Source organism: Saccostrea cucullata, unplaced genomic scaffold (genome assembly GCF_032062105.1).
Source record: "Saccostrea cucullata isolate Sc308-1 unplaced genomic scaffold, CSIRO_AGI_Scuc_v1 ctg329, whole genome shotgun sequence".
In the NCBI taxonomy this organism is placed as follows: Eukaryota; Metazoa; Mollusca; class Bivalvia; order Ostreida; family Ostreidae; genus Saccostrea; species Saccostrea cuccullata.
This window is the reverse complement of record NW_026931985.1, coordinates 292986-437164: the sequence shown is the minus strand read 5'-3', so window position 1 is coordinate 437164 and position 144179 is coordinate 292986. Positions and strand designations below refer to the sequence as shown.

Genomic DNA, 144179 nt, shown 5'->3' with positions numbered 1-144179 from the left:
TACAAACGAAGACAATGTTAATACCTGCTTTGTCGGCAGGGACCAGTACGTACTGATCATATAATCCATCTAATTCTTTTTTCACTTCTGGATTATTGAACACAGAAGGATAGATGGTTTTCATATTGCCCCTCAATCTTTTAATACGGGACTTTAATATGGATCTGATACATGTAATACATTCTGACTAGGTGTCAACGTCTTCTTTTTCATATCTGGTCCATCGTCAGGCGTAATTTTCAACAGAATCAATAATGTTTATGAAATTCCGACGCCAGTTGAAGGATCGGGGTTCCTTATATTTAGGACCTTTTAAAATAAGTGATCTATGGTCCTCATTATTAACTATATTTACGTCACCTGCAATAACATGTCCAGCAGGACTATAGTTATAGGGCGGCGAAGAACATGAACATGGTGGAAGATTATGTTTCAGACACTCGGTATCCAGGCCATGTAAATTTTAATTGTAATTGAAAAGTATCTGTAGACATTCTTTTACAATCAATTTCTTTATGGTCATTGATTGTCAAACACAAGTGTAAATCTTTTCCTGAACATCATAAGCAAATAGTAATCAAATTTGCATTTAGACATTCCTAAAAAAAAAAAAAAAAAAAAAAAAAAATAAAGTTGTTTATGAAGTCTTTGAAATTCTTATGACACTGCATGAAATTCCCATCTCAATTTTGTAGGAAAAGTCAATGTGCTTATACATGAAAAAACTAAAACTATATGTAGCTTCCGTTTAAGGTTCTATTTGATTTGGTGACCTCTAACAAAGAGCCATTGAATGAAAAGAGAATATGTGTTTGAACCTGATGCAAGTTAGCCAGGCATCTCGCCCTTTGATTATACATTGTATTCAGGATTAAAATTACTATTGTCTTTGGCATCATATTCAGTTTTATATATTTCGTTATACATTAAATCGCCTATATTCAGTAAATTCCATATCTTTATAATTTTGTCCTTGCAGTCCAATTCACTTCTGAAGTTAGACGGTCGTTTCTTCATATAAGAGGGGTTATCAAAAAGTTCATGGACTGAGGCTATAAAATTAGTACTATGTAGTCTGTGCTTTCAAAATTTATTTGAACATAGAACAACAGAAAATAAAGAAATGTTGAAAATTTTAGCCTGATACGTTCATTATTTGCCAAATTATCATAAAACGAAAACGACATCATATGATCCTCCGGCGCTGTCGTCGTTTATTTTCACGACGTCCGATAACGTCATTGTTTTTTCAATGTCCCTTCTTCTACCTTCTTCTACCTCATACACTTTTTTGATGAGATTCCCTGGAGCTGAGTAAGGACTTAAACCCACCTTGTTTATATGACTTTACAATGTCATGAATAGTGACCTTCAATGAATATAATATTCCAAATGGATTAATACTTTGGAAGAGATCCGCGTCATTTTTTGACGTGATTGATTTTTTCACACCTTGACTGTAAATCGACATTAACTGTGTATCCTTTTCTCTCTGAATCTATTTTGACAGTAAAAGACAAGTACTGTGGATGCATATTACTTCTCTGTAGCCAGTTTTAACATTTCTAATTAGGTCTAGATCTATACCAGTTTTTCAGGGGCAAAACTTTATAGATTGTTGGAAACGGAAACCCCTCCCCCCTTTTGACGTCATTTTGTAGGCCTCATTTGTTTGGACATTCCGTGTAAAATTTACGATAGTATTTCATAGAACTTTCAGAATGAAGTGAAAATTTCATATTTTGTGGAACAATTGTTTCCCGACACATACCTGGATTAACGGGATTTTTGGATGTCAAATGATCATATCAAAAGAGTTTTTCTCAGTTACACATAGGTCGCAAAAACGTCGTGTTCGAGGTTGCGCCTCCTGGACATACCATTGCCTACAAAAACATGACTTATTTATTAAAAAATAAAATTTATGATTTATGGTTTATTCTTTAGATAGAAAAGATGATGCTAACTAGTTATTTTAAAATTCATTGATGTGCCTAAAGCGGTTTTAATTATATGACGCTAGTCCACGAACTTTTTGATAACCCCTCGTATATTGCTTATTCTAGTACGTTCTTTTTTACTTGCATGTAAGGGTTTTTCTTGAGGGTTATTTCTGACGAATTGGAAGATACTTTTGCTTTTCCCTTTCCATGAGCATACACTTTCTGGTTTCTTTGAATATTCGGTCAGTACACAGTTGCATTTCCTTTGCCCATTTACGCATGATATCAAATAAATAATCCTTAAGGAAAACTGTTCATTTTTATCTGCCATTTGTCCCAAGTCTTTTATTTTCTTTCGGCTTCTTGTAAATGGAATTTTAACTTTATATAATATTGAACAGTTTCACGTGACTAGTACATATTTCGTAAAACATACGTGCAAGATTTTTTGACGTAAAATCAGGGAATTAAATGCACAACTTTAAGTTTTTGTTTTTTTTTTCTTTCATATATGTAAAAAAATTGTTGACCATAGTAGTACAGATAAGCATGCTTTAAGCTAACAAGATCAAATTTTCACATGTTATACACACATAAAAATGAAGCTTTTCCATATAGGCTACAGGGGGTAAAATTAAGTTACATAAAGATGTAAAAGAGAAAAAGGGCGAGATGATCCGATCATGACCGGATTACCTCTTGACTTACACCCGAATGCCGTTTTATGTATTAATATTTACATTCAGTTTAATTTTCTTTATTAAATCCATTAGAAATCCACGACGTTCAAATTTCTGTAACACACGTGAAACCTTGTCACAGCGCGGTAGAATACACAGTAGGAACTACATGCATTTTCAATATCTAGGTACACCAAAATGTATATTGTTTTGACACAATTTCACTAAAGAAAATTGCCTTTTTAAAATGAACATAAATTACAACAAATTTACATTAAAAATTAATTTGTCATAGTTTTCCCTCGCAATGTTTATTTGCGTTATTTAACTTTCCAACGTCACAAACGGCATTCCAATGTAACGAACGGCTATTACGTTTATAAAGCACACCAATACCGAAGGGCGCTAAATTCACATTATACATGAACGAAATAAACAATTATGATAAAGGAAAATTAGAGAATGTAAATATAAGCATTGAATTCATATTTTGGGATGTCTTCGGTCCTATAACACACCTGGCCGTGCCGACAAATTATCATACCGCGCTAACGCGCGGTATTCAATTTGTCGGCACGTCCAGTTGTGTTATATAGGACCGAAGACATCCCAAAATATGAATTCAATGCTTAATTATATTGTACAACGTTTATGCATTCCATATAATATTATCTAAGCTGTTGTTGCATTGTTAAAATAATTGACTTACAAAAGCCTTAAACATTCTGAAATTCGAATATTTCGTTTAAACAATCCTTGTCAATTTTTAACACTAGATTGTTATCACATTTCTTCAAAACAAAAATGCTAGATTACCAATTTCATATTACAAAAGTACGAAAGCCCAGAAGGCTCATTCGAGATTCGAGGTTCAAAATACGAGATTCGAAATTCGAGATTCGAAACTCGAGTTTCGAAATTCAAGATCCAGATTAACCAATCAAAAGCGGGTTCAACATTTGATTACTCCCCTTTATTATGATTTTACTATCAAAAAATCGTTTAATATATTTATAAGAAATGAGCCATTTGATTAAATTACAATGCAAGAAAGAGTGTTATATACATTAGAAGGAAATTTAAATAATCGTTCGATTTTTGATCAGCAAGATAAACTTCAATTTATATTATGGCTTCTTAAATATTAAATAGAATTCATATATCAGGAGTATATATATTTTTGTATTGTCTACTCTGTTTACGGGGTTCATGACATATATAAAGTTATGAATAAGTGTCAAGTTTCTAAATATTAACAATAACCCCACCCCTACCCACCCCACCTGCCTATTTTTCCAAACACACTGAAAATGTTACTTTGTAAAACTTGAAAGGCGACGTAGTATTGAAAAACAAAAATCGCGTTCGTTTTCCTCATAGTGGAAATACATAAAAAAAATAATTATTCAATTACTTATCTTGATTCATCTAAGGCTTTGATTTCTTGAATTAATTGAAAATTATATATACAATACAGATTGGCAATATGAATTAAAATAAATGCGGCATTTATTTTATCTTATATCAGTAGTAGATGAGTCTACATCAGATGCAGAACTATAGCGGTATGGCTTCATATTTTAGTCTCTGACCATACCGTTATGGCCAAAGACTAAAATATACTCGTGAAACCTTATAAGGCTACAGTTCGATTCAGCAATCAAGTCTCACTGCACAAATGTACCCTTTATAAATTTAATGAAATATATACCCTTGAATTACTGTGCAGTATAGAGACGATTCATAATACTAGTATTTCATATCTAATTATAATCAAATACAATATTCCCCCTCAGCAATGATCTGATAAAAAAAATAGTCGACCTACTTGTTCTGCAAGTCAACGAGAAGACCATATGATATTCCATATATACGTATTTACTATTTTGTTAAATGAGAAACATAAAATTATATATGTATTTTTCAAAATGTGAGCCAAATGTTATTTTTATTTCGTTTTAATACATAAAACATTTTTTCTTGCATTGTGATTTTAGCAAATGACCCATTTGTTATAAATATATTCAACGATTTCTTGATAGTAAAAAACATAACAAAGGGGAGTAATCAAATGTTGACCCGCATTTGATTGGTTAATTTGGATCTTGAATTTCGAAACTCGAATTTCGAATCTCGAATTTCGAATCTCGTATTTCGAAACTTGAATCTCGAATGAGCCTTCTGGGCTTTCGTACAAAAGCATTCGTAACTTTACTTCGCTATCGGAATAAAAAAAATCACTTAAGGGTTTTTCATACATGTCTGAACTAATGGTTTCTTGCATTTTTGGCTTAAACACGTCCTAATTCTTGCATTAGATGGCAAAATGCATTTTTTAATTAATCAATTTTTTTTTTAAGATTTTATTGAGATTTTTGAGAGAATTTTTCCAGATGGCGTAACGCAGAGTTGAATAACACTTACTGCAACTTACAAGGGAACAGGGCTTAGTATACCTAATTATGGGATATACTTGTGTCAGCAAGTATTGTTCGATCAATATCATTATCAATTAACAAACAAAAAATTGGCATTCATGCTTTTTAAAGTGTATATTACTTCATTGATTTAGAAAAAAAAGATATGAATGGTTAATTCACTTCAATATTTATCAATAAAGACCAAAATAAAATAAGATGAAAGGCTAGATATTCTCTAGACTCTTTAATTTGATATAACACATATTTTGGAATCCTTCATTTGTTTTACACAATAAATCTTGATGTTTCTGTTTAAATCGAAACATAAATGGCGAATCAGAATAAATAGTGAAATAATACTTGAGTTGTAATTTTTTCAATAAATGATATAGTTTTTAGTTGAAAATAGTTTACCGTAGGTCTTAAACAAAAATACGTTTTATTTTTACTAATTCTAACTTAATTTTTAAAAAGAATTGTCCTAAATGCCGAAAAACTTCAAAAACCATATTTCGTAAAGGCTGATAACAAGGAGTGCTTTTTATGAGACTATTTGACTATATCCCTTTATTAAAAGTGCATAAACAAACAGCATGAAAGACCCAAAGATCAAGGAAAATAAATATTCAGTTGTAAGTAAAAACATGAACTGAACAGTGTTTGTCTTTGATTAAATCTGAAGTTTAAACCCATCCGACGCCTGTACACAAATTGTACAGTAGTGATATTTCATGGCTGCTGATCACTGTTAATTAAGTAAGCTTTAATTTAAAATGTTAATTAAGTAAGCTTTAATTTTAAATGTTACTCTTCATTGATGTACATATTGAGCAACCTATTTCATACCTTTATTACAGATCAATGGGTGCTTTTTCCGTAAATGGAATAAACAGAAAATCCGTAACTATTATGATTCCTTCTATAAGTAAACTATTTTTTTTATCTCTTTAGTTTATGGTATAGACACAGAAAATCCCGTTTTTACTTTTATCTACTTTTTATCTTTGTTTGGTGTTAACAAAAGAGATCGTTTTTTCTTATGTCTTCTTTTATATTATGCCTTTAACTTCATGTTTTCTAATGTATATTTAGGATAAATATAGATAATTCTGTTATCATTTTAATATTTATACTTTTTTATGGAATATTAAATAGACATTACTATCTTTGAAAAGTACAGTGTAATGTAGAAGGGGAGGACAGCAAATCGTGATCGATCTGTGAAAAAAATACATAAACAATACAAATATGTGGAGAACATATTAAACACGTACCCCTCGAAATCATAGTGGGATCACATGCCAAGAAAGAGTGAGAATCTCCTCTTAACGTGACAAAACACCGTGTGCTCTATGTATTGATCAATTGAATATGAAAACAATGGCCTAACAAATTGGTATAAACCAACTGCATGTCATCAAGAATACTTCGTAATAAAACGTTATATATGCTTAAAAGGTCATTAAAGGTGTACTTAGTTGGGGGATATAAACACCATAAGCAGATTATTGTGGAATATTACTATATATTAAGGAAAGTTGACGACAGAAAAGCTTATGTCATGTTGTTTGGCATATAATTTTGTTGCTAATTTGGCTCTATTGTCTAAAGTCTGTAAAATATCCGAAATATATACAATAAAGAATTCTAATCAGTCTTATTCTCCCTGTAAAAGATGTACTTTTGCAGAAATGAGGATCATATAAAGTCAGTATATATAAACATATGGTATTGAAAAAAAAACAACTTGCATCGAATGACCTTTTTTTAATATTTATCACACATTACATAATTAACTTCCTTAATCAGGATACTACATACAATAAAATTTACAATTGTATACATAACATTTACAGATAAATTATCAATAGAATATTCTGCAGAACGACTCCTCGATCCTGTCTAATTAGGTATAATTGTATATTTCTATTCCCTAATGACAAGTTACATTCATTGATAGAATTAAGGACGTGGGGTGGTATGCCTATCGGATCTTAACATTGGCCTCATTAAGGTTTAGCAAAGGTTAATAGGTGCCACTAGGTGTTGCTACATCCTCCTAAGAAATTTCAATCATTAGATCTAGCCAAGCTGAGTCAACTTGATAAATCTGTAAGGCACATTTTTACAGATTCCAAATTAAATTAAATGTACGCATACATGTAAATGGTCATTTTATAAAATTTTCATTAAGGTAAATGCTATTTGTAATCGCCATATTTCATTTGAAAAAAAAATAAGGCTCTAAAATTTGTTTCAAGAAATATACGTAATATTTTCCAATTAGATGACCGATATGAACAAAAAGAAAAAGATACACTATCGATTTCAAACGTGATTTAAAAATTACATGTACCAAACGGTGTTGTTGTATACATACAGTTAATCAATTAATTTTTTTAAAATGTTTCCTTACTATTTTCAGCTAAATATATATAATAATGATCAGATAGTTCTTTGATTATTATCATTTTAAGCTAGATTTCTTTTCATTTAGTTATTTATATATCAGATCTAGATATATGTCAAGGAGACTGGTTTTATCGCTCAACAAGGGATACTTACTCCTCCTATGTTCCTGATCCCACCTATGATGTTTTAGAGGTTAGATTCCGACATGCATTATTTCAATGGAGGTTTTAGGTTGAATACTTTTAGTTATCTCCGTATGTAATCTGATCTTTTAATTAAATGAAAACTTTTTTAAAAAATTTAAAACAAATTGTATTATCAAATTTATAGAGTATAAATTTTTGATCAAAAGTACATGTCAGTATTACATTTAAACTAAAACAGTCTCACAGCTTGCCGCCCCAATAAGAGTGTAAAAACAATACTTTCTGTTATTTGCCCGAATTTCACTTTAATTTTTCTTTAAAGTGCATTTCTGGGACGGTTTGTGAATCACCGTACTTTTTCTTTCCGTGATAGATAACCCACCTTTCCTCTGAAGCCTCTGGCCGAATTTTAGTTCATTCGTTGCAATTTGGCCACTAGTAGAAAGCATGGTTATTTATGTTACTCTTAATGTGTTTTATGGCTGTTTTCGTCCTATAAGAATTACTTTGATCATCATGATTACAGTAATTAATGCTTTGTGTTTTACATAAACGTGTTTATGTAATACCTATAATACAAAGAAATTTTAAAATAAATACTGCATATATACTAACCGATGCACCTGAAAATTTAGAATATTTCTACTTTTTTGATAACATATGGAGAGAGAAAAATTGCAGTAGGATTCCTCATGAAACCAATCATAACTTGGAACACACATTGTTTCAGCGTTTCGTTATGGTTATAATATATATTTCATTTGCGTCTCCTGCAATAATTCAGCTGGTCGCACGCGTGGCGCAGTGGTTAGAGCGTCTGTTCTAGAGTTGCGGAGTAAGGAGTTGATCCTTACATCACGAGTTCGAATCCCACTGAGGGACGTGGGGACCGGTCCTTCGGATGAGACTGTATAAACCGAGGTACCGTGTCGCAGAAGGTGCTTTCACGAAAAAGATTCCTTTCTGCTCAATGGCCCTGGGTGTTTGTCGGTGGTGTCTCCACACAGATTTTCGAGAGGGGCGTTAAACAACAAACAAAAGAAAACAAATCTATAGCTCAAAGCTACAAAACAAAAAAATATATCTACATGTATGTACTTTTTGTAACAACACTGAATGTTTGATATCATTCTGAAAATTGAATACGTAATGATTCGTCTCTTTAATCAATATGTAAGGCTCATGGCTGTGGTGACAGGCCCGCGGTAGATGTTTATTTCTCCAATCACCTTGCCCCACCTATATAATTTCGGATTTGAAGGGTCACAGATTTTGTGTATTATTTGTAGGTGTGTATAACTGTTCGTATTGTTAACATATATGCATGTTTCTGCATAAGTGGCAAAGTAGAAAGTAATTTCAGTAGGAGGATTGGGGGGGGGGGGGGTACAGCCATAGATTTTCAGTTGGGGGCACTTAAACCAAAAAATTCTTTGGGAGCAAAAAAGGGTTATCAGACGTTTTGATGATGGAGACACAAGCAAATAGTAGGACTGTTTTCTATAGTGTTCTATATATATTGGCAAAATCGTGCCCCGGTTCCTACGGCCATGATAATTAATTATATTGAAATAAAAAAAAAATATCATGCCATATATATGGTATTCAATAACAAAGAAGTGATCGGTGTGTCAGAAAGCAACATAGCAATTGTACTATAAAACCAAACATCTCGACTAAATCTGAGAGCTGTAGGGAATTTCTTTGGTTTCCGCTTTCGACTTCAGCATTGGTATATATCAAAGAATATCATAATATCATCGATTTAATCCATACCAGAATAGCAAAATAGAATAGAATTTTACAGTTAAAATTGTTATACTCAACTAAAGGCATAATGTTACCACCAATGATATAAAATTTATTGATGATATCTTGTTCCGAAGTGAACGAAGCTGCTTCAACTAATGAAAATGTATCATTTGGGAAGCATATTGTCAATAAATAATGATACAAGTTTGTAGCGTACATGAATGCATAAAAATATTAAAAATTGTGTATTCAAATAATTACAATATAAAAAATAGCATAACAAATGTATAACATTTTTTCAGCATCCATCAAATGCAAACTTTTACAGTGATGGAGCATGTGATGAATCCTACAGCGATGTGATCAGAAATATTGTAGCGTGTTAAATAAAAAAAAATACCTGCTTACTCCTCCATTAAGCAATGCTCCAGTGCCCTTCAACTTAGTTTTTATCTCATTCTAAACCTTTGAAAGGGATTAATAGTGGAATGGTAAAACTTAGATCAAACGTGGTTTCTTATCAGTTTATGGCCTCGGAACCAGATCCTACCTCTGATGTTTTGGAGGTCTGCTGTGATCCCGACTTGTATTATGTACATGGACTTTAATTTGAGCTATAGAATTGTTCAATATTCATTTCCATGAACAGCAGCCAAACTTTAAAAAGTAGAGAAGACACATTTTGTTTTCCAGTTACCTTTACATCAACTGTTTTCTGTAATGTTCTTATTTTCTTATATTTACATACGCCAAAGGTTGATGTTTTTCTATTCGAAATTTGTTCTTCCTTGCCTTTGTCTTTCTTTGAAATAAAAATATGGAGATAACGGACAGTATTCAATTGCTAAAGTTAATTAAACATTACGAAATTTGGGCAGAGCAAACATGCACCTTCCAAAAAGGTGGCATCAGGTGTCATCAACTATTCGCCATTTTAATTTCTATTTCGAAACCAAACATTACTCAAAGCATAAAAATTATTTCAATATACTATTCTCAAAGTACCAATGAGTTGCAAACATTCGAGTTTTCCTTTAATTTACAATTACTTTAAAGTAAATATATGGATATAACGAACAGTATTTAATCTCGGAAGTCCATTCAAAAATTACAAAGTAGTAGCAGTGCAAACATGGACCTCAAAAAACATCAGAGTTGGGATCAGGTGCCATGGAGCATCCTTTGCCGACCATTCACAACCGCCGTGATCAGGAAGGAAAATTTTGCCTACAATTCAATGTGTAAATAATGGCCCAAAGGTATAAATAAGAATAAAAAACGTCATTCAGGATATGACTTATTGATAGATTACTTTAATATATTGATGACAAGGCCATTGAATCTACCATAGAAAGTCCTAGATACTGACTTTTGAACGGGACTGCTGATAATTTTGTTTCTTCAGTTTGTTTGTCGATAACTTACCTCGCATTTAGAAATTGTTCACAGATAGAGAAAGCTTTTGCTATTTGAATCAACTGATGAGAGATACAAACCCTGTATGGAAGTGATGAAGGTATATTGCTGCATAAATAAGGGAAGTTGACGATTGAAAAGTTAAAGTCATCACGTTTATCATAAAGCTTGGTAATTAGATTACCATTAATGTATTGCTGACATTGTCATTGTATCGACCATAAAACTTACGAAAATAATGATGGCTTCAAGAAACTTAATGTTCTTTCCCTTGCGTTTCTTGTTATGCCAGCTGAGCGAATTATTTCATCATGTTTATTGTGAAAAAAATATTAATTTTAATCTTACATATTTGAAAATTTCATAAATTCATAAAGCTTTTTTTATAATATAGTATGGGCAACTTGCAAAAAAAGTACATGTAGTTATCCCCACCCTTAATTCATGACATACAATGTACTATATACGTAAATGACTATGAATCAACTTTACAATATACTTCATACGTCATAATTTTGCATCATCTAAACAATATACATGTACAACACATTTGAAATGAAGCAAAGAAGAAAAAAATATACATATGTTTATACATCCAAAATACAAATAAGCGCTTATGTTTTACTCGTTCTCTGTGTTTTTATTTATTTAAAATAATTTTCATATTTATCACCGGCCACTGTGATTTTTCTTGGATTTATCCATCCAAAATACATATATACATCCGAAAAAGGTCGCAACGGAGTTGGGTTTGGGGGAATGGTTACACACCACTTGTGTGTGTGTTACGTCGTTAGTATGCATTTGTGAGGAATGGAAGTGACTTAATTCATCGGGATATATATCGAAGTCCTGATTTAAATATGTAGATACGCTCTTCTCACGGGAATATTAGGCTTTTTTCAATTTTCAAACGTCAAATCCATTGATAATTTAAACGGCATAAAAAATGCAACCTATTTTGATAAAATTCTACTTTATTTTGGTGAGCTTGAGAAAAAAGATACCACAGAGTCTGACACATTTGTTTCATATTTAGATATTTTACTTGAAAAAGACTTTAATGGTAATCTAACAACCAAGCTCTATGATAAACGTGATGACTAACTTTTCTCTCGTCAACTTCCCTTACTTATGCAGCAATATACTTTCATCATCTGTATACGGAGTTTACATCCCTCAGTTGATTAGATACGCAAGAGCATGTTCCACGTATGAACAATTTCTACAACGAGATAAATTATCGTCAAACAACTTATTGAAACAAGAATTTCAGCAGGCTCGTTTAAAGTCATCAATTCGTACGTTCTATGGTCCATACAATGACCTTGTCACCAAATACAATTCATCATTGAGTCAAATGCTGACTGACGCTTTTCATACTAATTGTTAGTCCATTATTTAAACAAAGAATTGACGACAGATTTTCCGTTATTTCCCGATCATTACAAGGAGCGCACGGCGGGTGTGACCGGTCGGCAGCTGATGCTCATTCCCCCATGACACCTGATCCCATCTCTGATGTTTTGGAGGTCCGTGTTTGCTCTGCTCCTATTTTGTATTGTTTTATGGACTTTTGATCTGGAATATTGTTTGTTATCACCATATGTTTCATTAAATAGATTTCATCCTTCCAATTGGCGATTTGTTTTTCTCTTTTTTTCCACATGAAAACAATCCCCTCGGTTCATTATATATCAGGTTGCTTTGGGCAGAATTTGCATTTCTTCTTTAAGTTTTTAAGCGGGGGAGAGGCCATAAGTACTAAAGACTTAGGAATGAAATTTGATCATTTGTGAAGTTCGCAAACAAATGAGTAACAAAGATCAAACGCCCCCTGTAAATGAAGTTCTGAATTCAGAGACAACGACAACAAGGTATTTGGACTTTCCCCTGTCTCTGGTTACAGGAAAAAGTGTCAAATTACAGCCAATTAAAGTCGATTACCGCGTAACAAATAACGACATACGTAAAAACGGTGTTAAGTCAAATCCTTACCCAAAGCCATTGGATCATGTTTAATTTGTCATTTGTTATTCTTTGCTTAACTCTTTGTAAAGTTTTCTATTTGGATATTGACTTATTTATGTATGCCTCATATTCGAGTACATCACTTGTAAACAGAATAAAATATTAAAAAAGTATGAAAAAACAACTCTCTATAAGCTATGTAGGGCATAATTTGACAAATGCATATTTGTGTCTTAATTACCGGGTAGTAAGAGAAAAATTGAAATGGATTTCCAAATCTTTTTTGCTATGAATTCAGAGGGTTAACTATTTTGTTATCTTTTAATCTATTCAATCTAATGCATCTCATAATCAACGTTACATATTTTTTTCGTGTTACTAGGGGTGCATAATGTTGACTCCAATACAATCAGAACATCACTCATCAGAAGATAAACTCAAAGATCTTTAATTTAAATTCATTATTAATTGGCAAATCCTTTTACCAAAAAAGTAAACAAAAGGAATTTCACATCATCGTATTTTGATAATATACATGGAGCATTTTCATCTTTAATGATTGTTTGAATTTGAACGTAGTTGTATACAAGGCGTATTATTGGTTTATTTTCCATCTAATATAGTATTTCTATTGATGTAGATTGCACTCTCTATGGGTGCCCAGCGGGCCTCCTCTTCCAATTACAGAATATTTGACGCTATATTAAGCCTTTCTGTTGCCTGTTCTGTTCTCTATAGTTTTCTACTCAAAATGATTGTCCACATATGTCCTCTTTCGTTAAATAATTTATGACGTCCTTATATCTTTTCAGAAGGCGTACAATCAAGTGTTTCGCAGGTCACAAAAACCAGGGGAAATTTTCTGTACCTTTTCTTTGTACAGTATGGCTTTTGGCAAAAGTTGTCAGCTTTGGCAAATTGCAACTAAATTTAAATTATTATAGGAACTGCCTATCTAGATTCATTTTCAAAATATTGATTTGAGTTTGTTCTGACTTGCATATACATCAAATAATATCAAATAATTCAATTTATCTTGAAAAAATATCAAAAACATAAGCTGGTACTTGAATGTGTATTTCATTTTTTTTCTTTTTTTCTTTTTTTTTTTTTTTTTTTGAAAATCGAACGAAAATGACTTTAAATTGACATGTTAACCATCAATCTAGGAGCACACGGCGGATATGACCGGTCGGAAGGGGATGCTCACTCCTCCATGGCACCTGATCCCACCTCCGATGTTTCGGAGGTCTGTGTATGCTCTGCTCCTATTTTGTATTGTTTAATGGACTTTTGAGCTTGAATAATATGTGAATAATTAAAACAAATGGTCACTGTCTTGAAATATAAGCAATATTTGGGCGAGAGTGAGAAAACGTGAAAGAATGTAAGGTTTGCTGAGCGCTCCATCACGTTTTCAACCCGAACGTAAATATCGCTAATATTTCAGGGCAGTAACCATTTATTTTTGCAAAATATTCTTACATCTGATCTCCAAAACGATTTATTTTCAAGCTGAGTCATAGACACCTTTGTAGGTGAAAGCAAGACGCTATTGCGTAAACATTGCAGGATACATGACGTAACAGCCTTTAAAGGAATACATACGCGATACTTTATAAGCGCATTATCCGAAACATGCTTTGGTTTATGATACCTTTATAAAGTAAATGGAAGGGGTGGTTTGAAGATAAAAAATATTAATGATATTAATAATAATTTAAGCTGCCAACACAATCAAGGGCAATTGAAATTTCAGACTTAATGTAGGAGACAAAATAAAATCATTTATAAAGAAAAGGAGAAAAACGATTACTTTGGGAAAATTCAAATTCCTATAATTAGAGACTACGTTTTGTGGATTGTCTATATTTTTAAAAATATGAGAGAATGTAATTTCGTCCATTTACTCATATCTTCAATAGAAAAGATTCGATAAGGATGTAAAATCGTGGTTGTATCATGTTACCCACGAATTTCACAAACATTAAAAGCAAAACGAAATCTAATGATTCCACAGTTATAGAACGTTCTGAAAACATTTGAGCAAGCAAATCAATTGTACTTGGGGTTTTCTTATTTTATTCCTAATCTTTGAACAGCAAAATTATCCGAGAAGTGTTGACTAAAATAGTAAGAAATATTTAGTCAATGAAGAAGCAATTTGTCAACCAAGTTTGTCCAACCAAGGATGAAGCGGGAGTAAGTGCCGTAAGTTGATGTTTCTGCACTATTATTGTAAAATGTATTTTTCCTTCATTTAGTCCAGCTATATGTTAGTTTAATTAGAGTCATTTCAGATGAAAATTTAATCAATTTATATGATATACAGTATATACTCGCCTATAAGTCGGTTGTTGTTAATAAGCTTATATTTCAGTTGGACTGACCCCATATAAAACCATTCTTTCTATAGCTCGCCTATAAGTCGGACACATAGTTTTGAACCAGAGATTGACTCCCAAAAAACCGACTTATAGGCGAGTATATACGGTACCAATAACCTTACTATGAAATAAAAATATAGATAATATCTAACTTTTATTCTCAATAACCGTGTAATAAAAATTCCATTTACGACATAAACACAAGTTTTTGAATTAAAATGCATTGTTTTTTTATATTGTTCTGTGACAAACTCGTTGGTCGAGTCTTCAACCATGACTGAGTCATTGGTCATTTGCAAAAAAAATTTTGTCTAAACTATTTTGATACACGTACTCTAAAGGTGATTAGAAAAGAGATACTTGAGTTTTTATTAGTGATATCTATATAATTTTTGGAGATTAACTCTGCTTATAGTGTGTTGGTCTATTGAAATGCACTTTCACCCACTATTGAAATAATTATTTCAATAGTGGTTACTATCTAAATTTGTTACTGAAATGCACTTTCATCCACTATTGAAATAATTATTTCAATATGTGGTTGTATTTCAATAGTGGTATCTAACTATGTTTGCTATTGAAATGCACTCTCAACCACTATTGATATAATTATTTCAATAGTGGTCGTTATTTCAATAGTGGTTACTAACTATGTTTGCTATTGAAATGCACTCTCAACCACTATTGATATAATTATTTCAATAGTGATCGTTATTTCAATAGTGGTTGCAACACTCCACCATGGTACCTGGTCCAACTTTTTATGTTTTAGAGGTCCTTGATCGCTCTGCTACCGATTTGTGTTGATTCAATGGTTTTATGGCTTGAATACTGTTTATTATCACCATATTTTACCTAACTATAAAGATATAAAATGCCCTAGCACAAACAACTTGTATATAGATTAAAGGGGAAGTTGCTTTAGGTACTAGGAGTCTTGATTCTCAAAAGTTCATATCTATTATGAAATGTAAATTCTGAGATTAATTTTTTAGGCTACAATAAAAAAAAAAAAAATAAACAACACTTATTATTTATTACAGTTGGATTTGGCAATTAAATTTCTTAATTACATGTACATTACAGGTATGATATTTCAAGGTAAAAAAAAATACATTTTTTATTATACCTATTTTGAAGAAACTTTTTTAGAAGCTAAAAAAATTATGTTCATTTAAGTATGAATTTTAACAATAATAGGTGAATATTTAGATTTTTCTTTTAGAAATGGATATGTACGGTTCATCTATTGCTTTTTTTTAAACAATATTTTGTAGTTATGTTTTATTTCATATGGTAAAAGTTAAATAATAAAAAAGGGAATAAGGGAAAATAGGGTAAATATTTAACAAAAATTAAAAGTTAAATGGTTAAATATTGCAAGATCTCTCTTTCTCTCTCTCTCTCTCTCTCTTTTCTTTCTTTCTCTTTTTTTTCTCTCTCTGTCTCTCAAAAGATCATGTGTACCTATACTTAACAAAAATAACCGGGTCGCTTACCCTTGTGTGTAAACTTTTGAAGAATAAACGACAACTTTTTCTAATTAATCCAACATAAAATAAAGTGGCCCATCATTTTCTAATTAATTATGCAGACAAACCTGAACTGAAACTTGTTACTTATCAAGATATTGATCCGAACGCCTACAACGTGAATAGTACTATTGGTAATTCGGGTTGATACTGACATGAAATGTACATGACATTCAATGCTTCGTTAACGGACCACGGTAGAAGTATTGAGACACATCAAAACAATGCCAGAAATTCCCTCACTAAAATCATCTTACATCAATTATTCATGGAAGCATTTTCGGAGGGCTCAATTTGTCGCAACCAACACGATAAGGGCAACGCCGATGATAGAAAAACAAAAACGAAAAAGAATTGATCCTCTGCCTACATATTGATGAACATGTGTGAAAAGAATTGCCTACTTAGATGAAGGACACGCCTTAAATAGATGATCTGCTCTTTGATTGACTGATGGATTCCGCGCGGGTTGTGATATTAGACTATCGGCTAAGCTTTAAAATGTGGGGAAATGACATAAGGTAATAATATAAGAACAGCAGTTCCTGAAGAAAAGATATCAATTTAAATTTGATAAGGACTGCAAGTATGGAATCTGCATCAATATTTTTAATAGTTGCAGCACTTGTTATAGGAATAGTATCAACTGACGATGAACTTAGAGATAAACGAAGGCCAGGATGGGGTAAAAGAAGTGACATTGACTTAGAGACAGATTTTTCAGATTCAATAATGGAAAAACGAAAACCGGGCTGGGGCAAACGTGATATGAACGAACTTGAAATGAATAAACGAAAACCTGGTTGGGGTAAAAGAGCTGGTTTGAACTCTGATTATTTTGACAAAAGAAGCCCTGGATGGGGTAAAAGAAGATTCAATGAGGATATAAAAAGTTTTGTTGATAAAAGACGGCCTGGCTGGGGGAAAAGAACAGCGGATTTGCTAGACTCTCTCAATAATGAGATTAATAAACGCGCACCAGGATGGGGCAAACGGTCAGAAATGGAAAAGAGAAAACCTGGATGGGGAAAAAGAACATTTCCAGAACCAAGTGATAAAGACTCAACTTACTCCAATTTACCTTATGATATTTCAGACATTTTAAACAAGCGTGCTCCAGGGTGGGGTAAGAGGTCGTCCGACATTTTTGTAGAGCGGCGAAGGCCGGGATGGGGTAAAAGGGCGCCCGGATGGGGAAAGCGCTCTAATGAACCAACCTGTCAAGATATAGATCTAGAAATACAGCGACTGCTGAATACGATATTAAAGGTATGATTCTTTAAAGTATTACCTTTCGTTATACCGATAATCAAAGAGTCATCACACGCTCTTGTTATCGGTATAATGATTGTAACGCAAGAATTTTGTAAATCTGCTTCAGTTTTTATTATATAGTAAATAATGATTTTTATTTAGTTGATTTTTCTCATTTTCATGAATATACTAGAAGTTTATTTTCATGCATTTCGTTTCATAAACTTCACACGGTGCAAGAAAAAAACCCATGTATTTTGGTTCATATACAATGTGTTTTATTTTATGTTTATATCTATGTGATCATGTAAATTGTAATCAATTGCCGTTCATTGCCTCAAAAACGTGTGTGTGAATGAGATAATGAATGAGATTTAATTTCGCCAAGGATCAAATTACTGATATTGCCATTATATTTTCAAAGTCACCGGGCTACTTAAATGGAACGTATTTATTTGGACACTGTTTTAGATATGGTTTGTTTGTCTTAAGCTATTTTGTCTTCAAAAGCTGCAACGTATATTGGTGTTTGAAAAACTCTCTGGCTTTAATTTATCTTTGATTATCCTACGTATATCTGATAAATATTTAGAGAATGTGTATAAATGTAGTAAATTTTAGATTTTTAAAATGTTTGAGTCTAAATACGCACAATTTACATGCTTACAGAAGTATATCAATCGTACAACAATTTTATACATGTAATAACGTAAATATCCATGCCAATACTTACAGAAACATTTAGCCTGCCCCCTACAAACAATTTTTTTTAAAAATAAATCCAACTAACCAGTTTTCGTTAGAAGTCGATATAACAGAATGTCGATGTCTTGATCTACTGCTGCAGTTGAATTATATAGTTTTTCATAAAGTGTTCCATGCTTCTTGAGTTCATTGAGAAAACATCTTAATGAAGAAAAAAAATATATTGTTAAATGAGAAAACAAAAAGAGTGTAGTTTTTTTAACCTTAGTAAAACGTTTAACTTGTTGTACAACTTTATCCCAGAACATGTCTTCAAAATTTAAAGAAAGGAACATGCTTGTTCCCAAAAAAAAGCAACATTAGATTTTTCTGTGTGAAACGTTAATTTTCTCTTTTTTTACAATTTCTAACATATTTATCATCTTTAAACAATGAGAGTCAGAATAGCTTGATCTTCTTGAAAAAAAAGTTTTGTTTCTGAAGGTGTGATTTAACAAATTAATTAAGATAAAAAGCAAATTGAAGAAAAAAATATGAAAAAAAATATATATAAAATTCAGGTCTATCGAAATAACAGCATAAAATCAGCATCTCATTATTAAGTGACCTTAATCTGTGACAGATGACTTTACATGAGGGTCATAACAAAATATAATTAGCAGGAATATGAGGTTGAAATCATTCAACAAAGGTTTTCAAAGCTATAGCACTGACAGAAAATCATTTATGTCAAACCCTTGCAGTCTTTTCCCATTGCGAAAGACTAGAAACACGTTGAAAATCTAGTCATTCAACTTCGGACTTATAATTGCATAAAACATTTTTATTTTACACGGGTTTAAATCTTAAGTCCGTTAACATAACTTCCTACACATCATGCATTTCGTTTGCAAGATTAAAAAGTCACGTCCCTGTATTGAAATGGTTTTGAATTTATGATAAGAAATAAGATCTCTTCTTTCTTAATCATGAGTAGAATCATATGGTGTGTGACTAGTGGGATAACTTTTATTAGAACTTTCCCACCCTTACATTTGTCACTCACTCCATTGTTAAGACTGTTAATAACATACATGTATTTGTTACATAAATACCCATCTATGTAGAATACGTGGAATGATGGTATAATTTAATTTTTGCTTGTTTTCAATTAAATATATGGAAATAACAGACAGTATTCAAGCTCAAAGGTCTATCAAACAATACAGAATAGGAGCAGAGCAAACACTGACCTCCAAAACATCAGAGATGGGATCAGGTGCCATGGAGGAGTGAGCATTTCTGCCGACCTATCACACCCGCTGTGTGCTCCTTGTCATTATCGGGAAATAACTGGAAAATCCGTTATCAATTCAATGTGCAAATAATTAGATTACAATGATATGGTATGAAAAACGTCAGTCAGTATTTGAAATTTGCAATATATCATAATCAAGGTAAAAGAAATCTGATATAGTCAGAATTTAAAGTACATCATTTATTTTCAAATCAACGATCTCAATATATAAGGAACTGAAATCATTTTCTGTTCAATATCTCCATTTTTTTTTTTCATCTGAAGTAGAAGATGTGCAAATGGACATGTTACTCAAATTTAAAATTAAAACGCGCAAAAGAAAATACTTTCATTTTTCTGTAACAAAACAAATTTTCATTATAAAACAAAGTAAGGCCCCTGAAACGGCTGCTTCTGCTCTTTCTATTTGATTACATCGAGTGTTAACATAATTGAACCGTGGGTTTACAGCAACGACCTTTTGGGAGAACTGTGTTTTGCCTTTTAGTTTTTTCTCCTATTACATGGTCTCTTGGGACTTTGTATCCGCGACTTTTAACCACTACAATGAAATTACAAGCGTCAAATGGAGCATGTTTTCGGGTTTTGGTGTAATAAATGAGATCTAGGTTCATTTTATTGATACTAACGAGCATCAATATAAATGTCACTCTTCTTGGCATTAATTGCAGTAGGTATTTGATAGCACTAGTATGATTTGTTCTATTCAGTTTAGGAAGTTCTTGAAATTTTTTGATAGAATTTCCCAAAATAAAAGATTCATTTAGGAATATAGATTATGATTATTAAAGAAAATGACATTGCGGAAGTGCCTCGTTTTTTCCTGCATAAATTAAAGCTTTATAAAATAATGATTAAGATGAATAAATTAATCAATTACGCAATTTAAAAACTCAAAAGTATTCTATATACTTGTACATACTTGACATTTCAAAACCGATAGTTTCCAAGCATTTTAACGGTAGCATGAAATTTCAGGTAAAAAGTATTTTTGAAATGAATGAGTTGAAGTATATCATTTTTACAGAACAACACATACATGCATCACTTATCATTAAACGCCGTTTAAACAAGCTATTACCTAAGGTTTGGTATTCGTTGGCTAAAAATGATCTACTGTCGTGACAATTTCTCACGTAGCGTAAGTATGTGCTAAATTAAACCATAATTTGACGAAATTTACATGGTCAGAATTTGAAACACAGTACTCAGTTCTTTGAATAGAATTACATGTAATTCAATGTAATATTTTAGATATTTTTGTGCGTATAAATTTTCCGCAGCTATTTTATTGCTGGTAAAGGATATCAATATAAGAACGGAAAAATCATCATTTGAGAAATACCCTTTGAATTCGAAAAATTAAAAAAAAAAAAATATGTGGAAACGATCAACAAAAATTCTTCAGCAGAACTGCTTACGAAAAATATTTTCCGAGTATTTATCTGTATACAGACAATACCAAAAAAAACATTTCAAAACAAATGTTATTGTTATTAACCAAACCACGTCCTTGTAAACTAAAATGTCACGTTTATTTTCTAATGACATGCAATACATCGACATATTCAGGTGGCATTTGAAAGTGTATTGGGGTCTATATCGTACTGTATGAACATATATGCCGAGGAACATTAATGTCGTTGACACAAAGTACTTTCCACCACCCCCATCCAACAGGGAGTGAGGAAATTGTAAGATTATTGAAATTTCCTATTCCAATTAAAGACACTGGGCTACGGTTAGCTGAAGCAGGTGGTCTTGTAGGTTGATAAGCAGGAGAATACAGGCTAATTACAGTATTGTATTATGTTAATTGGTCGAATTCACTCTGGTAAATAATTATGGGAGTGTTCGATATTTGCGGTGCAATAAAGAAGAAATATTAGCAAAAATGCCACAATTTCAATCAATCAATCGATTATTTAGCTGTATGTAATACTTACCTTAAAATGATTTGATAAAGTGTCAATCTAGCTATTGTTGATCCCGAAATAAAACAAATCTTTGAGGAACATTGAAGGGCTTCACTATTATATTCTATATTTCAGGCAAAAAAGAGCAACGAAAATAAAATTATTGATTATAAATCTCAAATGAAAAAAACAACAATACACGTATTCTGTAATATGTTACTGTAAGTTGAAGACCACAAGTTACAAGTAATATTTTAAAATATAAAAATCAGCCAGAAACACTTTTTTATTTCAACCTACATTTCATTATTTTATCATGATTTCAACCTTTTTGTACTGCTGGTTTAAATACATTATATCTATATAAACAGGAACGGGACTGCGACAAAAATGTTGTTGTGGGTTCCATCTACCTGTTTTCAGAGATCCTAACATATCTTTTGAGTTAATCATCGTAGCCTAACCGCGCCTAGGATTAATTTTTCAATAAAAATACATAATTTGACTCCTGGCAGGATCATAATGGAGCATTAATATCTCGTCTTCCGTGTCAACAAAGCCACATGTTAATGCGCGACAAAAAAATAACACCTGAAGGTAAAACGAATTATCGGTAATATTAAAGCCTACATTTTGTTGCTCTTAGATTATAAAAAGGAAATTATGACACGCGATATTAAAGAGACTATGCATCATTAGCGATCCAAGCCTTTTACCCGGAAAAGAACTAATTTTTTCCTGCTACGTCATTGATCTTGTCCGATACCACATTGTCTTCAATGAAAATAGTCCGCATTATGATGTTAAGCTTTCATTGTACTCGTAATCTGTATTGATATGGTCAAAGTGCAACTATATTTAGGAAGTTATTTCTGAAGTCTGTGGAAATCCTTTTCATCCCTATATTGTATAAAATCGAGCAATGAAGGCGCAGTAATTAAAATCTTTTTGGCGCCAAAAATTTTACGAACACTTAAATGTAAACAGACACAACTGAAAAGATCCTTATGGCAAAATGCTTTCGTTCGGTAATATTTAATGTTAACAAGTTAAAATACAATGTATGGCTTTTATGTATATGTTTCACTATTTTCATTATATTGAAATTTAATTTATATATTTGGAATATAGTGGAAGGAACTAAAGTTGTCAATAAACCCTTCTTATATATATATATATTTGCCTTACAAAAAATGCTTTGGTCTGGTAAACATGTATCGGCATAGCATAAACCCCCCAAATCAGTTGAACATTTATTTTTATTTTTTTGGAAAAAAAAAGAATTTACTTTAATCTATACTTTGTTTTCTGCTTTGTTAGGATTATTTGTATTGTTGTCAGCAATCAGATTTGTATTCTCTTTAAATACATTAACTAAAGCCTAGTACTCAGATAAAATTTACACTGCAACTCTTCATCTTTCACTTAAGAAACACATAAAACATGGATATCCAAAACCTGAACAGAAAATAAATTTTCCCTGTGAAAGTATTAAATATCAAGGACATGCTAACATTCCTAGGTAGAAAATTTTACACACCCTCCCCCAAACAAGGAAATGATATAAACAAAAACCTTTTTTTAAATCGTTCGATTTCTTCTCATTTGAGAAAAGGCATCAATCTTTGAAGGAAATTGCAATGAAATCCGGGGAGATGTTTGATAATTGTATGTCCCAATAGCAGCCTTTTTTATGATGATGATAATAATATTAAATTGCATCAAAATTGTTATGATTTCCCCAATTATGGTATAAGTACTTTTCTCTCTATATTCATGGCAAGTCGCATTCATATTCAGAAGAGATTTTTATTGATTAAATAGGTTAAGTACATTCATATGTCAAAACTCTCTCATTAATTGAAAATACAAGCACTAACCTAAAATGCATGATCTGCATTTTATATGTACTTTTTATAAGAAAATAAGCTTAATTTCCATTTTGCATCTCAATTCTCTTTCTTTGCTTATTCTTTCAAGCATACATGTAAGCTTTCAATCATATTGATATGCATAACCCATATCATTGCACTAAAAATACACTGATATAAGGTATTTTTAACTCAAAAATATTCACCATGTTTAGTTTGTAAGTTATCTTAGTCTGTATGTTTGGGTTTTTTTAATATCTGCAAAACATTTTTTTTATTTTTTGAAAAATCACTTCAAGTCACATTTTTTGGATTTTCTTTTTTATTGCCATTTTGTCATAATGTGAAGCACTTGAGAGGAGAAGGGTGTGTGTGAGAGAGAAAATATTTCAGTTTGTGTTAGTTTTGCAAATAAAAAACTATGTTCACATTTACAATCGTCGAAAGTGATATCAAACTTTCTCTCTTGGAAAGAAATATAAGAAAATGGTTTTATTTGAGTTTTTCAGTTTTTTTGTACTTGTGACTTTGATGTAAGCTCTCTAAATTCGTCAAATGGCGTCATTTTGTGAAAACGGATGTTTCTTTTGCTTTTCTGGTGTACATTAATTAATTTAATTTTTTAACTTCTATATTATTTGTAGTTAGATTTTGGCGCAAAATTGAAAACTTTCAAATTTTAAAGTCCTTGGAGGCGAAGAGAGGAGATCACTTTGTGATAAGCAGTCAATAATTATTTTTGTTTTACGCAACGGATTATTGACATATAGTGACGCGCTTGTGAGAGGACGAGTGTCTGTGAGAGAGAATGTTTCAGCTTGTGTTAGTTTGTTCTAGTGCGAAACAAAAGTGATGAAATTTGCATCGAATGCTCTCTTGATTTTGAGGGTGTTTCTGTTTTCCGATGTAATGGTTAATTTTATTTTTTCTATATTTTTTATAGTTAAAACAGTGATAGGTCTAACTTCAATTGTTTTAAAGGAATTTTACATTTACCCCATAATCAGGACTTTAGTTTCCTTTCATTGAAAATAAAATGATAAAAGTTAAATTTTGTGCATATTTTCCTTTCGGTTGTTCTTGTAAAACAGACTTTTGTAATTTAAATTAGACCAGAGTTAATGGAACGATATTTTTACAGCATATTCTGTCATCAATGACAGGAAATAATTGATAACATTTTGAGAAAAGAAGTTCATAAGATTTGATCCACATATATATAGCTTCTAAGAGATCTTGTATCTTAACTTTCCTAAAAAGCATTTAAAATGAATTGTCAATGAAAACACTAAAAGCAATATTGTGGAAAAACGGAAAGCTAAGGAATATTATCCGCTGACCTAGTTTAACAATTTGCTAATTTGTTCTATTAATTTCCTGATTGGTAGAAAATTATGATATTATTAAATTTCCCCCTCATCACACTATGTATAGGCCTCAAATTTCCAATTGCCTGAAAACTAAAATCCCCCTTGGAATAATAACTCATTGCGATAAAAAAGAATGAAGACACCTCCGTAATCATTTCTATTGTGATTTACATAATGTGGTATTCTCAGTTTAACCTAACATAATATTATGTATAACCGTAATAATTAGCAAAACAAAACAACCTACCCACTCGATGTTATCTGTGTAAAAAATTTGTGTTGCACTTTGTAAAAAAAATTATTATAATCTTGAATAACGTACTTTTTTATTAATTATGATCTAAGGGATTAGAAAATCGGAGCAAAAATACATAGAAACAATACAGTAATCCACTAAATCAACATTAAGCACATTTGTCGTTTCAATTTACTATAAATTCAGATTAAACGTATCCATGACTCATGGATTAAAAAAATATACACACTTAAGTAACATTCATTCTAAATCTTATATAAACAAAAAAAAAATCAATGACAATTCAAAAAATTACCGGCCTTTTGAATTTTCTAAAATTTTCTGCTTATTTTGGATACATTTATTACTTTTATTCACATGTATTTCTCTACAGTTATTAGGTTCAGCTGGCCCTCGGCCAAAGAGCGTTTATTTCTTCACAAATCAAAAAGGCCATTGGTTCATCTAAACCATACATCAAAAATCAAAAGGAAATTAATAAACTTGCTGTTGGCATCCTTAAGAAACCACAAAACAAGTTGAATGGCTAACAATTTGTACAAAACAAGCATAAAATGTTTCATAAGGACAATTTAGTAGAAATCTGCGAATCCTTGACCGTTCAAAAATTGCGAGGTCTTAGCGGTATATCCGTAGAAATCAAAAATCAGATATTCAATTAGGCAAACTGAGGTCACTTGAGGGATGACTAAGATATGCTGTTCTTACTGCCAAAATCCATCCACCTTTTGAATAAAAAAATATATACATATATGTTAAATACTACATGACTAAAACTCTTGGAACAAGACTAGAAAATCGAAATATCCTTTAAAGGTTATTTCGCTGATATAAGATGTATGTTTGTATTCAAACTCTAATTACATTTTAAAATTAAAGTTTCAATTCATTCCTTGGAACAAGATTTATTTTCTTTCATTGGTATATAAACTTATTCTGAAAACCTTTTGTTTTATCTTTATAGCAAATATAATACATTTTTCTTCATCTTTTTTTTCTTTTAGATGTCTTTCCAAATTATCTGGAAAACTTACCCTTACGTTTGAAAAAAGGAGCACAGTGAGACTGCTAGAGCTTTTGGGGACTATTTTATCGACCTTCCACTTCTGTGAATTCAACAGCCAACACATCGCCTGGTTTGCTTACCATTATATCGCCTTAATAACTTTTCTTCTATATACAGCTCCTCAGACAGTTCTTGGATGATATAAGTTGTGGACTGTACCTTTCTAGCACCGAACAGTATATAGTGGCTATCTGTTGATTGTTAATTGAAATAAAAAGAAAATCAAAATATGTTCGTTTATCTTTTTTAATTTTCAAAATTAGATGTTTTCAAATGATATTTTGAAACTATCAGCGTTTAAAAATTAGGTCTAGGTTTCATAAAAAAAATATCCTTAGTCTCGGCCTTAAAATGATACTAAGACAATGTTAGTCTATTGACCTGCATGTCGCACTCATAGTGGTAAGAGAGTTTCCGTTACAGCCGCCAAGTAAGGAGTTCATCCTTACCTCACGTGTTCTCCCACGGCAGGACGTGGAGATAAGTCCTTCCATAAAAACTGAGGTTCAGCAGTAGGCGCTGCTGCAAAAAGATCTCTCACTGCTAAAAGTGTCGTAAACACGTCAAAAGTTGCAGCCCTCAAAAAATTAGTGTTGGCCTCATCATATGAGTAAAACTAAATGATTTCGAAGGGACGTTAAAAAAACAAACAAAAATGTAACATGAATATCATGAAATATATGGAGATAACGAACAATATTCAATTCCATACGTCCTTTAAGCAATACAAATTAGAAACAGAGATATCACGGACCTCCAAAATGTCAGAGGTGGAGTCAAGGTGCCATGGAGGTGAGATGATGCATTCCTTGCCGACCGGTTACATCCACTGTGTGCTGCTTGTCATGATCGGGAAAAATCCGGCGACAATATAATTCTGTGTGTATTCAATAGCCTAACAATTAGTATGAAAATGTCACTCAGCATTTGACTTAATGATAGATTGTATTTGCTGACAAGGTCATTGTATCAACAAAGAACTTACGAAATGAGGACTATTTTCTTTGTTGCAGTTTTTCAAACCTGACTTACATAAAATTAGACATGTCTCAAGACATATTTGATGTAAAATATTGAGAGCAGTGTGTATCTATAAGCGTATGGATAGAGTTTCATCACGTCATAAACGTCCGGTGTTATTTCTCAGTGACATAACAAGGACTCGACAAATATGAAATATGAACAAGTCACAAATGTAAATATAAGTAATAAGGTATCATCTTAAAACAACTATCGGCCTTTATAAATGGGTAGGTACGAGATCAAATTTACTATACAGACCTTAGATGTTTAGAAATGATACCTTATTTCTTAATTGTTCATAAATATATCGATTTTATGCTTTTAATTTTATTGAAATTTCTTTTAATAATTCTAGTCTTATTGTATCTTCTGATTGTTTTGTTGTAAAATGAATTTTGAATACTAGTACATAAACATAATGTATCATAGAGAAAGGGGTGCTAAATTGGCGTCTTAGTGGAGTTTAAAATTAGATTTTAAGTTTTCAATTTTAATTGCACATTAACATTAACTGAAAATTATGTTAGAGAAAAAAAATCGAATAATAATTCAACCGTTACTTGCTGTGGCCTTACACACGACAGTAAGATATATCGACGACGTTTCTTCAATTAATAATGGCTATTTTCATTCCTATGTCGATAGGATATACCCCAGTGAGCTTGAAATAAAAGATACTAGTACTAGAGAATCTTATACATCTGTTTCATATTTGGATATTTTACTTGAAATAGACGCTAATGGGAATCTCACAATCAAGCTTTATGACAAACGATCGTCAGCTTCCCTTACTTATAAGGCAATATGCATTCATCTCCTACATACGGCTGTATCTCTCTCAGTTGATTCAATATGCAAGAACAATTTTTAAAGTGAATTAAGTTATTGAAAAACAAGTTGCTGCGTGAACCAAGAATATCAGCAGTCTCGTTTAAAGTCATTATTTTGTAAGTTCTAAGGTCGATAAAATGACATTGTCAGCAAATACAATTTATCATTAAGTCAAATGCTGACTGACGGTTTTTTTTACTAATAGTTAGGCCATCATGTACACATTGAATTGTCGACGGATTGTGCCTTTATTTCCAAATCATGTCAAGGTGTGATCGGTCGGCAAGAGATGCTCACTCCTCCATGACACCTGACTTCATTTCTGATATTTTGTATATCCACTTTTGTTTAATGGACTTTGAGCTTAAAAAATTTTCGTTTTCTCCATATATTTTATTACTAACGCTTAGTTTAGGCGTGTCATCAAAATTAATATGGTAATACAGCAGATTTTTAGATTTTATAATAAAAAAAAAATATTCTATTATGTAATGCCATTTCTGACTCAACATCTACTTAAAATGAGATGAGTCATTGTGTGATTAAATATTTTGAACTTTTTTTGTTAATGGAAAAAATATATTGTACATTATGGTTGACAAAAATTACATAAATCTACAGCTTGGTTTCTAATGTAATGTTGTCAATTACTGACACCCGATAAATTCAAATATTACAGCTTGACACTATTATGCAATATTCTTTTATGATGGGATTCTTCTCTGGTTTCTGACTAGATGAGATATTCAAAGTAGATTTACTTGACTTATATGCATTTATTTAGATGTAATAGATTTAGACATAGGATATTTCTTCTTTCCTCATTACAATTGTTCAATTCAGATAAAAATGATAAAGTGAGTTTGAAAACTAAAGTGTACAATATTTTGAAAATACCTTCTTTTCTGCTTTTCAAAATTGTTATAGAAGTCAACAATGAATTAAGTTATCTTTGCACAAAGACTTGAAGAAATTTTCAGATGATAGTCAATTTAAAAATAATAGACTGAAGTTTAAAATATATCAAATAAATATGATTTTACAAACAAACTACAATTATTTTAGCTTTTAAAAGCTTCCAAACTCAGTACAGATTCGAGCCAAAAATCCGTAAAAAGTATGGGTTTTTTCTCTCTCTAGGTTAACGATCCAAGTTTTTTTTTTTTTTTTAATTGTTAGTTTTTTGTTGTTTTTTTTTGTTTTTTTGTTTTTTGTTTTTTGTTTTTTTTTGTTTGTTTGTTTTTTTTTTTTGTTTTTTTTTTTTTTTTTTTGTTTTTTTTTTTTTTTTTTTTTTTTTTTTTTTTTGTTTTTTTTTTTTGTTTTTTTTTTTTTTTTTTTTTGTTTGTTTGTTTGTTTTTTTTTTTTTGTATCATTTCGTATCTTTATATGACAACTTTACCAAATATGCTATTAAGAAAAAACATAAATATAGGAGGCATATAAAAAAAATTATATATCTGAAATTTAAGAGAAAAAGATAAAATTCGGATAACCAAATATCCATTTTCATTAAATTATTAATGAAAATTTGGTAATGTCATTTTATAGTCTCTATATAATTATCTTTTTATGAAAGAAGAAAACCATTAAATAATTTGAAATAGAAGTCGGCATCAACTGTAATGTTTTATTCTTCAAGTCCAGGGAAAAGCTAATGACCTTGACCTGACATTGCCTCTAATATAAATCGGTCAAATTTAATCTAACTGATACCATCACTTAGTGATATTGTCTTCTTAATTCTATGGAATTTTCATAAATTTTTCTAAATACAAAAAATATGAGAAGAATCCCTCCTTAAATAAATGGTGAATAAAAATTCATAAAATTAATCTTTGTTTTTTTTTATGATAGTAACTATCTTCTAGGACGGCGTATTCGTGCCATATTGACAATGTAGAAAAAGAAATTTTAAAATCGTTTGTACGATTTTTTAATCGTTTGAGCGATTTTTTAAATCGTTTGAACGATTTAAAAAAAATCGTTTGTACGATTTAAAAAATCGTTCGTACAATTTTTTTTCTTATTATACGTAGAAGAAGCGTAGTAGAAAACCTTGCACAAGTAGGACAATGTATCCACGCATAGTTTTAATGAATGACAGAGAAAAATAGATCAAGGGATATTTCAAGATGGGTTTCACTTTTCCGGCAATTGCACAGATCCTTTGAGTTTCGCAAACTCACCGAATCTTTCTTAGTGAACGAACGTTGAAAAGGACAATGGCTAAGTTGTGACTGTTCAGATGTAAGAACAAATCCAACAAAGGGGATGCAGCTCTTTTCATTGAGGAAACACTTGAGTCATGTGGTCAATTGTGGGTACAGGTGGTTGTACTGGAAAGCTATTATGCAGGATTTACCGTTTCTCAAGAATATATTCGATGTCTTCTTTCTATTCAAGAATAAGACGAAGATTGTACACTAACAAAGGTCCAAATTACGTATGGCACATAGATGGATATGACAATAATCATACAGTTTAATTAACAAAATACAATTTATTATCAGTGTTTCTGTACCTGTTATAGTCAGCAGCGAAGGGACTTCTCTACGTACAATAGCTTTACCAGGTTTCTTATCCAGTACGCTTTTGTTCCGAATCAGAAGAAAAATATCGTACAAACGATTTTTTAAATCGTATAAACGATTTAACAAAACGTACAAACGATTTTCTTAATCGTACAAACGATTTTAACAAATCGTACAAACGATTTTAACAAATCGTACAAACGATTATAAAAATCGTACGAACGATTTAACAAATCGTACACACGATTTCCTAAATCGTTTTAAAAATTCGTTCAAACGATTTTCTTAATTGTACAAACGATTTTCTACATTGTTCAAACGATTTTATAAGTCACACGGGCGACTTGAGTATCTCGAGACAAATTAGACAAGCAATTGATAAATTTTAGTAGGTTAATATTAACAGTCTCATTTAAAGTTAACATAATATTATCTCAAACGGCCATTGCATTGCCATTGACCAATTGGTCCATCCTTAATATTACTGAAATTTTTCATACAAAGTATTATGCCTTTATCAATATCCACATTGAGTTGGCTACGGATTTTCCATTTGTCCCGTCATGACTTGGAGAACAGAGGAGGCTTTCATATTCATGGCATAACTTTTGTTCTCTGTAAGCTTTTGTTCTGGGAATTATTGTGATGAAAATATCTTACTTTTGAGAGATCTTCATTGCATTTTAGGCCAAAAACTTGATAATCAAGGTTGATGTTCCTTTTTTCTCCAAGCCCATATTTTGTAAGTTCCTCTGTCTGTATCATGGAATATATGAAAATATCGAGAAGTATTCAAGCTCAAAAGTCCATTAAAACATATATGAGGAACAGCGCAAACTTGGACCTCTAAAACAGCTAAAAAGAATCAGATGCCAAGGAGGAGTGAGCATCCCTGCCAACTGATCACACACGCCGTGTTCTTCCTGTCATGATCGTGGAAAACGGGAAAATCCGTCGACAATTCAGCTTTTATCCTGCAACTACCCCTTGCATTGACCTAATAAAGGTAACCTAATAAACCAAAGCTTTATCTGGTCACTGCCCTAATAAAGCCACGTGCTGGCTTTCGACGCCGGACTACTTTTTTTACTTTTTAGCAACAAAATTTTTTTACGCAGACGCCTTTGACCTCCAGTTTGATGTAAACAATACTGAAGAGGTGGATCAAATGACTTCAAGTTTTTGACAGTGACAAGGTTTGCCCCCTCTGTACCATGTTTTAATTCCCATTTTGATGTTGCTTTTGATGAAAATTTATTAGATATATGAAATAACATTTAAAATTTCCGATTCTCAATCTGTAAGACCTAGGCCTATCGATAGTTTTTGAAGTCCAAGTCAACAATGACCCACAGTTTATTGATTTGAAATTTAACGATGTTGAAACTTTATAACAAATCAAGAAAACTCAAACACAATTAAGAAAACTCTAAAAGATGTGAATCTTGTTCAAAATTCCTACAGAATATATATTAATGAAAAAATTTGCATGAAATTCCCTGTGACGAATTGGACCAGCTTTTAGCAATGTTTGTGTTATCAGTAAGAAAAACTGACGGTCAAGAATCAAATTTCCTCAAAAATATCATAAGTAGTTTGGACAGAAAACTAGGACGACAGAAATATGGACATAAAATTATGGACATTCAAAGAATTTGTAACTAAAAATTAGTTATTTCTCGCGACGCATTAAAAGCAAAACAAAAAAATCTGAAAAAACAAGGCAAAGGCAATAAACCAAGCAAAGCTGAGGCAATTTCAGACGAAGAAATTAACATATTGTATGAAAAATTCTTTGAAATGAACCCCCGATCCCTTAATACCATCTGGTTCAACAACTCTGTTCATTTTGGACTACGAAAGTGACCGAAACACTATAAACGCTGGGGGGAATTCAACTTTAAAGTATCATCAGATGGGACAGAATTTTTAGAGTATAATGAATGACAAACAAAAACTCTCCCAGGCGACAATATTTCGACATATTGCCAGGTGAAGCCAAAAATGTTTTCCTCCGGGGACACAAGAGATCCCGTTCTATCTTTAAACTTTATATACGGATAATGAAGACCTGCTAGGATTTTCTTCAAGATGACAAGAATTCCCCTTTTGAATAGCTATCAAAACGTACCATTCCTTCTATGACCCCAGAAGTGACAAATGGTTCTTAAAACAAAAAGTTGGGGAGAAAAAGTTTGCGTCCTTCATGAAAGAGATGGCTATAAAAGCCAATTTCACAGGAAAAAAATTGACCAACCACAGCGCAAGAAAACATCTCATTCAAAAGCTCCGCAATGAAAATGTCCCACCGACCGATATAATGCAAATAAGTGGGCATAAAAATGTTCAATCTGTCTTGAACTATAGCTCTATAACCGAAAATCAACAAAAGAAATACTCACACATTTTGAGCAGCACTTCGGTTCAATCGGTTGATCCAAGGCCTACCCCTATGAGTACACAAAATTCACAAAACAATTCAACTGAAAATGTCAGTTTTCAACTGTCGGAAACTTCTTCATCCAGCCAGATGAGTTCCATGTTCTTTGGGGCAACACTTCACATCCAGAATTTGAATATTTACACTGGACATCACTCATAAATTCACAATAATTTAACTTTTCCCACTTTGTATTGTTGCGGTTTTGACACTGTTTAGACTGTTACAAATCTACGTCATTTGTTTACAAAATATTTCTCAATTACAGCTGTCGAAAATTGCTGATTTGTTAAACTTTCGGATGATATTTTGTGTAATAAATATACCTCCCAAAATCATTTTTTATTTGTGCTATGTTTTAGTTCATTTTTTTACAAACTGTGTGGATCATAGTTATTATGCGGAAGGATGCCTCTACCATTGTGACGCTTCAACCTAGCGGTGATGCGAGATCAGCGCAATAATATTACCATGCAAAAGAAAACGTTACACATAAGATTTAGGCTACTTGATTTACAAATTTATTTTTTTTTAAGTTGCAATAAACTAACTAAGTGCATAGTTATGATACATGGTAACTGTCTTGAAATATAAGTGATATTTTATGGCTCCAGGGTCAGGGGTTCGTGTTAGGGTGGGGCTCCCTCTATCACGTTTATATAGTGAAATTATCATGATATTTCAAGACAGTAACCATGTATTTTATATATATAGGAATGACTGTTCAATAACAGACGCTAACTCATTCAATGCATCTGATCCCACCTTTGGAATATTCAGGGTTCATGTTTTGTGTCCTCTACACTTATTTGTATTGTTTACAGAATTTGAGATCGATCACTTTTTTTCACTTTTTACATGAGAATTTTTTTTTAATTATGTTTATGTCCTACTCGTACTTACACATTTGATTTTAGGATTGTAAAACATTAAAATATCTTATAAAACCATTGGTTAAATCACCTATCATTTGTTTTTGAAAGTGCAACATGATCTTTCTAAATCATGTTTTCTTACCACATTTATGTTTCAGATACATTATTGTATTACGCTTAAAAGTTTGAGAATGAATAGTGATATGATTGTTTTTGTTATTTTAAGGAGAAAGGTGTAAGCATTTTTGTTTGTTTAGATAATATGTATATCATGCACATCAAAGCCTATTGCTATGAACGCACATGATTTTCCAATTGTTACATAATATATGTTACCGGGGGTATTAGAAAATGTTGATAAATTCTCGGGTACAATCATATTCACAAGTTTTAATGAATTGAAAACAAGGAGTAGAAATCTTGATCAAATTTCCATAAAAATAATACAAAATGTAAGTGCAAAACAAACATGGAATTCAGAACATAAAGATTAAATAATCGACGACAAAGAATTTGTAACTAAAAATTAGAAGTTTTTTTTCTTGGAAATTGAAGCTCTGCTCAACAACTAACTCTTTGTTTTTTTATTATGTTAAAACTTAAGAATAATGACTTCAGAGTATGTTACATAGTACTAGAGACAAGTAAGCACTATTGAATCAGGGCAGGGAAAGAGTTCATTGCGTAGTTATTACCAAATAAATAATTACTTTGAAACAACCATACTTAATAACATTTCAACTTTGAAAAGGTATCTGAAACCTCAACAAAACTTAAAAATTGCTTTAAAATCACTTTAGTAGTAATATTTTTTTTTAATTAAGAATGTAGGTGATATATTCTCTCCATTCGGCTTTTTAATTTAAATTTCCTTGATTGTGATTTAATTTCAAGAACAGGAACTCAGGATCTTTGGGAAAGAGGACCCCCACATAGTGTTTATCTTTATATACTAATATATGAAAACCTGCTGTTTATACGTTCAAGACAAATATGAATTCAATGCACTTTTTAATAACTAAATCATTAATCTTATCCATCTTTACCTTCTGTACTCAATAAACAATAAATCAGTGTCTTGTTTACAAACATTCGTAGATTTTGGAGAAAGTTTGAGAACTGTTCTCCTTCATGAAGTATGAAATATGAGCTAAGTATTAAGAACGGAATATCGATTGGAGCTTATTTCAGTGTGCTGATATTCAAGATAAGCTGATAGAAACTCAGATACTGAATCCGAAAATCATAAATCATCGAAGGGCAATGAACATTTTAAGACAAAGTTCATGGAGTTGACAACTCTCATTGCAAACACTCAATGGCTTCTAACGTCAATATTGAATAAAGATCATTTTTTTACTATAATATCCCTTCGTTAGATAATGATAGTTTATATCACACAAAATATTTCATTGGTTTAAAAAAAATTAAAACCCTCTTCCTTATTTTTATACTATTACGGATATAAAAGAACACAAAATACATGTTTTTATTATTTATTAAAAAATATATAGGTCTTTTGGCAATATAAATCGTCATTTCTTTGTTTGGGATAAAATAGTTTGATTTAAGAAAACACAACTAATTGTTGAGAAATTGAAATGGTCATTTATTTAACAAATTTTTTTAAAACATTCAGGGCAATGTTCAGGTTAAGCTGATAAATCCTACAACACCTTATTCTGATAAATTACCAAAGTAGATCGCCATTTATACAGGTCTACTACACCTGTACCGGTTGACCTTATTGCCTTCTTTGCATAGTCAGTAAACAAAGCCTCTCCATTAACTCCATCAGTTATTTACACACTGAATTGACGACGGATTTTTCGTTATTTCCCGATCATGACAAGGAGCGCATAGCGGTTTCGACCGGTCGGGAGGGGGTGCTCACTCCTCCATGACACCTTTTGAGCTTGAATACTGTTCATTATCTCCATATATTTCATCAATAATTGTGTATTAAATTTTTACACTTTATCAAATAAAACATTTCAAGCTTGGTAGCTTCTGAAGGCTTCCAATCTTAAACTGGAACAAATTTGAGAAAAACACTTTTACTGAACTGTCAAAAGTCATTGTTTTTTCTCATTTTGTATCTTTCTATTACTTCTTCATCATATGTGGAAATAAGAAATGTTATCTAATATACGAAAAAAAAAGTAAGAGAAGCTGAGGAAAATCGGTCAGCCAGTAAACATTCAATTTAAATTATTTATGTTTATTTGATGGTATCATCTAATAGACTCTATATGGAGAGATTTCTTTATGCAAAAAGAAAAACTTTTAATCTTTTGAAATAGAGTAGGTATACAAAAATTGGCTACAGTAATATCTTATTTACAAGGTCAAGGAAAAAGCTATATTATAAATTATTATTAACTATATACTATCATGCCATTTTCTATTTTCCGCAACAGATATAATTCATTTTAAAACATTATTGAAGCGAGAACAAATATAATCCTTTGGTAATTTTCCAATTTCAAATGTTTAAGTGTTTGGAATTTTTAAAAACATCTAGTTTTTATGAAAATTCTTTATTTTTCATACATTACGAAGATATACAAAACAGATTTTGAGGAACGTCTCGTCTGACCTTAAGCCAGAACAAAAGGTCTGTGGATGTTTCTTTTTTCGATAGCCTAGCAATCAAGGAAACAGACTAACAAAAAGGATTAATTTAATTTGAACCAGCTTAAACTGTCATATATAAGTGTAATAAACAATAGAATGACTGACAATAACACTGCTATAAAGTCCATTTTATGACCTGATTGAGAAGAAATACATTCAACATGAAAAATGGTCATTCATCAAATTACAAAAATCAATGCAGTAATTGCCTATGGCCTTCTCCCACCTATCCTATTTTCCTCTTATAATGTATTTACATAAAGTTTTACAAGAAATGATGAGAAAAACAACATATTAATACCTGTTGTTAATTAACCCAGAATTCATTTTCGAATGATGAACACTCATTTATATTATCATGTTAAGCAGGCATTTAGCTTAATAATCAACCTTCCTTCTAGATCTTAATTCTACAATTGGTCTCGGAAACCAATAATGCACTTTACGATAAATTATATAGTCCATGTAAAGGGTATACTGGATTGGCTTCAGAAATTACCAATTTCTTTCCTTTTCCGCGTTTTTGCTTTATTTTTTTTATTCCCACTCAATCCCCATTTAAAAGTTCATTGCAAATCTTCGGAATAAGACCAAAATCATTTTTATATATTATACATGTATTTATATAATTCTTTTTTCATAACTACAAATTTAAAAAAAATTAATGTTCTTAAAATTTTATTGAGATTTATTTAATAACAAAATATCACAAATGATTACTTCTAACTTATTGCTGGAATGTGATTCATTCTGGATGCAATTTTTAGCCTTAATCTGACTGCACCGTGTAATAATATTTAACGTCTGATTTTTGCCTTGCGGCTGTCTATCACAAATTTTCTCTGAAGTCTAGGGAATCTTCTGATTTTTCTCTCACAACCAAAGATCACAGCCGCCTCTGAAAACACGGCAAGATAAGGCATTAATAGAAGGTTAATTGAAACCCTCCGACAGTCACACGCAAAACTGCCAACTAATAGGAAGTATTTCATTACGATATATCCACGGCTTTTCTTTTATAATTGCTCAAATTTGTCTTTGCCTTAATGAATACTTGTTCCCGTTGCATGCCGTTTGGTAATTGTCTTCAGAGCGGTTTCTTTCATTCATTAGGACGAAGATCAGGTGTGCCCATACGTGGTGGGAATCGACCAATGAGAGCGAATTAGTTAGGAACTATTTGTCAATGCGGACGGTGTGTTTTTGCAGCATTTCGCCGGATGGACGTGATGCTGGCAATTTATTTCAACCGGAAGCCTTTGATGCTTTGGTTTCTTTACAGGAACTCCATATCATCTTCCTGTATTTTCATATTCTTGTCATAGATCATTGAATAAGTAGGATATGTTTTAATTCCAAATTTCATTAATCTTTTCTTTATTTATATCTACATTCGGGTCAGAGAGTTTAAAAACACTCTTTTGATGCGGTTAAATTATCTTTCAAACAATGAAAGTCAGGAATATGGTTTGCAATTAATTTTCAAAGACATGTTTTCTACTTCATTATTTTGTCAGCTGTTATGATAAAATATGTACATCCTTTGTTCACCTCATTACCCCAGAGAGAAGTTTCCGATCGTGACCCATGACGTCGTTTTTTTATAGTAATTCATTTTATTTTGATCAGTGTTTTGTCGCAAAGATACGTCAAAAGAGATGTAGATTTCGAAAAATCAGGAAATAAATAGGTATGTTAATTTGTACAACAAAATGCATTACCACATGGAAGTCTAGGGGCGGATCCAGGTGATTTCCTGGGGGGAAAGGGTGCAAATTATATTGACAAGCTGGTATGAAATGTACTCGTGTTTATGATTTAGGGTTTCTATTACAACATACATGTAGAAAGAAATTTGTCTAAAATATTTTCAAAATTTCCCTTTTATAAAATTGTACTGAAAATGTATAGATTAAAAAGGCATTTTTTTTTAACACATTTTCTTTCAGAAAATATACAGCACAAATCGCCTACCTACCAAGTTTGTATATTTCATAAACTAGTATCAGATGCATCTTGTGTGTAAAATCTTAGAGAGATTTGTATAAAATTATATAAATTTGACAAAATTCCACTAGAATTGAGAAAATTCGGGAAAACGTCCTATTTTTTTTCACACTCTTGTGGCCTCCATGTATGCTTTTTAATAAAATTCAGAACATTTAAAAACAATCTTTGGAAACAACAAAATATCACAGTTTAAGTTGGTTATATGAGGATAAGAGGATAAAATCCTTTAGTTAAAGTTTATCCCTTTTATTAGACATAAGTATAAATGAAAAAGTCTTTTTTTTTCAATTACTAGTAATTCAAAGCATTTTCTCTTTGGGATGAAATTGGTCATACGAGGATAAAAACCTTCATTTAAAGTAAACTAAAACATAACTAAGCTTTAGACATGACCAGAAAATTAAATCTAAAAACATCAAAAGAGTGAGTTTTTTGGTTAACAGAATTATAGCAAAATTTAGGGGGGAAATGAAATATATGGAGATAAAAGAACAACACGCAAGCTTTAACGTCCATTCAAACATTGTAAATCAGGAGCAGAACATGGACGTCTGAAACATTAAAGGTGGGATCAGATACCATGGAGGAGTGAGTATCTCCTGCCGATTGGTCACAACCACCGTGTGCTCTCAATCCTGATCGGGAAATATAACGGAAAATCCGTATATATAATGACCTTACAAAAAGCTTAAGAATACAATAATAAGTTTATAGTAATTTATTAATGCTGTGAACTATTGGGCTCATTATCCCCCAAAAATGAAAAGATTTTAAAAATGTATATATTTCATGTTTTATTTAATCTAAAATAGGGTAAAAAAAGTACAATTTAATACATAAAGTCCACATTCTTAAAATCCTTCATATCTTCAAAAAAAGAGAAATTGTTTTTATTTGCAAAACCTTTAACAATATTTCTAAATACAAGCCTATTTGTAAAGTACAGAAGTAGAATTCATAGAACCCCCCGCGTCTCTCTTATGTTTTCTCTTCAAATTATTGAAAAAAAAACTTTTCCCCTGAAAATGTAAGTTGTAAAAAAGGAGATAGTCTGCCTCATAAAAGTAGTTTCAGGAGACTTAGAATTAAGCAGGTGACGATGCTTGGAGTGACAATGGAACTTGAAGACTGGAACCCAGCTGGAAAATATAAGAAAATGTACTCACATTAAATAAACGTTATTACACATGAACAGTTTCTTTGTCAATATTACTAGTAAGTAAGAACATATGGCAATTTGAACTATTGTAGGCGTTACAATAATGATTGTAATTTTATTCTTTACCGAAATGTTTTGATAAATGATGAATAGCTGTCAAAATACAAATCTATGGGGGGATTTTTTTTTTGCATAAGAAATTGATTTCTAGCTTGCTATTTTAAAGAACTGAACGTTTAACAACTTTTTCTTTACATAATTAAGCAATGATCTTTAATTGTTTTATGAAGACTTTCCTGCATAAAATGGAAAAATTCAATCAAGAATTTTGACAGTTTTTACACGTACAAGAAATAGAAAATCTCATAACAGTAGAAAACTGATCTTATGGAGAAAAATCAATGAAAATGCACTATTACCTTGCAAAAACATAATTAACACATAATTTGACACATTTTGTGTTAGGTTAGTGATTACAAAAGTACCATCTTTGTGCTATTGTGGGCGTTCATTTTGCAATAACTTTGTTTAATGTATGAACATATAAACAGCTATAAATAAATACGATAGATTTTCGCGCGAAAATTGAAAACCGGCTTTTTATTTTTGGTAATTTAACCGCCAGTTCATTGTTTTCTTAAAGAAGAACAAAATTACCCTATATAGAATAATTTTAAGTATTCTAATGAAATTGATTACAGAAAAACATTGAAATTCACAGTTTAGGACTTCAAATGTCCTATTAAGGTCTAAAATGTTCTCAAATTCTTATACGTAATTCAGCAAGATCTCCAAAGTAAATATAATTTATCTTGTTTATCCCGATTTTGCATATATCTAAACAATAACCTTCCGGCAATGGATACTTGAAATGAAAGTGAAAAGTGTTATCGAAACGGGAAACAAGAAAGAACCAAATCACACAGCAGTATAAAGACAAACCAATATACGCAAAAATAAGAAATAAACGATTGAAGCAGACTTAACTTCAAAGATTACGTGGAATTTTGTTTACGTATTATTGCTCTTAGATTATTTTTATATTTTTCATTTTGTGGAGGGTAGGGGTTTTTAAGTGCATGGAGAGAATACTGATTCTTTTTTTTTAATATGGCCTATATTATTACTTACGGACAGGTTTCTGACACAACATGTAAGCCTTATAGTCACACGGCAGATCATTGAATCTCCCTCCTTTATACATGGCAGCACAGTTCTCATTACCACCGGCATTATTGGGCTCATTCGCCCAGTTTCTGAAAAATAATGTTTCAACTGAATGAAACGTCAATAAATTTTTTTTAAAATCCCTTCTAGATGCATTATTCTATTGCATTTAAAGAACATAAGGGATAAAATAATTTTTTTTTAAAATGTGTTTATAAATGCTTAGAGTGAAAAAGTATTACATAATGCAGCAAATACTGTAAAGTAAAGAATAAATATCATCACATTATGAGCCCTAACTACATCAGGTATTTGAAGCAAACCTTTATATTTTTTTACTTCTTAACCGTTACACTTTGGATACCGAAAGCAGTATTCAACACACGCTTCCAGAAGATTGCAGGAGTTCCTGAAAAGGCCTTTTTCAAATAAAATTTAAACTCACAAAAGGGAGGGATCTGGTAGAGCCGTTGCTCCATTAAACATCCACACCCCCTCCGCTTGTTGATCGTTTAAGCCGGTCCACCAACCGCTCCCTGAATTCTTAATCTGCAACATCACCTGTGATTTCACAAATGTCTGCAAAATAAAATATAAAATGACTGTAAATGTGTAAGCAGACAATATAATACGGATATCATAAAAAGAAAATTTAGTCAAAGTGAGAAATAAAATAATTAACATAAGCATTTCAAGAGGTTTTTCCACAGAAAGGATGGAATGAACTAATAACTAGGAGACAACTTGTTCTCGAACAATTAGAGGTATTTCCACGTTTTTTGAATTTTTTTGAGTATTTTTATTCCTCGTTTCTTATAATTTCCTATAATCGATAAAGAAAATCACTTTTTCGGCCTGTGAATCGATGGACAGGTAATTTGCCGTGACCCCTGCATCAGAAGCCAGGTCGTTACATCTCTGGTATACGTCTTTCCATCGGAGTTTATCGGAGGATGAAGCGTTACTGAAGAAATAGCAAGAGTTTCCGTTTCCAACCCAATTGGCAAGGCATGTTTGAGGCCCTTTGAGAGAAAGTATGCAAATATGCAAATGAAAATATGAAAATATGGAGAGAACAATCATAGGCAATCATGACTGCTATTCAATCCAATTCAATGAATAAAATATATTTTAAACTGAAAATATGCATTCATCATCTTCAATTTGCATCCACAAAACAATCTTGATACGCTCGAACTAGATTGCTACACATTTAACTTCGTGTAACGATCTGGTTATAGGGCGAATCAAAGAATTTTAAAAAGATTAATCCACTGAAATAATCAGGATCATAAATCATTCTGACTATATAATCTTAAAAAAAACTCTTTAAAAATCTATTAATTTAAAAAAATATTTTATGACCTAACTAACCATAAGTATTTGCATGATTGTGTGTCTTAAGTATTTTCACAATAAAATATATTTATTTTCATTGAAAATTATACAAAACAACTGTTTCATTGGTACAGAACAATAACAATAATTGGCAAAGGTCCAAAACATAAGCATCATCATTTACTCATATAATTATACAATATGTTTTAGAATTTGCATAAATAAGGATGCATAGACACAAATTCATTTCACAAGCAATAAATATGTAACATTTATGCAATAATTATGTAAGTAAAGCTTAGCCTTTTAAGCTTTATTATATTTTTTCCCCGAAAAAAAATCATCAAGTCTCTTTGAAATGTTTATGTGTACCAGCATCTGATATTGTTTGTTATAATAAGAGGGATATTTTTTTTTAAAGGAAGATATGAATCATGATACATTGATGTTATAATAAATTCTCAAGCTTTTTATGTGGGAAATGACTTGGAGTACACAGTACAGTCAACAAGACATAAACTAATCAACACCCCAACTGTCTCTGTTCAGTAGGCCTATAGCTTAACTAGAAACCCTAATGAACATTGTGACTTGACCATTAAAGAAAAGGTATTCCGGTTCCCATGGACAAACTTCTCGGGAACACACACTGGAAACTAATGTTCATAATCCCAATTTACTGTTTGTTTGTACGTAAAGAAAAGTTTTTTGCATGACAAGTCGAAAAAAAATAATTTGCTAAAAAATTAAAAAGAAACAAAGAATCTTTGTCGAAAATGCTAAATGTAATTTTTCCCGGATGCTATAAATAATCAACTGTAGTCGACCATAAAAAGACTCTATCAAACTTTTATATCCATTTCTCTATTTCACCTGATGGATTTGGGTATTCACAGATATACCCCAGGTGAGCCTGACAGTTCAGATCATTCAGTACCCCGTCACCGAACATCTGCCCACAGTCCTCATTGGAAGCATAATCATTCGGCTCATGTCTCCAATTCCTAAAAAATAAATTTAGTCCCAGTACCTATTTTTAATACCTTAATTTTTCTTTTTCACCTTTCTCTACATATTCATCAAAATATCCTTACACTTGTCAACCCAATATGGGTTTTTGTGTCCAAAATGATTCGATACTAAACAGCATGCCCTGCGTGGGAACAGTTTTATAAAGACTCGAGCTATTGACAAACAAGTTGATTAAACAAAATTAACGAGAGTCCCATTTTAAGTCATTTAAAACATTAATATTCTATGGAACGATACAATAACCTAATCAGCAAGTACAATCTATCATTGAGTCGAATACTTACTGACGTTTTTCATACAAATTGTTAGACCATTATTTACACACTCAATTGTGCGCGTATTTTTTCGTTCGCCCTATCATATGACAAGAAAAACAATGCAGTTGTGACCGCCACGGTCGATAATAGATGCTTACTCTTTCACGGCATCTAGTCCCACCTCTGTTGTTTTAAAGATTTCGTGTTTGTAGTGTTTCCGATTTGTAATTAAGAAATAAAGTCCGCGTTTTCGTGAATGTTGCAGAATAACCTCCGAGGTCGAGAAATGTTGTTTGAAAGATAAAAGCCGAGGCGTTAGCCGAGGCTTTTATATTTCAAACAACATTTCGAGACCGAGGAGGTTATTCTGCATCATTCACGACAACAAGGACGTTATTTCTATTCTGCAAAGATCGATAAATACGGCTGATCGTTTCCTCTATAGAGAAACGAATCAGGTCACCATGTCTCGATTTTGCTGTTCCATTTAACACCAGAGGTAAAATTTGTTTGCTTACCTGTGTATAGAATGCAGACGATTTGAGCTTTCATTACATTAAAAATAGCCTTTTTAGGTTATAAATTTGTTCGTAATATGTATTGATCAGTTAGAATGAATATACAATATTTCCATTTCTAATTTTTCTCTCTGTGATAACTCTTTGAAAGTTAGCGGAGTTAATTTCTTGATAATTCTACCGGAATGTAAATTAGGCAGGTCAATAGGTCAGGAGCTAAGGAGGCCTAATATGCATGAAAATCTCGTGCGCATCTGTCTCTGAGTCTGACGCTAAGGAGACGAAACATGCATGAAAATCTCGTGTGGCTGCCGTTGTGTTTGACGTCAGTGGGCGAGGACTATTGAAACTGGGATGGGAATCCTCCTGTAATTTAAATCTATGTCTACATGTTTAAAGTCTAAATCTACAATTTTATTTCACAATGAAATGGAAATATAAGGAATCACTGTCTAGTTAGTATAGTATGCCAGGGACATCAACATTAGTGGGAAACATGGGATAATTTATGCATAACGGGCTTCGCCCGTTATGCAAATTATCCCATGTTTCCCACTATCGTTGATGCCCTGGCATACTATACTAACTAGACAGTGATTCCTTAAATAACAAAATCATGTTCCTGTTTTACTGCTAAAATCACGTTATTTAATGTGTAGGGAGGTCCGTGGAATAGCCCGCTTAGCTATAAAAACCGACATTCATCAGCAACTTGATGCAATTTACAGTGTTTATACTGCAAAAGACGACACATCGATGCGTTCTAAACAAGAATTTCATTCTACAGCCAAACATGCATTTGAATTGTTAAGATTTGATACATGTTTCTGATCTGATAATTTTTTGATGACGTTCGTGATTTATTGGAGAATAATGTCCGGCGGTTTCCTTTGAAGTTTTCAATAATCGTGGTAGAATATTTAAATAGATTTAAGCTTGAATATTATTTGTTATCACCCTATTATCCTATCTAATTTGACAAAATGTTTGAACCTTTAAGTTTTATACTGCCCTAGAAAAGAGACGTGTAATATATAAGTATATAACAGGTCGGAGAGAATACTCGAAATCGGGTATTATCCGTGAAATCGCGTATAATACCCGATATTAGGGTATCGTTGAATCCGCGAAATCGGGTATAGGAGGTGTAATCACCTAATAAAACTTAAACAATGGGATGGCGCATATTGCCGAGTTAACTTTCTTCTAGATACAAATGTTTTCTAAAGGTATCACTAGCCAAGTAAGAATTTGGGCGTCAAGATTAATGCGCTCAGGACAACAAATACCCGTGGAGCTCAGTACATTTCATGATCTGCACACAAAAAGGCGTTCGATTTGCTTTATATTTTTCATAATGTTGGAAGTATATGCATCTTCCTCATGTTCATTCCCAACACAACAGAATTGTAAAGTATCAGAATTCGGGAATTTATAATAATTCCATATTAACACGACAAACATGAACAATTTGTAAATAAATCAAATTATACGGAAACACATTTCACACACAAGATATAATGCCATTTATAAGCAAGGGATTGTCTATCGTATCTAATTATGCGTCATTAATTACTTTCACATTCATCTTGTGCATAAAATCAAATTTATTTATGAATGTAAAAATAATGTAATGATACAAGTGTCTAAAATTTCGGATAAAAAAAACCTTATTTCTCTTCTTTTTTAAAAAAATCTTTTTTTTATCATTCATACATGTTTGCAGAATGTCTTCAACATTTTAGCAGAGACAGTGATAGTTTCAGGAATACAGCTCATAAGAGAACATAACTGTTGATCGTTTTATTTCGCTAAGTCATCAATACAGTCTGTATTTTACCATTTCTTGGCGACTTCAAAGGGGGGGGGGGCTAAAGGCTTCTTGACCACCTCTGACAAAACAACCTCGACTGTGTTCTGCATATGTCCAAGAGACCTCTCCTTTCGCCATCATTGAATTAAATGTCAATGCAAAGTTTTTTGCTATATGTCTTAATTGAATGTCACGGTCGGGTATTTACTGCCACCCGGTAAATTCAAAATTTACAATATGACAATACTATACAAGTAGCTAAAATTCATGTTTATTTTTTAGATGAGTTTTAGGAAAAGTTATTGCCATGAGTAATAAGTATCACAGATAAAATAACTAAAAGAAAACTGTGACATATTGTCTAGAACCAATAAGATAGTGCGTTGCATAGCATATTACAATGAGGTTTTAAGATAGCGATATAAAAAATGCGTAAAATAGACAACAGAAGGTAAAATTTACCCTGTCTATCAAACAGTATGATAAAGAAAGGAATTGGCTCCAATTTTTATGATATTTTAATGTTCGATGAGGAATTACTAGTATATTCCCAAAAAGTAAGACAAGACTTTCCAAGGCGCAATTGAACACTCCATTATTTCAGTTTGTTCATTAACATGCTCATAAACGTAAAAATTATAAGAAATTTGAAAACTTGACTATGTAATTCATATTTGAATATGACTGTACCTCGATCTATATTGAGAAATCCAGTGTATTATATGTACACATTTGACTTTTATTTATATTTATACCCCCCTCCTAAAGAAACTCCTGTTCACATGACTTCTCGCTCTCAATTTTCACACAAATGCATAAAATAAAGGTAAAATAGCGTATCTTGTATCGATAAAAATGCAACCAAAAAATTTACAGTGTCTTTGAATAAAAATTTCTATGCTAAATTGACATAAAAAAGATACTCACCTTCAATTAGCTATTTTTCAACCTGTTTTCTCGTGGGTATTTATTTAATCTTATTTTATTTTCTTCTTTATAATAACGTTGGTATTCTATTTTGGCAGAGATATACAATTATGACTCGCTTATACTGTACTTTCTAACTGTGAGGAATAATTTATATTTCACGTGAAAGGGACGCCATACATAACACGGCGTTAGTCGTTTAATTTCTTAAAGTTTCACAATTTGCGAATAGTGCACAAATTAGAAAATTAAGTATATGGAATACTTTAATGGGAAATAAAGACAAACGAAGTGTACTTATTTGTTTTTAGAAATTATATTGAAAAATAATAACGCCATTGTGTCCTCTTTGTTACCCCAGCAGTGATTGTCGTGTGATTTTAAACTTATTTGACAACCATATAAATTAGGTTTAATAAAAATAAATCCACAAGATACTGATGTACAAGTAACAGTAACTGGCATAATGCGCCGTTGCTTTATTCTTTAGTTTTTATAGAAAGTTGCACGGAATACCCGATTTCGCGGATTCAACGATACCCTAATATCGGGTATTATTATACCGCATTATAAATATTCTAAACAACGCGTTATCTGATTGGTTCTAAGTTATCACGTGATCGGGCCGTAAAACTTCATATTTCCCGGCCGTCGGCATTCTTTTCATTATATTCCACCTCTTCGGATACTTAGTGCATTTTCCCGCAAAAATTATCGTTCGTTTTAAAAAGAAAACTCCCAAGAGTATAGTAGACGTCACAATAACCTGGTTTACGTCATAAAATTGGTGATAATGTGTTGACCAAAGGGTTTTATAGTAACTTTACGTAAAAAAATGAAAGTTTTGCTTGTTTCGGTATAATAAACAATTCATTGCATGAATGTTCGGGAAACATGAAGACTTATTCAGTCAAGAAATATCATATTCCCCTCGGGCGAAGCCCTCGGGGAATATGATTTTTCTTGGCTGAATAAGTCTTCATATTTCCCTCACTATCATGCAATAAATGTATATTATACGTGATATCACGGAAAATACCCGATTTCGAGTATTCTCTCCGACCGTATAAGGGTGAAAATTTCATCACTTCATAAAAAATTAAATGAGTACATGTATAAGCTATTTTGGACCTGCTACGACACGTGTAAAGTTTGGATTCTTCTTGTACATGTTGTAATGGGAATAAAAATTAATTGGATAAATTCTAATTTTCTGGTGTTTGAAACAGTAAGGACTTTGCATTTATATTATCTGACCTAAATTTCACAATTAAAGAGAAAGGCGCGATATAATGGATTTATAAATGTTGACCAATTTTTATTCATAGGAATTTAGAACTTCTTAACAAACGTTCACTTTTTTTACAGTTTGATCAATTTTCAAAAGTTTTAAATTACTCTCCAATCTGATATCGATTTTTTGTGTTTTAATCAGGTTATTCTCCTAAGATTTTTATCGAATTTCAACAGCTATCATAATGAGTTTCATTCATTTTTTTTTTCTCAAGTAGCTCTTCTTGTTTTAAGATCGCCCTTAATTTACTTTTAATCCATCACATCCATATCATTCGTATAATTTCCCACGTACTAGCATCGCACTGAACTAACAATAATCTTGATACTGAAATATCCCCTAAACTTAAAATTATTTCGTTCATTATTACCCCTCCAAGTTTTACATGTACTAAATTCCATTTAAATTATACGGGTTTTTTGTTTGACGTATTATCTTGATTTTGTACATATAGACGTCAGTGCCAGCTATTGAAGGGCAGCAAATTTAGTACTCTGGACCTAGAACATTTGAGCAGTGAAGCATCTTAACATTAATTATCATCTTTAAATAATGCTTATTTATTCATGTAAAGAGACGACCCTTTACCATTCAAACAATAAAAATTAGAAGAAGATGGATACTCGGCACTCATGTCCAACGAGCAGTGAGGCGTCTTTTTCGTGTCGATACCTACTGCGACACGGGACCTCCGTGCTTGTACAAGCGGTCTCATCCGAAGGACCGGTTTGCACATTTCTACAGTGGGATTCGAACCCGCAACGTAAGGATCAAGTTCCAGCTACTCTAGAGCAGACAATCCAAACATGGCGCTTCGCAGGTGACAAGGTCAACTATCACCTATAGTATACACTTATCCATTGGTTGTGAGTGGGATAGCTCTTTTATCAAACCTGCGACAGGGAAATATTCCCCGAGGGCTTGCCCGAGGGGAATACTCCCTGTCAAAGGTTTGATAAAAGTGCTATCCCACTTACAAACAGTGGATAAGAGTTTTATATTACTGATGTATAATATAATTTTTGAGGTTAGAATTTTTTTTGGAGTAAGATAATCTGAAATCCTGATGACGTCACAATGCTACTGAATTCATTATGACATCATCAGACAATAGATTAATCGCTGTAAATCAAAATTGGCGGCAAAAATTGCATGAAAATTTTCCGAAGGTGGATAGCAAAAACTATACCCCGGGGTATAGCTTTGCTATACGTAGACTGTAAAAGATAGTTATTTTACTTTCTGAACTTTAAATAGGAAACATTTTAACAGAAGTATAATAAAAAACTCTTATCCACTGTTTGTAAGTGGGATAGCACTTTTATAATATTCCCCGAGGGCTTGCCCGAGGGGAATACTCCCTGTCAAAGGTTTGATAAAAGTGCTATCCCACTTACAAACAGTGGATAAGAGTTTTATATTACTGATGTATAATATAATTTTTGAGGTTAGAATTTTTTTTGGAGTAAGATAATCTGAAATCCTGATGACGTCACAATGCTACTGAATTCATTATGACATCATCAGACAATAGATTAATCGCTGTAAATCAAAATTGGCGGCAAAAATTGCATGAAAATTTTCCGAAGGTGGATAGCAAAAACTATACCCCGGGGTATAGCTTTGCTATACGTAGACTGTAAAAGATAGTTATTTTACTTTCTGAACTTTAAATAGGAAACATTTTAACAGAAGTATAATAAATGAACTTAGTACGAGCGTGAAGAATTACAGAATATAGAATGAAGAGATATCTGTCACTGAAATATTACATTGAAGTAAAGAAAGCTTATAAAGATTTATTGTAAGTAAAACTAAGTTAGTATTATAGCATTATACAAGGAATTTCTTTCGGTAAAGGAGATTTTCATATAAGTAGATGTCGAATTAGGTGTTACTTAGGATGGACATTATTGGATGAAGAAGATCATATAAAGTAAGGATGATTTCAGTACCTGACAAGTACATAAACGTTAGGTGTGAATTCGCTACGGGAATAATTATCGTATACATGTAATTTAAAGATTTAGCGTGTGGCAGAATGACATAAAAAGTTAGAGTGATCTGGGAAACATGTAGGTTATCACCTATAAGTTAAGGGTGATGTTAAAATATTGAACATTACATAAAAATCAAAGACGCTAGTGAACTTCTGCGAAAAGCGCTAACTTTAACAATCGACGACACACCTTTACACCAGAACAATACATGGAAGGTCTTTTGCGATAAAATATTAAGCTTTAAACATTTAATTTAAGATAATAATGGACCATTTTAGAGCATATATATATTATTTAGTTATCTAGAAAGGGAACAACCCCACACACATCCCCTCAACCTCTGCCGACTCACATTACCTAACTCTTAATTATCCGTCTAGAATGTAATTCATCTTTATACCAATGGCCAAAAGTGCCGAGTATAGGACAATACTTGCAGACCTCCACCGGCAAGAAATAGCGTCTCCTTATGAGTGAAAAATTCTCGAAAGGGTCGTTAAACAACAAACAAAACAAGCAACCATTTGACGGCTTACTTTGACATTTTAACCTACCTTATGTATAGAGAAATGTTAAAAGACCAGAAAACCTTAATATAGTGGTTATCACTTTTAACTATGGTTTTCAGGGGACGCAAACCAAACCCTACTGGTATACAATCCACGTTTCCCTATTTGTGTCCATGGGTTAACATTTTCTTTCAATTTTATTTTCGAAAGGAAACAAATGAAGAAGAAAAACATTCCATAAGGATAACAATGAATGGGCAATGTGGGAAGAGAGGGGTTGAGGATAAGGTGCATGTCTCAGTGGTTTTCGTTTCCCTATATAGACAACGTAATTATAACTTTTATGCTCTAAAATGGTTCATTATTATCATTTAATCAATTAGTAGAAACATTGCAAACGAGCTTCAACTCATTACTCATTGTCCTAGCACTAAAGGAAGTCGTCGATTGCAAAAGTCCACTTTTATGTAATGCTTATATACTAACCTCTCCCTTAACCTATATATAATACCCACAGTAATTCATTCTACACGTTTCTAAGATCACCCTGAACATTTTTTATATAATTGTCTTACACTTTAAATTTCACCTTAATTCATCCCTTAAGATTTTTGTCCTTGTCTGGCACTGAAGTTATCCGTACTTTATACGTCATTCTTTATCCAATGATGTCCATTCTTAATAACACCTAATTTGTCATCTACTTAAATCACCTTTATCTTCAGAAAATCCTCGTATACTGCTATCAAAAAAGCTTACACTAAATCCTTCATAACCTTTCTTTACTTACACGTAATATTTCAATCACTGATATTCATTCATATTAAATCATGAGAACTTTTTTTATAATTCTAGTTGCTAAAAGCAGCTTTCATTTCCACAGTATTTTTTATAAACGGCATATGATCACATCTAATTTCCATGTAATCTTTCATTTACATAGATAAGACTTAACTATTTTCAGAGAGTGCCAATTATTACACGTAACGGGCATTATTTAAAGGTACAGGGAATATCCATTATTTACACGTAACTGACATTATACATGTACGGAGATAATCCATTGCTTACAACATAAAATGTACGGAGATAATCCATTACTTACACGTAACTGGTTTTATACATGTACGTAGGTTATCCATAACTTACACGTAACTGGCGTTTTACATGTACGGAGATAATCCATTACTTACACGTAACATGTATGGAGATTATCCATTATTTACACGTAACTGGTTTTATACATGTACGTAGGTTATCCATAACGTACACGTAACTGGTCTTATACATGTTCAATGATCATCCATTACTTACACAGGCGCTTGACGTTTTTAACCTTTCTTGTCATAAATCTAAAAGTATCCCCTATACTATAATAATAACATTATCGTATAGGGAATATATTTTTATGAAAAGAAAAGTTATAAACGTCTAGCGCCTGTGATTACTGACACGTAACTGGCGTTATTCATGTTCCGAGATTACTTACACGTAAGTGGCGTTATACTTTGACCCATCCTGCCATAACCACGTCCCTTCGTGACCAGCGTCCCTCAGTCCCGTCCAGTACGGTCGCCAGGTCGGCAGCTGAATTACTCTTAACCACGCCTAAATAAAGGAGAAACAAGCTAATGCCTAGTTGAAAAAAACCTTTTCCATTACAGCCTTTAATTTGCTTACTAAAAATTAGAGATATTACCTAATATTTTTTTCTAAATTATCATATGAAAGAATTGGAATTATGATAAACATGTGATTTCTTACTCCTTAAATCTAAAAAAATATATATGCTTTCAGTCCATACATTTTGAAGTTTAATTAAGTTAAACAAACAAGTTTAGTTTGTTAAGTTTTGTTGTATACGTTGTATTGGGTTTTTCAAGTTTAATTGTTTATTTTTGTTGTATATGATGTATATATATAATGTTGTATTGTTTTTACGTATTTTAAACTTTTCTGTGATTTTAATAAGTGTGAAAAATCAGAAGCAGTAGTCAATCTCAGAGAAGTTAAAACAACTCACATTTTGGTTCTTATCATCAATTTTTACTAGATCCGCGCCTGCTTTTTGGCATTTCGCTCGAGCGTCACTCCAAGAATATCCCTGTCCGCTTCCGAAAAGATAACATCTGCCCTCGGCCCTCTTCCACGGTCCGCATCCAACGTCTATGTAATCTGTGAATTAGAAAAAGTATATTTTACAAATTGATAAAATATGACAAAAATTGAGTTTAAACGGCTAATAGTGTCACAGTATTTATTATAAAGATATTATAATATACTAGGGGGTCAAAAATTCAAGCGAGTTTGGTGCCTGTGTATAAGATAATGATTAAATTTCAGGAGAATAATCCGAAACCCAAAACACAAATTTGTACTTTAAATTTAAACTGTCATCGAAAAAATATCATATATCGTGTTCTATATATAAAGGTATTAATATATTTTACTTTGCACAGAGTTTGCTTCACAGATGTAGAACGCCCTCGTCGTACAAGTGACGTCATCAACGGATCCCCCAGACCTCATAATGGCGCAGTTCTGACGTTCAGAGGCGTCTGAGCTCGGCGCCTTATCCCAGGTTCTAAAGATGTAAAATTCACGTTTTCAATATTTTCATTTTAAGTTTGATTCCTGGTGAAAAGAAAAGGTTCAGAAAAGGTTCAGAAAAGACTTTTTAGCCCGCTGTTATTAGGCTAAAAATTTTGCTTTACTCAACATATTTCAATTTTCATTGTAGATGTTGACATTTGCATGCAAGGAGAAAGCGATAAGAAGTCTTGCCCAATTCAATTTGATTCATTTATTACAACTAAAATTAAACAAATATTATAATGGATGCAACATGATATACTTAATAATGAATGAATTTTATGAAGGGCTACTATGTGCAATCATGATACATGAATATCATAAAGTTGTTGTTGTTGGTTTGTTTGTTTGTTTGTTTTTTTGTGTTTTTTTTGTAATGAAATTCAATTTGAGTTAATTGAATTCTCATTATCAGTCAAGGAATTATTTTACATGAACTTTTTGACATACGAAAAGTCGTTTATATAATAATTTTAATTTGTGAAATTTTATATATGATTCTGTCACCCTTAGCAGTGCTTTGTTTTATTCCTCTCGGTGTTCAAAGTGAACAAAGTGCGATACAATGGTTATCTATGGAGTTCAAAGCAGAAGAACATTTTAACTTGTAGGTTGACACAAACTTACAAAACAGAAGTCTCACTGGCTGGCCCGAACTTTCACAACATAAAGTATTGTAGGCTGACCCAAACTTACACAACAGAAGTACTGTAGGCTGACCCAAACTTACACAACAAAAGTAATGTAGGCTGACCCAAACTTACACAACAGAAGTATTGTAGTCTGACCCAAACTTACACAACAGAAGTATTGTAGGCTGACAAGAACTTACACAACAGTAGTATTGTAGGCTGACAAGAACTTACACAACAGTAGTATTGTAGGCTGACAAGAACTTACACAACATTAGTATTGTAGGCTGACAAGAACTTACACAACAGTAGTATTGTAGGCTGACCCAAACTCACACAACAGAAGTATTGTAGGCTGACAAGAACTTACACAACAGAAGTATTGTAGGCTGACCCAAACTTACACAACAGAAGTATTGTAGACTGATCCAAACTTACACAACAGAAGTATTGTAGGCTGACCCAAACTCACACAACAGAAGTATTGTAGGCTGACAAGAACTATTGTAGGCTGACAAGAACTTACACAACAGAAGTATTGTAGGCTGACAAGAACTTACACAACAGAAGTATTGTAGGCTGACAAGAACTTACACAACAGAAGTATTGTAGGCTGACCCAGACTTACACAACAGAAGTATTGTAGACTGATCCAAACTTACACAACAGAAGTATTGAAGGCGGACCCGAACTTACACAACAGAAGTATTGCAGGCTGACAAGAACTTACACAACAGAAGTATTGTAGGCTGACCCAAACTCACACAACAGAAGTATTGTAGGCTGACAAGAACTTACACAACAGAAGTATTGTAGGCTGACAAGAACTTACACAACAGTAGTATTGTAGGCTGACAAGAACTTACACAACAGTAGTATTGTAGACTGATCCAAACTTACACAACGGAAGTATAGTAGGTTGACCCAAACTTACACAACAGAAGTATTGTAGGCTTACACAACAAAAGTATTGTAGCTGACCCAAACTCACACAACAGAAGTATTGTAGGCTGACAAGAACTTACACAACAGAAGTATTGTAGGCTGACACAACAGAAGTATTGTAGACTGATCCAACAGAAGTATTGTAGGCTGACAAGAACTTACACAACAGTAGTATAGTAGGCTGACTTACACAACAGAAGTATTGTAGGCTGACAAGAACTTACAACAGAAGTATTGTAGACTGATCCAAACTTACACAACAAAAGTATTGTAGGCTGACCCAAACTTACACAACAGAAGTATTGTAGTCTGACCCAAACTTACACAACAGAAGTATTGTAAGCTGACCCAAACTTACACAACAGAAGTATTGTAGGCTGACCCAAACTTACACAACAGAGGTATTGTAGACTGATCCAAACTTACACAACAGAAGTATATTGTAGGCTGACCCAAACTCACACAACAGAAGTATTGTAGGCTGACACAACAGAACTGACCCAAACTCACACAACAGAAGTATTGTAGGCTGACAGCAGTATTGTAGGCTGACCCGAACTTACACAACAAAAGTATTGTACGGTGATCTGAACTTACACTACAGAAGTATTGTACGATGACAAAACTTACACAACAGCAGTATTGTAGGCTGACAAGAACTTTCACAACAGAAGTATTGTAGGCTGACACAACAAAGTATTGTAGGCTGACAAGAACTTACAACAGAAGTTACACAACACACAACAGTATTGTAAGCTTACACTAAACTTACACAACAAAAGTATTGTAAGCTTACCTAAACTTACACAACAGAAGTATTGAAGGCGGACCCGAACTTACACAACAGAAGTATTGTACGGTGATCTGAACTTACACAACAGAAGTATTGCAGGCTGACAAGAACTTACACAACAGAAGTATTGTAGGCTGACGAGAACTTACACAACAAAAGTATTGTAGGCTGACCCAAACTTACACAACAAAAGTATTGTAGACTGACCCAAACTTACACAACAAAAATATTGTAGGCTGACCCGAACTTACACTACAGAAGTATTGTACGGTGATCTGAACTTACACAACAGAAGTATATTGTAGGTTGACAAGAACTTACACTACAGAAGTATCGTAGGATGACCCAAACTTACACAACAGAAGTATTGTAGACTGATCCAAACTTACACAACAGAAGTATTGTAGACTGACCCAAACTTACACAACAAAAGTATTGTAGGCTGACAAGAACTTACACAACAGAAGTATTGTAGGCTGACCCGTCCTGCCAGACATAGGTGCCCTCTTTCTGCTGGTCATTCAGGCCTGTCCACCACGGGATCTGTATGTTTGGATTCTGTGTCGACAATGCGAACTGAAGGGACGCCTGATATAGAAAGGGGGAAAGATGAAATGGTTAGAAGGTACATGTTAAAACACTTAAAATGGCAGGCTTATTTGGGAAGAGATAAAAGAACAAATTTGATACATATACTAACAAGATAATTTAAAACTCTATACAAATGTCATACTAATCGGAGTGCTTCAAAATACAGAAGTAACGGCAATGGACCATAAAGGTCACCAAATTCAAATAATTAGAATTTTTAATTGAGTCCCTTTCGAATCGACTCAACTGAAGTCAAAGGACAAATATATATTTTAGTTTTTGTTGTATATATGTTTAAAGAAAATAATTTTAAAAAAAAATATAGATGTGTTTTTTGAAAAATCGGTTTGACATCTCACCGAAGGTTAACTTTTCTCAAATGCATGCCCTTTCTTGATAAGATTTTTTTTTTTACTCTTGACACTGACCTTGGTATTTAACTTAACCTTAAACATGGCTGGCAATAAGGGGGAATAACTGTTTTAGAAACATTATCTTGTTTATTATTACTCGTATTAAAGAATGAATAAGTATTATACTTTTATGTTACTACTGAGTAACTTAATTTGAATCCCTTCACTATAAATAGAAATATTTTGTCTCAATAATTGAATGAAGAATTATTTATCAATACATGCAAAATTGGGAATGCTTTCTTAACAAGAATACTTTATTTTACAAAAGGTGTATCTAAAATAATATTCCATGGTTTGCTGTATATCTTTTGCATGTTCTGAACGCACTTGTTGCTCTACCTATATTTGAATAACTTAAATTTTATCAATTTATAAATTTATTTGTATATCTAAATTTAGTCCGAAATATCTGACGTTTTCCAGACTTTTCACGATTTTGATAATTTACGAGCAAGGATTTCGTCAGAACCGGCACCATAAGGAAAACTGGGAATCCGACGCCTCCAATCGGAGGCGGCATTCTCTGTAAATTTTGTATTTACTGCCACCCGTTAAATTCCAAATCTTCAACATGACACTTGCTTGGGTCGATTTTGATACTTGCAAACCGAATGAGATGTCAGATTCACAACTTTTCAAAGTACAATCTGTAAGTGTTAATACTCACCAACACCAACATCGTTTAAGGTTCATAAACCCTCTGATCACTCATATAAAAAGTTGCCTGAACCTTATTGATTTTCCAAAAGAACTGTTTTTTATAAGTAAAATAAAAACAATTATATATAGCATAGCTTGCGGGGCAAAATTAGACAAAAAAGACATTTCAACTTCAAGTGGCAAATCTATAAAGGAATATTAGACACTTATGTCATTAGGAGTTATCTTGCTTATCAGGGTATCGATGAACCTTAAATTATGGTTAGTTTATAAATATAAAATCCGATGAAAACACTTTATCTGATTGTCAAGATTTGATTTCGTTTTGTGGATTTTAAAATCTTACAGGTCCTGTATCGATATAAGTGACGTTTTCTTTTCATAAATTTTAATGAGTATTAGATCATTGTGCTTTAAAGCCTTTTATAAATTTTGAGTTTGGTTCATAAATTTCCAGTTTTCGTCAGTGCGCGGGTTCTGGCGTTTTCGTGGCACGTAAACTATGAAATCGTCAGATATTTCGGACTAACCTAAAAGTATGTCTTTTAAAAAATAGAAGACATACTTGTAGTTGGGCAAATGTTTTTCTTAATTAAATGTATTTTTATGAAGAATGTCTTCATTTGAAAAAAACAAAATTAAAAAACAATTATCCAAAGGGCATCTTATTCAAAGTGGGCCATTGGTCTTGAAAAGACATGTACATGCAGGAACAAATTTAGAAAAGAAAAAAAACCGGTTTGGCTGCTGTGATTCAAGTAAGCTCAAACCAAATGATACTTGAAGGGATTAGTTGTTAAAAAAAAATCTTTTCTTTTAAGGTATTCAATTTATAACGTCCATTTCTTGTACATAATAAATGAATGGTCCAATATTTATAGTTATGGTAGCATTTTGAAGTTGTTACTAAATAAAAAATGCTCATCCAAATGAATTACAAAATTTTGATTATTGTCCAATTAATTGCACCTTGGATTTTATATTGAAGGCTATGTACAGCGCATGTTTTTAAAGATATTGTAAAAAGTAATTTGAATTTCAAACAAATATTTTGATGAAAATATGTATAAATTCCAGACCTGTTCACTCTTACGATTTCGCCGTATTTTGTACGGATTTTTAGTCTAAAATACGTCTCACGTTTTGCCATTATGAAAATACGGAAATCAGAAATACGTTAGTTTGGAATTTAACAGTTAGTTTTCATTATGATCTGTCTTAGTTTCACCCCTATTTATCGCTAAATAAGAGAAAGATTTCAAACACAGAAGCGATGTCAGGTTGCCAAAACGCTTTGGTATTATGAAATGACAAAGACCTTGTTGTTTAACCATGTTTTTGTAATCAGAAAAGCAGTTTTTCTCTTTTTATATATGTAAAATTGATGGAAAGTTAAATCTTACTGGAAAATGCCAAATCTCACGGACAAATCTAATAAAAAATACTGAGAGACAGCGTTATGGGTAAACAGGTTTGAAATTCTCTCTTTATTAAAATATGAAATAAAATACTAGTAAATCATTTACCGCAGAAATTTTGAGAATTAAAAATTTTCTTATTTTCATCAAGGGCAGATAACTCTTAAAAAACTTTTAAGACGCAAAATTACCGGCATTTTACATGTCGTGTCGTGTTAATTAGTCGCGTAAATTTGGTTCATTTTAATTTTATCGTTACTTAGCAACAACTGCATTTTTAATTAGTTTAGATTTATTCAAAATTGATAAAAACCCCCTCATTATACATTGAATACCTTAAGTTCAACTCACCAAATCAATGTAAGTTTTCAATGAAACAAGAGTAGCTGCTGGATTAATAATCTGACATTTTCTTTTGGCATTTTGCCAGGTATAGAGTTCATTGGCATCCAATGGGTTACTGACGTAGATACATACGTTGCCATTGGCGAACATGTGATGCACTTTGCCGCTGTCCGTTGGGCACGCTTGTCCTGTAAAATTTTAATTCTTTTTAAAAAGTGAAAATTTCAGATTATTGTTACATATCCGATGCGATGAAATATTAAAAAAACGATTTTACATTTACAATTTAAATTAAATATTGAAATATTGAAATATCCCCGGGGATATTATATTCTCCATCTAGGGGGTAAGGACATAGCGATGCAATTAAGGATACACTGTTCTTACTACTCAATACGCATTAGTGGCAATTGTAACCGAACTTATAAAGCTTTAAGCTTTTCCCCAGAAAACTGGGATTTCTCATCTAGACCAGGACACCACCCCCCCCCCCCCGGAAATATTCTAAAGTTGATTCACCCTATGGAAATTCCACATCAGAATATATTTCCGGGAATGGGGGTGGTTGGGTGTACATACTCACTCATTATGAAGTGCCATTTCCCCAGAGCCGATTTTCCCGGCCCAAAAAAATATCTTGGCTAAGAGTTGACTGAAATCACAAATTTTCGTAGGGGTTTAACTTTTGGAGGTACGGAGAGACCCACGAAACGTAAAATTCCATATCCATTACTACTTAACATTCCCCAACTACGAAATCAAATCTCCCACAAACCAATATTTTTTTTCTCAAACAATGAAAAATCGACTCCACGAAAATATGTGATTTTACAATATTAATTTTTTTTTTTTAGAATAAAAATGTAAGTACTTTCGGTTAAGAGAATTGTCAAATTTAGAATAATTACGTATTTAATCATCGAGTAGCAAAATTTCAACTCATGGAAAATTGTTAACAATGTACTAGTAATTGGGATCCATTTCGAAGGGGGGCACTTTTGTTGCCCTCTACATCCATACATACATAATTATAGTCATAATATTGTTAGTATTAAAAAGCTGTGATAGAAGGGGATAGATCTTTCTCTGAGAAAGAACGAGGGAAAAGTTTGGTTCGATTCGGAGATTTTCCTACCATTTAGTACAGATTCCGGGGAGGGGGATAACCTAGGTAGGAGAAAATCCTACTCCACAACTCCAGTATACAACTACCGGTACCTTCAGTAGCCAGGAACTTACTTTATATGTATTTATTACGATATATATGTACAGTGTATATTACTTAAGGAAGTTGAGGTACTGTGAGCAATGAGCTCCCTAAATGAAACCCCCCGCTTCTCATATTGATACAATGGCAGTGTCCATGTTTTGCTTTGGGAAACCTAAAATATCTTTGGATCAAAAAGTAAAATAGAAGGTGCACAATGGCAATATGTAATAAAGATTCTGTGAAAGTTTCATCAAATTTCATTAAGTGGTATGAGAGGAGTTGCGGATAAAAGATGGGAGTTGCGGATAAAAGATGGGTACCCCAAAGCGTAACAAACAGACGGACGGACGTACAGACGGACGGACATACCGATTACTACATACCCTCCCGCTTTTCAAGAGGGGGTATAAATATATATATATATATATATGAGAATACCTTGGGGAGCTGTATACTGACAAATGTATCCGAACTTCGTGTCACAAAACTCGTCCGAGAAGCGGCCATATTGGTTTATGCTGCAGCAGTCCTGGTTATCTGCATTGTCTGGTTCATTTTTCCAGTTTCTGGCAAAAAATGATTACTGTCGTATTTTTCCCATATATAGAATTCAATAGAAAAAATATCTACTATTTGCTTGTGTCTTCTCAATAAATGATAATCTGTATTTGGCTTGGCAAGGAACCGCCAATAAAATGAAATTGCTTCCTATGGGCCTGATCAGAACCAAATAAAGTTAATAAAAAAATTATAAGAAGTCTATTAGAACTAAGTTTGTTCATTTGTGCAAAAAGCACATAACTTTTTATTGTTCTCTTATAATTTTCAATATAAAGAGAAAGAAAAAAATAAATAAGAGGTGCTGTGAGCACGAAGCTCACTAAATGATACCCCGCCTTCCATATAATTTTAATGGCAAAGTCCATGTTTTGCTCTGGGAGACCCGAAATAAATGTTAATCAAAAAGTCAAATAGAAAGTGCACAGTGAAATTATGTTATAAAGAATCTATGAAAGAATCATTAAATTTTACTCTGTTGTATAGGAGAAATTGCGGATACGTGATGGAAACCCTTCAATTTATATGAAGATTGGCATTGAGACAGTGCCCATGTTTTGCTACAAAAAAAAACAAAATATGTGTCGCATCAAAATGTAAAAATACATGTAAGCGGTGTGCACAATGGCATTATGTAACATAGATTCTGTGACAGTCTCATTGCGTACAGACAGATGGACGAACGGACATCCCGATCACTATATACTTTTACCCTCCCACTTTTCAAGCCTGGAATGATAAAAATTATACATTTTGCGGTTTTTCACCCACCTTAACTAACTGATAGATTAATCAGATAACTTTAACTATTTTTTTTTCAAATCTAATAAGTGAGTTGTGTATTGACCCCAATCGCATCATCTCGGGCCTTTCCGTCAGAGGTCGGAAAACCCGATAGGCCCCTGCATGTTACACCGGTAGGAATGGTCCATTTGTAAAGGGGGATGTCAGTATCAATCTCGTTTTCAATATTATCATTGTGACGTCATAATGATTAAAACGTCACAATCTACTGGCAGTAGTTTTGTGGTTATTGTGTTTCTCCGAGAATATCGGTGATTTTCGTGCCAAACGTTTTTCATAGATTTTATCTGTGAAATATTAACATCGACTGGAATATAGTCTTTCAAGACAGATAGCATATCCGCATAATGTAAGTAGTAATACCAACCTTTGTTAAGCTGCAATAATTGTTATTATATAATTTCAGTAAAACACAGAGTGCATATATTAAACAGTTTAAAAAGAGCATCCCATGAGTTTTAGATTCCTCTGTGTTTCCCGTATTTCAAGTTCAAATTATTTTTTTTTTTACACATTTAGAAAATGTTTCCTGGATTTTCTTGGATGATCATGGGAGTGATGGAGTTACAGAAATGGTGGGGAAAGAAAAGTTAGTACCGGTGTAAAGACGAATAATGACCCCCATCGAATAATGACCGGGGGTCATTTTTCAACGACAAAAAATGACCCCCTACCCGTAGAAAAAAGTCATTTTTTGTGGAAAAGGTGTCCTAGGGGTCATTATTTTATATGTTAGTCCTATATAAAATTGACCCCCATTGAAAAATGACCCCCTTTAAAGTGAAAAGAGATTCTTTAATTGTCAAGTAAATAAAATTTCTTTTTAATATTTCTCCTTATAGTGTTTGCTTAAAGAATGATATTCCACTTGTTTTTAGAAATCAAACCATGCAACAATCAGTTTCCAATACTCTTTAATAGAAAAATTAATTTTTCCTTCATTTCAACTTTTAGCTTGTATAAGTTTGGCAAATCCTATTTGACAATGAAAGAGGAGGAAATTTTAACCCAACCCCCCCCCAAAAAAAAAAACGTTAAATCAAAACAAACAAAAAATAAATGAAAAGCAAAAATATAAATAAAACTCTATACCGTTCAATAATACTGAAAGAGGCTCTAGATAAAATATTGAAAGAAGTTAAGCCTTCACACAATTTCTATCATATCATAATTTACTTCGCTATGATTAAAGCATACTTTAAATGTTGGTGGGGATATACTTGAAAGTATTGTGGCAGAGTAACAGTTGAAAATTAGTAGAATAGTAGATTATTTTAAGCTTATTTTTAGTCCCTCCTTATAGAAAAATAAAGGTAGGGTAGTTTTTTGTTGATAATCAATTTCCTCCTAAATTAGTAAGGGCGTGGGGTGGGTATAACACCTAAAAATATAATCTTCTGTAAAGCTATGGGCTAGTGTAAAATACACATTCTAATGCAAAAACTATACATGTACACATAACCTTTTGATTTAGCACACAGTATTCATTACATTTCTTAATTCTTGTTTTACTCCACGATTTTACCCAGTTCTGAGTATATTTTTCAGAGATCAGAACAAACATTTTCATTTTTGTAACCTCTTCTTTATACTGCATCATAATATGAAAATTGAAGACCATTTCTTTTTATGTCCCTGTAATCGAAGATTCGGGGGTATATATAGTTTTATTGTGTCCGTCTGTATGTCTGTCTATCTGGCGGTCTGTTTCTCCGCAAAATCTTTAACCTTTACCATAACTTTTCATTTATTGTAGCTATGTCTTTCATATTTAATATGTGTACATTCCTTGTGACAAGACCTTACTTTGGGTACCACCAAATTTGACCTTTTGACCTTTACCTTGGAGTTTGTGCCATTTTACACAAAAATGCCAAATTTTTAATTAATTTACTTTGGCTATAACTTTTAGATGGTAGATACCAGTACTCTTATACTTCACAAATGTAATCCTTGTTACATTAAACCTTTCTTAAGAAACCATCAACTTTGAACCTTTGACCTTTGAGTTTGATCAACCTTTCAAACACTTATCCTTAGCCATTAATTTTGAACAAGTAGTGATAGGGCTTTCCTATTTTGCAATTGTACTTCTTGTGAGAAGACCCTACTTTTGGTTCCATTGTATTTAAATTGCCTTTAAGAAAGGTTTAATCTTCGCTATATTGCCGGACAAGGGCATAGCTGTTTTACAAATACATCTTTTTATATATAAGAGGAGTTGCGGATAACAGATGGATACCCTAACCACTATATACCCTCCCGCTTTTCATGCGGAGGATAAAATAATATATGATACTGCTGATTTTTCCTGTCAGTACTGTAATGAGTAATGAATAAGGCAATGGGCCTATACCATTCAAACGCTTGTGTGATCTGGACAAATGGAACAGTCCAGGAGCCTGTTCACCCCTGTTTGAATGGTATAGCCCTTGGCTATATAAACGACTGCAGAGGCAGTCTCGCTCGATCTCTCTCTCGGAAACCCACAGAAGAAGCAAGAAGCTGAATAGAAGATTATAGGTAGTAATAAAATCAAGAAGTATTTAAAGGGTAAAAGAAGGATAAGTAAGGCTAGGGTACAGAGCACCGGTCTGTATTTAGCCAAGGAATTGAATTGAAGCACAAGGTGTAGTAATCCTGAGTAAGGGTGAGGCACCGAGTGCTCAGTTTAATAGGAACTTGGTTACGGAACCAGGTGCAAGGAGCCCAGTCATAGTACCCGGTTACAAAGGACCTCTAATCGTATCCCGCTGTTTAAATTAAAAAAAGGACAAGCATCCCCTATAAATGACGAATAACAATTATTTTTGTATATAATATTGATTCCCCATATTAATTATAGGCTCAGATAGAGCCAGAGGAAAAGTTTATATATATTGGACCCTGTATCTCCTGAAAACGGACCCTAAATTTGGTTACCCGTTACATTTTGGTGGCAGCGGTGGGATATAGGGTACATTTAATTATTAGAATCTGTTGATGTAAGTTTATTTAACGGGGTGAACTGTGTTCTGTCACCGGGTTCTCGTGAACGCAGTTCTGTTACTTGGTTCAGATACCAGGTACAGAGTTCTGTGTGCACTCTGTTAGGTACAGTAAGATTTAATATAGTAGAGAACCGAGTATTTTTGTTTGGTTACTTGGTATATAGAAATTAAACATGAAGAAAGAACAAGAATCAGAACTGTGGGCAGATCTTGAAGATATTGACGTTAGACGACGACAATTAAGAGAAACGTTAGAAAAGTTAAAGTCTACGCCAAGTTCATTTAATGTTAGTAGGCCCTCCTTAGTAACTGATTCTGGTGTAGAATTGGGGCAAAAGACTACTGACGACAGTATAGATGAGTTGATGGGTAAAGTTGACATAAACCCCACCACCAGACCAAGTAATGTGAAAGGAGCTATGGGTGGATACGAAGAATACAAGACCCAAGCTTATGATTTCCATGTTCCTGGAAACAAAGATATTTGGGGAAGAGGCGATGTTTATACCACACCAAAGTCGGCGTACACAGCAGTGTCACTGGGTAAATCAGCATATACTCCTCAAATTTCAACGCCACATGTACACTGGAGTACATTAGGTGTAAGCTCAATGTCAACACCCACAAGTGTTACATGGAGTTTTGCAAAGGACAGAGAACCTATGCCGACTGTACCAAGTACACCATTAAGTGCAGCATTACCAGTGAATGAAAACAGTGGTTATTGTCCTAGCACTACATGTAACACATTTGGTAAAACTGTGATGAAGCCTGCGACATTTGATGGTATCGGGTCCTGGATTGATTACAAAGCTCATTTCGAGGCATGTAGTAGCATCAACCTGTGGAATGATAGACAAAAAGGCTTGTACCTGGCAGCATCATTAAGAGGCCAAGCACAAACAGTTCTTGGAAATATGAAGACAGATAATGCTTGTGCATATAGAGATTTGTGTGAAGCATTACAGGCTAGATTTGCACCGACTAATCAGACAGAACTTTAAGCTGATACAAAGGTTCGGGAAGATTTTAAACAATTACGAGATGAACTTCGGTCGTAACTGCGAGACCTCGAGAACAAAATAGCCACTTTGTCAGAACGCAAAGAGACCAGTAGACAACCAAAATCTGATATATCAAGTTCGATACCAAGTTCCGATCAAACAAAGTTCCCTTTTAAGTGCCATAACTGTGGTAGGCGAGGCCACAGGGCTAAAGACTGTTATGTTAAAAGGAGAACAGAGATCAGTTGTAAAACTTGCAATGTATGCATGGCGACCCCAAAGGAGATAGTTGATCAAAAAGAAGTAACCGAGGCTAAGCCAAAGAAAAGAAAGTCGAATAAGAGTTCAGTCACTCAAACAAGAGTTGATGTTCAGTCTGGGTTATTTATAAAGGCTAGTGTTAATAAGGTGCCTTGTACATTGTTAGTGGATACTGGGGCTACACTGACGATTTTGTCAAATAAAGTATTTGAGAACATGCTTAACACTGAAGCTGTGGAAATGTCATCCATAACTCAGAAGATAGTATTAGCCGATGGAAGGTCATTGGATGTGCAAGGTAAGTGCACATTGGACATTATATTGGGAAATCAAACGTTTACTTTTGATGCAGTTGTAACAAATATAGAAACAGACGGTATCTTAGGTTTAGATTTTCTGTAATATATTAGATGTTTGGTGGATGTTTCCTCAGGGAAAATGTGTGTTGAAGGAGCTGAGGTTGAACTCCAATTAAAGGACCAGTTAGGGTGTTTCAGAGACAATGTGAATGAGAAAACATCGATTTCACCTAGGAAAGAAAATATATGTACTGAACAATTACTTGCGCTAGGTGAGATAAATGAATGTAGATTTAAGTGTAACCAGTGTGACAAGGCATTTGCCAACCATTCACGTCTAAGGAGACACCAGAAGAGGTTACACTCAACTACTGGTTTGCAAGATGGAGAAAGAAGTGTTCCATTGAACTCCAAGTCGGATGTTGTAGATGACCATGATAGAAATTCTGAATGGCAAGAGGATCCATGTGATTCAGTTTATGTGAAGAAACTTGAAGTTGGTAGAACCATCAGGAAGAAAACTTCGCCCAGTCTCCCTGGAGTCAAGCGCAAGGCAGACGAACTTGTAAACAAGGTGCCTGACCAATCTGAAGACAAAGGTTCAAGCCTGGTAGATGATGGTAAGGATCATGAGGCGCCCATGGTTTTACATCACTGTCCCTGCTGTAAGGATCATGTTACTAGGATGGATGTCAGCACTCAGACGGACACAAGTCGTCACCAGAAGACAGTCAGAGTAGTGAGAAAATACCAAAAGGATGGTGAATGTGTGGAGAGAGTTGAGGAAGACATTTGGAATGACTAATTATAGTGAAGTACTTTGGAAAAGAAACAATGTACATGTACATAAGTCTATTGTTGTAAATACTTGAATAATTGTGTAACTATGTATAAGAAAGGACCTCTTAACCGCGTTTTCTTGATCTTTTTATTGTCTTAAAAAACAAGGTAACCAATGAACATGCGGGACGCAAGTATACAGAGGCGTGGGTAGTGTAATGAGTAATGAATAAGGCAATGGACCTATACCATTCAAACGCTTGTGTGATCTGGACAAATGGAACAGTCCAGGAGCCTGTTCACTCCTGTTTGAATGGTATAGCCCTTGGCTATATAAACGACTGCAGAGGCAGTCTCGATCTCTCTCTCGGAAACCCACAGAAGAAGCAAGAAGCTGAATAGAAGATTAAAGGTAGTAATAAAATTAAGAAGTATTTAAAGGGTAAAAGAAGGATAAGTAAGGCTAGGGTACAGAGCACCGGTCTGTATTTAGCCAAGGAATTGAATTGAAGCACAAGGTGTAGTAATCCTGAGTAAGGGTGAGGCACCGAGTGCTCAATTCAATAGGAACTTGGTCACGGAACCAGGTGCAAGGAGCCCAGTCATAGTACCCGGTTACAAAGGACCTCTAATCGTATCCCGCTGTTTAAATAAAAAAAAGGACAAGCATCCCCTATAAATGACGAATAACAATTATTTTTGTATATAATATTGATTCCCCATATTAATTATAGGCTCAGATAGAGCCAGAGGAAAAGTTTATATATATTGGACCCTGTATCTCCTGAAAACGGACCCTAAATTTGGTTACCCGTTACAGTACGATGATTTCCACCATCGAAAAACAATGTTTACCTAACCCTTTAGGCTCGATAAATCTTTACTCCTTTAGATTCTGAATCATCGCATTGACCTTAAAATATAGCTATAATCGTATGTTATAAGATCAACATATCATCAACTTATTCCAAATAAGCTCAGGTGAGCATTCCCTAACAAGAAAATACTATAATTAACTATAGTTATAACTTTGACACTTTGAAAACTTTGATTTACTATAGTGATAACTTTGACACTTTGAATAACTTTATTGAAACGAAAACTTTGAAAAACTTTTGCGAAAACTTTGACTTTTTAAAAATCTTTGGCTAAAACTTTGACACTTTGAAAAACTTTGGAGAAAACTTTGACACTTTGAAAACTTTATCGAAAACTTGGATTCTTTGAAAAACTTTATCGAAAACTTCGACACATTGAAAAACTTTGGTGAAAACTTTGACACTTTGAAAAACTTTATTGAAAACATTGACACTTTGAAAAACTTTATCGAAAACTTGGATACTTTAAAAAAGTTAATCGAAAACTTTGACACTTTGAAAAAATTAATCAAAAACTTTGACATGTTGAAAAACTTTATCGAAAAACTTGGATACTTTAACACTTTGAAAAACTTTGGTGAAAACTTTGACACTTTGAAATAGTTTATCGAAAACTTGGATACTTTGAAAAACTTTATTGAAAACTTTGACACTTTGAAAAACTTTGACACTTTGAAAAACTTTATTGAAAACTTGGGTACTTTTACACTTAGAAAAACTTTATTGAAAACTTTGACACTTTGAAAAACTTTATCGAAAACTTTGACACTTTGAAAAACTTTGAAGAAAACATTGACACTTTGAAAAACTTTAAAGAAAACTTTGACACTTTGAGAAACTTTGACGAAAACTTTGACACATTGAAAAACTTTGAAAAACTTTATCGAAAACTTTGACACTTTGAAAAACTTTATTGAAAACTTTGACACTTTGAAAAACTTTATCGAAAACTTTGACACTTTGAAAATCTTTGGCGAAAACTTTGACACTTTGAAAAACTTTGGCGAAAACTTTGACACTTTGAAAAAACTTTGGCGAAAACTTTGACACTTTGAAAAACTTTGGCGAAAACTTTGACACTTTGCAAACTTTGGCGAAAACTTCGACACTTTGAAAAAATTAATCGAAAACTTTGACATGTTGAAAACTTTATTGAAAACTTGGATACTTTTACACTTAGAAAAAGTTTATTGAAAACTTTGACACTTTGAAAAACTTTATTGAAAACTTTGACACTTTGAAAAACTTTATCGAAAACTTTGACACTTTGAAAAACTTTGGCGAAAACTTTGACACTTTGAAAAACTTTGAAGAAAACTTTGACATTTTGATTTACTATACTGGTAGTTAACTATAGTAAACTATAGTTAACTATAATTAACTATAGTATTTTTTGTTAGGGTTTTGGCCAATATGCTTCTTTATCTAATTTTTGCTCCTAAAAATTTCAGCGTTAATCAACAGGGAGTCATTTTTCTACGGGGGTCATTTTTCTTCACGTGGGTTCTGCAATTTTTTAGGGTGGTGACACTTATTCTACGGGCAAAAGGGTCATTTTTCTACGTCGAATAATGACCGGGGGTCATTTTTTGCTGTCGAAAAATGACCCCCGGTCATTATTCGATGGGGGTCATTATTCGTCTTTACACCGGAACATTAATCATCAATAGTGGAAAAGAGTATTAACCCCCCACCCCCCCAAAAAAAATTGGAATATATGATTTCACCAATTAAATATTTTATTACATGGCTGGTAAATGAAACCTTTTAATTCAAAATGCAGTTCAATCTTAATACATGTACATGTATTTCTATTTCAGATTTTAAAAGACATGAAAAAGGACACATCATAAACCCGGATGATTTGGGAACTGATGTCGATACAGGACTGAATGAAGCGGAGTTTGATCGTTATGTTTCAGACGAAATTGACAATTTGCTTGCCTTTATTCAATCATCCATGTAGATGTTGTTTAACGTATTATGTTTAAATAAATATATTTTATAAACAACATTTTTTTTCTACAGTCACGTTTACGTGTAAGCAGTAAACTATAGTGTTTTTTTTTATTGTTTTTATACAAGAAAAGGGATACCTTAGGTACGGGGGATGTACACAACCCCACTCACCCCATTATTTTGCCGGTATATAGAATATTAAGGCCATAGAAAATTAATTTCTTGGTTCTCACCCCCTTCATCTCTTCCAAGGGTGCTTCATTGACCCTTTTTATTGCTAAATCTATCAAATAAAAACAATAAATCACCCCCCTCATCATTTTTTTAGGTTTTGTACAATGTAAAAAGCTGCCTCATCATGTTTTGGGGACAATAAAAAAGTTTTTTTTTTTTTTTAAATGTCTTCCTCCCTCGTCATATTTCTGAGGACCAAGAAATTAACTTTGCATGGCCTAAGTACTATTGAAAACATAACTACTTCTAGATTAGAAAACTGATAAAAAAAATTGCTTGTAATATAAAAACTTCATCGCGTATGAAATTATGTAAACTTATTGTTAAGCCAGCTGAGTAAAGGTAATTGGGGGAAAGGGTCAGAAAAATGACTAAATTTCATGTAGGTCGGTTTTTTGTAATATTTAACTTCCTTTAGTTATTTTTTGGTTATGATAGTGGTCTACAGCAAGGAGAGGTGTTGACTACCTACATGTTGGACGTTCCTGTTTGCGTAGTCCAGGCCCATCCCTTAGTGGGCGACTTCTGCAGTCCCATGTACCACCCTCCTGTCTTGTACACTTTGTTTGTCTCAGATTCTACATTTACCCAGTCCTGAAGACAAGAAAGGCAAAATTGTTATCATGGAGTTCTTTTGGTATGCTTAAGATTTATATACACGTCGGTTGTAATATTATAAATATCAACAAACGAGTTTTGATGTGATGAAAACCAAATATTTTTTTTTAGATGTTTGTAACTATTTTATAGTAAAAAAAATTAACAACTTTTAACAAGCCATAAAAGATATGGGAGTGTAAAACCATCACATTGTTTAGTAATGTGCATTCATCTGAAGAAACTTCTTTAAAAACAAAAATGATGTAAAGAGTAATTTGGAAATTCTATAAAGAGATATGCATAATTTAATTTTTAGCGACCATTTATCAACGAAAAAGGCTTAAAGACACTGTTGTCTACTTTAAGGTGGAAAATACATATATATTATAAATAATTATTATATCGTAGATTTCCTTAAATCAAGGACTGATCACTCTAACTGCATGAACATATAAGCACAGAATTAGAATTCTTTTAAAAGTGTTTGCATAGTGTATAGAATGAAACAGGTAATGAAAAATATAAATAATTGAATACTAATTCAACTAAACGTGACTTTAGAAACCCATCCACCACACCTACACAAACGGGGAAACTGGTAGAAGTGATCGGCCACCCCCACCCCCCACCCCCCTCCAAAATGGGTATTTTACATTTGAGACTGGGGTCTTTTTTTATTTTTTGCTTGTCAAGAAATTACTGGGTTAGACTTTTATAACACTGAAAAATTACTGGACCCATGCCTGATTAGGTAAGCTTATTTAAAATTACCTGTTCAGCATCATCGTTGATAACAAGAAGGTCTGCGTTCATGAGATTACATTCCTGTAAAGCTCCAGCATAGGTCTGGAGATTGTTTGTCTCCCAGAAATAACAGCTGTTACTCCCCTTCCTCTGTACCCACCCATCCCCACACTGCTGGTACTGGCCGATCAGGTCACCTGGGGGAAAATAGGTCAAGGTGTTACATGTATAGGATGATAAAAGATTATAACAACTTTAAAGTGCAGAAAAATTATTCTGAAGCTTTCCTTATGTACTCGTACATATTATACTGTGTTATATTTTAAATGTATAATTTTGAAAAAAAATATTTAACATTAATTTGTTCTTATATTTATTATAACGACATATTACATTATGTATATTTTTAAACAAAAAGTCATGAATTTAAAACTATGTTTCATTTATAGGTAAATTGATGTCATAGGAAATATAGATCAGATATTTATTTAAGATAAAGATTGACATGATTTCATTCATACCTGTCGTTTGAAGTATCCACACCGATAATAAACACCCTGTTAAGAAAATCCATCCCCTCATTTTTATTTCTGTAAATAAATATAAATGAAGATATTAGACCAATATTCTAGAAGATAAAAAAAATAGATCAAGTTGACAAATACTTAAAAATAAACTTTTCTATTACTCTTATTTCAATCAACAGGGTTTCTAGACCACCATCCCCCCACCCCCACCCTTTTACCCGCGCCGGTTTCACAAACAATATCACTGACCATATTTATCCTAAAATCTTGATATAAAATGACATATCCCCCTCCCCCTTTTCACGATCACTACTCCTTTAAGGTCAACTGACTTTTTAAATCATCGATTTTAATAAAGATTTTATAGAATTTCCGTTCACAAAAGGCAAGGTGTTTCAAAAATCCAAAAAAGTTCTGTTTCTTGAGTGTTGAAATTAATGACTAAAGACCGTTCGAATGACTTTTTTGTGCTTAATTTGACACAGGGTCATAGATCGAATACATATGATATCTCCTCAATCCTCCATCCAAACTCGGATATTATCCCACTTTTCGAATCCCCTCCCAATCTCTGAATCTGTTAAACCTTAATATGGTAGTATTCGCGGACGTAGCATCGTTTTTCAAAAGGGGATAGCCAGGAAAAAAAAACTTACTTAAAAAAAAGACAAGCAAAAAAAAAATATTCATACCCTAATGCAAAACCCTTATTTGTGCAACAACAAAAAAAGGGGGGGTGGGGGGGGGGGGGCAAACGACTTTCACAAAAATTGCTTGTTACTCCGACCGTAACATGCAAGACAAGTATATATCATAAACAGTTGTACCACACTGTGCTGTACACATAAGTACACATAAGTAAAATTTACGTTAAATCTAAGTTCAATACAACAAAGAATATTACTAGTTGTTTTTTTTATATATATGGCATTATATGCACAGTCATTGGTTTTACAATTATGTGTTAATTCTCTTACAAATGGAAAATTAAATCAACTTACCTAAGAAAATTAAAATATCTCTATTTCCATTAAATTTATGAAACTTGTTAGGTCATCTATCTCTTTCGAACCTTGAACGGGATGGTAGATAACCGTAATATTGAGTAGAGTCACGGATCAAACAAACAAGGGAGCGGAGTTGATACTACAGGGTTGTCATTCACCCCTCCCCCCTTTTCATCTGTCCAAAAGATAAAAAAAAAATATTTGAGAAATGTATTTTTCTCCCAATTTCCCATTATTTTTTCTGTTTAAATTAAAATCCATAACAGCACAGTATGATATATATATATAGTGATAACATTGTCGTAACGATAACTTTGATAATGTCTTAGTCAAATACATGTAACACACTGTGGATAAAGATAATGATGTCTAAGTCGGTATACATCTAATGGCTGAAAAAATCTATCGGTCAAATAGTTTATAAATAAATATATGAATTTACCAGTATGAAATTAGAATTCGTTTGTATTATACTGTCGCCCGCGTGGCACAGTTGTTAGAGCGTCTGCTCTAGAGTCGCAAAGTAAGGAGTTGATCTTAACGTCGCGGGTTCGAATCCCACTGTGGGACGTGGAGACCGGTCCTTTGGATGAGATCCGTATAAACCGAGGTCCCGTGTCGCAGTATATAGGTGCTGTCACGAAAAAGATCCCTCACTGCTCAATAGCATAGGTCGAAATTTGCAGCTCTCCACAGGCAAGTGGTTGCGTCTCCATATATATGTGTGCAAAATTCTTTTGAGTGACGTTAAACAACATACAATCAATCAATCATGTTCTGTAGATCACTAAATTCGCAACACTTTATTTTCGCGAATTGTGTTCATTACTTTACATAATCTTAAGGAATACTTTATTCTCTTTAGAGAAGTGGACAGGCTTCACCTACATCCACGTACATGTAGGCGAAAGTCTGCACTTCTCTTACGAGAAAAGGAATATTTATATCCGCGAGAATGAATTTTATAGTATATTCAGTCTGGGATTCATCCACGACTACTTCGAAAATGTTCGCAACTGAGGCAACATTCTATGTTAACACATAGATGCATGAAATTGAATTGCGTCGAGAAATATTCGCGAATTTCGAATCAAAATTCAGGTTGTCTGTCGTCATCGTTGTAAACTTTTTTATCTTCTCCAAAACTACAATTGCAAGGTCAACCAAAGTTTGCACGGCTTTTTATTGTAATATTTTGGAGAAATATACACTTACAGTTAAACAGATATTTAAAGAACGTGTCGTAAATTTAAATTAAACCTTACGTTTTTACTGTAAATGAAATGTCTGTAGCAACCGCTAATGATAAAACACCTCTTAGTGAGAGAATTAACATAATTTATTGTCCCCCGCTTTCGCGAAAGCGAGGGGACATGAAATCTCATTCGTCTGTCCGTCTTTCAATCTTTAGTTCTGTCAGTCTGTATAGCTGTCCGTCCGTCACAAAACTTTAACCGTGGTCATATCTTTTGAATGGTAAAAGATAAGGTTTTCGTATTACACATGTATATATATTAGATCTACCTGTGATAAGACCTTTCTAAATACACTATGATTTTTTACCCCGTGACCTTAACCTTGAAGTTTGACCTACTTTTTAAATATTAAAGACTTTAAATCGGCCATAACTTTTGAATGAGAAGAGATAGGGCTTTCATATTAAACATTTGTATTGCTTGTGACAAGATCTTTCTATATACTCTATGATTTTTGATCTTGTGAGATTATCCTTGAAGTTTGACCTTATTTTCAAAAATGTTAAATTTTCCTTGTAACTTTTTATCGAGAAGACTGATGGGGCTTTCATATTTGACATGTGCATTTCCTGTGACAAGATACTAGTATTTCCGAGCATGCTATGATTTCTGACCCCTTGACCTTTATGATTGACCTAATTTTAAAAAAAATCAACTTTGGTGATAACTTCTGAATGACATATGTAAGGCCGTTCATATTTGACACAATGCCATAAAAAATGACATTTCACCCTCAAAGACATCGAAAGCATCATTAAGCTGCGTTTCATCATTAGCGTTTGCTACAAAGGCCACATTCTGTTCCAAGAGAGATAATAAGAAATATTATAGTAGTGAAAAATTGCTGGAGACATTAAAATTTTCTCAAGGATCACTGGCCAGAAATTGAGGCCCCTAGGGTACAATGGGTAATCAAAGCATTTCCAGGTTAGTGCATATACAATTTGATTTGCTGAAATTGAGACCCCTAAGGTACAATGGGTAATCAAAGTTTTATAAGGGGAAAAATATTTTTCATTAAAAAATAGTAAAACATTTGCATGGAAGCATCCTCTGTTAGTACAGATTCAAATCAAACACTGTCCCCCAGGGATATATAGGTGGGGTCACAATATAGGAATAAATATGCTGACAAAGAGCAACAGGGCAACACTATCTCAGGTGAGCATTGTGGCACCAATGCCTGTACCAGCTAACCTGTGAATCAGGCCGAGTCGTCTAGTTGCATGATAATCTGTATCATGCCTAATGAAAAATGAGTCATTGTATTTGATTATGCACAATAGGCAAATTGGTACCAAAACATCAATTAATACAATGATCACAGTCTTTTGTTTTAGTGCAGAAACAAGTTTATATGCAGCAAAATATCCATGTTTTAAAAAAGGAATACAGTCCAAAACCTATGTCTTTCTCAAACTGCAGTCCATCTATTTTTAATTGAAATACATATGCCCATTTTTGCAAACGGAATAAATACAACTTTAAAGTTGGACGGTCCCCTGGATAGTCTGAATCTAAAAACTCAGATAAATAAATTTTACTCATATTTTAAAATATTTATTTCATGTTTATACATTCACACACAAGAAGAGAAAAGTGATCACACACACATACATGCACACACATAAAGCATAGATCCACAAAGCTATTTTTTCTCACTGAGCTTAATTTCACATTTACATCCAAGAACAGGAATGGTGATGATTTTATACAGTAAAATTCATAAACCACACAATCAATGTGATAAAAAAAAATCATACAGTGAGAACTCAATACATTTAAAATATACACTAACATATAACATCATGTTCTTAATTTTAATCCAAATTTTCATCAAAAACTTTAAATAGCTAGTACATGTACTTCTCAGCATTAATTCATTTTCATCATAACCCCCCCCCCCTTCTTTTTTTTTTATTTTCCCTGACCCAGCTCCAAATAAATCCATTTCAAAATACTATTCATTATATAGTAAAGAGAACTTAATCTGACACATGAAATTACCGGTATGCATTTTTAATACAAGTGGTAACAAAGGAACAATACAGGTGCTAACGAAAGGGAAGAAACTCTCTCAAACGTCAAACATCTTTCAATATCAATCACACACTACTCCATGTTGCAACAAAATATCTCCATAATAAATATGACTGAATATGAAGTCAAAAAATACAAAGGAAAAAACTTTCACCTCAAATAAAATTAATGAATTAAACAAAAAATTCTACCTTTATACATTGTCTGAAAATTATTTGTACACAGTAGCTGCTTTACGTATCCCAAGTTCCTATTACTGATTTTTTTAATTTTAATAAAAATTTTATCTGAAAAATCTCTTGTCTCAATTTTTTTTAATCAATTAAGTCACATTTTAGTATGCTAACAATGCATATATCATGTAACATATTTAATTTTTTTTTTCTATTTTCACTTCTTAAATTTTAAGAAACCATACAGTATACTTGAATTTTCTTCTGCCTGAGTCCAAACTTCCGATCTGAATGTCTTCATTTTTCCCCAATATATCAATAACTGGAAGGACCAAATTTTTAATAATATTACCCTATAAAATTAACTAGAACACTATACAAGTTTCTTGGCCTCGAAAAAGCTCTTTAGATGCTTCATCTGCCAGAAACCCGTAATAAGGAGAATGATTGTCTGAGCTATGGACCAATACAGAACTCGCTGGTTGGTGCTTTCTGAGGTCTGCCTGAATCGCTCCTCCCGATACTGAAATATCAACAGAAAGATTACTTATAAATTGTTCATCTGTTTACACAGTAACTTGGAAGTAATACATTAGACACATTAGATATGCAAAGAAGTAGATTCCAAAATCAAGGAATTGCATTGTATTTATTACAGGAGTAGAAGCGTAACATTTTTTTAAATTTATGATTTTTTAATTTCTAATATGCGTTTTGAAAAATCATAAAAAAAAGAAATCTTGTCATTTGAGACAAAATATTCATTTAAATGAACAATAATTCCCTGAAGGGTGAATGGTCGAACTCACTCTCTGATAATTTTGTTCTTTAGTAATCTGCTCCACTTGATCCAGGAGTTGTCGGATTCTCAGCTGGAGCTCAGATAACTTGTCCTTGGCCTGGATCTGGGAGTAATCCACGGCATGCTCTCCCACCTGGATGTCCAGATGTACTCTCTGGAATAGCACAGATATATTAATTATTGTGTCATTGAATGAATTTTCTGAATGAGGCATATCTAAATTCAATCTTCTTCTGCTGATTTGAACATTTATCTAATTATAAATGAACTGGGCTGCAGGCATTTCCTATATAAAAGCCCTCTCTTATGCTATCCCAATAATTTGGTAGCTTCACCATAGATACATGCACATTACAAACTCTTTCGCTGCTTTAACCAAGAATGAAAACAAGGTCCTGGTTATCACTGAAGGTAGATATTTAATTGAATAAAATTCAGGTACTCTTTATATTTAGACTGCTGGAATGCTTCAAAAACAATTCAGAGAAAACTTTTATCAAATACAGTTCAAGTTTCATGACCCTTGTCATTATACCATATCTTATACTGGTCATTTATGTCCGAATGGTCAACTTACCAACTGACCACTGGAAAACCAAGCTGTAGAATTGGAGTGAAGACAGATCACATGTTCCCCAGCATTATGGGACGTGAAAGTGAATCTTCCATCTGCTGCATATGTCTGAAGAATGAAAATAATTTCATTAAATTTTGTGTCAGAAAAGTTTTACATCTTAACAGAAATTTTCATATGTGAATCAACAAAGAATCTTTTAAATCTTTTAAATGCGTAACAGTTAATTGGTAAATGAAAATTATTATAAAATTCAGATTATTTACATGGAAGAGAATGGTTATCATTTTCTGCATAATAAAATGATAAAATAGACAAACTTAATACTTTATCATTTCTAATGTATGTATCGTAATGATTTACCAATCTGCACATATATTAAAAAAGCATGCATGTAAACAAAATATATATAAGAAAAAAACATTATCATGCAAAACAAACTGCCGCAGTTTCCTATGAAGTATGCTGAAAAGGGTTTTTCCTCCCCAGAGAGTTTGTGATAGAAGTCTGTAAAAAAGGAACAAAATTGTGGGGGAAAAATAAAGTAAATCATTGGAGTTTTTTAAAATGCAGCACCAGCTCCCAAGTTTGTACCATTCTATCAAGACAAGAAAAGGAACAGAAAAATATATCTACAATAAATGTCTATAAAATCTACAACCAAGTTTGCCGCTTTTTATTGTCTAATTATTGAACTCAAAAATTGATGTAATATTGACAAAGATATTGCTAACTTAATATGTTATTTCACTTTATTTACACAGTTTTGCAAAAAATATAAATATTGTATAAGAGTATGACTTTTTTTCTGACAGCTATTGAAAGACTCATTTGCATAAACTAACATCTAGTTAGTTACTAGAAATAGTGCATTGATTGAAATGTCAATCTTGTGATTCAACCATTTACATGAGGTGAAAAGCAGTAAAAAAATAATAATTCAAAAGATATACACAAGAGTTAATATATTCATTAATTTTTTGTTAAAAACTGTGCTAAAAAACCACTCTAGAGATATAATCCAGTGTCCAGTAAATGTAGAAGTCAGATTATGTGGGATTTAGATGTGAATTTTGCCGTGGTAATTCACTTCAGCTAAAGCACATGTCATCTTAAGGTGGAAAGTACTGGTCAGAGAAACTAAGCCGCCTTCTCTAACTGCTGACACTCACCCGGGACAGGATAACTTTTTCCTCTGGGTCCTTGACCTCAACCAACATCCCCACCCCTGGGGCAGAGGGCAAATAGTCCTTAATAGAATAGTCATAGGCCTGCACTTTGTATGCGCCTGGAAAAAAGGGGCCAATTAAATTGAATAATCATTTCTCTTTTTTAAAAACAATGCATGCAACTAGTCTGGTTTGACAACTTTATTCTGCTGCAAATCACTGCAAACCGCTTTTTCTAAAAAAATGAAGAAAGCAGGAGACATTAATGATTTTTATAATGGCAGTTTAGCATCCTTTCCATTTTAAAAACTTTTTTCTAATATGATTTTCAGAAAGTTTCATAATAATGCTATTAAAGTGCCATTATATGTCAGCAGTTTTGAAAAATTTGCTGCTTAGACATGGCAAGATTTCAGATCAAACTCAATACAAGTTTATCAACACAAATTGTAAAATATTTGGTAAAATTTTCAATGACACAGACGGATCTGCTTTTCCTAAATTCATCTTTTCCATGATTATAGAGACAATAAAATGTTCATGATTACTGATTAGTTGTTAAATTTGCGCTTAAATCTGATTTTGAAATAAATGTTGCCATGTGCTAAAATGTGATAACATGCATTCGTGTTGCCCTTGCTGTGTTTAAGTTTGTTTCTGCACTTGACCTTACCCGTGACATGACAGTTTTATCTTCTGGGTCTGTAACTTCCACGTGCATACCAAGTCCGTAGACAGTTGGTACATAATCATTGACATTTCTGTCAAACATTTCTACTTTGTAATGGCCTGTAACACACAGCAAAATGTTGAAAAAAAGGTGAAGTAGGTTTAATTTTGCAAAATATAAACACATTTCACTGAATTTTAATATATTTTTTTCAGACTAGAATCTATAACTGTGAAGCAGATGCTTTGTATCATCCTTATAGAGGCCTCTTATACTCAAAATATAATACCTCCTACAAATGTATCCCTGCCTGCCTACAAAGATATACTAGAAGATCTGTTACAAAATATATCCTGATCGTGTTCATCAAGAGAATTTCACGCAATGTATTAGCTTAACAAGATGTGTATTGCAATGGTTTATCAAATGCAAACTAAACCGGCGAGAAATTATACCATACTTTCAAATCAATCTGAAAATAACCAAGAGATGACCATATTTTATACCGAATTGAGCATTATTTTTCAGTAAAAATGTAAAACGTACCGACAACCATAGTTTCATCTGGGATTTCCTCAATGAAACATTTCTTTTCAGTTTCGCCGATATGAAAATATAGCCCTGATGTCAGTGAAAAAACAGAGAAAAGGGCAAATGCCAACATGTTGTTGGTACCCATCTTGGATAAATTGAAAGGAAGTTACACGTTGGCATGCGCACTTGTTCGCCACGTAGCAAAGAATTCTTTGATTAACGATCCCGATGTATATTAAAATTTTTGTTTTCATTTATTTTACAAATCTCTTTGGTGTTTTGCCATAAATCGGGTTTATGTAATATTTATTACTTTTTACTTATAAAATCCATTCTTTTTGCATTATTTTTTGCTGATAAACTTGATATTAATGGTACAGATAAAACATCACTTACTTACCACTTACTTGTACTAGGCCTACATGTACATTGTAGGTATGTAGGCAACCACTCTTTCTAACAGGTTCTGAAAATACTCGCAAAATGTTATTGAATTTAGAAACATTAATGTATAATTTCTTCAAAATCATCCTTTTCCGCAAGACACCACGGATCATTTTTACTAATTAACCCTCTTTATGCCGATATTGTCAGATGTATATATGTATATATAATTGATCTTATTGTATTTGCATATAATCCAATATATAGTTTACAACAAGAACTTAAATTTCTTTATAAGGCAAAAAACAAAAAATAATTTGCATGTATTTTCTCAATTTAGTAGTGCATGTTTAGGTGAGCACTTACATCATTCAAAACTGCCATAAAGAATATATACTGCATAAAACCTAAGAAATATTACAATTATGGAAGTCGTAAAATGAATATATTGCATTGTCAGTTGCGAAATAATGCTAGTAATTTAAATGCTGACTTATTTAATCATTTTTTAAAGGAAGATAAAAGTTGTGACATGTGCGGGTTTAATTCAGAAACATCATATCACTATTTTATGAATTGTCCAAAATACTGTATGCAAAGACAGAACCTAATACAAAAGTTTAATACTTTGCAATTACCAATGCCTTTATGTTTACAACTTATTCTAAATGGAGACAATAATCTTACATACAACCAAAATATTGCAATATTTGAACTTGTTCAAGAATTTATTGCAACTACAAAGCGATTTGCATGATATTCTATCTGCTTTTGTTTTTCAATTGTCAAATCACAAAACCAAAACCTATTTATGTTTTCTTATTCATTTTTTTTTTTTAATTTATACAATTATTAATATAATTGCCAGTCATATATGTTAAAATATGAATTTAAATTATATTATCAGCTCATATATTTCTCTTTTTTTTTGTTCTCCTTAATTTGCCTTGTCATATACATTTCTACTGAATATATGCATGTATTTATTTATATTTTTCAATGTTATATTAATATTTACTTGTACATGTATGATTTTGACCTTGTATTGTGGAAAGGACTTATATAGGCAGTGCCTGCTGTCCAATCCAATTATGTTTATCATAATAAAATATTGTTTAAATTAAATTAGGTGAGCAACTAGGACTTCAGTGCTTTTTTGTCTTTGAATGGCAATTTTCTTGGTGATAAATTTCAGTACTGTATATTAATTAATGAATTTGTCTATTTTGTTATTTATCAAGACAATTTCAGTACTTACTGCATTTGTTTTTAAATCTTCCAAGTGTTTTAATTTTCATTGCTTATAAATAGTGAAAGACCAGTATTTTACACGTGTATTAATTGATTTTAATGAATTACTTTGCTACTCAAAGAGCTCGCAAAAATAACACAGGAAAAGAAACTTTCAAAATTTTATTTTAAAAATTACAATCATTTTTGCAATGAAAGGCAATATGAGTTAAAAATGTAGATATAAGCAATGAATCATTATTTTTTTTAAAGATACAGTCTTAAAACTGCAACAGTGAATGCAAACAATTTTTCTTAAGACTATATCTATCCAAAATTATGATTCATTGCTTTAATAACTCTTTTATTACATAATACATCCGTATGGGTCATGCAATACAATCCCTCAAAAAAAAAAAAAAATAAAAGAGAACAATGAATTATATATACAACAGACATAAAGAAATTTATTCCCTAAATGTTACACAGAAGTGGACCTTTTATTTCTCAATTCTAATGATTGTTTTATAAAAGTGTAAACAGCCGGTTTAATGTAAGATTCGTTAATTCATTTCAATCACGAAATTTCTTGGATAAAAGTAAACCAAGTAACCAAAAAGAAGACATGTTTGACCTAGATAATCTAACTGCCTTAATAACTGTTTCCCATGCATCATTAAAATCATTCAGTTTAAGCAACAAGCCACCTACTAAGTTCAAGATAAGAACACGATCATATTCCTCCCCGATACTTTCTAGAGAAGTCAAAATTTGGCGGCAAAAGAACTTTGCAGACTCTCTGTCGTTTTGCGCAACGCTGACCAAACACTTGAGAGCAAGAGTCAGAGTTTTTGGATGGTATTTGATGCCATCACAGGGTAAAGAATAAGCTTTGATAGCTGCCAGTTCTACCTGAAAAGGGAAAGGAACACAGCTGATTTCTTCCGGCAAAAATATGACGTCTGCTGACAACCAAGATAGCGGTCGAAATTCTATGAATTTGTGGTCTAGTTCGAGCAGATATTCCATATGATCTACATCTTTGCTTTCAAATATCCCTTGCAAAATCCTGTACGTACATTCTACGAACTTTTTCCGCCTTTCAATTTCGACTGGCTTTAATGATCGTTTTTCCAGTTCATCAGAAATGAAGACTAAGAATTCTTCCTCCAACGCTGACATTTTCGCTTTAATTTCTTTGTCTAGAAAAACAGCATTTTCATGATCAATTTGTTTTAAAATCTCATCGGCACGATCTAGCTCTTTCATCATCAACTCAAAAATCGCAAGCCTGAGTTTTGGGGTGATGGAATGACCTTGAAAGCCTTTAACAAAATTATCTCTTGCATCCTCTACATACAGATTTTGAATTTCAAAGTCTTCCTCGTCCACTGGGGTCATTTTGGATATTTCTGTATGATGAAGGATTCCTATAAGAGAATGGTTCAGTCTTACAAATGGTCTAGCATACAAACTCTGAAAAGGATCATCATTCATAACCTGTAGGTATTCCATGAGGCTCATGTTGAAACCCATTGATTTGTTGACGTTGTAATGTCCCAACACTGTTCTCCAGAATTTCACCCCCGACATAGAAACCAGCTCGTCAAATTGTCTAGAACAACACATGAACCATTGGAAGCTCATGTGACAACGATGAAGATATTCCAGATCTAAAGAGTCCAAGCAAGTATGAAGTCGGTGAATGGTGGGACACTTTTGTAAAGCTGAGAGGGGGTCACCTAGAATCGATGTTATGACGTCACTTAACTTTTGACACGTATCCTCTGTAAAGACCTCTCTATCCAATAAATTAAGACTTTCCATAAAATAATGTGGACAATGTCTGTTGTTCACAAACTTCAATAATTTTGTAAAGCAAAATTGTACACATTGCAAGATGTTTTCTGTTGACCAATCCGTTGGTTTCGTTTCTTCAAGAACCCATAACATGGTAGTCTTCAGATGATATGACGTCAGAGTCTCTTTTTCAAAATATTTAGCTACCATTTCTTTATTAAGAAATTTCAATAACGCGAAGCATTTGCGTTGACAATCATTAAGCAGCCACATCAGCCTTCGTTCTGATTTTACAAAAGAGTATCGCCATTCGATATGTTCTGACTCGCTCCCCGGAAATCCAGTGGGGACTAAATGGCAACCTTCGTTCGTTATTATAATTACGAGTTCTTTGGTAGGCCATATTCTTTTTCTCGTTGTCCAGTTCTGAGCATATTTTGGCCAGAATCGACAAGGGAATCCACAAACTAAATCTCTTTTTGCAAAGCCAACATTTGAACAGTTAAACACTACAGTACTTGCTGGGCCGTGTCTTTCAAATGACACATATTTTTCATTTTTGTCCTCAATTTCTCCTACAATTTTTCGATGTGATGGCCCAAGAGTGGACAGAGCTTTCGAACTCGATAAGAATAGGCGATTTTCAACTTTCACAACCAATTTCGATGTTAGAGCCAGTTTTTCGTCAATCATTGCCTCCAATTTCGTGTAACCCGGTGGCACATTCTCATGACAAATCTGAACAATAAAAGGAATTTTGGTATCCAAGTCTTTTACATCCTCCCCTTGGTCTACTATATATAGTATTCGATCGAAAGAAATTGTAATGTCGAAATCGGCTTTGGATGTTTTCAACACATAGTCGCCACTAAACCCTTCCGCTGAACTTCCAGTGTACACTGTTGAGAATTTGGGAACCAACGTGGCGTTTTTAATTCTCTCGGATGCAAGAACCTCAGCTTGTTTCATTTTAGAAACAGGCTCTTCGAATCCCAACGCTGTCAAAATCAACTCCATTTCGCGATCCTCGTCATGTTGAGCCATTGCTGTCTGTATTGATTTAAATACACTTTGCAGTTCACTGGTTATAAAAAAGCTTTTGTCAATATTTTATGGTTGCTTGAAATAAATTGTTACTGGTAAATATAATCTAAAAGGTTTTAAATACCGTGTTTATAACATGCAATCAAAAAGAGTGGGATACACGAATCTGTGAAGAGAAATACGGTCTTCTATTTTTCTGAATATTGCTATTAAAATTGAAATAAATACGTGCATAATTAACATAGCTGACAACTTCTCTGAAAATGTTTTTTTTAATTATTTTTCTTCTTTAACTTTTTATAAAACATTTCTTAATATATTTTTGTGCATATGAATTTGAAAATACATATGAGGGGAATGTGGTACACATGTATTATGAAACGATTAATTAAGTAATCAGTCATGCAGAACGTCTTGAAGTTCACCGATCTGCGTGTATTCAACTTTTATGCAAAGAGTATGTATTATTAATACATGATCAAAAGAAAATCATTCGTTTTTCCAACTTGAACTGTCCTCTCCAGTCAAAAGAAAATTAATGATTAATGCAGTGAAGATGGAATAATTAGTAGTTAAATTTAATGTTAAAAAAGGACTAAGCATATTGGTATAATGTATATATAATTTGTTGGTCAAAATATATACGACCCAATTATATAGGGTGTAATTGCTAACAAGGTCATTAAAACGCAATCGTAGAATTTATGGAATACAGACTTGAAATCCATATAACATCGAACTATTTGTCAGTAGACTTCCTTGGTTTAAAAATTGTTTGTATATACTCAAGGCATTTCTTGAGTACCGAATACGTAATGGGAAACATAAACATCATATGCAGGTAAAAGTGGAATATAACAACAGAAATATTAACAATGGGAATGGACTTGACAGTGTAAAAGCTGATCTCATTTGTGAGACAGTGTATTCGTAAACTGGTCTTTATCAAAAGAATATAAAAATAGATCGGATTATTAGGAGCACAAATAATGCCCATCGATATTCCAAAATAACAGATTGTCGGGAGACCTTTTTTTTCATAAATGTTTTCAGTAAGGATTTTCAACATCCTTTTGATATTAACCCCAAAGTATACTAATACGTTAAATCATAGCTCTTTAATAGTAAACAAAAGATGATTTCAAGTGGTATTTATAAATTAAATAAATACAATCTTCAACCACAGTCTCTCTCCCACTCTCTTAACACGATATAATACCAATCCCAAACCGTAGTTTTTCCAACTTAGGGGACAAACTTTCTAAAGCGGAAAAGAACCTGACTCAGTTGCGTCAACTTCCCTTTTTTCGTTTTGGAAAGTTTTCTTTTTTGCTTTCAAAAGTCCGAAAAATGACGTTTTGGAATTGGGTGGGTTATTATTGGGGTCTGGGCGCTTAAAAAAATACTACATGTACGTGGACTGAATTGACTTTGTGAATAAAATCTATTCAAAGGATTCTAGCTAAGATGTGATTTTGCATTACTTTGCATAAGTCATCGGGGCACTTAATATGATGCATTTAGATTGTGACGTCACAGAACGTAATTTTTCACTTCAAACGTAACGGTGCGACAATGAATAGGTAAGCTACAACATTTCTTATTGTTTTCATAATACATGCTAAATGTATAGACGTTTTTGAAATTCTATTACGATGTGGGAAACATGGAGTAAATAGTATAATTTTTAATTATCAAATTATGCAGAAGGTTTAGGGTTGTCTTGGTTCCAGTTTTTCAATCCTTTTCAGAAATCTGGCACCCCGCCCCCCCCCCCCCCAAAAACCTTTTACGTTAAATGTATCAAATTATTTTAGCAGGGTGCTAATTTAAATTTTGGTTTATTTTAGCGGTTTTGTAGTAGCCAGCTAAAATATTAATCGCTGCATTTTTACCCTTCGGTATACATGTATCAACTTAATGAAACCAATCCTAAAGAATATTGGAAACTGGTTAAATCTTTAAGAAATTTTGTAAAACACAAAAGAAAATTTAGAAAAGTCAGTTGATGAAAGTACATGGTTTAACTACTTTACTACTTTATCCAAACTACCAGAAAAGTACAAAGGAAGAATCAACACAATTGAAACTAAAATTAATGAATTATTAAACAATAAGGCGGCTACCTTTTTTAATAAACTGGATTTCAGGATATCTGCACCTGAAATCCAAAAAGCCATCAACTCCTTAAAGTCTGGGAAAAGCCCTGGCCTGTCAACATCTCAAATGAAATGATAAAAGCATAAATTTACATAAACTCCTGTATTCTGAAATTATTTAATCTTGTATTAACATCTGGAATATATCTTTGAAATGGCTAGAGGGTTATACAACACCAATCTTTAAATCAGATAATCCTAAATTACCCCAAAACTATAGAGGTATAACAATAAACAATAGCATAGCAAAACTTTTTAATATCATTTTAAATAACAGGCTCTCTCATAAAATAATACATGAAACTCAAAAGGTTTATGATGGAATCCAGAACACAGTTTATTCCAGTAAAATGTCTAATTGACAAATATATCAACACTGGCAATAAAAGGCTATATGCTTGTTTTGTAGATTTTCGCAAAGCTTTCGACACAGTTATTCATGAAGGCATAAAATTAAAACTATTACAATTAAATATAAACGGGCTGTTTTTTAACATTTTGTGCAACATGTACAGACATAGCCATAATCATATAAAAATAGGTAACAAATTGGAACTCCCCCATATAGACCAGAAATAGGAGTTCGGGGAGACTAGGCCCAAATATTTTAAAAATATTTCTCAATGATTTTTCCAAATTACTTGATGTACTGGACATGTTTCTCTTTCTGAAAGAAAATTTCCTACTCTTATATGCTGATGATCTTGTTGTATTTGTAGCCAAAAAGGACTGCAAAACAAATTAGACCTACTTTACAAATACTGTAATGGTGCTTAGAAATTAATACAAGTAAAACCAAAGTACTTCTTTAATAAAAGTAGTCATTTTATTAATGAAAAGTTCACACTTTTCCCTTAGAATGTGTAAACAAATATAAATACTTAATTTTTTAACCTAATGTGGATCCTTCAAAGAAGCAAGATCTCATCTATATATAAAGCGCTTAAAGCTTCTTTCAAATTATACAAAGACCTAAAAGCTATTTCTTAAAAATTGTTTTGATACATGCTTTCCACAATGTATGGGATTTTTAAAAACAAACATTTATACGATATTTTTAAAGAGTGGAACAAGAAAGCTTAAATATCAAATTTTGTAATTATCATATTGGAAGCAGAAGGTTTAATATTGCAATAATTTCTGAACTGGGAAGATACCCAATCCTTATTCAAAACATCTTATTATACTGGCATAGGTTGCAATCCCCCCCCCCCCTTCCCTGTTACATAAAGCATATACAGAAAATATTAACCTTAATCAAGGCAATATTAACTGCTGGTACAAAAATGTAATTTATTATAGTAAGAAAATTAATCTCTCATTACCAGAATGTAAAACATACAAAAACACATTTTTAAAAAACAAGTTAAGAAACATTTGAAAAAACACTATATATTGGAAAATGAAACGTAAAGAGGGCTGGAATCAGCCCCCCTTACTACTTATTTTATGTTTAAAGAAAATTTTATAATTGAAAAATATATGTACATTAAATCTCATGAAATAAGAAAATCCATTTGCAGATTTAGAATAAGTGCTCATGACCTAAGAATTGAAAAAGGCAGATATGGATCTGTAAAAAATAATGCTGGTCAAAGAATCCCCTTAGATAGAAACAAAAGAATATGTTTAACGTGTAACCAAAACAATATAGAAGATGAATATCATTTTCTTACTGAATGCCCATTATATACTGGCTGAGAGATCAACTTTTTCAGGTATCTCATTAAAAAAAAATTTCATATTATTATCAAAAGGAGACAAATTTCTCTGGTTAATGTCTAATGAAGATAATCTAATTGTTACAAAGCTAAGTGAATATCTTGTCAAAGCCTTCAAAATAAGGCATAATGCCATGAGTTTTCATAAATAATGTTATAGACACATATTTATTTGTAAACTGGTATATATGTATATTGATAATATTGATTTTGATTGCATGTTAATTAACAATTTGATAACCCCATACTGCTGCATTCAAGTTACTTGTAATATTATATCAGATATATACATGTGTGTGTATGTGTGTTTATGTTTGTATATGTTTACATAACCTTTCTTTTAGAACCTATCTTGTCATTGTAAAAACCTTTATGCCTTCTGGGCCCAAAATTGGAAATAAAATTATCTTATCTTATCTTGTAGGTACAAGAAAAAATATCTTGGATTAACCTGTTGTTATTTTGGTTTTTGGTCAAAATATGCGTAAATAGATATTCTAAAGTTTACAGAAATCGGATTTAAATTCTTCCTAAACTAACATTTTTTGGAAATAAACCCTTCTTCGCAAAATAAACATTCCGCCAAAATTATTGTCACACCTCTAAAAAATTGCCAAAACATCCCTTGATGCAATGTGTGTGTGTGCGTATCTTTAGCTAACATGATGGAAATAAACCCTAACTTTAATAAAATAAAGTTATTTTATCAAAATTTATAATTGTATTTTACTCTAGAATACAAAAAAAGATCTTAATTTCCTTGGCACTTTAAATTAGGATATGTTCAGGGTTCAAATATTATCAAACACAATGCTTCTTTTTCAGTCAAGCCCTAAAAATGAATGCGAAAGTCAACACAGTATTCCTTCAGGAGAGCCATTCTATGCTGAGCAGAAGTAAAACCAGATCTATTATAGAATTTCAGAAGAGACGTTATGGACACGGCAATCGCCTCGGACGTGTAACGGAAGCGGAACTGAAACTGACAAGCCTCCCTTCCACCGTCTGCCAAGAGGTCAACTCCGCTGCAGCGAGCAACAACATTATGAAGGACAAAAATATCACCAAACAAAATAATAAAGTCAGCAATAACTTCTATATCAAGACATCTGACACCAAAGCTTATGGGCCCCTGCTTTCATGTCCCCCGGTGTTACAGGTATACCCCAACTCCATGTGTCCAGACATTGAGAATCACCTTGTGAGAATTTACCTGGACAAAATCGCTCTTCCTCTGGCGTGCCCTACATGCTGGAGTTTACAGAGAAATACCTAAATTCTTTCAAAGCTACAAAAATAACATTGGCATGCCAAGTTTACAAAGAATTGCTCAACTCTTTTGACAGCTATAAATATAACAATGATATTTTGACATTTTTATTGTTGTTCTCAGTTTTAATGGATGGTTTTACAACAAATATAGCCTTTAACGAATTTAACAGTACACCTAAGAATCGAGAATGAAGAAAAGTTCACATTATTGTCTGTCTTCACTTTTCTTTTCAGCCAAAAAGCTTTTATCATTTGAGACATAATAGGAGATGATCTCATGCTTCTATGAATTTATAAAAAAAATAATGATGTTTTATTTTTCCATTACAACATGGATATTGTTCTTGGTCATCACCCATGACCTAAATAATGATATTTTCCACCTCAGTTACCGAGCTGTATCCATGAAGTCAAAATGCACAAAAAATGAAATGATTTTGATACAGTCGACAGATACATGACACGGTCTGTCGGTAGTCTGTCACATGATTGTGGTTGTAGGTTAGAATCCTTCCTGATACTGTTTACTTTCCATCTTAGCAATGATACGTTCTAGCTGTCTCCTGGCCTCACACATGGGGAAATTACTCATGTCGTAGTATTGTGGAGCTATTTTGATCAGCCTGTAAAATAAGAAGGCAAAAAAAAGTTAGGTTTTGCATGTAAAGAAAGCCTATATTGAAGACCTGGCCTGGGGGCCATAAAACTTAGACAAGCTCACTTTTGATCTCAGTCTTACTTTTCCACTATATATTCCTTTAGTTAAATTGAGACTATATTGAAGTTTTATGGCCCCCAGGAGAGACCAAAATTTATTCTGCTCATCACTTTCTTATTTGCATTAAATTGAAAATTGTTTTGAACTTTTTAAAATTAATGTAGAAAGATACTTTCAAGATAGCAATTTTACACTCAATCTTTTTTGAAAAGTGGGAGGGTATATAATGTAGTCCGTCCGTCTGTTTAGTGTTACGCTTTGAGGTACCCATCTCTTATCCGCAACTCCTCTCATACCACTGAAGGAAATTTAATGAAACTTTCACAGATTCTTAATTACATATTGCCATTGTGCACCTCCTATTTTACTTTTTGATCTGACGTATATTTTTGATTTTCCAGAGCAAAACATGGACACTGCCATTATATTCATATGGGAGGCAGGGGGTATCATTTAGTGAGCTCATTGCTCACAGTACCTCTAGTTTATTATGAAAATTTTTTACAATCAGATTAAATTTTTGGTCTTTGCTGCAAGTTCTTTTGTAAAATTGTTCTCTGTATGCTCATGCACTTCTTAAACTAACTGTTACAATGTCTGAATGAGCCTCTAATAAGACGGATATCTCCTCCTAAAATAAATATTATCCAGTCAAAACGCATGCTGATATGCATATTTTATTATACTAAAAATTTCCTTTGGAAATTATAAGCAAAACTGATATTGGTGAATTGAAGAAAGATAAACCTTAAGCATTAATATTCAGTCTATAGACTAGAATATTAGTCCCCCCCCCCCCACAAAAAAAGTTATGAAAATTTGAATGCAGCATGATTTCAATGAAAAACCCTTAGGCCTTTTTACATCATCACTGTTTAATATAGACAACTCTCCAACGTACCATTCTGGTTTGATGTCAGTGACGGTCCTGATGTAGTTTTTGGTGGTCAGTACAAACTCGTTATACAGCACCCACTCAGGTTTGTGGTCCAGACAGGTGGAGGGGTGGAGCTGCACCACCTGGCTGTCCTTCACTGTCAGGTAGTGACCCGTTCTCTCCAAGTGAGCCACCTACAGAAAAAGTGAAACTGATTCTATACGAAAGATATATAATCACATGGAACTTGTACAGTAAAACTTGGTTATAAACAAGTCATTGGGAACTATGAAATTACTTCGCTATATCCATAATATGTTATACAGCAGAGACTCGTTATTACGATGTTCACTTTGTCACGGTAAAATATCGTAATACCGAGGGCAACGTAATAAAAGTTCCTAATAAAATCCTGTAAAACATCGTTTGGAAAACGTGTTCTTGTATTAGGGGGTATATTTTTCTCCTTCTATCTCCTTTTCATGCTCATATTCTTCTCCAATATGCCATATACACTTAATTCATTGATTACTTATCTTTAAAACTTATTTTCATGATGCTATTTCTTCTTTTTCCATCATAGTAAAAGCATAGAGCATATTTTTTAATAGAAACTTCGACAATCTTCCTTTAATTGCCGCCATTTTCTGTAACATGTACTTTCACTTTCGTTTCTGTCCAGATAATGCGTTCGTGAAAATTTCAATGTCTTCGTAGTCATATTCATTTCTATATAAACAACTACCAAAATTCTGATTATTTTATTCTCTTTGTATTTAATTAAAAGTCATTTCTAAACAAACAACAACATTTTTTTTATTCAAATAAAAAGGTCAAAGTAAACAGACAAGCAATCTGTCAAAATAATTTTTTTTTAATTACTGAACAGAGGTCAATTAGCAGTTCAGCAATTATCGATTTGTATTTCTGCTGATATCTGAGAGGAAGTCCAAGCCACTACCCAAGCTGTTAAAACGTTTGTAGTGGAGTTCAAAATTTGTCCAAATTATGTTTGATACCCAAGCTTTTTATTTACGCAGTTTATTTGCAAACGAAATTACACATCATGTGTACCTGTGTACAGCATACATGCATAATAAATATAACCTTTTATTTATTAAATTAATTTATTAAACTAAGTATGAAATAAATAATAAAAGAATTTTTAAAAAAATACAGCGATAGATAAAGAAGAAGCTAGGTTTATGAGTAAACTTTAATTGTTTAACAATGGCTTTGGCACGTCTCCAAATCTGCTGGACTCGCTGGAACAGTCCAGGTGGGTGCAATCAAGCGTCACTAATCACCTAACTGCCCTGTTAGTTAAGGTCAGACGACACGTTCCTCAAAAATATATAATTTTTCCTCAGAATTTGTCATTGAAGTATAGGTACTTGAACAAGTATCCTCACAAAAAATTAGGGTACCTTACCAGGCATTTGGCCAAGATACCCTAGGGTCATATTTCTTATACAACCCATAAGCCTAGTCTTCTAAATGGCCTATAACACAATTTTTGGTGTACTTATATTTAAAAACATTTTGAAAACAATGTAGAAATCAGAAGAGAATGACAAATATGAATATTTTTTTATATAATACCAAGAGATACAAAACATATAACTGAGGAACGTGTCGTCTGACCTTAACACTCTCTCAGAGAACAGGTGTTCCAATGTTTATTTAGCGTCTCCCTAAGTGTCTACCAGCAATCAACACTGAATAAACACGGAGTGAAAAAATTTTTGACAGAATTTTTACATCGTATTACTGAGACCTGGCGATTTTGGACAACGTAATAAACAGTTCTTTTTTGTATAGATTTGTTAAGAAATGGATTTGTGCTTTGAATTTACAACGTAATAAGCGTTCTATCATATAAAACCGTCACCGTAATAGCGGATCTCTACTGTATCAGTATAAGGAATTAGTTAAATTTATATAGATGGTGATCCAAGATAACTTCGTTACATCCAAGAATTCGTAATATCCGTTTTTCGTACTAAACAAGTTTTACTGTATATACTTGTGAATAACTGAATATAAAATTTTGAAAAGTATATATTGAGAAAAGTAAAGCTGTTTATTGAGATCAGATGATTTTCTGCCCAGAAGTTTGATATTTTTTTAGAAGCATGATCCATTTAGGTGTGACGGAGTTGCGCCAAAAAAAGTTGATGGACAAGAGCAAGCCACATAAATGAAACAAAAATTTCATTTGGACTAAAAGACTACCCTGACTAATATCAGACCCTTCAATGTAAACAAGTCAGACAACTTTTACCTGCATAAAGAATCCTGACACTAATGCCTTCCTGATGTTAAGGTAGTAGTCGCGGCTGGCGAAGTCCGTACTGGCTCGTCGGAGGTTAAACCTGTCCATGATGCGGGCTAACTGCTGTCTCACGTTGTCGGCACTCTTCAGAGATCGGTAGTTGACAAAGTTGTCGTAGCACCACTGGGGGTCCTCCTGGCCTGTTAAAAGAGAAAATATTTATCTTATTAGAAATGGGTAGTTTTATAACGTACTATTATGTATACATCTGGTCAATTGAGAGTGTCTACAATAAAGTTTCTTTGTACTGGGCATTAGAACAAGAGGCCCATGGGCCACATCGCTCACCTGAGCAACGTGGCTAGGAAAAAAGCAGAAATCAGTTTATTATTGAAAAGTTTAAACCTAGTAGTCCAAACCAATCCTTAAAAGGGAGAGGGTATAATTTGAACAAACTTGAATCTACACTAACTAAGGATGCTTGCATATTTCTTTGACCACCTGTGGCTTTATTGCCCTTTACATTTGAACTTACATTGTGGCCCCGCCCTACCCCCTGGAGTCATGACTTGAACAAATTGAATCTACAATACCTGAGAATGCTTCCATATGAATAGGACTAATCATTGAAAAGAAGATTTTTTAAATTTTTTTCTACATGTTTCTATGTAAAACTTGGATTCCATGTTATGGCCCCGCCCTACTCCCAGGGGTCATGATCTGAACAAAATTGAATGTCCACTACGTTAAGATGCCTCCACAAAAATATGATCATTCATGCCTTTGATATTCTTGAGAAGATTTTTAAAGAATTTTCCTATATATTAATATGTAAAACTTTGATCGCCCATTGTGGCTCCGCCCTATCCCCGGGGGTCATGATTTGAACAAACTTGAATCTACACTACCTGAGGATGCTTCCCTACAAGTTTCAGCTTTCCTGGCACAGTGGTTCTTGAGAAGAAGATTTTTAAAGAATTTTCCTATAAATTTCTATGTAAAACTTTGATCGCCCATTGTGGCCCCGCTCTACCCCCGGGGGTCATGATTTAAACAAACTTGAATCTACACTACCTGAGGATGCTTGCCTATAAATTTCAGCTTTCCTGGCACAGTGGTTCTTGAGAAGAAGATTTTTAAGAATTTTCCTATAAATTTCTATGTAAATCTTTGATTGCCCATTGTGGCCCCGCCCTACCCCCGGGGGTCATGATTTGAACAAATTTGAATCTACACTACCTGAGGATGCTTGCCTATAAGTTTCAGCTTTCATGGCACAGTGGTTCTTGAGAAGAAGATTTTTAAATCATACAATCAAATTTTCACTATTTCTGAATTATCTCCCCTTGAATGAGGGCATGGCCCTTCATTTGAACAAACATAAATCCCCTTCACCTAAGGATACTTTGTGCCAAGTTTGGTTGAAATTGGCCCAGTGGTTCTTGAGAAGAAGTCGAAAATGTGAAAAGTTAACGACGACGATGACAACGCAAACGACGACGACAACAGACAAATTTTGATCAGAAAAGCTCACTTGAGCCTTTGGCTCAGGTGAGCTAAAAACTGAGGACCCAGGTCACAAAAATTCCAAACTGACTATAGAAATGGCCTATGAGGTCTAAATTTATTTCTGCACTGACTGAATCAATTTTGACAAAATTTCAACATCTATATATAGTTAAGTGAAAAATTAAATAAATTGGGCAACATAAGATATTCTTCATTAAAGACAATATTTATTTACTACACTTAGAAATCACACTATGTTTGAAAATCCCACTTACATTGCTTAAAGGCATGGTAAACGTTCAGCAGAGTTAGATGATCTCCGTCTATGTGGGCAAATCTCATCTTGGCCTCGTCAGCAGTTTTCTTCATTTCCGTGGGTCGAACGAAGCACTGTGGGACTAAACAGGGGGGTACGGAACAGGGCCAAAACACGGCCCAGCCCCATCGCCATTAGTGACATCACATCAAGTCAATACTAAAAGGAATGTTCTAAGTTATGCAGTGCACGGATCTACTCTATACGTCCATCTGGACAGTAACTGTTTATAATTTTAAATTTGACATTTTTGCGTCTTACGTGCACTGCAGAGTTAAAAATCCTCAGCAAGAGAAAAAGAGCATCATTAAAAATCATGTGCAAATAAACTAAAGTCTTATGAACCAAAACAAAACCTAATGAATTTACTCTAAATCTGAATTTTTAAAATTATAAAAATGGACAAAAGAATTATTCATTTGTTCCAGATGAAACAATGGCTACCTGACAACATGGCAGTGATGGATAAGATCTCGTTAGAACAGCTGCAATCACAGCTAGCGATGACCATCTTAGCGAGCTGGGGATCCAAGGGAAACTCAGCCATCATGGATCCCAATTCTGTCAACTCTCCATCGTCGTCCAACGCGGCCAAGTAGTTCAACAACTCTAGAGCTCGCATAAGGGTCTCAGGAGCTGTCAAAGGAAAACCATGTAAGAGCTTTGTATTTTAGGGGATTTCAAATTTCCCAAAATTTACCGTAATCCATCCAACACTTAATTAAATCCTATAAATAGTGTTTTCCCTAAGAACTGGCCACCAGCCAAATTGACTGCTTCAATTGATAATAATGCCATTTTGAAAAATTCAAAAAAATCAAAATTAAACTGTTTTAAGGTCTACAGAGATTTGTCATAAAGCCTGTTACAGTTGATCTATAACCCTTTTTCTTGAAACAAAGGGAAAACATTGTATAAACACAAGATGTCCAAAAATACTATACCTGGTGGATCCATGAAATCAAAATGCACTAAATCATCAATTCCCAGTTTCTTCAACTGTAGCACTACTGAACCCAGATTTGACCTGAGGATTTCGGGGTATGTATTGTCCTGCATTTCATTCTTATATGCTTTCTCTGTGTACAGTCGGAAACATTTGCCTGGTTTTGTTCTTCCTGCACGTCCTGCTCTTTGTTGTGCACTGGCCTTACTGATAGCTGTAACTAAAAGAGACTCCACTCGAATTCTAGGATTGTATACCTATATAACAATAAAATAATTTGTTTCAATGTGAAAAAAGCAAACAATTGACTAACTAAATCTCTCACTTAAGTTGATAAATAAACAATATTTTTTAAAGATGTTCTGTCTGGAAAATGATTCAACTGGATTACAGAATCTTGAAAGCTTTGTGAAGCAAAATAAACTGGCATCTGAATTACATTGAACTAGCAATCATAGTATTCAAAGTTTGAAATGCTTTCCCCCAAACATTTTTTTTCCCTGAAAGGCAGTAAAAATATCTAGATTCTTCACTTACTTTCTGTTTTGCAAACCCTGGATCAATCACAAACACCACCCCATCTATAGTCAGGGAGGTCTCTGCAATGTTGGTGGACACCACCACCTTTCTGCCTACAGCACCATTAGGTTTAGCAGGGGGTGGGGCTTCAAAAATTCTCTGTTGTAAGTTGGGAGGTAATGTGGAATACAGTGGTATACATTTCATATCCCCCACTTCTGGCCCCAAGTTGTCGATTTCTCTCTGGAGTCTTTTACAGGCCTCATCAATTTCCTATACAGAAAATTATTAAGAAAAATATAAGTGTTTTCTAAAGGGAATTTCTCAATGTAATGTCAAGATAACAAGCAGTGATGATGCTCAGAAGTCAGTTTAAATACAAATTGATAGCAAAGCCATCAGGCACCTCTTGGATAAACCACCATGTTTTTATGTTGTATTTAATGAACAATAATTTCATTTTGCTACATTTTTCAACATTAGTAAAAAATTCAAATGGTCCATGTGCGTTCATGACAATCTATTGAGTATGGAGGCAATTAAGGCCTACAACTGAACAAAAAGACTCAACAAAATTTTTAATTTCTAAAAATATCTGACCTCTTGACCTGTGAGGAACATAAGGATATCCCCCGGTCCCTCCTCACACATGTGGATCTGGATGACTGTTCGGATGGCGGCCTCCAGGTAGTCTCTTTCTGCCTCCGGCGTGTAGAAGATTTCCACGGGATGTGTTCTCCCCGGTACCGTCATAAGAGGGGCGTTGTCAAAATAGTTCTAGAATGACAAGACAAAGGCCTTGAAATTAATTGCTTGATAACAATTACAAAAAACATTTTAAAATTTAATTACCAAAAATTTTTTCCACAAAAATAAGTAATTTTACAATATTTAGCAGCTCTTTGGTCATTGACAAGATTTTTTTAAGTTTTACCTAAAGAGTATGCTAAAATTTTGTGCTATTTTATTATAAATTAGTTCTCTTTTTCAAAAATGGCAAAATTCCCATCAAAATTTGTGAATTAAGACAATGACGATGGTCCTTAAAGCTAAACATTTTTTTCCAGAGAACAATAGTCCTTAAAATTAAAGCAAACTATAATTTTACCTGAAATTTTCCTGCATCCAGTGTAGCACTCATGACGATGATTTTCAGATCTGACCTCTGTTTGGCTACCTCCTTTAGAAGTCCCATCAAGATGTCTGTGGCCAGCGTTCTCTCGTGAGCCTCGTCCAACATGACAATGCCGTAAGCTTCTAATAGCGGGTCTGACATGGCCTCTCGTAACAACATACCGTCTGTCATATATCTGTTTGAATTGTATAAATGAGAAATATTTTCTTTATACTACAGGTATAACATGTTTTTTTCCCTTTTCAACTATATTTTTCTAAAATATTTATATTTTAACTTGAATATGATTTTTTTTTTCCCCATGCAAATCATTTATCTGATAAAACAAGTTCAAATATCTGGTTTTCTTAGAAATATAATGAAGAATTCTAATGAATAGCGTCAGGAATACAGCCCTTTACACATAAAAGAGAAAACCAACAGAAATGCAAATTGAAATCTACTCACTTTAATAGAGTTTTAGATGATGTGCAGTCCTCAAATCGGATGCTATAGCCTACTTCCTGTCCGAGCCCTACGTCCATTTCCTCGGACACACGCTGCGCGACAGACATGGCTGCCACCCTCCTGGGCTGGGTACAGGCCACGCCCTTCTTCTGGTAGCGACACCGAACCCACTCCAAGCACCACTGAGGGATCTGTAGGATTCAGAATAATTCATTGAAATGATGGTTAATCCCAATAAACTCATTATAAAGTAAAGTAATAAGGAGAGGGTGTACATAGGCATTGCCTGTTGCCCAATCCTGATTGAATTACTCAATAAAAATATGTTTAAAGTAAAGTAATAAACTCATTATCTATTACGTCAGGACAAAACAGGTACGATTACAGTTTGGCCAAACAACTTTTTAAAAATATCAATCCTAGTTCTCCATGAAATTAAAATAACTTACATATTAAAAGCATGATGGTTTTTTAAGGTAGTTACAGAATTATGTTTTTTAACTCTTTCAACACTGAGTAACTTTTATCAACCAACCCCTGGTACACTGAGTAACTTGGGGCATCACTAAACATTTCACCTTCCGTCACAAAAAATACTATAACTTCTTTATTTCTTTGAATATTTTAATAAATGACACATCATTAGAAAGGTGAGGCATTTCTCTTTTAAATGATATAAATTTGATATATATACAAAATTATTTATCAAGTCAAAAACACTAATAAAATTCATAATTACATTTTAGAACGGATCTTATGCAATAATTTAATAAATTTGCTGCTATGAAGTTTCAAAATCAATTATGTTCTTACCATTGTTTAAAAGAGAAATTATTTCCGAGTAAAATGATATGCAATATGTCAGAATTTATCAAAAAGCAAGTCCATAATTATCAATGAATAAAACGGGGTGTTTCAGAACATCGGAAGAAGTCTGGCGCGTGGAAAACATCCTCTGTTAAGGAGCCTTGATATTCCGATTCCAAGTCATCTTTCTCCGACAAAATTTCACAACATTGTTAATAACTCATGTATTTGTTGTCTAGAAACATTTATAATGTCTAATTCCCTCATTTTATTAAATCTTTCATTGCCAGAAAGATCGGACATTTTGTCGTTTACCGCCATTTTGCTTTCTTCTTCGTTTTCTTTACTAATCATCTAATTTTCCTTATTTTTTCGTAGTTTTCGCCATGTGGGCCGCCATTTTTGTTAACGGATGTTAACATCATTCTACCCATAATTCATAGTGAAAGATTTTGCGCAGAGAACACTTTCTATTTCTAAGAATAAACGTTTGACTTTCAGTTTAGTGTCTGAGACCGATGTATCGGTCTACCGTGTTCCAAGACAAAATTTTATCAGACCGATGTATCGGTCTACAGTGTTGAAAGGGTTAAAGGGTAGATCCTCAAAAAGCAACAGTGATCATGGTGATGCATTTGATTTTTTTTTTTTTAAATAAAGAATCAAAATAAAGGTCTAGTCATTACCTGTGTAGTTTTTCCACTGCCTGTTTCTCCCACTAAGACAAGAATTTGATGGTTGTTTATGATATCGCAGAACTTTTCCTTGTATTCCCATACTGGTAGCATCTTCCTTTTATTCAGCAATTCAAAATATCGAGGTGTATAGGGCAAACCTGAAAAAGATGTCACATTCATGCACATTAAATCCCAATTTTTATGTAATCAGTGCAATGAGCTATTGCTAATATGTGGCGGTCAGCCGGGTTTGATCGCCGGTGGCCAGATAGCTCAGTTGGTAGAGCAACTTACAGGAGATTCAAGGGGCCCTGGTTCGAATCCCTATCTGGTCTGCTGCATTTTTCTCCTCTCCCGTTTCAAATACTTAATTTCAAGGATTGTAAAGGGAAAGGAGAAAAATGCAATGGACCAGACTGGTATTCAACAACCCCCCCCCCCCCCCCCCACCAGTCTCCAAGTAGGTGTTTTAGCAACTGAGTTTTAGCTTTATAAATATCAGCTGATGACAGTACTGACCTGTGAATGGGTTCATCTGTATGGTGGGCTTGGCAATCCCAAACTGTTCAAATACCGACTTATAGGACTTCTCATCCTTCTTCTCTCTATCATCATCTCTAGAAATACGAAATAAGATATGCAGGTGACAGTGATTAAATATAGAAACAGAGTTTTGGTAAAATAAAACTATATATATATATCTCACTGCTGAATATAAAATATATTTGCGTTAATTCCATAATGTCTGAAGATTTATTATTTTATTTATGGGGTTAGGATATGGTTATTGTTCTCTAGTCTACTGACTTTGTGACAAATGTTCTACTTATTTTTTACTCCTTTTTAATCAGTGACAATTAATTGCCATTAATTAGATTAGATCAACATTATTCCTTTACCTGGTTCGCTTAGTTTGCGAGTCACCAACATCTATGCGGTGTCTCTTCGACATTTTGTCGTTTGTTTGACCTGTTTCTCATATATCCGTCCAGAAAGCGTGTTCAATAATCTACAGGAATTGTGGGTAATTTTCTTTAGTTTAGGAATGAGGTATTTTTAGATCCGGATATTGAAAGCATGTTAAAGACTTCCGGTTGTAAGAGAATCAAAACAGTGCCATGTGTCCCAGCTCTGACAACTAACTTTGTGAACGGTTTTTGTGAAATAAATCGCGATGTCTGATGACACGCTGTCATTTCATGAGATGGGGCTTGATGACAGGCTCTTAAAGGTATGAAATACCCGGTAAAATAGTTGTGAAATGATAATTTTTGAAAATTAATTAAAAAGTTCTTGACAGTAATTTTTAGAGTAAATGGAAAAGAAAGGAGTTCATTTGTTATTTATGAAACTTTATCTGGCTATCTCAAGAACTTATTTGGGTCAGCTGTTTGCAGCTCTTAAGGGATTGTGGGTTACGTTACGTTACTTAGGGGACAAAATAGCTGGATGGAACCACAGGTCTTTCGAACAGTCTGGATAATCTGATTGATAAGTATAGCCCCTCTATATTTAAAAGTATACCCCCTCTATATATAAAAACACTTTAATGGTGGGCCGTGGATATCGGCCTCTCAGTCGATAGAGAACCTGACTAGTGATGCAGGGGTTCCAGCTAGGTTCAATTCCTGGTCCAGCCATGTATTTTCTCCTTTTTAGGTCACCTGAGTAACTCAGGTGACCTATTGCTATCTGTTTTCGTGCGTCGTCGTCCGTCGTGTGTTAACATTTGAACATTTTCAGCTTAATTCTTCTCTGAAACCACTGAACCAATTTCAACCAAATTTGGTATACAGCATCTATGGGTGAAGGGGAACATAAATTTTGAATTTTATGGTCCCCGCCCCCCTGGGGCCTGAGGGGTAGGGCCAAAACCACTAAAATTATTGCAATCTTTAAAAATCTTCTTCTTTACTCCTGGACATCAAGCAGGCAAACTGTTGGCATGAATGTAATGAGCATTGAGTCCTCTACCAAAATTGTGAAATTCATGGCCCAGGGGTCAGGGTTTCTAGTGCTAGGACGGGGCTATATAGATTATGTAGTGAAAATGCATTATTTCTTTAAAAATCTTCTTCTCTGCTCCTAGGTATTAAATAAACTAACTAAGTACATAGTTAATATGATGAGCAAGAGTGCCTCTTCCAAAATTGTGAATTTTATGGCCCCAGGGTCAGGGGTTCTGGTGTTAGGGCGGGGCTCTACAGAAAATAAAGCAAAGCAGATGATTATATAGTGAAAATGCATTTATTCTTTGAAAATCTTTTCCTCTGCTTCTGGGTATTAAATAAACTAACTAAGTACATAGTTATGATGAGCAAGAGTGCCTCTTCCAAAATTGTGAATTTTATGGCCCCAGAGTCAGGGATTCTGGTGTTAGGGCGGGGTTCTATTGATTATATATAAATATTGAAAATGCATTAATTCTTTGAAAATTTTCTTTTGCTCCTGGGTTATATGCCAATGATCCAAGTACATGTGTGTATATATATTTATGATGAAGAAAAGTGCATCTAGCAAAATGGTTATTTTTTATGCCCCCTGGGCATTTTGAAATATGTGGCCCCAGGGTCAGTGGTTCCTTTGGGGTGAGGTGCAAAACTGGTTATAAAGTGGAAGTGCATTTTCTCTTTGTTACTTTGATCTACCTCTGGGTATTAAGTAAATAGAGTAAGCATGCTAAGTTTATAATTATGAAAAGCAATGGTGCCTCTTTCAAAATTGTGAATTGTGAATTTCATGGCCTCTGGTTTAAAACACAAACCGAAGTTAATTGTTTGAAAGTTGTTACACAATACTCAGGTGACCTATAAGGCCCGTGGGCCTCTTATCTGTTACACACTATAAAGAGGGGGTATATAGGCCAAAATAAAATATACTCTTGTTTCCTGTCACCCGACCTACCCTACATTTTACCCTCTGACCCTAAAAGTTTTTATTACATTTTCATTTTGGGGGGCTATTTTCCTGAAATACTAAAGTCGACCAACAATATTTATAGAACTAATACATCACAAGTGTACAGAATACCTTTACTTTATAAATCTTTATTAATAAACTTGCTTTGTAAACTGTTAACATACTGTTTTATTTTTATTATATGCTATATGTCCTGCATTCATTGAATTTTGAAAATAAAATTTTTTCTCAAAATAAAATTTTTTCCCTACCTACCTACCCTATTTTTTTGGGTCAGGGGACAGGAAACAAGAGTATTTTTTCTTTTGGCCATATCACTCTGATCAATCATATAACAGCTTATTGATAGAAATTCAGAGATCTGCGATAAAACAAGGTGCATACTGTCCAATTTTTCTCTTTTTTGCACAGCTAGGCCTTGTTCTGAGAGTGTGCATGTTCATAAAAGTACATTCGTTAAAAAATGTTCATAGTGAATAGAAAACTTTGAAATGCTAATCTAGGCCATGCTAATACACACAAGATATATACTAGATGATAGGAAATAGATCATTTATTGCAGAAAATTCAACTGAAATGAATAAAATATTTAACATTTGTAGGCTATTTCACATCTTGGTTGGTCTGAACCAACACCAATACAAGAGAAGGCCATTCCACTTGCTTTGGAAGGAAAGGACATTTTGGCTCGAGCCAGAACAGGGTCAGGAAAGACTGCAGCTTTCTGCATCCCAGTAATACAGAAAATACTGACAGCCAAACAGGTAAATCAATCACTGACAGCAAAACAGGTAAATCCCTGTAATACAGAAAATACATGTACTGACAGCAAAACAGGTAAAAAAATCCACGTTATACAGAAATTAATACTTACAGTAAAACTAGTAAATCCCTGTCATACAGAAAATAAAGCAAAGCAGATTACTGTACTCCCTGTTTAAAAACGTTTAGTTACATACCCTTTTTCCATGATAGACAAAAACCTTAATCATACAGTTAATTTCATTTTTTTTTCTAACATACAAAAAAAAGCTTGAAACATTTACTATGATATTAATATTGGATACCAATACTTTTGCTATTCTTTACCTCAATGAAATACTTTTATCATTTTCAGACCAGTACAGAGCAATCAGTCAAGGCATTGGTGCTGACACCTACCAAAGAATTATGCCACCAAGCTTACAAAAACTTAATGGTGAGAGAAGACATGACAATGATTGATTTCCTTTTCCCAGAACATTATCATTCTGTGGCACATTGTATTTGAAATTGACTTGTAACTGAGTTTACTTATAATCAATGTTTTGCTTCTTTAGGATCTCACATCAAGTTGTTCCAGAGAAGTCAGAGTCCTTGACATTTCACCTCAGGTGCCACTACCTACCCAAAAGTAAGCCTTTGTTTTAACTTGACCAGCAGTTAATACAGTAAAACTTGGTTATAACAAAGTCACTGGAACCTTCAAAATTACTTCGCTATATTCGTAATTTGTTATATCCGTAGAAGGAATTCGTTAAATTCATATATCTTGGGATCCAAGATCATAACTTCCTTATATCCAGGAATTCGCTATATCAGTGTTCATACTTAACAAGTTTTACAGTACAATAAAACTTTTCAAATGCAGATATTGATTATTCGGAAATCTTGCCTATATCAATGAAAATAACAATCATAAACCTTTTGGTCTGTCCTTGTTTTGTAGACCCATGTTGATGGAGAGACCAGACATCATTGTGGCCACGCCCACCCGAGCCCTGGCCCACATCAAAGCCGGTAACCTTGACCTCAAACAGTCGTTAGAGTTACTGATTATTGACGAGGCGGATTTACTTTTCTCTTTTGGTTATGAGGATGATGTAAAAGGAATTCTTAGGTGAAGGTTTTGTTAACTTAAGTGTTCTCTTTTTGTTTATTTCATTAAAAAAAATGTAGATCGAGGGAAAAAAAAACTGGCACAGCTGAGCTTCAATTTTTGTCAGACATTAGGATTATAAATATGAATTATTTTGAAATAATTATTCAAATGACCAAGTTATCTACCTTGTATTTGTTGAGAGTAAACTGTAATTAAATTGTAATTTAGTATTCTGCATAGTATCAGTATTTCCTTTGCAAAACATCAGTCGATGCCTGATGATTGGTTTTTTTCTTTCAGTCAACTTCCCAAAATCTACCAGGCCTTCCTGATGTCTGCCACACTGAGTGAAGATGTCCGAGCTCTCAAGAGGATGGTCCTCCATAATGCTGTGAGGATTACGGCTAACACTGACATGATTTAATGGAGATTTCTGTTGATTCCAAAAATTATTTTATAGGACTACTTGATTATTTTGGATTACTCATAGGAATCCATTTGAAAAAAAACATGAACTTTCAGTTTGTTTAATGTTAGCTTTTCCATATATTTCTGTAAAATATTAATAACTGAAAAGATATTTTTATTTCATGAAACTTCAGTGATAATAATGTGTCGCTATCCAAGTTTCACAAAATACTGTAACTAGTAGTGATATTTTCTTTGAAAAAAGGAGAGAATATTCTACAATTGAACTTTGTCACACTTTGTGTTCTGAAATGCTACAATTCCATATATAACTGTAGGTGATATTGAAACTTGAGGAATCACAACTACCTGAGGCATCTCAACTGACCCAGTATCATATAAAGTAGGTCAAAGTGTTAAAAAATAGGTCAACATCCAGTTCCTATTTTTTTTCAAAAAGATGCTGTGAATAATTTTTTTTACATTTTTTGTCACATTACTGAATTTTGTATTCTTACATCTTTATTTTACATTTCAGATGTGAAGAACAGGACAAATTCACTTTAGTATATGCTCTATTAAAATTAAATCTGCTGCGAGGGAAGTCTATTATCTTTGTTAACGAGGTCAACAGGTGTTACAAGTAAGTAAACTAAACTGTTAAAAGGGTTATTGCAATGATGTGTGCAATTTTAACAAGCCCTTTCTATCAGGTACAGTGTTTATAATGGAGTATATGTAGAGTTTATCAATATTTTTGTTAAAGACTATTAATGCTGAAGATATTGATCACCTTCATCCTCAAACAATTTTGAATCAAATTTTGAATCAAAATAGATATTCTTTTTGAATAACTTAATTGAAATAGCCTGAACGTACAAATCCACTATTTTCAGATTGAAGTTATTTCTGGAACAGTTTGCAATTCCTGCATGTGTGTTAAACTCTGAACTTCCAGTTAATTCTAGGTATGTATACAGTCATTTATGCTTTACAGCATGTTTGATTTTAAGTTGCATTCTAACTTTTGCAGTGGTAGTAATCTGGTTCTCTGTTTGTCACAGGTGCCACATTGTGAACCAGTTTAATGATGGACTTTATGACATCATCATAGCATCAGATGAAAACCTGTTAATGGATCCAAAGTCTAAACCACAGGAACAAGAAAAGAAAAAGGAAAAAAGGTAAAGTTTTCACAATGAAACTGAGAAAAAATTATCAGAATTTGAAGAAATCATTGTAAGAAAAGTACTAAAGATAAGATAATGTCCTCTGTTCCTCTTTTGTTGTGCAGACCTAAGAAGAAAGACAAAGAATATGGAGTCTCGCGAGGAATAGATTTTCAGAATGTTTCCAATGTGATCAACTTTGATTTTCCTTGTGACGTAGATACATATATACACAGAGTTGGAAGGTCAGAAACTGTAAAACAACATTTCATTAACTAATATAAAAGAAAAAAAATCAAAATTGTTATTAAATTTATAAAAAATATTTTGTTAATAGGAATCATTCTTTCAACAGAGTTAACCCAGGGTTTCAGCAGGCTAATGTTGGTTAAATAACTCGGATTGTGTCTAGTACTGTCTACCCTAGATTTATAATTTGCTTTTCATACTGCTGAACTTGAATGTAAACAAAGTAGGCAATTTTCGTAATACTTTTTATAATTTTTATAACATATTGTGTTCACTGTGTATTTAGGACAGCCAGGGGAGGTAACCAAGGTAACGCCCTGTCCTTTGTCAGTGTCAAGGACACTGAGTTACTGGGAGAAGTGGAAAAGGCTCTGTCTGAATCAGGCTGTAAGTAATCATTAGTTGTCTCCCAATAATACTGACCAGTGGAAATACTGTTTAAAAGGAAATTCGTTATGTAAAAGATTTGATGTCAGTGTTTTTAATATATTACGTGATACTGATTAATGGAAAATGCAAATCCTTTTTTTTTAACAGCTGGAGAGGAGAGTGTCTTTAAGCCGTATAATTTCAAAATGGATGAGATAGAAGGATTCAGATATAGGGCAAAGGTAAATCTTAAGAAACTTCATGTGCTTTAGAAAATCTGGAATTTCCTTATACCAGTTTAAATACCCATACAAATGATTTGCTTTAAAAATAAAAGTAGGACACAACTAATGTTAATTTAAAATAAATCAAATATATACATGTACATGTATTTCAAATTTCCTGTTTTGTTCACTAGGATGCAATGAGAATGGTCACAAAAACAGCAATAAGAGAGGCCAGATTGAAAGAAATCAAACAGGAAATGCTGGCATCCAACAAACTAAAAGTAAGATCAAAGTTCTGTCAAATACTGTGAAATCACTAATTTTCTGGGGTGTTTAATTTTCATTGTTTTCAAGGCATGGAGAGACCCTTGAATTCATGACCACCACAAAATGTAAAATGTCATACCGTAAATCTGGAAATTTTTACGTCGATTTATTTTGTGAATTCGGGTCAAAATGCTGTTGATTAATTTTTACGTTTTAAGATTTTGCGACTTACCACTGCTTTGTTTACATTTTCTTATTGGTAATTTATTTTTAAGAAAAATATTTTTGCGAATGCAATGAACTCGCAAATTTGCTAAAAATTTATCTTCAGCAAAAATTTCCAGGTTTACGGTATGCATTACTACTAAACATTTCCAACCACAAAAATCGAATCCCCACAATCCAATATTTTTTCCTCAAACCTAAAAAATTTGGCCCCATGAAAATGTGATTTTACAGTAGAATGAAAATAAAAGTTGAAGGATAAATGTTTTAAGATCATTTTAATTGAGTACTGTACTGTAAAGATGTGAGTAATACTTGGATTTGTTCTGTTTTAGACATACTTTGAGGATAACCCTCGAGACCTCCAGGTCTTACGTCATGACAAGAGTCTTCACACAATCCAGGTCCAGAAACATCTCAAAAACGTCCCAGATTATCTAGGTACTGTAGGTGTTCCGTATATTAAGAAATTTGCATATTATTTATTCAGACAAATCAATCAAAAAAAGATTTATTAATGTTTTCTGTTTGTAGTTCCTAAAACCCTGAGACACATGCGAGGAATGTCTTCAAAACCAGGAAGGTCAAAAGAAAGGAGGAAAAATTCGGCACAAAAAGGACCAACACAAGCAGAAATTAAATTCAAGGTATGAAAAATATAATCTTTTGATCGATATTCTGAGATGAAAACTTTGCCTCTGCTAGTAAAGTTTAGGTTTCATTTGAACGAATATTAAATGGAATAAAAAATTGCAATATATATATCATGATCTGTGCGAGATTTATGTATAGCTACAGGTCCTTATTTTGGTAGTAACTTTTGAATTAATATACTTGTTTGGCACCCTGCTATAGGTGTAGTAAGATTTTTTGGGGGTCGAAACTAAGAAGAAATGTTTCATATATTTCCTCAATTATCTTTTTTTTGACAGAAAAGGAAAGCTGACCCGTTGAGAAGTTTTGAATCAGCTGGTGTAGTGGGTGGGGGCAAGAAGAAAAAGAAGTCCTAGTATTGTACATTACTGTTGATAAATAAATATTACTAATATGAATATAAGTACTAGACTTCCGTTCTTTATGAGAACTGTCAAGACCAATCAATCACTAAATCAAAAGGAATTTGATTTATTACTGGCACAAACAAGGTACGATTTCAATACAAGCTTGCCCTGTGATTTTCTTAAAAATAAAACGTATAAAAAATGAAAACACATGCTTTCTGAATCATTGAAATTCCATGTAGAAATATCATACAAATAGTTTTTCTAAAAGCTAAGTGTGATGTCATAAACATGCATTTTCCCATATTTTCTTTAAAAGTTGCAGAAGACATCAATTTTCAATGGAATTTTCTTTCATATAATATAGTCCACAGGTATTACCCACAAAGATTTTGAAATATGTGACTTTTCATTGAATTTTACGAAACATATCCAAAAATTAAAGTGGGCGACAGCTGTAGATACTATTTACTTAAGGAAAACTACCTTTGAAATGGGTCATTTTACAGCTTTTTCTGCTTAATCATGTCATATTTCCAAAAGGCTACATTCTTTTCTGATCTACACAGTCGTACAATCAAATAATATTAAAGCTAGTTTTAAAACTTTTGGAAAATATAAAATTTTTAGGGCAGAATAAAGCTAAAATGGTACCTTATTCTTCTTCAACAATTGTGTATACATCAAATTTTGTCAATTTAAAGTTTTCGACAGAAAAATGTTCCTTTATTAATAGCTTCTGATGATTCCCTCTTTTTTGCTTGCCAAGGTATTTCTGCTCAGTAATTCCCCTAAAATATTTATATCAAAGTTCCTCATGTAGTGTAGATTGAAGTTTGTTCAAACCATGGCCTCCTGGGGTGGGATGAAACTGTCATACATGTATGTCAATTATCTTAAAAAGTTTTCCATGAAAACATTAATTTTCAAATGGATTTTCTTTGAAGAGTTATACAGTGCAGCATTGTGGCCCAAAGGCCTTGAAATATTTTTGTAATGTAATTTTTGCAAGACATCTTGTAATGTCCAAAGTAGTTGGTGCCCTTGACTGGGAGACCTTATATCAGAAATGAAATTTTAGGGGATACATATACTAAGTATAATGTATGTCAAGCAAAGGGTTCTCAAGGTATTGAGCAGATAAATCAACAGTCGACAGATCAGACTCAATGTAGGCAAACTAATGTGTTACCATTTTTCAAATAAGGCTTAAAATAGGTTAAACAGACAAACCATATATTTTATCTTTGTATGCAATAAAAACAAAATGGTAAATTTTTTTGACATAATTTATTAAGACATTCAATTTTTTTCTGAAATTTCACAAATACATAAAATATTCATAAACAGTCTTCTATATCTATATGAAGGTCACACCTTCTGAATTCAGTCACAAATAAATGATTACATTTCAAAGTTCTTGCAAAGGTAGTGATAGGTAATCCAATGTTGTAAATTCCTTGGCTGAAAGATTAGAAAGTATTCCAGTTAATGAAAAATTAGCTACTAAATACAAAGTCAAATACCAATACAAAGTCAAGTTTAACATTTTGAAGAAAATTTCATCATTGAATAAAGGAAATATTGAATGGAAAATGTAAAAGCTATAGGCAAAATATACCCTAATTTTTGTTTCTGTGAAAAAACCCTAATTTATGTATACTGCATCGTTCTTTGGCAATGCCCAATGTATATACAAAAACAAAGAAGTTAAAGGTCTGTTTAAAGAAACAATCGTAGTCCCCCGCTTCAGATAAAAGGTAAGATCAGCTGTGATACCTCCCCCTGTTCCTCTGAATTTGTAGAATTATTAAATGTATACATGTATACTGAAGCAAATAAAATACATGTATGTCAATATGCGTATAAAGATTTGATTGCTTATTCTTTATTATGTGTATAGAAGATTTTTTTAAATGGAATGTTTATCACACTGTAATGATGATTTTATAACCTCATAAATTTTTCATTTCACATGCTGAATACTATCATTTAGTAAATAAAAAAAAAAAAAAAAGGATTCATGAATTATTCGATCACCTTGCAACCTCTCACATATGAAGCGAGAGACATAACCACTAGACCACGGAATCGCTTTTCATGGTGAGAAGTATATGCAGAACTGAAGTCACATACATGTACATATTCATGTTTTCATGTTCGGTATTCTCAAAATTTTACACAATGCATAGTGTTTGATTTATTTAGCCTTTATTAAACAGTTCTAATAGATTTAATAAGAACATAAAGTCCGCCGAGAACCTGTTTTATACGCAATAACTCTCCTCATGCCCCTGCGCTAAAAATAGCGACATGTAATACTAAAAATACTAATAAAACAAACGGGGCGGGGCACTTTGAGAGGGGCGAGAGACGTCCTAGGGAGTATTGGTATAAAATTACATTGCATAAGCTCAAAATCTTCTTGAAATATCGCCCGGAAATGATAGTATTACACACAGACAGAATGTATAAATTTACGACCTTGAACTTTGACCTTTTGACCTCAAAATCAATAGGGGTCTTCATTAGGCCACAGGGAGTTGTTATATAAAATTTCATTGCAATAGCTCAAATGGTTCTCGAGATATCGTGTGGAAACAAAAGTGTTTTAACAGACAGAATTTGCTTATTTATGACCTTGACCTTTGACCTTTTGACCTCAAAATCAATAGGGGTCTTCTTTAGTCCATAGGGAATTGCTATGCTAAATTTCATTGCAAAAGCTCAAAGGGTTCTCGAGATATCGTGTGGAAATGAAAAGAATTACAGACAGATAAAAAGACAGACGGATGGACGGACAAACCCAAATTAATATCCCCCACTTTTCAAGCGGGGGACAAAAACAAAGAAGTTAAAGGTCTGTTTAAAGAAACAATAATAAAACCAGTATTCAGATCAGCTGTGATACCTGTAAATTCCTCCAATGTTCCTCGGCTTTAGTCCTCGGTCCACTCAAATGGCTCTGGGGGCTCTGGCTCCTCCTCCTCCTCAATCTTTGGACCTCCAGCTGAAAATGAAACAAATATATTAATTCATGCTTCACTGACAAAATAATATATGATGCAACAGAAATTACAGTTGTTTAAAAACCTATATGTAGCATTTTTCGACAATTTAGTGGAGTTGCATTTGTTACATTCTCTTTCAACATAAGGATTTGAAAACCGACTCTACTTGAGCCTTTTGGATGCCAAACAAAAAACCCTTCTAGTCATGTTTAATATTTTCAATCAAGGAGGCTAAAAACTGTTTATTTTTCTTTAATAATATTTTCTATGTAGTCTACAAGTCTATATACATGTACATCAGGTTTCAAGCCTCAATCTGAACTTCTCATTTAGTTATACCTCACCTGCTACAGGCTCTATAATTTCCTCCTGTTCTCCTGGCTTGCTATTCCTCATCATGATAATGCCTCCATGTGTCACCTACAAAAAAAGAATTATATGTCACATACATCATTATACAATACCTACATGAGTCACCTGCTATTACAGTATCAGTACATGTATACATGTATCATATGTCATATCATTGACTCCATGTGTGACTGTCACATACAATCAAAGAGTTATAACATCACTTCTGCCATATTAAATGCCCCCATGTGTCACCTACAATTTTAGTATATTACATATATATGTCACACATATATATCACATATATCACATTGCCTCTATTTGTCATCTACAATAAAAGTATTATAGGTGTCATTTATCATTCTAATGCCCATTCTATATAATAAATATCAAAGTAATAAATGTGTCCAACTGAGCTAATGTATAACAATTTTGGGTTATTTTTAAATTATTTTCAGTCAAGTTACATGTCTATGTCTGTTGGTGAATCAAGCAATAAATGGCCTAAGGAAATCTTGACAGTGAACGCTGCTGTTTTATTTTTCAAGCAGAGAGAAGGGGCTTCTACAGGAATTGAATTTTTTTTTTATATTTGTTTACTTCATGAATACTTCAAATCATTAAATAAATGCCACACCTAGTCCAAAATAGATGCAATTTTCAATTTCAATTCTCTGGAACATCACAAAACTTGTTAACTGAAGGCAGCTAATATATACACATCAGATTATTTGCTATTTTCAGAATGTAGTTGATTCCCCCTGTGCTTTTTTTGGTAACCCGAGGTTAATGTCTGAAAAATTAGCTAAGGTCTGGTAGGAAAAGAAAAATTAAAATAACAAAACAGTACTCTACCTATATAAAGACCAATTGAACAAAACAATTTGAGAGCCTAGCAAACATAGACCTCTAAAAACCTCAGTAGTGGGGTAAGGTGCCATGGAGAAGTGAGCATCCCCAGTTAACTAGACACATCTGCTGTGTGCTTCCCTTTTATAATCAGGCAAATGATAAAATTTGTAGACAATTCTGTGTTCAAATATTGGATTTACCAATTTGTTTGAAAAACATTGACTTTCCACCATTTATGATAGAAAGTATTTGCTATCAAGGTCATTGTATTTACCACACTACTTGTGAAATGTAGACTTTGAAGAAAGTGTTATCCTTGTTTCATCGACTTATTTGTCAATATCTATGACACCTGTCAAAATTTGAGGATATATTGACTGGCCTTTAAATAAAGGTAATTTTAGCAAATTACTCTAAGCTATGATCATGCAGAGAACCACCTCAATTGTAACAATTTCCCAATAGGATATTTTAAGCAAGTAAGTTCAAGTCTTGTTCAATGGCCCCTTTAAAACATTCTGAGCCATAGTTCTTATTTCTGTTTAGAATTTCTAGCCTGCTTTAACAACTCTCTGGTATATATTTCACCACAATAAATTTTTTTCGTCAGAAAACTGTTTGATCAACCCCTTTTCTTGTTTTATACCTATAAAATGCTAATATAATATAAACATATACTTACATCTTTAACAGGTACATATCTGCTAGTCTCTGGCATTAACAACACCTTCAGCTAAAATATAAGAAATTTAATATTTGTAAGTATTTACTTTCTTTGAAGCCCTGTCTTATTTTTTAAAGATAATTTCTAATACATATGAATTCTTTTGATACTTAGTCAGTGTTGATGATGTTCTGTAGATGTAAATAATCTTTATTTTTAATTCAGCCTCTACAGATAGGAATAATTATACAAGAGTTAATCTTCTTTAGAAACCATGATATCAATTCAAAAATAATATACAAGTAATACGTGTAGAAAAAAAGATGTTTATATACACATAATCACATATAATTTATCTGCTTTTACATTTTGTTCTTGCCATTGTATTTCAATAGATTTTCTGAAGTCAAAAACGGCATTAACTATATGATGATGGAATTGTCTTTTACCCTGCACTTATAAAATCTATGGTCAGAATTACAAAATCCCCTTTTTTAACAAAATCTATAAATCATTATCTTTTTAATTTTTGCATCATGACATGTGTTTATATAACTGGGATAAACATCCTTCTGTCGGCCATGAAATCAACTGGTTCCTTTATTCTCCCTTTTTTCTTCAATGAAAAGCAAGTTTGTTGAACTCTGGCCTAGAGTAAACTTGGAAGTTGGCTTCCAACACTTGTACAGAGCTTTTATAGACTCCTGATGTGAAACGCAAGGATGACCAAGTACAAAATACAGGTTTCAGGTAATATACTTTCATGTATCAGACACTGACCATAAATCTACCTCAAAAAATTCTATTTTAAAACTGTTGGTTCTGACCTCTAAATTTTAGAAAATAGATACATGTATCTTTTTTATTGCTTGTGTAGGCCTTATAATCATAGACATACTTCATGAATAAGGCACCTTAACTATTTGAAATATATGTAGACCTGTGCTATTTTCTTTACTAAATGATTGTATGATGGTATTTTGTATCTAATTCAATTGCATACTACTAACTATATGAAAATACAGAAGAACTTTTATCACATAATGGAATAATCTAGTACTGAACTTTTTTACCATCAAAAGGAATAATCTATTAATTATCTCTCACCATCTGTGAGAATAACCTACCAATGAATTCTCATGATCCAATGGAATAACCTTACAAAGAACCCTCATGATCCAATGGAATTACCTAGCAAAGGACCCTCATCATCAAATGAAAAAATCCAACAATGAATGCTTATCATTCAATGGAATTACCCAATGGAATTACCCAATGAAGAACCCTCATCATCCAATGGAATTACCCAATGAAGAACCCTCATCATCCAATGGAATTACCCAACAAAGAACTCAAAATCATCCAATGGAATTTCCGAACAAAGAACTTGAATCATCCAATGAATTACCTAACAAAGAACCCTAATCATCCAGTGGAATTACTTTACAAAGGACTCTCATTATCCAATTAAATTACTCCACACCTGACAATAAATATTTACCTGAGCTTTCATCACCCTGGCTGGATTATCCAACATCTGGAAGTTGGGTTCTGGTTCTTTTTCCTTCTCTGTTTTCTCTTTATCCTGTTTTTCTTTCTCTCCTTCCTCTGTTTCCATCTTTTCTTCTTCTTTATCTTTCTTTTCATCATCCTACAAAATACAGAGTTATTGCATCATCCAAAAAAATACTGACTTTAATATATACATATACTAAGACAAAGATAAATCTCAATAGAAATATTTTGTGTATATACCAACTCATCAAAATTTATCACTTATTTACTTCCTAAAAAACAAGGATATGATTTATTAATGACATGAAAATCATGCTCTAAGCTTCATTTAAGATAAGTATATCATGTCGCATAAGTAAGACATTGCTGAAGATAATAACAGAAAAACATGGAACACATAGGGAAAAAACAGGAGAAAATATCATGTCACTACGTAGTGCAGACACATTAGGTCTTTTTTTCAAAGATTTTTCCTTTGAAAACCTATAGCTTTCAATTCATCAATGTGGTCTTTATTCTAAATTCCAACATGCAAAACTATCATAATATGCAAACAAAAAGTCCAGTAATATTGCTAAATAACATTTTTATTCAAAAAGGATTAATCTTAGCATGCCAGATTTTCTTGTTAACTATATCTAAATTTTGTCTAATTCACTGCAATTACCAATGAAATAAGAACATGGCTTTTTAATTTATGATGTGTCAGAATGTCTAAAAATATATTTTCATTTTTTATATGGGAAGAAAAACAAAATTCATCAAATGAACAAACCAGTCAACTATGAATAGCTTTATTAATCTTGGCAGAACTATAATCTTTAATGATCTAAAATATTTATTGACCTACGAGGATTTGACCCACAATGTTGTATAACCTATGACCTAATTCAACCTATGACTTATGAAGCAATCCTGTCTGACCTTGGGCATAAAATCCTAACTGATCTACAAGTCTTTCAGACCTATGACTTCAAATCTTAACTTTATATGACCTATATTCCTGTCTGACCTATGACCTAAAATACTGTCTGACCTATAACCTTGACTGACCTATGACCTACATCCCTAGTTCTCCCTATACTTGACCTTTCTTTAATTCTTCACCTACCACATCCATCTTTTCTTCATCCTTCTTCTTTTCGGCCTCCTTTTTCTTCTGTTTGGCAGTGATACTCAGCACGGCTGTCAACACTTTCTCCTTTGTTTTCTCCTTTTTATCCTCCAGTGGAGGGGGGTAGGCAAACTGAGAGGGTTTAGCATTGGAACGGAACTCCAGCTTTGGCATCTGTAGGCCAAAAAAATAAAGGTTACATATAAAATTATTATAATTTTAATGCTAACTGATCTGTTTACAGTTAAGACACCATCAACAAATTAAAATGCATACCCCCCCCCCACACACACACACATACACACACACAAAAGATAGAGTGGGAAAGAAATAAAAACATACCAGGTAAATAACATCCTTTGCTACAAATCAGTATCTTAAAAATCATATTTACATCAACAACGAATTATTTCGTCAGATTCAATAATTTTTATCCCCCCTTTTATCCCCCCCCCCCAAATCATTATAAAAATCACACCATAAGCATGTTAAGTATTTAAGTACTTTTAAATCAGGTAAACATTTGGATTTACTTTGAAAGAGAAATAAATCGTAGAATCTGTCAGAAGCTACAAACATATGGATAGTGTCTATCCATCCCAACCTTCCATACTTTTGTCTACACTGGGTAAATGGTTAAGTTGATTGAAGTTTGGAGTAATTTTAATAAATGCTATGTAGCGGTACTGGTCAGCTGGAATTCATCTTTCACTCTTCAGTCTTCTTTAGTTTATCATGAATGAAGAGTGGAAATAATCGTGGAGGGATTAAAAACAACCAATAGTTTGTGGAATCCTGATGTAACACGATTAATTCATTAGTGTTAAACTGTAATTTATATAGCCCTCTACTTACCCAATTTTATGTTCAAAATACATTTTAGTTGCCTGCATCTGAATTAGTAGTGATTTGGAATTTTTTTTTTTTAATTCTTGATTTTTTTTTGGACAAAAAAATGAGAGGGATACCTTGTAAGAAAGTTAAGGACTCAATTGCCTGGCATGTGATCCAGAAATAATATGAAATTTCATTCTGAATTAATTGAAACTTTGTGGCCTTCACAGCTTCGTCTAAATAATTTTTGTTTTCAAGGTCATGGCATACTATAAAATGTGGATATATTTTCTAGGCAATGCTGTAACCAACTATTATTCGTGTCACTTATTTTCGTGATTCATCAGTTTTCAATCAGTCCCCAATATCTAATTTTTACAATTGAGGAAACATTTTCTACCAATACAAAACACTAGGTGATAAATTTGTGAAATTTCTCTCATTCAAAAAATTCCCCTGTTATGTAAACATTTCCACCTGTACAGCATCCTATGATCAGATCAAACTTGACTTTGATTTTAGTTACTCCACACCAATTTGTATGGATATAGGAATATCATATTTAGAAGTTAACACCAGTGACCTTGCCCAGATGACCTTGGTGCAAGGTTTACAAGAAGGATACATGCACATGGACCCCACTCCTAACTTTGTTTTTGAGAGTTATATTGTACATCAATAATACTTGAACAAAGGATCTCTACTTCATCTTAGTCATCCAAATGAATGTGCTTGAAGCCTTCAACAAAGCGTTTAAAAGTACATCTTCAATGACAACTCTACGTAAATCAAAACAAGACTGGAAAGAAACTTTTTAACAGAAAGGCGTGAACCCATTTCTGATCTCCTGACAATATATTATATTCATCGACTGATTAATAGAAAAAAACCTTTCTGTAGAAAGACATAAGAAAACAATTCATTAAGAAGAAGAAAATTGAATTATTTGTCTGTTATTATACCCACGTCATCAACCAATGGCAGTAATTCATTAGGCACGTGGGTGGACCACATAGAAATAATGGAGGAGCATCAAGGCAGTTTATTTAATCGAACCATTTAATATTCACTTCAGACATTTAAAAATTGTCAATAGCCATTAAGTCAATTATGTAGAACAATTAACATATAAAGGTATGTGAATAATATTGGCAATTACGGTACTGAACAGAAGATGATATCTCCTTTTCTCCTCAGAAACACCATGACATCATTCAGGTCTACTGTCATACACTGCTTGTCACTGAGGTCCACTATGTCAATATAACCTCAATGAGGACCACATAGTCTTTCGAAAACAATGAGCCCAAGATGCTTTTTCAATTACTTTTTGAGGAAGTCACCAAAAATTCTCTCAGCCCTAATATAGGCATCAGGAAACATTTTCAAGAACTGTCCTTCTGACGGTCCAAAAGATTTTTAATAGATTTTATGTGAGGTCCTCATTGAAATCCATGAACAGTTCCTTACCCAAAACTGAGGTCCTCACTGTGAGCTACAAACTGATGAATGAGGTCCTCACTGAAAACTACAACCTGATGAAGTCCTCACTGAGAGCTAAAACCTGAATGAGGTCCTCACTGAAAACTACAACCTGATAAATGAGATCCTCATTGAGAACTACAACCTGATGAATGAGGTCCTCACTGAGAACTACAACCTGATGAATGAGGTCCTCACTGAGAACTACAATCTGATGAATGAGGTCCTCACTGGGAACATGAGGTCCTCACTCACTGAGAACTATAACCTGACAAATGATGTCCTCCCTGAAAATATAACCTGATGAACCTTGAGGTCCTCACTGGCAGGTAGGAGTGAAGGCCATGGACAGATGAGTGTGTCACTGAGAACTATAACCTGAAAGATGAACACCAGTCCCCACCACTGCCTCCATGTTCATGTGACCCGTAACCTGACAAACGGTGATGTCCTCCCTGTCAAAAGTAGTTATGTTTATAATACCGTATAATCCCTATACAGCCCCTAACCTTGAGGTCCTCGTTGTCAGTCCCCCTTTACAGTGATCAAAATCATCCAAAATTGTAAAAAGTCAGCCATTATGGACAGTGAAATGTTTGTTATTAGGTAACTCATACATAAAATATTCTTGAAAGTAAAAGATTTTTAGAACGATCTACATATATTTCTGAAAGTGAAAGTTAAAAATACACCAGCATTCCCACCACTGCCTCCATGTTCATGTGACCCGTGCGGGACTGCAGGGAAACGGTCATGTTACGTCCTCCTGTCAAAAGTAGTTATGTTTATACTACATATATTACACTGCCAGAAAAAGAATATAATATATATTACATGCAAGTTACTTTGGACTGTGGCAAGCATTCTTTTACATTTCTATGGAAAATATCCCTGTCAAATATCAGAAAACTGGTAAATAAATTGAATGGAAGGCACCAAATTAAGTCTCTTTTCAGAATCTTTCAATGTAACAATCATATTTTTAAGTCTGAGTTTCAAATAAATTAGGTCTTATGATATTTTGATAACTGCAATTACATCTCACTATTATGATACTGATGTGACAGTAAAAACACTTTTTCCTGCATCATAACCATCACCCATTCTCGGCTGTTCATATTTGCGATGTGACTCAAACAAACAAATTACACACATTAGTTAGATGTAATTTGTGTTAATATTCATGTTTCCTAAGACCTCGCACATACTGATTACATCAAAGTGAATAGTGAACCCATTCACTATTATCAAACAGTATTGTTTCGAGATACATTTTCATTAAAAAGCCATTATTTTTCTCCTTTTTATCAGGCAAGGAGAATGCTGACTAAATAACATTCTCTCCATTTCCGAAATTTTTAAATCATTGAGACATCCTGTAGGATTGCCCAATCTCCGAATTCCTTCTGTAAACAACCTCCCCACACTACATGTATAAAGCCAGGGGAGCCATCACTGAATTGTCAAAAATTATCTTTTTTCGTGTTCCCCTCTTCGCTCTGAACAGTATCAAGTCTTTATCTTTTGAAAAATTAATGGCATACTCTTGTTAATTTTGTTTCAAGAGTGTATTTTCAATTCAAAAAATAACAAGACCCGAGAATACGGTCAAAACGTATTAACATAAAAGTTTCGGCAAAGAAAAATAACAACACAAATATTTGTTTTAGACTATTAATCCACTGCATTAAGAGAGTCTTCTTCATTTTTTATACGGGTGTAAGTGTAATGATCATAATTCTTCAATAAAGCAGCTTTATTAACATTAAAATTTGTTTGCACTGAAAATCAATTATAAAAGAAAATATTTTGCTACTGAATAAGAGAGCATCAGATACAAATATCAAGGACAACTGAATAGTGTGTATATAAAATTATTAAGTTACAAACATTATCTCTGAAATCAATACAACGAATACCAGGTATACATGTAAAATACACATACGTAAGCTGAAGCCCCAACCTACTTATACTTTAAAAATTCAATGTCGTTTTCTCAAAATTCACAAAAATTTAAGCTTCTCATTCAAACATTACTTCTATGTGTGATCTAATACAAGATATCTTGAACAAACAAGAGAGAAAAAAATTTACTTCTTCAACAGGTACTGCAACAATGTTTCAGAACAACTCGTTACAGAATGGAATCTTTTTATCACATCTCACTTTTTGGTGGAGGGTGTGATTTAATTAAACCTGAATTCTATCTCCTATGGATGTTAGTTTTATAATAAGTAAAGCATCACCTGGGACAACAACTACTATGAAGGAACTTCCACTGAACATGGATCTGATCAACTCGGCTTGACTTAAAAAAAAAATTTCAATGATGGACAACCTCTGATCTTTTGATTTCACGTGAACTCACTGCTGAGATGGTGATAAAAACAATTCTAACACTGTGATTTATTTTGCAACATAAAACTATATCATAGATTCAAATCTAGACCTTTGCTTCTTTTTCCTATCAATGAAAAAAAAAATACCAGACTTAGGCTAGGGAAACTAAGGATGATCCTCTAGATGAAACTAAGTATGATCGTGTAAATGACTTGTGTCTGAAAAACCGTTAAAATTAGCCGCTCTTCAGAACGTTTTAATGAATTCACAAGTACCTCTTGTGTTGAAGAGGACTGATGACTCTGATCGGAGTTCATCACTACCACCTCCTGAGGTAAAATAGGCAAAATTCAAGTAAACATCATTCCCTCTCCTTTGCACTGGACTAATTAAACTGTCTGATTACACCAAAACAGATTACTGCTTCTATGAAATGGTACATGTACTAGTATATTTTTTATTCAAAATGACATACACTCATCTGATGACAACAATGTTAGTAATATTTGCTAGGTGTTGCATATTTGTATGATAATAATCAAGGCTTGTTGTCTTTTTTTACGCAATATAATAAATCATTGAGGTTTCACACTAATTTCGCTGTCATGGGATGGTGCTGTTTTAAATAGCCCCAAGACAAACACGCGTGCATGTTAGGGGCTTGTAAATGTTTAATTTCAGAACTGGTTTGGCATCAAGTTCTATTCAGAGTTTTATTATAAATATATTACATCATGCAATCATAACAATCCTAAAACACCTTGTATTATTATGAACATATCAACCACAAATTTTTTTTTTCACAATAGCAGCAAACCAACAGGCTGCTGTTTTTCAATGCATCATCTTTGAGTATAATATATATTTGACAATTCTGGCTTCTTTTTTATAATTATAAATTGTTACTTCTCCAAATACCCATCTGCAAGATGTACAAGAGAACCAAGTCCTCAATGCTGGGCTTTCGAGACCATATTAAAAACTTCATCATATCACATTACGAGACCATATTAAAAAACTTTGTCACGCAAAACCCTAATACCCAATCACACTGTAAATTGAATTCTCAAATTCTTCATTTGGCTTGTAAAAAAGCCTATCAATTTCTCACTTAATGTCACTTTTCCATGTGGAAAAGTGCAGTGCAACAGTTAAAATTCACACTGTCTAACATTTGCTGTGGGTCACTTTCCCTGCATAATCTGTTTATCCTTCCCCCCTTTTTTTAACACTGGAACTTAAGAGCCCTATTTGATATCTAAAATGTTACATCTTATCAGGAGGAGCACCTGCTTCTGTAGTCTCCAGGGCCATCAATGTTTTTCCTCCAGTGTTTGCCAGGAAATCATATATATATATACCTATCACCCTCTTGAATCAATCTGTCAGATTATAAAACATGTAGATAACCGCTTCATTTGCCATCCCTTCCCCCTCATTCAAATTTGGCATGGAAAATTCTTTTTTCTTTTAAATTTTTTTTTATCATCTTTGATCACTAGCTTCCTGAGATAAATGCCCTGTTATTGACATTCAATGAAGAGAAGAATGCTTACGCAGCAACTGATAAACTCGATATTGATCAAGTTTGTCTTATCTTATTGCAAATGTTATTCTCTTTTAGTGAAAAAAGGGATATTTTCCTCCTACAAATTTCAAAAAATTTATTTTTGCTATCCAATACATTAAAATTGCAGTCAATGAACTCCAATGTACAGCAATACGTCCAGCAAGTAAGAACTATAGTGTAACACGCTTAAAGCGAACATGCTTACAACGCATTGATGCTTATAGCAAAGCACATGATAATGGGGAAAAAAATGTTTTCTTTGAAATGATTGGCTGACCTGCATCAATGATTCCCTGTGCCAGAATTGCACCAAACTTGGCCATAATGTCATCATGTTTGTCTGCGATGATTTTGGCATATAAGCTTCTATAGTGAGCAACCTACAAGAAAGGGGAGAAGCTTATTAAATAACATCACATCTTTTTCTACAAAGGAAGTATGAACAATCAATGTAAAGCTTCCAAGATTACATGCATAATTTATGTCACTTTTCTTAACCAAGAGGTCACAAAGATACAGTAAAACTTGGATATAAAGAACTCCATCATAAGGAGATCTTGGTTATAAGGAAGCTGTTTTGAATTCAGTGGAAAACTTTGCACTATGTTTTTATACAGATATTTAGAGAATCTTAAGGTTAATAAAAAGAAGCAATTATTTAAGACACATTATTGTAGTAGATCATCAAATTTTTACGACACCTTATTTTCAAAAGATATTCTTTTGGTATAATATCTAGATAATCGAGTCACAATTTAAGAAATTCTAAAATAATTGGGAAATAATGTTCTTGTGAAAGAAAAGTGATTAACATGCAGTTCAGCTTTCCAATATCACTTAGTTTTACTAAAATATTTAAATACAAGCATCTTCCTTTCGTGCATTATGTGTTTTTAACTGATACTTGTAAAATTCATAAGGTCACTGGGAATTCATGAAAAAAATTTCCTGCAATGAAAAAACTTAGCAAATTTGCATAAAGAAATCACTATGCATTACTTCAAATGACAAACTGCTAATTTAAAACAACGAAAATCCCAAAGAAGTTTTGCTGTAATATTAACTTACAAGGGATTTTCTGAGTAATACAGTTCATAAATCGAATGGACAAAATGGTGCCAATCTGAACAGCTTAGTAACATTGATTTATATAGCTCGAAGAAATTGACCTGAATAATGGTTTACTAATTTACAAATATATACCCCATTATTGAATAGGAAGTACAGTGACCCATTCAATGATCCAGATTAACAGCAAGGAGGGAATAAAAATTTCTACCAATCACAGAATTCCAGGATGATAGACTTTCCATGTATTTGAAATTTACATTTAACCTAATTAAAAAATAACATTTTAGGGGCTTTCACAAGCGTTTAAAATAATAATAGTTTTGAATTTGAATCCAAATTTAAGAAAAATTATGTACAGCCCCGCTTTTTAGATCTGCAACTTGCAATGTTTGATGTACTTCAACAGGCCCTGCGATTAATCGTGCAGGTATCAACTATAAACAATGTTTTGAACATCATATTCTTCATGAAGGAACTCCCAAGAAGCCTTAGATAAAATACTTCCTGGGAGATTCTTTTATTTCAAATTTCAAAAGGATTCAAAATGGGAGATCAGAACAAATATACTTCTCTTGGGAATCCGACAATTTCAAAACCAAAACATTTCTTAGAAATAAGTCAGAATGGATATTGGCATGTCGAGCAGATAAAATCCTATAGTATGCCAATTTTCTTTTGATGATGGACATTTAGTTGACCCACAAAGTGAGAAGAATTCATAGAGCATTAAAGTATAATGATTTTACCACCCTTTCTCTTTTGCTTAGTGATGGCATGTCTGAAATATTATTTAGAATGGGAAAAACATTCAGCTTTGTTGGTCAAAATTTCTGAAATTTTTCCTCGCTGAAATAAATATTTTGGGCAAAGGAAAATAAGAAGCTAATTAAGTCTAAAACATTTCCATTTTATAGCATCAATCATTATTAGAATAATAGCATATCTTGTGATTCTTAACAAGCAAATAAAATACAGTGGATATGAGATAACAGACAGTCTGAAAAATTGCTGAGTCATTCGACTGGATATGCTAAAAATTTCAAAACTAATGATGGCAGGTCTTGAAAGAAATCACAAATATTTTTGAGGCATGCACAGAAAATTACATGAATATATCTTTAAAAAAAAAATTAATCTCTTAGCAGAGAAACCACATCTACATGTAACTTAGACAAACAGCCATAAAATACATTATGACTGTTTCTTTTGCAAACTTTTAAGAATTTGAGATGATTTTGGTCTGTAACCTTCAGGGAAGTTTAAAATTAAACTAGCACTTCATTTTACCTCTGACAGGGTCAAAAACTTGGTCTCAACAATAGAGAAATGAAACTGTATGCCAATTTTATTCCTTGGACAAGTGTGATAATTAAAAAAAAAACCTTGTATATCTGTGTAACACACCTGGCATTAAATTTTACCTTTTCTAAGAGAAGTGAAAGCATTTCATTAAATTTTACCTTTGGACAGGTGTTTTATTACCTTTGGACAGGTATTTTTGTTACCTTTGGACACAAGTTTTTAAAACCTTTAGTTTATTATTTTTTTATTTAAACAATTTTCTATTCCCAGATGTTAAGATGAATAAGACTGTGAAGCAGGCTCGGCCTATTTTAGCCTTGTCCCTTATAGCAATTTAATTATTTTTTGACAGGTGTTTTCATTACCTTTGTACAGGTGTTTTTATAACCTTTGTACAGGTGATTTTATTACCTTTGTACAAATGTTTTTATTACCTTTGTACAGGTGGTTTTATTACCTTTGGACAGGTATATTTCTTACCTTTGGACAGGAGTTTTTCTTACCTTTAGACAGGTGTTTTTCTTACCTTTGGACAGGTGTTTTTTATTTATCTTTGGACAGGTGTTTTCATTACCTTTGGACAGGTGTTTTTTTATTTATCTTTGGACAGGTGTTTTAGTTACCTCTGACGTGTTTTCATTACCTTTGGGCAGGTGTATTTCTTACCTTTGGACAGGTGTTTTCATTCTGCTGTATCAGCACCAGGGCAGAGGCGATCAGAGCTCCTTGTCTGACATAGTTCACAGGGTCATTGGTCATGGGTTCCAGCAAGCTGATAGCATCCTACATAAAATTAATATGACAAAATTGATTAATTTTATATTGATTGAAAAAGTGATTTGCAGACATATTAATTTGTTTCGAGAAAAAAAAGAAAAGAGTTTAATCTCATTAATTTAAATAATCATAAATAAACACATTATAAAATGATGATATATATCAATTTCGTTAAATGGAGAGTTTGGAATGACCGTAAATAAATGAATTTCAATCTTCAATTTTCATGTTCTCATGGACTATTTACAACTGCATATTATCCTTTATATAGACCAAGCCAGTGGAAATGATTTTTATTGTTTTAAAAACATGACTGTGACAGTCAAAAATCTGGGCTAACTAGGTGACTGAGATACAATAAACTCTAAAATTAGAATGTACTTGTCATCTTTTGAAATGAGCTAAACAAATAAATGTTGAAAATAGAAAATACTATTTTTATTTTTTTTCCCAAGTACTCTAATGTTAAACATTATCGATACATGGTCTTTCAACAAGCACTCAAGTATCTGGTACTTCTCGACAGCTCAGCTGAGTCAACAGTAATATTAAATACATAGTTTGCATAAAGTGAATCATTGATAAAAATCAAAGATATTGTTTCTATAATTTAACAGGGAAGAAATCAATTTTTAATTGTGTTCTGCTGTTGCACTAATTTTAAGACAGAAATTGTGTAAAAAATTATCTCTGGATAATTTCTAATGTCAAACTCTGAGAACAGCCAGCCATAACAAAACACATACTGATATCTATAAACATTTTATATACAGGGGTCTTCTTATCTCTCTGATATTTTCAATCCATACACCAATATGAACATGATGAAAAATCGCAAGGAAAGAACTGTTTTCTTCTCTCCGATGCAGCTTACAGCTCATCAAAAATTGTGATCGATTTCATTGCAAATGAGATCTGAGAAGCAAAATGTTGAATGGAATCTTAATTGGCTTTTGTTTATGTTCGGCTTTTATCTATTGATCTGAATGATGCATGGAAAACGCAATAGATTTACCAAAATAAGATAGTCTTGGCTTATGAACAACAGTCATTAATTGCCACCTTGAAATCAGAGCAATCAATCATACCCTACGTCACACATTTCCCAGGATGTCCCGATTTCTTGAGTCATTCATTTTTATTTTGTGCTTATGGGCCACAAAGCAAACCTGAAACTTCTGTCTGACTGAAGTCAAAATATGGCCATCCAAGCTTACGTACAGGCATGGTTGTCAATATTTCATATACAGTAGACCTTCAGATATCCATACGCCAGATATCCGGATGCTTCAGTGTCCAGACAATTTTTCATCAGAACGGAATTCTTTAATGTTATTTTGTCTTGTTTGGTAATTCAGATATCCAGATGTTTCACATATCTGGACAAATTTACTAGGAACCAAAGCGTCCAGATAAATGAGCTAGGCTCCATTGTTCCTAACATTATCATGACACTAATTTATCATGCGTTAATTTGTAAATTCAATAAAAAACAAGATTTCCATGTGTCACAATGTAAATATGTAATCTGACTCAAATTGATGCTTGGTCAATCCTTACAACATGGAATCCCTTTAATATCAATGACTAACATGGCACTGTGGTTGTTCTAGAGATTACTTTTTTCCTTTTTAGGTCACCTAAGTCACTCAGGTGACCTATTGCTATCCGTTTTCATCCGTCGTCGTGCGTCGTGTGTCTTGTGTTAACATTTGAACATTTTCAGCTTCTTCTCTGAAACCACTGAACCAATTTCAACCAAATTTGGTATACAGCATCTATGAAAACGGGGAACATAAATTATGAATTTCATGGTCCCTGCCCCCCTGGGGCCTGAGGGGTGGGGCCAAAACCACTAAAATTAATGAAATCTTTAAAAATCTTCTTCTTTACTCCTGGACAACAAGCAGGTAATCTGTTAGTATGAATGTAATGAGCATTGAGTCCTCTACCAAAATTGTGAATTTCATGGCCCCAGGGTGATTTTGTTAGGGCGGGGCTATGTAATTATATAGTTTTAAATGCATTATTTCTTTGGAAATCTTCTTCACTGCTGCTGAGTATAAATTAAACTAACTAAGCACATAGTTATGATGAGCAAGAGTGCCTCTTCCAAAATTGTGAATTTTATGGCCCCAGGGTCAGGGGTTCTGGTGTTAAGGCGGGGCTCTATTGATTATATAGTGAAAATGTATTAATTCTTCGAAAATCTTCTTCTCTGCTCCTGGGTTTTAAATAAACTAAGTACATACATGTAGTTATGTTGAGCAAGAGTGCCTCTTCCAGAATTGTGAATTTCATTGCTCCAGGGTCAGTGGTTCCTTTGGGGTGGGGTGCACAACTGTTTATAAAGTGGAAGTGCAATTTCTCTTTTTTGCTCTGATCTACCTCTGGGTATTAAGTAAATAGAGTAAGCATGCTAAGTTTATGATTATGATAAGCAATGGTGCCTCTTTCAAAATTGTAAATTTCATGGCCTATGGTTTAAAACAGAACCAAATCAATTGTTGGAAAGTTGTTACATGATACTCAGGTGACCTATAAGGCCCGTGGGCCTCTTGTTTTTTTGTACAAAGGGACAAGACCCCTCAACTGAACAAATTCAAATCTCTGCCAAAGAATCTGTACCCAGCTTGATTGAAATTATTCAGTGGTTTTGAAGAGATTAAAAAGAAATAAAGTGCCCCGCCACAGCATGATACGCCCGTCAAATATTGTTCAATAATCATGAATTGGTTAGGATGCAAGAAAATCAGGTAGCCTTGATTAACAGATTGACACAGATTTCAATTATCTAATTTCCATTTCTTATCATACTTCTCTAAGAGCCTTATATATAGTTACAGTGTATGGACTGATTATAAAAAATAATACATCATATAATTCTAAACTGGTTGTGTTAGAGCATAACAATATCCATCTGCAGCTTTAAATTGTTTATTGCATATTTTATGAAATGCTAGTCTGATAAAAATCAAACATAAATTATTCTTCAGACTATAACATGACTGCAATTTGTTGCAAATATATAAAAATTGAAACATAATTTTTTTTTTCAATGAACACATGTATAATAAGTTTTAATCATATTATACAATACTAATTTATTTTTAATCATACACTAAAACATCAATTTGTTTTAATTACATTTCACCAATTGAAAGATCTTTATCTGGACTAGCCATCAAGAACTCTTAATTAACACAAGCAACTATGAGGCCATTTCTTTTTGCCCAACTCCCAAGAGATAAATTAAGATTACAGCTCCATCAGATCTAGAGTTGCTCTTAGCTCCTGACAATAAACTCATTAATTTCTCTCTAATTTGACATGCAAATTTCTGCTATCAAAATTCTTCTTGACCAGTGCTTGATAATTATGCCCATGGGACAAACTGAATTCCTCTCAAAGCATAAACATTTGTTACAGATTGCTGTAAAGTATATAATGAAAAAATAAGTTTTTACTTAATATAACATTTTTTAATAAGGATACAACTATATTTTTACATTTTTTAGGATTATGCAATTAAAAATTTAAAAAACTTAGTTTTTTTTTTTTTAAATTCACTTTAATTAAAGGTCACAGTGACCTTGAATGGGCTGTGACACACCTTCTACTTTAGATGCATACTTTTGCCAAGTTTGAAAGATTTAGGTCTAATAGTTTTCTAGTTATGAGCAGGACAGGATTTTTCCATATTTGGCTATAGCATCATTGTTGCAAATATATAAAAATTGAAATATATTTTTTTTTTTTTCAATGAACACATATAATAATTAGTTTTAATCATATTATACAATACTAATTTAGTTTTAATCATACACTAAAACACCAATTTGTTTTTAATTACATTACACCAATTGAAAGATCTTTATCTGGACAAACCATATCAAGAACTCTTACTTAACACAAGCAACTATGAGGCCATTTCTTTTTGCTCAACTCCCAAGAGATTAATTTAGATTACAGCTCCATCAGATCTAGAGTTGCTCTTAGCTCCCGACAATAAACTCATTAATTTCTCTCTAATTTGACATGCAAATTTCTGCTATCAAATTTCTTCTTGACCAGTGCTGATAATTATGCCCAAAAACTGAATTCCTCTCAAAGCATAAACAATTGTTACAGATTGCTGTAAAGTATATAATGAAAAAATAAGTTTTTACTTAATTAAACATTTTTTAATAAGGATACAACTATATTTTTACATTTTTTAGGATTATGCAATTAAGAATTTAAAAGACTTAGTTTTTTGAAAAAATTCACTTTACATAAAGGTCACAGTGACCTTGAAATAGGCCGCGACACACCTTCTACTTTAGATGTATACTTTTGCCAAGTTTGAAAGCTCTAGGTCAAATAGTTTTCTAGTTATGGTCCGGACAGGATTTTTCCATATTTGGCCATAGCATCTTTATTAAAGGTCATAGCGACCTACTTTTTGTGCGTGACACACCGTCTACCCAAGAAGTATAAGTTGACAAAGTTTGATAATCCTAGACCTAATAGTATTCAAGTTATGAGCCGGACAAAGGGACAAGACCCTTCACGGAACAAACAGATCTCGGACGGACGGACATGAAGCCTATAACATAATACGTCCCGTCTTAAGACGGGCGTATAAAAAGGGGTAAAAGGACAATGTATGTCAGTAAAGGTCATTCAGGTCTTTGGTTCAGGTGAACTAAAAACCTAGTAACTTAAAATCAAGATTTCAACGTTGCCTAAGTATGTGTCCACTGCTTATGAATTTTTCAAAGCTGCAAATGATATACATGTAAAACTTTAAAGTGATAAAATGTAAATGATTTGGCTATTTTTGATTTAAAGTATTATTTTTTAATAAAAGATTTTTTTAATTTAAGGGAAAAAATTCATTTTAAATATTTCTCTTCCCCCCTCCCTCTCTCTCTCTAATTTATATAAGTTAGCCTATTAAATGAAATAAGAAATATGATTAATGGATGTGTAAAAAAATCATGTATTATAAAATTGGTTATTTGATACAATGAAAACATTCTATAGCAAAAAATTAAGATTTAAATTTATGAAAACATTCAGAAGGTTGGAAAAATAAAACTGCAAGTAGCAGAAGATTAACAGGGGCAAATATATACACTTCAAGCACGCCGTGTATCAAGATGGCTTCCGTACACGTTTAAAAAAATATTTGAGTTAATTAATGCATTATGTTGACCACACAACATGCACGTAAAACTGAATTTCTGCTTTTGAACCAATACAAAAGACATGTCTATGACACAGAATATGTACAATTATTGTAAGAGTACAAATTATCTCGATGCCGTAATGGACTTTAGGCCCGTCTTCTCACTTCTTTGGTCTCGGCATCGCATGACGAAAACTCGGCACAAAGAGACTACTAATTGAAAGGATTCCTTTATACCCCCCATTACAAAACGATAATATTTGTCTGACATTACTGGCCCTAACCAAGCAAATAGGACAAATCTCTTTTTGTCCTTATAAATCATTCTCTTTATCTTCTAACATTAAATTCACTTTATTGGAATTAATAGTCCATCTCTGTTAATTAGTGACTGTTCGATGAAAAAGAGTTTGCCAATAGGTCAATGGGGCAGAGACTAATTAGGAGAGTTAATTGGCTATTGATGAAAAATTTACTTATTGACATGAAAGTGTACTCTGGAAGTTCAGACTGATCAACAGTACATGTAATATGTACTTTTTTTAAAGTACAGTCATAACACATAATAAATGAGGTGACTTCAAATTGACAAAATATAAATCCTCTTCAATTTTGATTAAAATTTTTGCATGTTACTAATCACTATATGTGTACCTTTTAGAATATATTTTTAACAAAAATAGAAACATGCAATGCCCAAAGATGGCTGCACCAAATTATTGGGGGGGGTATCATGTTTATATCCAATTCCCATTGTGGACACTGCTCCACTCTTTGAAGCCCTTAAAATATAATAAAATTTGCTAGGAATATTAAAAACGTTAGCTGGTCACTGGATTTTACAAATCTTCATATTATGTACATTTTAAGGGAAACAAACTTTTATGCCAAATAAAACAGAGAAGGTTTTTAAAAAAAATGTAAAATCTAATATTTTAAATTATGAACAGATGGACGAAATTACTTTTTGACTATGAATAAATTTCATATGCTAAATCTTGAAAATTATTTTTAAAATGACCAATCAGCAAAAAATTCGTTACGAGAGAGAGAGAGAGAGTAAAAATTCTTTGGAAACATTTTGTGCTTTGATTATGCTTCAATATTTTTTTTTTATTTCCTTATAAAAATGACACACCACTCTATAATCTTGCCCATTAATAATAATTATTTTACTGTGTCCTTCACAAACAATTGATCTTAAATACATGTATACATTAATTTGTTTTTCATCAATTCTTATATAATTTGCAATAATCTGTTTACATCATTACCACAAATACAAGTTTCATGTGCATTTCTTATTTCGTAATGCATCCATGCGGCTTATTAGCAGTAATGTTGGTCATTGATTTCCGTGTATAAAAGTTTGAAATATAGAAAAAGACAACAGGTAAATTTAGCTGAACCACGTGTCTGCGATAAAATGTACACGTAGTAAACTAGCATGTTTTGTTGTTCTGTCATCGGATTGGACAATGACTAAGTGCGAAATAATAACAATAACCATATTAGGATCTTCTAAGATGATCACGCATAGGTTTATGCTCAAAATTGTAGATTTTCTTTAGACCCCCCTTCTCTTGCCATAAAAGAAATTCTCACAAAATCTTTTTTCCGAATTTAGCTGTGATATTGTATAAAAAAATTCAAATAGAAAATGAGTGAAATTCAATGGTATAATTAAAATGTTAGTTTTTAATTAAAACTGAAAACGTAATACAATGATTCACTCACCTTTGAAAACTAACAACATGTTGTAGATTAAAATAATTCGTCATGAAAGGATATATTAGTTTGAAGAATAAGCAGTTATTTTTCACATCATCCTTTTTGTGATTACTATTTCTAATTTTTAATATATTAGAAGTCCTGTTCAACTCTGATTAAAATATTCTTAAATGCTTCTAGCAGTTACATGTACTTGTATTAAGATTTGAATATCATGTTACCTTGTAACACAAATGTGTTAATTTAATTTATACCAAACCATGGCTGCACCAAACAAATTCCTCTCTGAAAAAAAACAACTTGTGGACACTTTTAATACTTAAAATACAAAAATATAATAAAATTTGAGGAATATTAAAAACGTGTAGCATTGGAGATTGCAAAAAACAAATCTTCATATTATCAACATTTTAAGGGAAACAAACTTTTATGCCAAATAAAACAGAGAAGGTTTCTTTTTTTTTTGTATATACATGTCACTTTAAGTGTTTAATATTGGTTAAATATTCACTGCAGTTCAGACAATTACTTCTTGACTATGCACCACTTTCTTTATAAATCTTGAAAATTATTTTTAAAATCAGTTCTCTGCAGCAAAACCAGTCTTTTAGAGAGAGAGAGAGAGAGTACCAAATTCTTTGATACATTTTGTGCTTATGATTATGCACAATTTTTTTTTATTTCCTTATAAAAATGACACACCACTCTATAATCTTGCCCATTAATAATAATTATTTTACTGTGTCCTTCACAAAAAGAGCTCCTTTATCTTAGAATATTGCCCTTGTCCATTTAATTTGTTTTTCATCAATTCTTATATAATTTGGCAATAATCTGTTTACATCATTACCACAACACCCGAGCAGACATTTAATGCATCAGCATGGAGGCTGAATAGCAGTAATGTTGGTCATTGATTTCCGTGTAAATAAGAGACCGTTATTGATGAAAAAATTATGTCCCAGATATGGATGTTTGGTCCAAAACGGAAACAATACAAGAAATTATGTAACCTTCACGGATTACCCAAAGTTCATTGTTCTGACGTACAGAATATCAAGAAATCCCCATCGAATGTTGGATTCAGGATCGATGATAGAAAGCTATAAAGTCTTAGACAGATAGTCTAAGATGATCACTCGAGAATAGGTTTATGGAGTCAAAATTGCAGATTTTCTTTAACCCCCCTCTCCTCCTGACATCCCTCCAGCTCTCAGCAAAATCTTTTTTCCATTAAACTTCCCCCTTGAATATTGTATAAAAACCTTCAAATATCAGAAAATTTGACTGAAATTCAATGGTCCTGATTCATATTTAGTTTTTAATTAAAACTGACCACTACATGTAATACAATGAGATTCACCAGAAGACCTATTATATGATCTGGGAGAAAAAAATATCATGAAAGGATATATTAGTTTGAAGAATAAGCAGGATATTTTTCAAATATTTTTTTTGTGATTACTATTTCTAATTTTTAATATATTAGAAGTGATGTAAACTCTGGAATGAAATGAATCTTAAATGCTCCTAGCAGTTACATGTACCGGTAAGTTGTATTACAGTGTTGATTTTGGTACTGTAACACAAATGTGTTAATTTAATTTATACCATTAACATCAAACAAATTCCTTCTGGAAAAAAAAATCTTCTTTCAGCTTTATAATACTTAATCCACTACAAAAATCAAACAATAACTCTTAATTTTAGTAGATATTCCAAAACATCGATCAGACCAAGTTTGAACCCAATGCTCAAATAAAGAGTTCAGCATCATGCTACGCCAACGAGAAGGAGCTTTAATTACTTTGATTTATTCGATGTTGGCATGTCGTTTAACTTTCTGATGATCTTTTATAGTTTTATTCCTCCGATTGCAACCATTGCTATTGACCTTTCGATCCAAAGGCTATGTCCAAGAGGAGAGATAATATAAGAATTGGTAGTTTACATTGTAGAGAACAGGCATAAATAAAATTATTTATCGACATTTAATTGAGAATTTACACTCTGAGTCAATATCTTATCACTCTTTTTAAGAAATTAAAAATCGCCTACATTTAAAAAATAACATGAAGTTATGGGATTTTGTTTTTGACATAATTTTAAAAAATGAGAAGATCGAAGAACCAATCAATAAAAAGCATTTTAAAAAGGTGATAATCTAAAAATAGAAAGGAACTCCAATATCTGCTGATATATAAATCTGAACATAAAAAATTGTTATACCTTTAATTAAAAATTTATACGATAAAAATTTCTAATGTTTTGCTGAGCGGGCATAAAAAAATTGACGTTTGACCGTTCACAAGCGCTCGCGAAAATTCCTTTTACCTCCAATAGAAATGTTTGCGAACGCTCGCTCTGTTGAACAGGCCTCTGATGTTAGTCATGTTACATCATGGACGACAGTAAAAAAATACATGTATGTCAAAAAATAAAATAAAATTAAAGATATTACAAAACATTTATTGACTGAGTTCTCGGGCAAAATGCGTTTTGTCAACCCTCGAATGCCGCAGGCATACTGTTTGGTTCTTGCCAGGGTCCAACAAAACGCATGTTGCCCTTGAACTCCATGAATAAATGTATAATATTCTACACACAAACCACCATGAAGAACTATATTTTATGATAAACTGCATGCAATCAACCCCAAGATCTGGAAATTTTCGAACACTGCATTTGGAGAAAAAAAAATATTATGACTCCTTGTCAGCAAATTTATTCAACACCTTCCCCATGATTTGTGGGTCTGTTTTGCGTCTTTTAATATTTTGCGTCATGTTTATCAATATGGATTCCTAGCATAAGCAAGGATTCTTCATTTTACGTAAGCTATATTGTGATTTTTAACTTTGATTAGTGTAGCTATTAAAGGGACCTCATTGTGTTTATAATCCACGTTTTTCTGTGCAAGAATTATCAGAAAAAAATATTTTGCTGCAAAAATGCCACTGAAATATTTACATTTCTCACAGTGTCAAGGCTTTCACCATTCAAGTTCTGCATTTATTGGTTTTAAAGATTGCTTTCAGTCAGTAAATTAGATTGAAACGAGGATAAAAAAGTTACATCAAAGAACAGTACCAAACACCCCTCTTTTATTACCTGCCAGGTGAGGCCATTATTTAAACTTTATTGGTGCAGATTCTTTTTATTATACAAGCATTTTTATGCAATCAATACAACCATAAAGGTCTCTCTTTTTTTATATAAACATTTTGCTATTTTTTCATGCAGAATAACATATTGTTATACAAGATTCACATAACACTCTATTGAAAGAATGCTGTTTTTTGAATGATTTCCATCCAGTGAGGCTTTTGAAAAACATGTTGTTGTTTTTTTCATTGAATCTTTTGATCCACCTTTGAAAAAATATGGAAATTTTAAACAATGAAAAATATCAATGTACCTTGGCTGAAGAAGGGAACCAATCAAACTTAACTAGTGTTACATAGACTATATGGATCATGTTATGGTCCATTTTTCTTTCAATTAATGACAGTATAATGATCAAAAGCAGAATAAATGGCTTGTATCTTGACCAATATCATATGAAAGGAAATACAAGTACTTAAAAAGTTCGGGAAAAAAGGAATTTATATATATTTATTACCTTATAATAGGTTGGGTTTAAAACATTCTAAAATAAAATCAATTTCGACATTAACCCAGATGTACTTCTGATAAAATTTTTGACTTGCAATAACCATTATCTTAACGAAGATAATTGATTAATAACCTATGCTTGCTTGTCTCTCCCTTGATTGATAATTGCAATTTTCCTTTCCAACATCCTCTGTATATGTTCAAACTAATAAAATCCATCTGAAGTATCACGTCACATGCTGTCACAGTAAAACAACGTACCCAGGTATCCCAGCAACCTTTGACGTAAATGTCCACTACCCGTGCGTCTCTGATTGGGTTTTCGAAAAAAGTGTACGTTTCTTAGATCATGTTTCCTTAATTCCAATAGGAAAACTCCGATTTCACAGAGATAGGGAAATGTCATAGGGTTATACCTGCCAGGAATTTTTTGTATCAAATGAATTTTTTCTTCTTTTTTTCCAAACAAAAAACATCATCAAGTTGAGAGTTAATATAGAATTAAGTATCACAATTTTTTTTTTTTTCACAAAACTTTTTCTTGGTATTTTACTCAGCATTGCTCCGAATTCTTTTGCATTTTTTTTTCTTTTGTAATTTTATATTATCAAAAACAAGTTACTTAATGCCCATTAATACTCATTTAGAACCTTTATTTTTTAATTATTTAAAACTGAAGAAGAAATGCGGAGACAATCAAAATAGACCTGATAATTAACAGTTCGTAGTTTATGAGTGGTTGATCAATTATCCACTCTTGTCTCTCCCTGTGATAAATACAGGACATGACGTCAATTTGCCCTCATTCGTGACTTCAAACACATAAGTCCATCGTTCCCTAGAAATAACAAATCATTACAAATATCGAATGTGACAGCTATTATTTAAACTCTCAGTTCTTCCACACTTAGACTAGACAAAATAAATTTATATACATCTTTCTGCTTCATTGTAAAATTCATATTTGATAACAAAATAAAGTTTTATAAAGCTTATAAGACTTAATTAGTCTTATCTTTAACTTTTTTTCTTTTTTTTCGTAGTGATCAGCTGCAGATTCCAGACAATATGCACTCGGCAAACTGAGGGACCCCTAAATGACCCCAAGATTTGCCTTGATAGAAATGGATATACACTGTATTATATGTAATAAATCATTTCCACTTGCTAAGTACCAGCTCTCTACAGCGATTCTAAAAGGCAAAACTTGACAGTCGAACAATTGCAAAGATCATATATAATAAAACCTGCTTTTAACATCGATTTTTTTAACTATAATAAGGAAACATAAACTGGATAGATTTGACAAAATTCAATGCATGTGATTATCTGATGACTTAAGGGTTTTACTGGATTACATTTTTTTAAAAATCAGTTTGATCTCTACTAATTTGAAAATTTACATTTGTTATCTCTTACAGCAATTTTTCCCTATAAAATGTTTTAAAAAGATATTTCACATTTGAATTTAATTTCTAAAATGAAAAAAAAACTTCTTAAGGTTCACTGACCCCTTTGGTAAGAGAGATAACTCTTACTGCATGGTTTAGATGACTATTATTCCTTAATAAAATCATTGATTAAGCTAAGAGACCATTAATTGCCCTACAAGGTATGCCGAAAAAATTATATCCTTTCAAATAAAAGTTAATGTCAGACATCATCTTTAGGAATTAAAACAAAATAGAACAAATTATTGCAGCAATAAAAAAAAAACATCATTTAAGTTACAGTTTACATGAACAAAAGTAAAAAAAAAAGTTCACATAAATGATACATGCTATGATTTGAACAATACAATCCAGCATTGTTTAAAGCTAGCAGCTTTTCCACCATTTATCTTATTCAATTCACGATGAAAATGACAAGTATAGAAATACAGATTCATGTATTGATGTAACATTTCCGCAACATGCTCATTCAAGTTCTTCGTCCAGCTAGGTTAAAAATACACTGGTAGCACAGCTGGGATATCCTTGGACCCTGAATAGCAGTTAATTTGTATTGTACATGAATGTCACTTGGAACATTTTTGTTGAACTTTGAACATGTTATATCAAACTGTTTCAATCCTCTTACTTTGCATGGCTTGATTCATTATACCAGAATACATGCAGTTAAAACATGATTAAAGAAAACACTTCATGGAATTCAAGGACTGCAACCAAAATTTCATCAATTATGGCACAGTTGATCTCATATTTCTATGAAGATATAAAAGTTGAATTGATCACTCACCAAGACATTTTAGTGGTTTTTTTTTTTTATCAATACATAGAGCTTGTTTAACATGTATTATGATACTGTCAAACCTTATTAACTGGAACTTAGTAAAAAGATGAAAAATGTGTCTGAGTATTCAAGATATGAAGGGTAATACATGTATACTAAACAGAGTTAGTGGTTGAATCTTCCAAATCACTTTGACATATCTATGGTACTGTGGAATCATTTTAATTCGTGGGAGTCAATGTTCGTGGGTAAGAAAAATTTTGTTGGTTCGTGGGGACGTATTTTCGTGGGTAACGCATATATACAGAAGATTCAATAAATGAATGCATTTATGAAATAAATGTTCGTGGGGTTGTAAATTCGTGGATAATGTTGAAACACGAAATCCACAAACATGCGATTTTATCCCAGTATATCATTTTTTGTTGATTCCATATCAGTATTTACCGAGATACAGTCCAAAATTATTCATTTATTTGTTTAATCTTTCAAATTCACTGATATAGCGAAGTGATCTTGGATTCCCAGCTATATAAATTTAATGAATTCCTAACATGGCTTCAACAAATTACGGATATAGAGAAGTGATTTCACAGGTCCCAATGACTTCGTTATAACAAAGTTTTACTGTATAAGTGTTCAAGATAGTATTTAGTTCAATTACATATAAAAAAATATATAGCGATCAAGTTGAAATTGGGAATCTCAAATATTGATAATCTTGAATGACATGGATATTTCAAAGTGAGTTGGATTATAAACTCAACCACTTTTATTACCTCTAAGGTAGTATCTCTAATCCCTGGATATCCCAAAGCTCTTAATTTTCCTGTCTCCGTTGTCAAGTTCAACATATCAAGGTTAAACTGTATATACGTATTGTATGTACCATAGTAATATAATAATAGTAATATATCTTACTAGTCACATTTTATTTCATGATATATCGGGGTTTTTTTTTTTTTTTCTGAAATGAACATGGGATGGGTTAATGGAAAGTTTCATTCAATAATTCATACATTTGAATTATTTTTTTGCTACTCTTTAATTTATCTATGACAAAATTAATATTACTCATGCAGATGTAACAATTAATTGTTTACATATCTTTTTGCACATGTTATGAATTAGAGGTAGATTATTATGTCAAACAGTAATATGAATATGTAAATGATGGATGCATTTAAGCAATGTCAATGCCCTCAAAACTTTTTCCACTCCAAAAAAAAAATTAATTTGGAATAAAAACTGAAATGACTGAATACATTTTATCTGATTATATAGTTTCAAGATTTTGAAACTGTCAAAAGCTCAGAATTAATATTGATAAACTCTTGATAGAATCTTCAACTGTACTTTAACAAATGACTTTTAATCATTAATAATGACACAAGATATACAGTAGGTTTTCAAACACCGGAAATTTTCGATCAGTTTGAGATAATACACGAGCAAAAATCACCAATGATTAATTACCTTATATTTTGTAAAGTGTTTACTAATGATAATATTATCATACAACTAATTTTTCTTATACCGAGTGTTGGTTTTTATAAAAAATTTTCCCCTGCAAAATTGAATTGGTATTTGAATTATCAAGCTGATTTGTATTATTTATTAACAAAAAAAATTAACATACAATTCATTTAAAGACATTGCAATAGAATCTGTCAAATTCGGCACACATGAACAGGGAAAAAAATGCATCAGAGAGTGCATACAGTGCAAAACTTGTCAATGGATCCAAAATATCATAACTATGAGAAAAAAAAAATTCCACACCCAATACTCTTGCATCCAAGGACGTGCAATTATTCAGGTATAATATACATGTATTATCATCATCAGACCCAAATATCATTATTGATGAATAAATTATTTTGTAACACTGGAGATATATAATAGTTTGGAGGCAGCATGCGTTAACACTATCACCTATCTGAGGAGTTTACACAGAGACAGTATTGAGGCAGGCAGACTCTCCTTCTAGAAGCCGAAACTGAACTTTTATCAACTGTTCTCAGATCCTAATTCAAAGGAACGTCTTGGATAAGTGGTATTTTTGAAATCAGGTGTTCTAGGATGGAAATCCACACTCTATCAGAATAACTGATGGCCAATAGGTGCCTCCGATCTTAGTTCGATAGATAAAAAGGAAAAATTCTCTTTTTCTTCTCTGATTTACAGAAGAGAAAGTAACTTGGTGGTTCAAACTGGAATTCTTAAAAGTATATGGACTTTATTTCCTAAAATTTATATGTGTTTTGTGCATTAGTGATTTTCTCAGGCTTTGGATATTTGCTATAATGAATCATCACTGTTTTTCCATGACATCCTGTATTTATGAAAATCAGAAGAACAGTTAAAATAAAGATTCTGAATATATAAATTTTTTTATTTAATAATATCAATCAAGATGACATGCAGAGTTCCTACTCTTATAAAAACTACAAAGGTGCCAAAATTAGCCATCAATTGATGAGCCAAAATTTTTTTCAAGTGTGTGCCCTCCTGTTGAGCTAATCTTTTAATCCAGAGATTAACATCAGCATTAATCTTCATAGAAGAGAAGCTGAAAGGATAACGGTATCGGCCCTCATTCTATTTGTTTCCTCTCTGTATTGGACCAGTCAGATAAACAATTGACTGCAGACACAGGTATGAGGACTGCATTGATGGAATAGATTGCTACTCTGTGTTGTGCTACTGGGGAGAGAGGACCAATTTACTACTGAATGTGATTCATGGACTTCAAATGAAAATAACTCCTCAACTCTCATAGTGTCTTCATAGATCAGGTAATTTAATTGTGCAAACTTTATCTGATTTAAAGTTAAAATATTTATCTCAATGAGCCTAACATATAACTTAATTTTAACTTAAAATTTAAAGTTATTATTACCTTTTTTTGTCTCCTTAAAGGAATGGGATCAAATATTTTGGGAATAAAGGTTTTTAGATAATTTTAAAGTTCATTCTTTTCTGATTCCTCAAGAATATAGAAAGACATATTGCTTTTGGGGAGAAAACAATATCTTTCTTGAAAATAAAAAAAAGAAATGAAATATGTTATTAATGTAAAACATGATTAATTTAAATAAATCTATCACTTCAATGGGGAAAATGACTTTTGATCAATATATGTTGCATATGTCAAATACATGTAACTTCTTTTTGCCTCAAAAATGTTGCTTTTTGGTTTATTAGTTCATACATATTCATTTTTTTCTCCGCAGGGAAAAAAAGTTATAAAAGTCGGAAGCAAAAGTAATTCTTTCAAGTGAGGAAAATTGATTTGTAGGAGAAGTGGAATTTTTTGTACTGAAACTGGACAACATTGAAAATTGGGAATTTTTACACAGAAAATTCACCAAGGATCTTCTTTTATTTCAGCTCATATGGAGTGTGCTTTCACCAATGGGGAAAAAATGAAAATCTGTTGTTCATCAATTAATCTGAATTGAAAAAAAAATCATTTGAAACTCAAAAGAGGAGCAAATTTTTTTTAAATGCCGATTGGGAATGTACCAGCATATGACAACATCACATTTACCCACGGAATGTTTGTGCTGGAAAACACCAGTTTTAATCGTAGGATCCACGGATGCCAATTTGATGCGGGAGAATTCAATGACACGGACAACTGTACCAGTATTCTCTCCATTGAAGATGATCAGAGGGGGTACAACTGGCCCATTCTACTCCTGACCCCCCTGATTTTTTTCGGAGTGGGAGGGAATATTTTAGTGTGCATGGCCATTTCTATGGAGAAACGTTTACAAACGGTGACCAATTACTTCCTTCTATCCCTGGCCATTACGGACCTATCTGTCTGTATCATTGTGATGCCATTCACAGTAGTAAATGATTTTACAGGTAAGGGCAGGTATGATGGCAAACTTAAATAAAATCAAAGAGCAACGTCCCATGGAGAATAATAATCAATTAATTACAAGCAAACAATTTACCATAAACAGGATTGTAAGTTATGCTACCCTCTCTGAGGGCAATTTTAGAAATCTTGAACTAGATACTTCCGTTTTCTGAAAAAAAAAAAATACCAATTACTAATTGTCAGGGGGTGCTTTAAAATAGAAATGAAAATTAGCTTAATCAACTCTGCAGCATGCAGCTTTGAACTAGAGCAACTTGTTAAAAGGAGATAAAGAAACTGCAGGGGTTTTTCGCTATTGTTTTTCTTTCATTAACATTGGCTTCCCTCACTATACGGCCAGTGTCTGCCACTGTAAAGGCTTAACAGAGAGCAGACCCGTACTAATCTTTCGGTGAAAGTGATAGCAGAACCCCCTAATGTGAAAGGTTGTTTGCAGAATTTGCATAATGCACATTCCTGGTGGAATCGCAGAAAGTGTCAAAATTGTCTCGGAGAGAGAGAGAGAGAGGAAGAGAGAGAGATTTGTTAATTATTCTTAATTCCTGAGAGAGAGAGAGAGAGAGAGAGAGAGAGAGAGAGAGAGAGAGAGAGAGAGAGAGAGAGAGAGAGAGAGAGAGAGAGAGAGAGAGAGAGAGAGAGAGAATCTGTAAATCAGAATGTCTGAGGAGAGAGAGAAAAACTGAAATGAAAGAGAGCAAAAATTAGAATCAATTTCAAGCAGAATGACACACAAAACTATGAAATATATTTCTTTTCTCCTTTTCCTAAAACTGAATAAGAAATAAAATGTGCATAAAAACCCAATGCAAAATTAATTTCTAACATTCAAATAAAAAATAAGTGTAATAAATTCAATTTTCTATAAAAGCGCTAGGCTACTACTTGGAATTACATTTTTTTTCTGTAATTAAAGTCTTCAAAAGTAAATGCAAGGCATCGGCCTAGTAAGAACTATTTGATATACTGAATATCCAGCCTCCCTCTCTTAGATCGCAGAAAACGGGCTGAGCTACCAAAATGAGAGATAGTAACTGCTTTCTCTGGATTTCATATAACTCAAATCTTTACATTTACTGAAATGTTCTCTGTTAATTAATTTACAATGATGCACCTGAGACAACATCAAATCCAGGAAGTTATCAGATTCGTGAAGGGCTGGACTTTAGCTGTATGCTTATAATCAGAAAAGCTAATAGCTAGTAGAAACTGTGTCAAATAATATTTAAATAAGATGAGGTACCAGACCTACATAGTAAACTTATTCCGTTTCCTTAAAACTTGCATGTATTTTTTCCAAAATGATGGCTTATCATGGGCTAAATAATATGCACAGTAATGCTCAAATTTCCTAAATAAATATCAAAATCAGCAATTAATTCATTCTAAACTTAACTGAGTTGAGTGAGTTCTGATGAAAATTTGCACAAAAAATGAATGTTTCTTAACAAATTATTCTCAACTTGATGTCCCATTCTCTGAAATGATTTTTCTTTTTTCATCCTAGCATTTTTCTCCCTAGATTGATAATTATGCACTGTGCATGATATTTTACAATTTTTTATGCATAAATTTGGCTCTAATTATGAGATAAAAAAGGGAACAATCATTGCAAATACATTCCTCCCCAATAATTATTGGGTGTAATTGATGGTCTACTTAAATAACACCGATATCTTGTGTGCAAAAAAATTATCTTAATATTGAAATGGGCAAGAGAATACATGTACTAATTGTGTAAGATAAAGTGTCATCCAATTTCGCTTTAATTAACATCAACATTAAATGTTAAATCACTAAAAAGATAAACCAGTAATTGTAAATAATTGAATGCAGCATCATCCCATGGATGCTCAGACTATAATGCTGCCACTTCTAAATCACATAAAAGCAATAAAGATT

At 32.8% G+C, this 144179-nt stretch overlaps 8 protein-coding genes and 1 long non-coding RNA gene across 11 annotated transcripts in view; 4 read left to right on the top strand and 5 right to left on the bottom strand.

Annotated features, from left to right (window-relative positions):
- Positions 1–17179: 17179 nt before the first annotated feature.
- On the top strand, positions 17180–17934 carry LOC134234196 (cerebral peptide 1-like). The gene has a single exon (XM_062716251.1). The coding sequence runs from the start codon at positions 17248–17250 to the stop codon at positions 17932–17934; it is 687 nt and encodes a 228-aa protein (XP_062572235.1). The 5' UTR covers positions 17180–17247.
- Positions 17935–39595: 21661 nt separating this feature from the next.
- LOC134234213 (macrophage mannose receptor 1-like) lies at positions 39596–73070 on the bottom strand. The gene is made up of 15 exons (XM_062716269.1): positions 72993–73070; positions 71990–72058; positions 71496–71665; positions 70597–70718; positions 60796–60923; positions 59154–59335; positions 56175–56305; positions 53206–53339; positions 52779–52930; positions 52245–52363; positions 43279–43409; positions 41914–42089; positions 41513–41646; positions 41032–41156; positions 39596–39880 (listed from the first exon to the last, which is right to left on the bottom strand). Exons 2-15 carry the CDS (start codon positions 72048–72050, stop codon positions 39798–39800), a joined length of 1848 nt encoding a protein of 615 aa, XP_062572253.1. The 5' UTR covers positions 72051–72058; positions 72993–73070; the 3' UTR covers positions 39596–39797.
- A 2726-nt stretch (positions 73071–75796) lies between these two features.
- LOC134234204 (transmembrane emp24 domain-containing protein eca-like) lies at positions 75797–80400 on the bottom strand. Of its 2 annotated transcripts, XM_062716261.1 has the most exons (6): positions 80233–80400; positions 79690–79805; positions 79020–79097; positions 77851–77955; positions 77281–77427; positions 75797–76994 (listed from the first exon to the last, which is right to left on the bottom strand). In XM_062716261.1, exons 1-6 carry the CDS (start codon positions 80363–80365, stop codon positions 76845–76847), a joined length of 729 nt encoding a protein of 242 aa, XP_062572245.1. In that variant the 5' UTR covers positions 80366–80400; the 3' UTR covers positions 75797–76844. The 2 variants fall into 2 exon arrangements, with proteins under 2 accessions (XP_062572245.1, XP_062572244.1); XM_062716260.1 differs by lacking the exon at positions 79020–79097 and having other exon boundaries at positions 80233–80395.
- Positions 80401–86222: 5822 nt separating this feature from the next.
- LOC134234203 (uncharacterized) lies at positions 86223–89997 on the top strand. Its single transcript, XM_062716259.1, has 2 exons — positions 86223–86261; positions 89384–89997. Exons 1-2 carry the CDS (start codon positions 86254–86256, stop codon positions 89832–89834), a joined length of 459 nt encoding a protein of 152 aa, XP_062572243.1. The 5' UTR covers positions 86223–86253; the 3' UTR covers positions 89835–89997.
- LOC134234201 (putative pre-mRNA-splicing factor ATP-dependent RNA helicase PRP1) lies at positions 89920–101082 on the bottom strand. Its single transcript, XM_062716257.1, has 13 exons — positions 100956–101082; positions 100576–100673; positions 100066–100214; positions 98573–98763; positions 98099–98300; positions 97591–97767; positions 97009–97263; positions 96470–96728; positions 95970–96161; positions 95485–95607; positions 93710–93900; positions 91450–91619; positions 89920–90453 (listed from the first exon to the last, which is right to left on the bottom strand). Exons 1-13 carry the CDS (start codon positions 101006–101008, stop codon positions 90333–90335), a joined length of 2181 nt encoding a protein of 726 aa, XP_062572241.1. The 5' UTR covers positions 101009–101082; the 3' UTR covers positions 89920–90332.
- A 48-nt stretch (positions 101083–101130) lies between these two features.
- Positions 101131–108805, top strand: LOC134234202 (probable ATP-dependent RNA helicase DDX56). The gene is made up of 17 exons (XM_062716258.1): positions 101131–101287; positions 103578–103739; positions 104093–104173; positions 104295–104368; positions 104684–104854; positions 105137–105227; positions 105583–105647; positions 105783–105887; positions 106141–106212; positions 106309–106428; positions 106539–106658; positions 106949–107049; positions 107200–107273; positions 107450–107539; positions 108086–108191; positions 108285–108397; positions 108683–108805. Exons 1-17 carry the CDS (start codon positions 101231–101233, stop codon positions 108758–108760), a joined length of 1680 nt encoding a protein of 559 aa, XP_062572242.1. The 5' UTR covers positions 101131–101230; the 3' UTR covers positions 108761–108805.
- Positions 108806–110046: 1241 nt separating this feature from the next.
- LOC134234209 (26S proteasome non-ATPase regulatory subunit 1-like) lies at positions 110047–116871 on the bottom strand. Its single transcript, XM_062716266.1, has 7 exons — positions 116836–116871; positions 116256–116432; positions 115131–115280; positions 113648–113698; positions 112107–112182; positions 111663–111761; positions 110047–110215 (listed from the first exon to the last, which is right to left on the bottom strand). Exons 1-6 carry the CDS (start codon positions 116854–116856, stop codon positions 111691–111693), a joined length of 546 nt encoding a protein of 181 aa, XP_062572250.1. The 5' UTR covers positions 116857–116871; the 3' UTR covers positions 110047–110215; positions 111663–111690.
- Positions 116872–119262: 2391 nt separating this feature from the next.
- LOC134234211 (uncharacterized) lies at positions 119263–125033 on the bottom strand. The gene is made up of 3 exons (XR_009985138.1): positions 125016–125033; positions 122762–122864; positions 119263–119340 (listed from the first exon to the last, which is right to left on the bottom strand). It is a non-coding gene; the product is annotated as an uncharacterized LOC134234211 (long non-coding RNA).
- Positions 125034–140276: 15243 nt separating this feature from the next.
- The window catches only part of LOC134234206 (5-hydroxytryptamine receptor 2A-like), an 11169-nt gene continuing 7266 nt past the window's right edge, over positions 140277–144179 (top strand). Inside the window, exons 1-2 of one of the 2 annotated variants that reach the window (XM_062716263.1) lie at positions 140277–141183; positions 141779–142261. In XM_062716263.1, coding sequence (XP_062572247.1) covers positions 141895–142261 — 367 coding nt within the window. In that variant the 5' untranslated portion in view covers positions 140277–141183; positions 141779–141894. Of the gene's footprint in view, positions 141184–141621; positions 142262–144179 lie in introns of both variants that reach the window. The other variant, XM_062716262.1, reaches the window with a different exon arrangement.

Coding starts and splice junctions, on each gene's coding strand:
- LOC134234196 (XM_062716251.1), top strand. CDS start 17,248: ATGGAATCTGCATCAATATTTTTAATAGTTGCAGCACTTGTTATAGGA.
- LOC134234213 (XM_062716269.1), bottom strand. CDS start 72,050: ATGAGGGGATGGATTTTCTTAACAGGGTGTTTATTATCGGTGTGGATA. Junction 53,340..56,174: donor GCCTACAATACTTCTGTTGT/GTAAGTTCTTGT, acceptor TTACATCTTTAG/AACCTGGGATAAGGCGCCGA. Junction 41,647..41,913: donor TCGATTCACAGGCCGAAAAA/GTGATTTTCTTT, acceptor TTTATTTTGCAG/ACATTTGTGAAATCACAGGT.
- LOC134234204 (XM_062716261.1), bottom strand. CDS start 80,365: ATGGGTACCAACAACATGTTGGCATTTGCCCTTTTCTCTGTTTTTTCA. Junction 79,098..79,689: donor ATAAAACTGTCATGTCACGG/GTAAGGTCAAGT, acceptor TATTCTATTAAG/GACTATTTGCCCTCTGCCCC. Junction 77,428..77,850: donor GGTTTTCCAGTGGTCAGTTG/GTAAGTTGACCA, acceptor GTGCTATTCCAG/AGAGTACATCTGGACATCCA.
- LOC134234201 (XM_062716257.1), bottom strand. CDS start 101,008: ATGTCGAAGAGACACCGCATAGATGTTGGTGACTCGCAAACTAAGCGA. Junction 98,301..98,572: donor TCATCTAAAACTCTATTAAA/GTGAGTAGATTT, acceptor CAATTCAAACAG/ATATATGACAGACGGTATGT. Junction 90,454..91,449: donor ACTGACATCAAACCAGAATG/GTACGTTGGAGA, acceptor CTTATTTTACAG/GCTGATCAAAATAGCTCCAC.
- LOC134234202 (XM_062716258.1), top strand. CDS start 101,231: ATGTCTGATGACACGCTGTCATTTCATGAGATGGGGCTTGATGACAGG. Junction 103,740..104,092: donor AAATACTGACAGCCAAACAG/GTAAATCAATCA, acceptor TATCATTTTCAG/ACCAGTACAGAGCAATCAGT. Junction 107,050..107,199: donor GGCTCTGTCTGAATCAGGCT/GTAAGTAATCAT, acceptor TTTTTTTAACAG/CTGGAGAGGAGAGTGTCTTT.
- LOC134234209 (XM_062716266.1), bottom strand. CDS start 116,856: ATGGATAGACACTATCCATAT. Junction 113,699..115,130: donor CCAGGGTGATGAAAGCTCAG/GTAAATATTTAT, acceptor CTTATATTTTAG/CTGAAGGTGTTGTTAATGCC. Junction 112,183..113,647: donor GATATGTACCTGTTAAAGAT/GTAAGTATATGT, acceptor CTTTTTTTGTAG/GTGACACATGGAGGCATTAT.